A 144,179-nucleotide genomic window follows, 5' to 3' on the forward strand; every position below is an offset into this window, starting at 1 on the left:
ATAAACACTCTCTGTAGGGCCTGCCCACTTGCAAAGGGACTATATTCTGGGCTGCTCACCAGGCCATAAATCCACTACTTGGAGGAAGGTCTGAGGTTGTCCAGTCTGTCTGCAGCTGGCTGAATACGGTCTACAGTGGCCGTGACGTATTAGGAAGACTGTGGGGCCTGTGCATTTCTCTGTGTCCTCCTATTAAGCTTTTATTTCTCATAAAGTTGACATGTAAATGTTCACCTGTTTTCTGTGTCTTATTTTTCAATTGGTTCCGAACTTTCTTTTTGAGGAGAGGGAGAGAGGGCTATTTATTGCACCTCTACCCCTATCCCAGCAAGAAAAAGGAAAGAAAAAACCATCTCAACCCATCTTACAAATAAGTCTTCCTCGGGGACTTTGTTCTTTTTTCTAAACTCCTCTTTCGCTGTTGCCCTCATCACTCCCAGATGAGCACTCTGACCCCAAGCCCACTCTTTCCCAGAATGGCTTGGATCTTCTTGACATCTGCCTAGAAGACTTACCTCCTCTTCTGGGTGCTGCAAATTCTCTTTGTTCTCAGAGTCTTGGCTCAGAAGTCTTCTTCCAGCTGAGTCCTCCCTGGGCACAGGCCATGTCTGCAGCTTCCTGGTCTCAGCTCCCATGACTCTGGGTGCACACTCCTTTTATGTTGGCACATAGTCCTAAAGTTAGGTGACCCCATGTCTGTCTTCCCCACTAGGACAGGGTGGGCTGAGTTCTGAACCTGGAGGGGCTCTGGGTCTGTGTCCCCAGGGTTGGCACCGTGGTTGGCTCCAAAGCAGGTCCATAAAGTGCTGGAGAATGAAAGAGTGGCAGGGTGATGTTTTGATATATTGATTTATGTTTTTTATAGTATTCCAACTAACTCTTCCATTTCAAGTAGACTGCCAGGTTGGTAACATCTTGTTTCCTTGATTCGGGTTTGGTGCAAGGCAGAAGGAGGTTGAGGTCACTGACTCTTCCTGTCCTTTAAAAAAAAAATCTAAACTCAATGGGTTTCATGTACGTTGTAAGGGGAAGGGACAAGGTAAGAAGGGGAGATGGCCTTTGAGAAAGAAGAAATCATGAGGGCCTGGAAGGTATAAGAGGTGTGAGTAACATTATCCTTGTACAGATATCCATGATGAAAGTGGGGTGGGAGGCCTTTGGGGATCCAGTGTTGGCAAAGATTTCTCTCCATGCATCACATGGAAACAGACCCCAGCTACTGCCCACCACTGTGCTTTGGTAAATGACAGATCGATGTGCATGAAAGAACAGGCCCCATCCTAATTCTCCAGGCACTTGGGCGTCCTGAGTACCGAAGGGAAATGAAGCTTCAGCAATGACTGACATGAACTTTCCTGCCAGGTGGGGGCTTTAGAGTAGAAATTAAATTGGCTTATAGACCATAAGGAAAGTGAGCTGAATACAGATGGCCAACATGCACATGAAAAGATGCTCAACATTGCTAATCATTAGAGAAATGCAAATCAAAACTACAATGAGGTACCGCCTCATCCCTGTCAGAACTGCCGTTATCAAAGAGTCTACAAATAATGAATACTGGGGACGGTGTGGAGAGAAGGGAACCCTCCTGTGCTGTGGGTGGGAGTGCAAGTTGGCACAGTTACTATGGAAAACACCACAGAGGTTCCTCAAAAAACTAAAAATAGAGTTTCTCTATGATCCAATAATCCCAATTTTGGGAATATATCTAGACAAAATTGTAATTCGAAAAGATACATGCACCCCTATGTTCATAAGAGCATTATTCATAATAGCCAAGACAAGGAAACAAGCTAAACGTCCATCCATGCAACGTGAAAGGATAAAGAAGATGTGGTGCATATATACAGTGGAGTACTATTCAGCCATAAAAAGAATAAGTAATGCCATTTGCAGCAACATGGATGGACTCAGAGATTATTACACTAAGTGAATCCGACACAGAAAGATGAATACCACATGCTCTTGCTAAGTCGCTTCAGTCGTGTCCGACTCTGTGCGACCACGTAGACCGCAGCCCACAGGCTCCGCTGTCCCTGGGATTCTCCAGGCAAGAACACTGGAGTGGGTTGCCATTTCCTTCTCCAATGCAGGAAAGTGAAAAGTGAAAGTGAAATCGCTCAGTCATGTCCAACTCTGCAGTCCACGACCCCATGGACTGCAGCCCACCAGGCTCCTCCGTCCATGGGATTTTCCAGGCAGGAGTACTGGAGTGGGGTGCCATTGCCTTCTCCGAAATACCATATAGTATCACTTACATGTGGAATTTAAAATGACGCAAATGAACCTATCTAGGAATCAGAAACAGACTCACAGACATAGAGAACAGACTTGTGCTTGCCAAGGGGGAGGAAGGGTGGGAGAGGGGTGGATTGAGAGGTCGGGGTAAGCAGATGCAAACTGTTATATATAGAATGGATAAACAATAAGGCCCAAATGTATATGGTGCAGGGAACTATATTCAATATCTTGTGATAAACCCTAACAGAAAAGAACATTAAAAAACATGTGTAACTGAATCACTTTGCTGTACAGCAGAAATTAGCACAATATTACAAATCAGGTATACGTTAATTTTTTAAAAAGACTCAAAAAAAAAAGTGAGTTGGGGATCTAGATTATAATCCACTAGAAGTGGACTCAATGAATTCCCCAACCAGAGATTGAACTCTGGCATCAGCAAGTAAAGCCTGGTATCCTAACCACTAGGCCACTGGCAACTCCCAGGACATTTTGCTAAGGCCTGATCTGGTCCAGAATTTACTTCTTCATCCCTTTACCTGTTGCCTGGAATGTGGCTGTTTGGGGGTGAGCTGGTGAGGAGTGCACTCACAGTAGCCTGGGGCAGCCCAGGAAGGAGAATCCTTCAGTCAATGGATGTTTCCTGCCAGGGACTAAAGGTCCCAGGGGGGAGAGTTCTTCTAGGGAACACAGTGAGGACCAGGACCGTGAGACACACAGACCTCTCTCCACGCTGAGGCACCTCCAGCCCAGTTCAGTCTCCTCTCGTCTCCTCTTTAGCCCCACTCTGTCCCTGATGCCCTCCTCTCCCTTGATGCAGAGACCGGGCTCCCCGGGGCTAGTCCAGTGATGGAATCTCTAATGCCTCACTGGGACACACCATCCTGGGACACACCATCTGCCTGAAGGGAGGCAGGGGAAGAGAACATACTTTGAGAGGAGGACAGAGCAGCAGAGAGAAGAGAGGAAGATGAGTGGGGCTGGGGGAGACAGGGAGAGGAAGGAGAGCGGTGGGCTTGAAAGTGAAAAGTGAAAGTGCTAGTCGCTCAGCCATGTCCAACTCTTCTCCACCCATGGACGGTAGCCAGCCAGGCTCCTCAGTCCATGGGATTCTCCAGGCAAGAATACTGCAGTGGGTTGCCATTTCCTTCTCCAGGGGATCTTCCCGACCACGGGATGAACCCAGGTCTCCAGCACAGCAGGCAGATTCTTTAGCATCTGAGTAGGGACAGCAGGGACAGGGAGAGGAAGGAGAGTGGTGGGCTTGGGTTTGCCCAAAACATAGTCCAGGACAAGAGCTTGTGCACAGGCCGTGGACTTGGGGAAGTTCCCCAGGAACAGAAGGGAGTAGCCTCGAAGAGCAGCTCAAGGAAGCAGGGAGGGCCACCGCAGGGTGCACCACCCAGTGGGTCTCCAGAGAGGCCTCGGAGCATGGTCCTGCTGGTGGCCACCAAGGAGCCCGGCAGAGAAGGCTTCAGATTTACCTTCCTGCAAGAAGGCAGCCAGACATTTATCCCCCAGCTCTGGCCTCTGCTGGCTTGAGGGTTCCCCTGAGGGGTAATAATAATTCCTTCTCTCCTTCAGTTTATCCAGGGTCCTCCAAGTCCTGGGAGGGAAGCCCTGGAACGGGGGACAGCAGGCAGCTGAGTGACGATGCAGACTAAGAAGACATGAGCCGGGGCACATGCAAGAGAGGAGGGTGAAGATGGAGCAAAAGACACGGCTGCTGCTGCTGCAGCCGAGTTGCTTCAGTCGTGTCCGACTCTGTGTGACCCCAGAGATGGCAGCCCACCAGGCTCCCCCATCCCTGGGATTCTTCAGGCAAGAACACTGGAGTGGGTTGCCATCTCCTTCTCCAATGCATGAAAGAGAAAAGTGAAATGAAGTCGCTCAGTCATGTCCAACTCTTCGCGACCCCGTGGACTGCAGCCTACCAGGCTCCTCTGTCCATGGGATTTTCCAGGCAAGAGTACTGGAGTGGGGTGCCATTGCCTTCTCCAAAAGACACAGAGAGGAAGGCAAAGAGGGCGGTGATGAGGAGACAAGGCAGGGCAGACAGGAGCTATCCCTGTTTGGAGAGAGTCAGAAGGGAGCAGGTTTTCCCAGGTGGTGATGGTGTGAAGAACCACCTGCCAACGCAGGAGCAGAAGGAACGCGGGGTTGCGAGGCTCTGTGGGCTCGGCCCAGATCGGGAGAGGCCGGCCGGCCACCCAGAGCCTGTCCTCATCCTCCTCGGCCCTTCCACTGAGGAGCCTCCCGCAGCAGGCACACTGCGGGACCCCCGGCCTCCCTACCCCTCCTTCCCCCCGCCACGCTAGAGGTTTCTGATCCAGGTGGCGGGGCGGGTGGCCTGCCTGGGCCCTGGGCCCTACCTCGCCACACCACCCGCCCCTGCGGCCTCTTCCTGGCTCAGACAGTTCACCACGAAGACCCCCTACACGTGCCCACGCACCGAAACCCCGTGGGTGCCGAGGCCCCCTCCTCACCTCCCAGCACCAACCCCCTGCCACCCTGCTGGCCTGCTGGCCCAGCTCCCGCTGTGGCCGACGCCGAGGGCCAGCATCCAGCCGTGTGCCAGCGCCCCTTCGTCACTGCCGTTTTGTCTTTAGCTTCAAGGAAAGAGTCATTGTGCCACTGCAGCCGTTCCCCCCCACTTTCCCCCGGCCTGGAAGAGCCCCGCCCTCCCTCAGGGGCTGGGTGGCACAGGCTCACTGCCCGTCCCTCTGTGCTGGCCTGGACCAGGTAGGGGACGAGGGGATGGGCAGTGCGGTCTTTCGGTGCCAAACACAGAGCTGGGGGGTGGGGGGTGTCCCGTGATGCCCTGGGACTTGGGGCAGGCAGGGTGCAGGCTGGGCTGGGCAGAGGCCAGTGACCCGGGCAGGGGTACAGCCCACGGGGACATTTGGGGCAGGAACCCCACTGCTGTGAGGCTTTGGTGCCAATACAACTGCCGAACTCACGTGTGGGTCGGTCGGCCACACACACAGACACACGCTCATCCACACTCACGGCGAGCCCAGGCACAGCCCACAGCAAGTACGTCCAGCGAGGGTCGCAGACCCTGCATCTGACTTCCGGGGCTTCTGGTGAATCACCAGGTGAGGTGAGCCATTGACCAAAGTGGCCAAAACCCCAGGACTTCTAGAGGCTCCCTGGACAGTGCGCCCTACCCTGTCCGCTGGACACTGTGGGCACTAATTGGGTGCCTCTCAGGCCTCCATGCACCAGTCCTGTGGGGGTGGGGTTGGGGACAGCCCCCCATGAACAGCTCATGTCTCAGGATTTTCTCAGCTGGGAAGGAGCCAGGCAGCAGAGCATGGCCCCTTCTTCCTGGGGGGCTGATGTTTCTGGAGCCTCTAGGCCACAGAACCCACTGGTGGTGGAGGGTAGGGGTGCGGCTGCCCCAGCTAGATCACCCTGGGGTGGGGGTGCTCCCACCCTGCCTGGCGAGAAGGGACGCACTTCTGAGGGTAGGGTCACTGAGGTGGGACCAGAGGCCCACGGGTGCAGGTCTGGGCTGCAGGGGGCAATGTATGTCTGTGTTTACATCTAGCCAATGTGGAGCCCAATGCCCAGGCCCTGTGCCCCTCCCTGGTGTCCACGTGTGTGAGTGAACATGTGAGCCTGCTGTGTCCACACGGAGGAGGTGCTCGTCCTAGGGCCCCTGCCACCCCAACCCCCATGCTGTCCCCCTGAAACAAGCAGTCCATCCACCCCACCTCCATCCACCCCCTTACCCCCCTGTGGTGATCACTGTACAGTTTTTTTATTCACAAATCCATGCTCCTCTCCCCGTCAGCCTTCACCTCGGGATCGGTAGCTTATTTGTCTGGCTTCTTGGAGGCACCTCTGTGCGTTTGTCCTCAGGTGGTCTTATGGATATCTTTCAAAAAAATGGTTATTTTTTATGATTTGTCATGGAATTTGTTCTGATAATCATTCTTCTATTATGTGGCAAAAAGAAAAGAAGAAAGAAAAGCAGGTTTGATCCCTGGGTCCAGAAGATCTCCTGGAGAAGGAAATGGCAACCCACTCCAATATTCTTACCTGGAGAATCCCATGGACAGAGGAGCCTGGTGGGCTACAGTCCATGGGGTCGAAAAGAGATGGACTGAAGCAACTGAGCCCAGAGGGGAGCGGAGGCAGGAGTAAGATGGGGCAGAGGCAGCAGAACAGGGACCGGCTGGGATGATCCTCGGTGTCAGTCTCCTCTTCTTCTGGACTCTGGCAGGCCTCAGGCAGGGACTCTACATCCTCCACCCTTGTAGCCATGCTTTCCCGGTGGATGAGCTGTCTCCTAGGTGTTCCTGGCTTTTATGCCACAACAATCTCAGTTCAGGGTTTGGCTGAGAACACGTTTCTCCCAAGGGGTAGTTGAAGGCACGTGATTATACCAAAGGATGTGACCTGCCAGCCTGGAAGCGAGCTCCCTGCAGTCCTTGTGGCAATGGGAAATCCAGTTTGGGTGAGTTGAGGAGAGAGGCTCTTGAAACTTCTGAAGTTTAAAGAGCGTGCAACGTTCCATATTTGTATTCCACCTACATTTCAGACCCAGTCTCATCCCACCATCGAGTGGGACTCCTCCCACACAGCATCAATCTTTTCCTCTCTGAGTTATCATAGCACTGATAATCAACAGCACCAACTCACTTCTCAGCTCTCCTCCTGTTGTTCTCTCTGGGATATTTTTGTCTTCTCGGGTTGTAAATTCTAGAGCTTCTTGGTATTTCCCAGGTTCCTGGTACACCAGGAATGCAAAACAGTTGGCGTTAGGCCTTGGTGAGATCACACAGATGACTCTGTGTTAGACTGGCTCTCCTAGGTCGTCAGAACATCATGATTTGAGAATGCTGAAAAACCTGGTGAACTAAAAATATCTTCCTCTCCCCAACTGACCTGCCCTGCTGTCTGAAATGTCTTCCTTTTATGTCACTTCCTGACAGCTTCTAGGGAAGTGTTTATTTTCGTTGGACAAAGAATTCCATCACCTCAGAGGGGTAATCTGCTAGTCAGCTATCACTCTAGCAAGAATTAGGTTCCTTAATTAATTTTTTTTTAAACAAAGAGTAGAAACCTTCGAGACTGAGTCCTAGACCAGGAAGAGAAGGTGGGGGAGAGAGACAAGGAGGGCTAAGTCCTAAGGCCTTGAGTGGTAGGTAAAGGCACTGACTGGCTTGGGGGGTGGGGTGGGGAAGGGCGGTCCTGGACATAGTGGGTAAACACGAAGTGAAGACGAACTGTTTGCCTTCTGTAAGGCCACTTGCATAGTGGAGGTAACTTGTTCAGGAGACACTAGTTGTCCATTAGTTCTCTGAGGGCAGGGATGGCCAGCAGACATTCCTCTGTCTCATCTGCGGTACAAGCTGAGTGTTTTTGTGTGTGACAAGAATGGAGCCAGCTCAGCACACACTCTCCAGCTTTGCAAACATCATGGACTTGTGGTGAGCCTATATTCACTCAGGGCGGCCTCCCCGTCACTTCAGAAAGGGACCTTGAGATGACCCCTGCAGAGCTGGCCTTTGGCCTGTCTACTGACTATGAAGGACTTGGGGCAGAAATCACAAGCAGAATTAAAAAGCCAGAACGGGGCTTCTCTGGTGGTCCAGTGGTTAAGAATCTGCCTTGTAATGCAAGGGACACCAGTTCGATCCCTGGTCTGGGAAGATCCCACATGCCGTGGGGCAAGTGAGCCCCTGTGCCACTGCAACTATGGAAGTCCTCGAAGGCATGGCGATGAGAAGCCCGCTCACAGTAGCTAGAGAAAGCCCACGCACAGCAACGAAGACCCAGCACACGTGAAAATAATAAATAAATAATTTTTCTGTTTAAAGCCAGAACAGTTCCACTAAGTGCTTTAAGAAACATATGTCTCCAAAAAGTATAATTAGTAAACATATACAGTTTTCTGCAAAATAAGAGGTGATCTCTAAGCCTCCTTCCTCGGCCTGGTGGCTACTCATGGTTCCCAGTTAATCAGTTACTCAAAGAGGAGGGAAGGCTTGTATCCTGTGTTCCTGGGGACTTGCCCGCCTGGCTGCTGGGGGCCCTTCTGGTCTGCTGCCTCCCACACAGGTTCTGTAAATCTCTGCTTTGTCTTTCTCCAAGAGAGCCCCATCCTGTTTTCCCAAAGCCTGGTGCTTTTGCACCGACTCCTCAAGAGAGGAGTCACATGAGATACTTTGCTTCGTTTAATTTTAGATTATTGTTGCTGCTGTCAGTCTATTGAAGTACTTTAATGAATGCCTGTATTGTTCTCAGGCCCCAAGCCTTTTTCAAACGATCAGCACATTATAAAACACAATAATGAGCCTAATTCCCTACCCTCAACACACACACACACACACACACACACACACACACACACAATGACATTGCTAAGTCCCCCAGCTACAAACAGTAGAGAAGAGTCTGGGATTTGGAGGCTGTAGAGCAAAGTTTGGTCCTGATTCTCCTATTTAGTGCTGGTGACCTTGGATAAGTTGTTCACTCATTCATTCATTCAAAGCAAACATTCACTGGGACTTTCCTCGTGGTCCAGTGGCTAAGACCTCTGTTCTGCCAGTACAGGGGGCCTGAGTTCGATCTCTGGTCAAGGAACTAGATCTTGCATGCCACCACAAGGAGTTTGAGTGCCGCAGCTAAAAATCTCACATGCGCCAACCTAAAGACCCTGTACGCTGCAACTAAGGCTTGCTGCTGCTGCTAAGTCGCTTCAGTTGTGTCCGACTGTGCGACCCCATAGACAGCAGCCCACCAGGCTCCTCTGTCCCTGGGATTCTCCAGGCAAGAATACTGGAGTGGTTTGCCATTTCCTTCTCCAATGCATGCATGCATGCTAAGTCGATTCAGTCATGGCTGACTCTGTGAGACCCCACGGACAGCAGCCCACCAGGCTCCTCTGTCCACAGGATTCTCCAGGCAAGAATACTGGAGTGGGGTGCCATGTCCTTCTCCCAACTAAGGCTTGGTGCAGCCAAATAAATAGACTTAAAAAAAAGAACAAGCATTTATTCAGAATCTCCTTGTATCAGTTGGATATATGATCTCGGCAAACTATTAACAACACCCACCTCACATTACCCTTCAGGACCGCTTGGAGCGGCTAATGAAGTCATACTTACAAAGTGGTCATACTTACGAAGTGGTCAAGATAAGCTATCTAAACAAGAGAACATTGTTGGAATTAATCAGTAAAAAGATAAAAACAAAACTGGAGGGTGGGTGGCGAGGTCCCAAATCACAACACCTGATCCATCACTTATGTGAGAAACACACCTATTTCACTGTCCGTTGCTGCAGTGGTAGCTTTGCTTTCAGAGTGCAGCCTTCCCTCAAGCCAGACCTGATTTGCCCAGGGCACCTTTCTCTTCATCTCTGTCCTTGGAAGCCCTGCTCTTTCTCCAAGCCCCTGGTCAAAAACTTCCTCGAGGAATTAATTTCTCCTCCCTCACGTCCCTCCTCTGCCTCTGTGATTTTTTTCTACATGGAGCCCTGTTATGCATGGTCTTGAGGGAAGTAACATGTTCTCCTCCAGGAATCCTGGCTCTGCCCATTTAGCTCCTGTGGTCTTGGTCAGGGGCACTGTCTTCTCTGGGCCTCTGTGTCCTCTTCTGTGAAACCTCCCTCCCCTTGCTGACTGTTGTTTTTTGGTCGCTCAGTCGTGTCTGACTCTTTGTGACCCCATGGACTGCAGCATGCCAGGCTTTCCTGTCCTTCACCATTTCTCAGAGTTTTATCGAACTCATGTCCATCGAGTCGGTGATGCCACCCAACCATCTCATCCTCTGTCATCCCCTTTTCCTCCTGCCTTCAATCTTTCCCAGCATCAGGGTCTTTTCAAATGAGTCAGTTCTTCGCATCAGGTGGCCAAAGGATTGGAGTTTCAGCTTCAACATCAGTCCTTCCAATGAACACTCAGGACTGATCTCCTTTAAGATGGACTGGTCGGATCTCATTGCAGTCCAAGGGACTCTCAAGAGTCTTCTCCAATACCACAGTTAGAAAGCATCAGTTCTTCCGTGCTCAGCCTTCTTTATGGTCCACCTCTCACAGTGGCTCAAATGGTAAAGAATTTGTCTGCAACGCAGGAGACCTGGGTTCAGTCCCTGGGTCAGGAAGATTCCCTGGAGAAGGGAATGGCTACTCACTCCAGTATTCTTGCCTGGAGAATTCCATGGGCAGAGGAGCCTGGCAGGCTACAGTCCATGGGGTCGCAAAGAGTAGAACGTGACTGAGTGACTAACACTCGCTGACTGCAGTGAGGATTAAAGCAACACCACGCCTAGGGCCTACAGTGTGCCTTGCGCTTAGTAGACAGGACTGAATGAGACTGAATGGCAGGCATGCTTTCCTGGGCTCTCCTAAGACTCTTAGCTGACGTGCTGCTTACCACATGCAAATGAGGAAACTCCGGATCCTCCTCACCCAGGAATGCTTCCTGCACTGTCACCAGGAGAGAGGAATTCCTCAGAGGCACTCCTTTCTGTTTCCATACCACCGGGACAGGCAAGCATTGAACTTGCCTTCCAGAGGCTTGGGTGTTGACAGCAGCAGCTGCCAATGAAGAGGGAGATGCCGTCACAGGGAAGGGAGGTGAGGAGTCTGAAGAGAGATTTGGTCTAGGACTGGTCTTGCTTAATGTCATGTTTATTTGAAACCAAATATAACGTATTTATTTCAAGTCAAAGCTTAGGATTCTATGTGATTTCTTTTCTGACACCAGTTCTCCAACAACTGGGTGCCCAGCCACTCAGTTCAGTTCTGACACTAACTGCCCAGAATCAGCTCAGGTCCTACAGGTTCAGGGCTCAGCCCCACGAGACTGTCTCACTTCTGATGCCACCTGCAAGCAGTGGCCCTGGGCTTATGGGACTCACACTTCTGTTCTGCAGGCTATAACAAACTCAGGAGTTCTGTGGTTCCTCCTCCTGTGCGTGCAAGTCACTTCAATCGTGTCTGACTCTTTTCGACCCTATGGAGTGTAGCCTGTCAGGTTCCTCTGACCATGGGGTTCTCCTGGCAAGAAGGCTGGAGTGAGTTGCCATACCCTCCTTCGGGAGATCTTTCTGACCCAGGGATTGAATCCGCATCTCTTACATCTCCTGCCTTGGCAGGCAGGTTCTTTACCTCTAGCACCACCTGGGAAGCCCGGCTCCTCCCTACCTTTGATAATTCGCTAGAATGACTCACAGAACTCAGCAAAGCGTTTTCCTTACTGTTGCTGGGTTATTACCAAGGATACAAATCAGGAACAGCACGTGGTCGTGGGGCTGGGGCTGGCACAGAGCTTCCATGCTCTGTAGGAGAGAGCATCCCAGCATCTGAGTGTGTTCAGCAACCTGGCAGCTCCCTCCACCCCATCAGGTGGGGGTTTTCTAGGTTTCATTATGTAGGCATTGTTAATGAAACCATTAGCCTTTGGTGACTGAACTCAATCTCCTTCCTGCAAGTGGCAGTGGGGCTGAAAGTTCCAACCCTCTCTCTCCTCAAGGGATAGTTCCTCTGAGAAACTGCCCCCCATCCAGAAGCGACCCTAGGGGTCCATCAAGAATCACTTGCTTTGTAAATCAACTATACTTCAATTAAAAAAAAAAAAGAATCGCTTCCTTAGCCTGAACTTGGGCTTCTTACAAATAACAAAAGGCCCTCCTATCACCCAGGAAATTCCAAGCATTTTACGAGCTCTGTGCCAGAGACCTGGGACAAAGAGCAAATATAAGTTTTTAAATTACACCCAGAGTCCCCTGATGTTGTTCCCACTTAAAGGCTGCAGTTTTTGGAGCTGCAGGGGAGAAGGTGGAGGACTGAAGATGCTCTCCTCAAAGCCCGTGTTACCCAGAGGCTTTTACAAGTCTTTGCTTCCCGATCACTCTGTGTCTTTGCGATGTGTCTTATCTGCCACCCACAGGGAAAGTCCTTGGGGCTCCAGGTCCTTCTGTTACCAAGTCCAGGCTCGCTCTGCTCACCGCACCGTAGGCTAATGAATCCGAGAGATGAGGTGCTGAGACAAGGAAGAGACTTTAACTGGGGAGTTGGCAGACCAAAAAGATGGCAGGCTAGTGCCTCAAAATAACCATCTTATTGGGGTCTGGATGCCAGGTTCTTTTATAGATCAGAGAGAAAGAAGCAATGAGGAACTAAAGTCAAAAGGCAAAATAGGCAGGGCGATGCGGTGAGGAAGTAAAGTGGAAGGGTCTTCAGTCTTGCAAAACATCTCCAAGGGAATGTCCAGCCTTAGGAAGGGGTGTGTTCACAGGTGGGCAGAGACAAACTATCCCTCCCCGAACTGAACAAAGGCATTTCAGTTTACAGTTTACAAGCAGAGGGGCAGGGTCCTCCAGGCAAGCCACTGGGTATTCCAACATGGAGTCAGAATTGGCTTCCTCCCTGCAACACGTCCTTTCTCTCCTAAAGCTTTCCTTTCTTTCTCTCCAGCGGCTGGCAGTTCGACTTTCTCCCTCCTTCCCTCAGCTTTCCTGCCCCTCTTGCCGTGGACAGTCTGGGGTCCATGTTCTGCTTCCTCTCCAAGTGGGCCGGGAGGGTCCGTTTTCTGCTGGCCTTGACCCGAACACTCCCCAGAAGTCCGGTGAGGACTTCGGACACGGCTTCCCCATGAGTGTTTAAAAAACGAAGCCCCAGCTCCTTCCACTCATATTAAGCCTCTGACTTACTACCTTCAGGGCTCCCACTTTCGCTCTCCAGCCATGGGCAGCCAGGCCCTCAGGCTGTCATCCCTCAGACATCCCGGGGACTTTTCCACCTCTTGTCCCCTTGCCCCCAAAGGTCAGCTTCTCTGCACAGCTGTCCTTCAGTCACAGACATTTATTTCCATGTTGTCTGCCAGGCCCGGAGCTGGACACAGAGGCGGCTGCGAGGAAGGTCGGCCCGAGCACTGCCCTCCGGGCGCTGAGCCCTCCTCCTTCTCAACAGCTGTCTGCAAGCCTGTCGCCCTCCTCCCAGCTTCTCACCCACTTGGCAGCTGGCGCCACTTTCTTGTTTTGACATCTTTTCAGTTTTCTGTGTCTCCGCAGCTTAGGTGCTTAGACTTCCTCCATCCATGCCCATCCACGTATGGAGTGTGTCCACCACAGAGCAGGACAACTCGGTCAAACCCCCTCGGAACTCTCTGCTGTGTCGGATGAATGAGAAAGAAGATGCACGACGGGTGCAAAGGAGGGCAGATGTTACGAATGGAAAAGCATCTGTGTTGATGGGCGGTGGGTGCTAGTACTGATGAGGCAACAGGGGAAATCCTCACCCTTCCCACCCTAGAGGTCCCACAGGGTCAGGCGCTGTTACACAGAGCTGTTCTTTTTTTTATTGCCATGTTCTATGGTCTTGAGAGTTCCCTGGACTGCAAGGAGATCCAACCAGTCCATCCTAAAGGAAATCAGTCCTGAATATTCATTAGAAGGACTGATGCTGAAGCTGAAACTCCAATCCTTTGGCCACCTGATGCAAAGAACTGACTCACTTGAAAAGACCCTGATGCTGGGAGAGATTGAAGGCAGGAGGAGAAGGGGACGACAGAGAATGAGATGGCTAGATGGCATCACCAACTCAATGGACATAAATTTGAGTAAACTCCAGGAGTTGGTGATGGACAGGGAGGCCTGGCATGCTGCAGTCCATGGGGTCGCAAAGAGTCGGACACGACTGAGCAACTGAACTGAACTGAACTGATGGCATATGGGATCTTAGTTCCCTGGCCAGGGATGGGGCCACGTCCCCTGCAGTGCGAGTGCAGTCTTACCTACTAGACCACCGGGGAATTCCCAGGGCTATTCTTTTATTTAAAAAGAGAGGAACTTCCCTGGTGGTCCAGTGGTTAAGAATGTGCCTGCCAATGCAGTGGATACAGGGTTGATCCTTGGTCCAGGAGGATTCTACATGGTGCAGGGTAACTAAACCCATGCATCCAGAGCCCCGTCCTCTGCAACAAGAGACACCACGGCAGCACAGACCCCTCTGCTCACCGCATTTAGAGAAAAGCCCACGTGGAGTAAATGAAGATCTATCGCAGCCAAAAACAAATAGATTTTTTTTTTTTAAAGAGAGGTTAACACATACTCATTGAAAAAGTTAAAACTGTCCTTTGCACTTATTTCCACTTTTCAATAGACTTACAGACTTTACATATAGAAGGGGTGTCACCTGATTGGAAAGAGGGACTTAACCATAGAGAGAGGAGCCACCATCACCCACCCCAGAGGCCCAGAGCAGGGCGGTGGTGGTGTGCCTCTGCGTTCACGGCATCCTTTTTCCCTGCTCCATTCTGGTTCCACGTGAAGTTGCTGCTCTGGAAATATGAGTCCCTGGAGATGGCAACACCACCGTACTTGACCCATGTGAGTCTGTGCTTGTGGGAGGCGCTGACCTGGAGTGTTGCCATCTGAACAACAGCCTTGTTGCGAGTGTTCTCTCTGAGCCGAGAGCAGTGCTGGGAGCTTTACCTAAACTCATTTCACCCTCACCCCTCACAAGAAGTTGTTTGACAGGCAAGGACGCTGAGTCTCAAGGAGGTTACAGAACTGCCCGGAGGTCACTCTGCTCGAGGGAGGCAGACCTGATCCACACCCAGATCTGTCCAGACCCCAAAGCCCTCAGTCCTGGAGACCAAGTCACCTTACTACTCAGCCTGCTTCCGGACGGCCTTCCAATATGGGGACATTACTTTAATTCTGTGGGATGACGCTGTGAGGCAGAACAGGGGATGTTAACTCTGGACATAGTGACCTGAATGAAATTATGAGGCCACTACAGTGAAGACGGTCAACACCACCCCTCCCTGCACTCAACCGTTCCATGGCCTCACGGCAGGTGCAGGGAGATTGCAGCAGAGACTGCTGATGCCAGCGGGGGAGGAAAGGTCAGGGTGGTTACATGAGGGAGGGGTAGCCCAGAGCTGAAGGTTCCATCCCTCGGATCCCCCATTTCCCTCATCTAACCAGTGGTTCTAACAATAGTGTCCGCCTTACAGGGGCAAATTTTGAAAGTAACCTGCTCAGTCAGGAGAGAACAGACTAGTCAAAGCAAGGCCGGCCACATCCTGACTAGGCGCCTGCTGTCAGCCCAACCCCAGGTCCAACGATGAATCAGGTGTAAGCAATGAAGCTGAAAATGACTCAAGGCTGGGCCTCCAGGGTTTATGACAGACTGAGTAGAACTACTGATGTGATGCAGCAGTAACTCCACAGAGAGGGCAACAGGTAGACACAGTGATAGGACAGTATCTGTGAGCAAAGGGATCTTGAGAGAAATTTCCTACAGAGGCAACAGGATGTGGTTTAGACTGGGCTGGTTTTACGGAGATGAGATTTCAGGAGCTTGGAGGGCTGAGTATATAACGCACAGGAGATTCCAGGAGGCAATTCCAAGACAAGTAGGATCAGCTGTCCAGCACTTCCTGCTCCTACAGAAGGGGAAGAAGACAGCAAGCGCCCTATTTAGGGATCTAAATATGGCAGTAATAGTCAGTCAAAGTTGCTCAGTTGTGTCTGACTCTTTGCGACCCCATGGACTATAGAGTCCATGGACTTCTCCAGGCCAGAATACTGCAGTGGGTAGCCTTTCCCTTCTCCAGGGGATCTTCCCAACCCAGGGATCGAACTCAGATCTCCTGCATTGCAGGTGGATTCTTTACCAGCTGAGCCACAAGAGAAGCCCAAGAATACTGGAGACTGGGTAGCCTATCCCTTCTCCAGGGGATCTTCCCCACCCAGGAATTGAACTGGGATCTCCTGCATTGCAGATGGATTCTTTACCAGCTGAGCTACTAGGGAATTAATTAGGATTAATTAATTAATTAGGATTAATTAATTAATTAATTAGGATATCAAACTCCCCAGACTCCAAAAATAAGCAGTCCAGTCATTGTAGTGAATTGACTTGTTGGTATCAAACAGAAGGAGCCAAGTCAGTACCTCAGAAGTCAGGGTCCTACTTCAGCATCTCTGCAGTACTGATGAGATAAGATCGTGGAGAGGCTGTTTTAAAACTGAATGTAGTGCTCACTTCGGCAGCACATACCCTAAAATTGGAAGGATACAGAGATTAGCATGGCCCCTGCACAAGGATGACATGCAAATTCGAGAAGCATTCCTTATTTTTTAGTGAAAAAAAAATGTATTTGTCCTTATTCATTCATTCATTTCAGACCGACAGCTGTCATCTTAGTAGTTAGTCCTTTTCTCTTTTTCTCCTGAAAGAGCCTGGGCTCTTGTCACTACCCCCAAAACCTCTCAAATTCCTTGAGGACTAAGGAAGCAGGGAAATAAATGAATGAGATAACACACATAAACAAAATGTTTATCTGGCACATAGTATGTTCTCACTGAATTTCAAGGAGGCACGTGGTGGTAGCAGTTGAGAATGCAGGCTCTGGAGTTGAGCTGCCGGTGTCATGCCACTTTCTGAGGAGCGACTGTGGGCAGGTCACTTTACCACTGTCTGGCTCCACTTTTGTCATCTGGGGCCAAGAATACCACCAGACCCATGGAGTTCTTGTGAGAATTAGATGAATGAGTCCATTTAGATGCATAGTAAGTGTCTTGCACATAACACGCATTCAGAGAAGTTAGCTATTATTATTATTTTATCAATCTACTCATGAAGGAATGGGAAATTCCCATGCCTGTAGGCAGGAGGCATAAATGAGTGAACTGGGGGAGCTGGAGGGCCTGATCTAAAGGGGAGACTGACGTTAAGGGAAGCATGGAACCGGCGCTGTGATTTTCAGAATGTCCTCCAGTGGAATGTCACCCCAACTCCCAGCACGGCTCCTGAAAAGGTAAATCCCTTTGACATTTTCTCCTCAAGCCCTTATGTATTCATTTATTTCTCAAAACCCTGCTTTTAGGGAGAGCGAAGCGTTGGCCAGATCTTGAGTTGTGAGATTTCTCTTTCTTAAGCCCACCTCACCTTTTTTCCAGGTCTCGCGTCCAGCACGTTTCTTCCTCGATCCCAGACCTCAGCGAAGGGCGTCGAAAGCTCAGGGCGCGCTAGTGCAAATCCGGAGTGACTGCAAAGGTGGGATTTGGGGCGTCTTGCATAGCGCGTACGGGGCGGAGTGGAGTTTCTCTGGGGGACTCTTGACTCACCAGCAGGTGGCGGTCTGTCTGCAAGGCGTGCAAGGTTCATCCAGAAAACTTGAACGGAATGTTGATGCCACTGCATCAGAGAGGCACAGCCAAGTCTCCGCGAGTAGAGCCGTGGGCATCCGCGAAAAGGTGGGGAAGAGAACGGAGCGGACTTCCTTGCCGGCGTGACTCAAGGATTCAAACGCCAAGAGCTTCCTTCGGTAACGCTTCAGGAGGGGTGAGTCCTGAGCAGCGCACAGAAAAGAGAGCGCCGACTTTCTCTTAGGGCATTATCCGTGGCTTGTATTGACTGGCTTCCCGACACCCCCCGCCCCCCGGGGGCAAGACATTTCTTAGAAGGGAACTGCCTGAGCGGATACAGGGAGCGTGGGAAAACCCGGGAGGCCGATGCCGGCGCGCCAGGCGAGCTGCAGCCGGAGGAGCGTGAGGTCCGTCCCGCCAGATGGCGCTGTCTGGCTTCCTTTCGGCCTCCCGCGCTCGTCCCTAGAGGTTCCCCGTCGCAGCGGCCGCTCTAGCCGGGCGGGCTCAGGGCTCTGTGGTTCCGGGCGGAAGTGAGGCGCCGAGCGGAACGGCCTCTGGTGACATTTTCTCCGGGCGGCGCGGACGAGTGAAGGGACTTGGTGGAGGAGGCTGCGGAGGCGGTGGGGTTCGCTTTGGCCTCCCCTTGACCCCGGTGGGGGTCCTGACCGCAACCCTCTACTCGTCGCTGGAGCTTGTGCTGAGGAGAGAAGGCGACGGTGGGGCCGTCGCGTTCCTAGTCGCCGCGGCCCGGAGGGAACCGGCCAGGGGGGGCTCGGTGCGTGCCCCGACGGGGCGCGCGCGGAGCGGGCGACGAGGTGCGGGGCTGCTGCGTAGCGCAGGTGAGGCGCGACGGGGCCCAGGGCCGCGGCCCGGCTCCGATCCGAGCCGTGGGACCCGGGCTGCTTCCCGGGGAAGCGGGGGGTCAGGTTCAGTGGGACGGGGTGCGGGCCGCGGGCGAGGTTTCTGCGGCGTTTAGGGCGCCGGGGTCGTGACGGGCAGGGCTGTCGGGCGCCGGGTCTTCAAGCCCGGAACCCGGCGGGAGGCGCGGCCCGGGTAGCGGCCGACTGGAGGGACGAAAACAGCCCGACCCCTGGCTCACTGGCTCGCCGGTGACCCTCGCGTCCTCCGGGCCCGGCGGGCCGAACCGTTCTCCCCGCTTCCCTGCCCCCGGTGGATCCCTTTCCCCGGAGGCTGGAGGTGTCGCAGCCCGTGGGCCGCGCGCGGGAGGTGGGGAGCGGCTTCGCGGCCCCGGAGTTGTCTTTCGCGCAACTTTCCGGGACCCCGGGTGGCCGGGCGTAGTGGCCGCGGCGGCTTTGCCAACTCTACTGGCCCCGCGAGCCGGGAATCTGGCGCCGACACCTGCTCGGACTCCTCTGAGAGCCCGGGCGGCCGCCCCAGCACCGCGGCTGCTAAGGCCTGGGAGGAGGGAGGAAGGCTCTCTCCCGCTTGGCGCCGCCTGCGTTTTTGGGCGCTTCCACTACCTTCTTCGGTCGGCAGACGCCCCCCTGGTCAATGGGAGGGATGTGTCAGTCTCCAAAATTGACCTCTTTCTGGCGAATTTGTCAACTCTGTTTAGAAAAACCCGACGAGGATGTAACCTGACCAGCCTCAACTTCATCATCATCTTTGTCTTTTCCTCAGTGGTACTTCGTACTTTGTACTTTATTTTCTCGTAGCACCGATTTCAGTGTCTTGGGGCGGCAACTCCCCACAGAACCTCAGCCCGTCATTCATTCTCCCTTTTAAATCGTCCTCTCTGCTATCACAGAATAGATGCTCACAGGTTGAAGGAATGAACGTCCGTACCTGTTCCAGATTGAACCGCTTGAGCAGTTTGTGCTGGATGTGCTTTTGGTTTCTCGCCTGAGCTTCTGCTTTCTGAATCCTTCCACCCAGTAGGATGCAAAACCCACTGATGATGCTTTGTCAAGGTCGGGCCTTTTCATTACAAATACATCTGGCAGTTTTGCTTAGGCTCTTGTGTAGTGTCGTGTGTTAACAGTTTGAAATTACTCTCTTTCTTCTCTTGGGATATTTTAAGGAGGGAGGCTATTAACTTTCTAATGTGGTTTTGCTGATCCTGGCAATCTGGATCCCTTCAGTAAGAACATTGCCTTTTAACAATCATTTTTGGAGGCCTACATGTTACCTGATGTCCTGAGGAGTGACAGTGTTGATCTTTTTTAGTAGGAAGTGTAATATTTTTGTTAAATAGTCTGGGTAATACAATACTTACTTGAGTGCTTTATGCACAGTAAATATAAAACTAGGAATTAAATTTGAATTCAGGAAACTTATGATGAAATTTACTGTGATGACCTATATGCTACTTTATGAAGAGCTTTAGTGAAATTTCATGCAGTTTTGTAAAATGAGAAATAAAGACATTTCTAAATCATATTCTTTCAGAGTGCTTTTCAGTACCACTGTAATCTTGACATGTGAAACCATACCTTTTTTATAATGTTAACAAAGTGGTTAACTTCAAAACATAAAATAGGAAAGGAGAAACTTCAAGGTAATTATACCTGAAGTGTCAGCTAAATATGATTTCTTAATGGGAAAATTTTTTTTCTGACATCTTATTTGTGAAAAATAGGATGGACTAGATTTTGGGACTGGAAACTTTCTCTGTTGTTAGCTTCATATTAAGCTCATAATGTTACATTACTGACTAATTCAGTTTGTATTATTCTTAAATGCATTTATGAAAGAATGTCATAAATGCTCTTTGTTTTATAGTTTGCATGATTAAAGATAGATTTACCTTTAGATTATAATTTAATGAGGTTCTGAGAGAACTGAGTGCTCAGTGTTTGTTCTTCAAAGGTTCTGTTTCATATGTGACATTACCCTTGTGTGTATGACTAGTAACTTCTAGGGGGTTGTGTAGTTACTCATTATTCAAGGGGTTGTTTTGCTGGGATCTTCAGTCTTATGGTTTTATTTTGATGTGTGCATGAATAGAGTTGACATGTGGGCACTTAGAATGTTTTCTTTCTTTTGAAAGTTTGGAAGTGATACATGTATGCGTAGACACAGACACACACACACATGGGCTTCCCTGGTGGCTCAGTAAAGAATCCACCTGCAATGTAAGAGACCTGGGTTTGATCCCCGGTTGGGAAGATCCCCTGGAGAAGGGCATGGCAACCCACTCCAGTCTTCTTGACTGGAAAATCCCCATGGACAGAGGAGCCTAATGACTATAGTCCATAAGATCACCAAGAGTCCCACATGACTAGGCGACTAAGCACACACACATACATACACACTGGAGACCGAGACCGTATGTTTGTAACTTTGACAAATGATCTTAGACCTTCCTGATTTTCTTGCAAGTAACTGGCACCATGAAAACAGTTTATATTCATATTTACTGAATTGGCAGTAATTGAGAAAATCTGTAAAAGGTGAAAAATGCTGTACTATTAATGTGTTTTCTTTTGAACCACACTGATTTTGGTATTCTGTATTATTTTTATTAGGGCCAAATAAACTTTGCTGTGTAAGTAAAAATGAATAGACATTGATAATTGAATAAAAAGCTATGAGACTGTAGAAGAGGGGAAGAGCCATTGTGAAAACAGAGACCAAACATTCAGATGGGACCTCTTCATTCTCCCAGCACCAATTTATTGGTCGCTTGCTGTGCGCCAGTAGTGCTCTTGTTGCTGGTGCTTGGTGAGTGTGACTGGCAGGCCTTGATGCTAAAGAAACTTAAATTTTTTTTTTTTTCCTAGGCTTACAGTGCTGTTCTCGGTGTTGTATCTTCTGTAAATTTGGTCAAATGAGTAGTGATATGTATCCATCCTTATGGTGTTACAGGGTACGTTCACTACCCTAAAAATGCTCTGTCTGTCCATCTCTCTATCCCACCCATCCTCCAACGACTGGCAGTCACTGATCTTTTTACTGTTACCACTGTTTCACATTTTCCATAATGTCATATAGTTGGAATCATACAGTATGTAGACTTTTCAGATTGGCTTTGACTTAATAATACATATTTAAGCTTCCTCTTTGTCTTCATGGCATAATATTTAGGTTGGTGCAAAAGTAATTGTGGATTTGCATTGTTGAACTTTGCTATTTGATATTGGCATACATTCTTAAATAAATGTGGTTATATTATACATCATTTAAAAAATTTTATTTGTTTGTTTATTTGGCTGTGCCAGGTCTGGTATGTATGTGTCATCTGGTTCCCTGCCCAGGGACTGAACCCCGGCCCCCTGCAATGGGAGCTGGGGAGTCTTAGCCACTGGAACCACCAGGGAAGTCCTGTTACACATCATTCTAATGGGTATTTTTCACTTTGTTTTTTTGCTAATGACTTATTACTTGCTGTTTACTTTATATTTACTTTAGACCATGGAAATGATTTTAGACAAAAAGCAGATTAGAGTGATTTGTTTATTCAAGTTCAAAATGGGTTGTAAAACAGTGGAGACAACTTGCAACATCAACAACGCATTTAGCCCAGGAACTGCTAAGGGACGTACATTGCAGTGATGGTTCAAGAAGTTTGCAAAGGAGATGGGAGCCTTGAAGATGAGGATGTGGTGGCTGGCCATCCAAAGTTGACAGTGACCAATTGAGAGCAGTCATCAAAGTTGATCCTCTTACAACTACATGCTGCTGCTGCTGCTGCTGCTAAGTCGCTCAGTAGTGTCTGACTCTGTGCGACCCCTTAGACGGCAGCCCACCAGGCTCTGCTGTCCCTGGGATTCTCCAGGCAAGAACACTGGAGTGGGTTGCCATTTCCTCTCCATGAGAAGTTGCCAAAGGACTCAATATCAACCATTCTGTGGTCATTCAGCATTTGAAGCACATTGGAAGGGTGAAAAAACTCGATAAGTGGGTACCTCATGATCTGACTGAAAATCAAAAAAATCGTTGTTTGGAAGTGTCATCTGCTCTTATGCTGTGCAACAGCTGTGAACCATTTTTTGATCAGATTGTGGTGTGTTACGAAAAGTGGATTTTATATAACAACTGGCAACAACCAGCTCAGTGGTTGGACTGAGAAGAAGCTCCAAAGCATTTCCCAAAGTCCAACTTGCACCAAAAAATAGTCATGGTCACTGTTTGGTGGTCTGCTGCTGGTCTGATCCACTACAGCTTTCTCAGTCCTGGCGAAACCGTTATATTTGAGAAGTATGCTCAGCAAATTGATGAGATGCGCTGAAAACTGCACCTGCAGCCAGCACTTGTTGGCAGAATGGGCCCAGTTCTTCACAACAGTGCCCGACCGCATGTCGCATAACCAGTGCTTCAAAAGTTGAACAAATTGGGCCACAAAGTTTTGCCTCATATGCCATATTCACCTGACCTCTTACCAACTGATTACCATTTCTTCAAGCATCTAGACAACTTCTTGCAGGGAAAATGCTTCCACAACCAGCAGAAGGCAGAAAATGCTTTCCAAGAGTTAGTTGAATACTGAAGCATGTATTTTTACACTGTAGGGACAGACTGATTTGTTGGCAAAAATGTGTTGATTGTAATGGTTTCCAGTTGATTAATAAAAATGTGTATGAGCCTAGTTATAATGATTTAAAATTCATGGTCTGAAACTGCAGTTACTTTTGTACAAACCTAATCCTTTCTTTATAGTGTTGAATACTATACTTTTGTCTGAATTCACCACCTGAAGGTTGGTAGGTTGAAGAAAACATACACATTTAAACTTGGAACTGGAAATAGATTTCCAGGTGGACATTCCAGGCTAGGGAACAGCCTAAGCAAAGTTGTGAGTATCAGTGATTTTGGATGGTGTGGCCAGTGCTTTCATTGAAACTGCTTACCTTACTCTTCAGAACTCATGATTGAACTTAGGGAAGTAAACAGTGTTTCCTGCTTCTGTGTGGGCAGTTTCTTTTAGCAGAAGTGAGATTGATGTTCAGTCACTTTTCACATACGGCTTACAGGTCCTTGTGGTAAAAGAAAGGGACAAGGTGAAACTACAATTACCTTGTTTGTCTTACTCTCTCATATTTCTAAACTGCCAGGAGAGAGAATATGTATTATATATATTATACACATTTATCATAGCATTTTAATAGAAGTGAATAATAGTAAATATGATTTTAAAATAATTTGCAGTGTGTGTTATTTATTGAACTGTGTATGTGATTTACAGCATTGTATTAATGTCTGTTGTACAGCAAAGTGATTCAGCTGTGAACAGGTATATGTGTGTGTGTGTGTGTGTATACATTCTTTTTATATTATTTTCCACAATGATTTATCACAGGATATCCAGTGTAGTTACCTGGGCCATCCAGCAGGACCCCATTGTTCATCCATTCCGTATATGCTAGCTTGTATTGCATAACCCCACTCTCTTTCCATTCCCCTACTTGTCTTGTTCCTGGCAACCACAAGTCTATCCGTTAATAGGGTTTAAGTTTTGTTTCTATTCTCTTTCATGTCTTTATTCAAAATAGATACCTCATACCTCTTTGTTCAGATTCTGTCACTTGAAATAGCCAATAGATAGATGATGCAAGTCCTGAGTTATTAATTTGACTTTATTTACTTTTAAAACTACTTGGATGAGTATTTTCTAGTTGTGCTGTGAGCTTAGTTGCTCAGCCGTGTCCAACTCTTTGCGACCCCATGTACTGTAGCCCGCCAGGTTCCTCTGTCCACGGGGATTCACCAGGCAAGAATACTGGAGTGGGTTGCCATGCCCTCCTCCAGGGGATCTTCCCAACCCAGGGATCAAACCCAGGTCTCCCACATTTCACGTGAAGATTAATCAAAAATAGAAATCTGTCGGCAGAACTTAATTTGAGGGTGGGGCAGTTATACCTGGTTAAACTAAAAACCCATTTTCTGAGCACTCAGGCACCAGGTGGAGATGGGCACAAAAATAAAAGAAATTTATGCTGAAGGAACTCAAATCTAGGGAACCAGATGATTTCTGTTTCTTTCCTGCTCTAAAATGTGGAGAAGAAAAGCAGGCTGTAGGAGAAAAAAAGTATTGGATAACCAGACAACTAGTGTATGGAGTTAGTATTTTCATTTATAAAATAATTTAAAATCGGATATTGGAAAATGATTTTTTCTTAAACGGGTCTGTAAGAGTAAAAGAAAATGATTGGAGACTTGAATTTTCTTTTTCGTACTGCCAGTTCGTGTACCAAATACTTTTTTCTCTGCCTGGACTTAAAGTCCACGTATTGGTAAATTTGTTCTGATTGTTGTTCAAAGAGCAACAAAATTAAATGTTAGATCTTGTTTATTTGCAGCAGCCATTCCCAAGAATGTGGATAAACTAGGATTGTGTTTAGGTAAGACAAATTCAAGTTTTCATTAGCATGGTTAACATTCTGGAAACCAGGTACTGACCAAAGGAATCAGTAGAAGTTATTTTTTTACTGAGTTATTTCGCTTAAAAAAATAGCTTCTATGATGTCCAGAGTCAACGTTTTGTTAGGTGTGTTATAATTAGAGAAAGATATTGTTGAGGATGGGGAAGTTGGGTGTGGACTAAAATTCTAGGAAAACAGGACTGTTTTCTTTTCTGTACTAAGAACAAGAACCTCACGTGGTCAAGATTTTAAGCAGTATCCTGTCTGCCTTAGTTTTAACCTAGCATAGAAGCATAGTTTATTCTTAAATGAGCATTATATCATCAAGGGTTCCCCATTATTTATCTCTACTATTTGCTATGAGCCTGAGGGCATGATAGGTTTTTGGCAATATTTAGGGGACCTCAGGTCCCAGCGTGTGGTAACCCATCTTTATTTGTATCCTCTTCTGAGGGAGATAGAAAATGGCCAGAGCAGAGATCTTGGAGGAAATCTAGAACCTGTGCTTTAAAATTGTTCTTGATTTACACTAATAGTGCTTATGAGTACTTAGAGGGTCTGTTAGCGCTGGTGCATTCTTTACATTTGATAACTTCCTTGGCTTCTTTCTGGATGCTAGTTTATTCACAGCACTGGTTCTGGGCCAGATGCATGTCAGTGGTGGTAGTATCTGCAACATGAAGTGATTTGAGCAGCCATTATCACTTGGGGCCTATTTATAGAGCTTATATCAGTGGAGAAGAGGTTGGCTGGCAAGCAAGTAAAGCTACTCTCTTCCCCTGGTTGCAATCTCATAATTTATTTTTCAGTTCCGAGTAGGCCAGATCTATTCAGCTGCATTAATTTTTAGTGTTCCTTTTCTGCACTCTAGCCCTTTTGTACTCTAGTGTGTTTTAGTCACATTCACTCTTGAAGGAAAAAAAAACCAAATAACTTATCACACTGAAAAATAGTTAGCAGTACTTCTTGATAGCATCTGCTATTCAATGTTCAGATTTCTCCTATCTCATAAGTGTGTTTTTACAGTTATTCAGATTGAGTCCAGTAGGTCTCTGCATTGTGTTGTAATCTATAGGTATCACCTCCCCCCCCGCCCCCGCCCACCCCCATTTCTTTTTCCTGGACAGTTATTTGTTGAAAAAACAGGAGCCTTCCCACAGTTTGAATTTCCAGTTAACATTGCTGTAGTGGTATACCAGTCTCCTGTGTTTCTTGTTAATTGATATTAGGTTTAAAGGTTGAGTAGATTTGGTTTCTGTAATGTATTATCTCTTTTCTCATTTTTTCTTTGAGGGGGCAAAAATATTTTCTAGGTGATGCTGCATACTTGCAGCAGGAGGCACTTAATGTTTGGGTCTCTGCAGTGTTAGCAGCTGACAGTGCTCATTGCCCATTACTTACTCACAGTTCTTTACTCTGAAGGCCTTACATCATTCCCAGTTCTGAGTCTTTATACTCGGTCTTGCTTATAGTTATAGCCTCTTCAACCTTTTTCTTTTGAGAGCTGAGGGAAAGGAAGAGATGAGTTGCTGTGTAGAAAGGGTTGTTTCCACTGTACTGTAATTCTGTGGATGTTTTTATTTCAATCTCGATCTTTTTTAAATAAATGCATTTATTTATTTATTTTGGCTGTGCTAGGTCTTTGTTGCTGTGTGAGCTTTTCTGTAGTTGCAGCGAGCGGGAGCTGCTCTCTGGTTGCAGTGCGCAGACTTCTCATGGCAGTGGCTTTTCTTGCTGCAGAGCATGGGCTCTAGGGCATGATGGCTTCAGTAGTTGCGACGTATGGGCTCAGTAGTTGAGGTTACTGGGCTCTAGAGCACAGGCTCAGCAGTTGTGACACATGGGCTTAGTTGCTGTGCAGCATGTGGGACCCTCCGGGACCAGAGATCAAACTCGGGTTTCCTTCGTTGGCGGATGGATTCTTTACCACTGAGCTGTGAAGGAACGCCAATCTCGAGTTTTGATTTCTGCACTGTCCACATTATCTGTGCTACAACTTCTCAGTGGAAAAGCTTACCCCAAATCCTGACAAATAATTGAAAGAAGTCCTTCAAAAGCAAAATTTATTTTGAGATATTGGTACTTAAGAATACTGTTGTCATTAGAGTATGTTAGTATTTATGTATATAAAATAGAAAAGAGATTAATTCTTCTATTTTAAATGATTTGGGAACATCACTGTTGTAGTAGAATGTCTTCTAAGAACTAAATATCTGGAGAGAGGGAGTTTTATTTTGATTTTTAGTAAAATACTGTTTTTTACGTTGTTTGCATTATGTGGCTTAAGATGCTTAGTTTCATGGTGTCTGGTTTTGCATCCTTATAAATATACAGCCACTTTATATAGTGTTCGAAATGTAAGGGAGCAGCTTTACTAGGCTGTTGGCAGTTGTGTCTGTTTTGTCTATTTTATCTGGAAAGATAAAATGAAAATTACTCTATTAGAAATAATGCTGATTCTATGTAATTTTTTTTAAACTTCTCTTTTATTTTTAATTTATTTTTGGCTGCGCCATGCAGAATGTGGAATCTTACCACCCTGACCAAGGATCAGACCCATACCCCTTTTAGAGGAAGCATGGAGGCTTAACCACTGGACAGGAGACGCAGATTTGTTCCATGGTCTGGGAAGCTCCCACATGCAACTAAAACCAAAAGCCTATGGTCCATAAGTGCTGAGCCTGTGCTCTAAATCCCAGGAGCCACAACTACTGAGCCCATGTACCACAACTACCGAAGCCAAGGGCGCTAGAGCCCTTGCTCTGCAACAAGAGAAACCACTGCAGTGAGAAGCCCCAGCACCGCAGCTAGAGAGTAGTCCTTGCTTCTGCAACTAGAGAAAAGCACACACAGCAGCAAAGACTTGCCAACACAGACATAAATAAAGTAAAATAAAAACCCAAACCAGGCAAAGCTTCAAAACACTTCAGGGATTTTAATAAAAAAATTTCTAGGTATAGAGTAGGCAAAGTTGGACAAAGACACAAGAGTGGTTTTAAAGACACATGACTTGATTTGTCAAGATTTTTTTTTTTTTTAAACCTTGATTCCAGTTACATATTAGGGAAGTTCAGTTCAGTTCAGTCGCTCAGTCATTTCTGACTCTTTGCGACCCCATGAATCGCAGCATGCCAGGCCTGCCTGTCCATCACCAACTCCCGGAGTTCACTCAGATTCACGTCCATCGAGTCGGTGATGCCATCCAGCCATCTCATCCTCTGTCATCCCCTTTTCCTCCTGCCCCCAATCCCTCCCAGCATCAGGATCTTTTCTAATGAGTCAACTCTTCTCATGAGGTGGCCAAAGTACTGGAGTTTCAGCTTCAGTATCATTCCTTCCAAAGAAATCCCAGGGCTGATGTCCTTCAGAATGGATTGGTTGGGACTCCTTGCAGTCCAAGGGACTCTTCAAGAGTCTTCTCCAACATCACAATTCAAAAGCATCAATTCTTCGGTGCTCAGCCTTCTTCACAGTCCAACTCTCACATCCATACATGACCACTGGAAAAACCATAGCCTTGACTAGGTGGACCCTTGTTGGCAAAGTAATGTCTCTGCTTTTCAATATGCTATCTAGGTTGGTCATAACTTTCCTTCCAAGGAGTAAGCGACTTTTAATCTCATGGCTGCAATCACCATCTGCAGTGATTTTGGAGCCCAAAAAAATAAAGTCTGACACTGTTTCCACTGTTTCCCCATCTATTTGCCATGAAGTGATGGGACTGGATGCCAAGATCTTCGTTTTCTGAATGTTGAGCTTTAAGCCAACTTTTTCACTCTCCACTTTCACTTTCAACAAGAGGCTTTTGAGTTCCTCTTCACTCTCTGCCATAAGGGTGGTGTCATCTGCATATCTGAGGTGATTGATATTTCTCCCGGCAATCTTGATTCCAGCTTGTGCTTCTTCCAGTCCAGCGTTTCTCATGATGTACTCTGCATAGAAGTTAAATAAGCAGGGTGATAATATACAGCCTTGACGTACTCCTTTTCCTATTTGGAACCAGTCTGTTGTTCCATGTCCAGTTCTAACTGTTGCTTCCTGACATGCATACAGATTTCTCAAGAGGCAGGTCAGGTGGTCTGGTATTCACATCTCTTTCAGAATTTTCCACAGTTTATTGTGATCCACATAGTCAAAGGCTTTGGCATAGTCAATAAAGCAGAAATAAATGTTTTTCTGGAGCTCTCTTGCTTTTTCCATGATCCAGCAGATGTTGGCAATTTGATCTCTGGTTCCTCTGCCTTTTCTAAAACCAGCTTGAACATCAGGAAGTTCACGGTTCACATATTGCTGAAGCCTGGCTTGGAGAATTTTGAGCATTACTTTACTAGCATGTGAGATGAGTTACTACTACTTAAAAAATGAGTTAGAAGGAGATGCAAGCTATAATCTGTTTCATAGCATTACTGTCTTGAAAGGAGGAAATTCTGTTATCTTAGAGTTCAGTTCAGTTCATTTCAGTCCAGTCGCTCAGTCGTGTCCGACTCTTTGCGACCCCCTGAATCGCAGCATGCCAGGCCTCCCTGTCCATCACCAACTCTCGGAGTTCGCTGAGACTCACGTCCATCGAGTCAGTGATGCCATCCAGCCGTCTTATCCTCTGTCGTCCCCTTCTGCTCCTGCTCCCAATCCCTCCCAGCATCAGTCTTTTCCAGTGAGTCAACTCTTCGCACGAGGTGGCCAAAGTACTGGAGTTTCAGCTTCAGCATCAGTCCCTCCAATGAACACCCAGAACTGATCTCCTTCAGAATGGACCGGTTCGATCTCCTTGCAGTCCAAGGGACTCTCAAGAGTCTTCTCCAGCACCACAGTTCAAAAGCATCAATTCTTCAGTGCTCAGCCTTCTTCACAGTCCAACTCTCACATCCATACGTCACCACTGAGAAAACCATAGCCTTGACTAGGTGGACCTTTGTTTGCAAAGTAATATCTCTGCTTTTCAATATACTATCTAGGTTGTTCATAACTTTCCTTCCAAGGAGCAAGTGTCTTTTAATTTCATGGCTGCAATCACCATCTGCAGTGATTTTGGAGCCCCCGAAAATAAACTCTGACACTGTCTCCACTGTTTCCCCATTTATTTGCCATAAAGTGATGGGACCAGATGCCATGATCTTCGTTTTCTGAATGTTGAGCTTTAAGCCAGCTTTTTCACTCTTCTCTTTCACTTTCCCCTTTTATTTCCTCTTCACTTTCTGCCCTAAGAGTGGTGTTATCTGCATATCTGAGGTTATTGATATTTCTCCCTGCAGTCTTGATTCCAGCTTGTGCTTCTTCCAGCCCAGCGTTTCTCATCTTAGAGTTACTGTATCTTAGAGTTAGCTACATTCTTATTGGTGGTCACATGACTTTTAAGTTTCATCTATGTAAGAAGTAAATATTTTTAACAAAAATATAGAAACAGACCAATTGCTTTGATTTTTAGTGCTGGGAAAGTGCATCATTTTTGAATCAGAAATTCGGTAATAAAAGTGTGTAGTTGAATATATAAACTGTAAGACAGCTAACAGTATTTGGATTTTCAGGCTGAGCCTATTTTAAAAAAAGAACTTTAAAAAACTGTTTTTAGGGACTTCCTGGTGCCCCAGGGAAGCACCACTTTCACTGCTGTGACCCTGCATTCAATTTCTGATCGGACAGTGCTGCCAGATAAAAAATAAAAATTTGTTTAGACTAGATTGCAATGAAACTAAACTGCATCTCCTTGGCTTAATAGATCCTTTTCTCTCCTTTATTGGCATAGTTTTTACTTTAATAGATTAACCATTTGGTACAGTGGGTGAAAAACTACCATTTTCTTCATATGAAGATAACAAAGAAATGGTGGTTGTGTGGTTTCTATAAAATCTATCAAAATGATGGATGTTTTGTTTTTAGGGAAGGCTATCAAAGGAGCAGTCTTGTTTACTTTCTTAAGTGCAAAATGTAGATATATCTTGTTATGCAAAAGATGGATTCTTATACATTCTAGGGAAAAACAAATGATGCAGTGGCTTGGTGTTTTTTAGAGGGCTGAGCCACAGCACGAGTAGGGTCCTAGTTCCCTCAGCAGTGATGGAAACTGTGCCTCCTGCAGTGGAAGCAGAGTCCTAACCACTGGACTGCCAAGGAATTCCTGGTGTTTGTTCTTTAAATATTACTAGCTTGTAGTAATTGAGTAATAGATGTAAGCAAAGATATGGCATGTATTTGCATATCTGGTGGCTACTTTTTGGAAAAAAAAATTCATTTCTAAAGCCTTGTATCATTATTACGTATATTTTAAAGATACGTGCTATGCTAATGGTGCATTTGTAGTTAAAAGTCAGCGCTGAATTAACTGCACAGCAGCAGTTTGTCCTTAAGAATTTCAGAGTCTTTTCCAGTGAGTCACCTCTTCGCATGAGGTGCCCAAAGTACTGGAGTTTCAGCTTTAGCATCATTCCAAATGTGTGGGTGTGTGATGGGTGATCTTTTTGGCTGCCCAGAAGCAGGTCATCTACAGATGGTTTAGCAACAAAAACCAAATTTTGAATATCAGACTTCAAATATATTACAAAAATGTGTTTTAAAAGGAATATGTATTAAAACTTTATCTTTTAAATATAACCTACTTTATCTTTTGTAAATATCCAGGTGTTCAGAATTTTTTTTTATTTTGGTTAAAGGAGACTACTTGTGTAGCATGATGTAGTCTTAGGTTGAGAAGCAGGTTGGAAATTCAGAAACTGTTCTAAATATATCTGTCTAAATATATCTAAATATAACTTGGCCATTGACCTACATATTCTTTTCTTAGAAATGAGGATTATACATTTCAGGTTAACTATGAACAGTAATTAATAAAAATAGTTAAAATGTTCTGAAACCCTAAATAGAATTGTTTAGATGAGTTGTCAGTGTGGCTAGATCCCTTATTCTGTGTATCTTTAAATTATAGCTTTTATAAAAGCCTACAAATACACAATAAAACATTTATGAATTTCTTTTTTTACATATATTTGTTATTTTGTTAATGGAGTCCTGTGACTCAAAGTACTTTGATATTCACTGATATGGTTTTCTAAAACTGTCTGATTAGTCAGGCATCAAGCATTTGCTAAAGGATATCAGTATCCTCTTACAATATGTAAGGTTTTTGAGTTTGGTGAGCAAGTCAGAAAGTATACTATTACAGTTATATCAACGGAAAGTCTACGATTGAAATTGCAGATTACTTGGGAAGGAATCTGTGTTCCTGAGATTAGAGCTGAAAGCAGTTCTTTGTTGAAGAAAGAATATCAATAGAATATTTATGAAGTAACTACCAGTTTGTTTTTAAAAATCATTAGTGACTGAAAGAAACCTTATTTTAGGGAGTTTTTCAAATGAAATCTCCTTTATCTTTTACAAATATTCCTTGAAACTTTCTGAAAGCCTCAGGAGGCCTTAGCTAATTCATGGTTGAGTATTTTATGTTGTGGCTAAAATCGACCAGCAGCACTCGTAGTGCCGCTTAGAGGCGTTGGTTTTCTGATGCTGAGAAGCACAGGCCAGAGTAATGCAGTTTGTGCTCATGTTACCTTTTCCATGAAGTCTGTGTAAGCAGAGCCACTGACTGCAGTGGTTTTCTGGATGCTGTGACCCTAGTTTCTGTGGAGATGCTTATGCAGAAGATGACTGTACGTGTGTGTGTGTCACCATACGGATTTTTTAAAAAAGCAAAAATGAGCTCTGATAGGTTCATTTAACTGTGATCAGTCCAGTGTACAACTGGCCTAGTTGAGTCTGGGAGCTCATTTGATATTATCTGAGCACTATTTTTCTATTTTTCTCTCTCACTCTTTACTGCTGTTTTTTGTGGGCTTCATTTCCAGCCAGGCATTCCTCTCATAAGGACACAGTTGGCCCTCCTAGCAGCTCTAAGCCCACAAATTTCCTCAGCATTAATTTAAAAAATTAATAGACTATTTTTAAAGCAGTTTTAGGTTTGTAGAAAAGTTTAGCAGAAAGTACAGAGAGTTCTTTATGCCCCCCTCCTCCAGTTTCTTGTTATTAACACTTTGCATTAGTTTGATGTTTATTGTTTATTACAATTGATGAGCTAACACTGATACGTTATTAAAGTTCAGATTTGTATTATAGCTCACTCTGTGTTGAAAAAGAGACACTGTTGAATAACACAATATAACAGTTCTCTGGGTTGTGACAAATGCCTGTCCATCATTACTGTGCTTAGTTGCTCACTCCTATCTGTTTGTGACCCCATGGACTATAGCCCTCCACACTCCACTGTCTGTGGGGATTCTCCAGGCAAGAACACTGGAGTGGGTTGCCATGTATTCAGGGGATCTTCCCAACCCAGGGATTGAACCCAGGTCTCCCCCTTTGCAGGCAGATTCTTTACCAGCTGTGCTACCAGGGATTCTGTCATTATAGAATCCAGCAATAGTTTCACTGCTCTGAAGATCTTTCCTTATTAATTCCTCCACCTTCTCCACTACCCTCTGGTAACTTCTGATTTTTTGACACACTTTATATTCTTGGGCTCCCAAATCACTGCAAATGGAGACTGCATCCATGAAATTAAAAGACGCTTACTCCTTGGAAGAAAACCTAGACTGACCTAGACAGCATATTAAAAAGCAGGACATTACTTTGCCAACAAAGGTCCATCTGGTCAAAGCTCTGGTTTTTCCAGTAGTCATGTATGGATGTCAGAGTTGGACTGTAAAGAAAGCTGAGCACCGAAGAATTGATGCTTTTGAACTGTGGTGTTGGAGAAGACTCTTTGAGAGTCCCTTGAACTGCAAGGAGATCCAACCCGTCAACCCTAAAGGAAATCAGTCCTGAATATTCATTGGTAGGACAGATGCTGAAACCCCAATACTTTGGCCACCTGATGAGAAGAACTGACTCATTGGAAAAGACCCTGATGCTGGGAAAGATTGAAGGCAGGAGGAGAAGGGGACAACAGAGGATAAGATGTTTGAATGGCAACACCAACTCGATGGACATGAATTTGAGCAAGCTTCGGGAGTTGGTGATGGACAGGGAAGCCTGGCATATTGCAGTCCATGGGGTTGCAAAGAGTCGGACACGACTGAGCAACTGAACTGAACTTTCTCATCACTTTAAATACATCATTCCATTTCCTTTTGGCTTGTAGAGTTTCTGTTGAGAAATCAGCTGATAGCCTGATGGGAATTCCCTTGTATGTTATTTGTTGTTTTTGCCCTTGTTGCTTTTAATGTTTTATCTCTGTCTGGAGAAGGAAATGGCAGCCCACTCCAGTACTCTTGGCTAGAAAATCCCATGGACAGAGGAGCCTACCAGGCTTCTCTGTCCATGGGGTCGCAAAGAGTCGGACATGAATGAGCGACTCCACTTTCTTTCTTTCTTTTAATTTTTGTCAGTTTGATTACTATGTGTCTTGATGTTCCTCCTTGGGTTTCTTCTGCCTGGGAAGGGATTTCTGCACTTCCTGGACTTGGTTGACTATTTCTTTTCCCATGTTAGGGACGTTTTCAGCTCTTACCTCTTCAAATATTTTCTCAGGTCCTTTCTCTCTCTCCCCTCCTTTTATGCTGTGCTAAGTCTCTCAGTTCTGTCCAGCTCTTTGGGACCCTGTGGACTGTAGCTGGCTAGGCTCCTCTGTCCATGGGGATTCTCCAGGCAAGAATACTGGAGTGGGTTGCCATGCCCTCCTCCAGGGGATCTTCCCAACCCAGGGATTGAACCCAGGTCTCTCATATTGCAGGCAGATTCTTTACCATCTGAGCCACCAGGAAAGCCCAAGAATACTGAAGCCTATCCTTTCTCCAGGGGATCTTCCCGACCCAGGAACCGAACCAGGGTCTCCTGCACTGCAGGAGGATTGTTTACCAGCAGAGCTTCAGAGAAGCTGCCTTCTCCTTCTGGGACCCCTATAATGTGAATGTTAGTGTCTTTATGTTGTCTCAGAGGACTCATAGGCTGTGCTTATCTCTTTCATCTTTTTTCCATATTCTGTTTTGTGGCAGTGATTTCCACCATTCTCTCCTCCTGGTCATTTATCCATTCTTCTGCATCACTTATTCTGCTGTTGATTCCTTCAAGTGTATTATTTATCTCTGTTCATTTGTTCTTTAGTTCTTCTAGGTGCTTGGTAAACATTTCTTGCATTTTTCTCAGTCTTAGACTTCATTCTTTTCTGAGATCCTGTATCATCTTCACCATCATTATTCTGAATTCTTTTTCTGGAAGGTTGCCTATCTCCATTTAATTGTTTTTCTGGGGTTTTTATCTTGTCCCTTCATCTGGGACATAACTTTCTGCTTTTTCATGCTGAGTAATTTTCTGTATTGTGATTTTTGTTCTAGTTGTAGGATTTTGGTTCTTGCTTCTTCTGTATGCTCCTTGATGGTTGAGGCTAAAAGGCCCCAGATCAGTAGGTGCCCAGTATGCTACTGGAGATCAGTGGAGAAATAACCCCAGAAAGAATGAAGGGATGGAGCCAAAGCAAAAAGAATACCCAGCTGTGGGTGTGACTGGTGATAGAAGCAAGGTCCAATGCTGTAAAGAGCAATATTGCATAGGAACCTGGAACGTTAGGTCCATGAATCAAGGCAAATTGGAAGTGGTCAAACAAGAGATGGCAAGAGTGAATGTTGGCATTCTAGGAATCAGCAAACTGAAATGGACTGGAATGGGTGAATTTAACTCAGATGACCATTATATCTACTACTGCAGCCAGGAATCCCTCAGAAGAAATGGAGTAGCCATCATGGTCAACAAAAGAGTCCGAAATACAGTACTTGGATGCAATCTTAAAAATGACAGAATGATCTCTGTTTGTTTCCAAGGCAAACCATTTAGTATCACAGTAATCCAAGTCTATGCCCCAACCAGTAACACTGAAGAAGCTGAAGTTGAACGGTTCTATGAAGACCTACAAGACCTTTTAGAACTAACACCCAAAAAAGATGTCCTTTTCATTACAGTTGACTGGAATGCAAAAGTAGGAAGTCAAGAAACACCTGGACTAACAGGCAAATTTGGCCTTGGAATACGGAATGAAGCAGGGCAAAGACTGATAGAGTTTTGCCAAGAAAATGCACTGGTCATAACAAACACCCTCTTCCAACAACACAAGAGAAGACTCTATACATGGACATCACCAGATGGTCAACACCGAAATCAGATTGATTATATTCTTTGCAGCCAAAGATGGAGAAGCTCTATGCTACTGTTAAGTCACTTTAGTCGTGTCCGACTCTGTGTGACCCCATAGACGGCAGCCCACTAGGCTCCTCTGTCCCTGGGATTCTCCAGGCAAGAATATTGGAGTGGGTTGCCATTTCCTTCTCCCATGCATGAAAGTGAAAAGTGAAAATGAAGTCTCTCAGTCGTCCCCGACTCTTGGCGACACGAAGGACTGCAGCCTACCAGGCTCCTCCGTCCATGGGATTTTCCAGGCAAGAGTACTGGAGTGGGATGCCATTGCCTTCTCCGAGAAGCTCTATACAGTCAGCAAAAACAAGACCAGGAGCTGACTGTGGCTCAGATCATGAACTCCTTATTGCCAAATTCAGACTTAAATTGAAGAAAGTAGGGAAAACCACTAGACCATTCAGGTATGACCTAAATCAAATCCCTTATGATTATACAGTGGAAGTGAGAAATAGATTTAAGGGCCTAGATCTGATAGAGTGCCTGATGAACTATGGAATGAGGTTTGTGACACTGTACAGGAGACAGGGATCAAGACCATCCCCATGGAAAAGAAATGCAAAAAAGCAAAATAGCTGTCTGGGGAGGCCTCACAAATAGCTGTGAAAAGAAGAGAAGCGAAAGCAAAGGAGGAAAGGAAAGATATAAACATCTGAATGCAGAGTTCCAAAGAATAGCAAGAAGAGATAAGAAAGCCTTCTTCAGCGATCAATGCAAAGAAATAGAGGAAAACAACAGAATGGGAAAGACTAGAGTTCTCTTCAAGAAAATCAGGGATACCAAAGGAACATTTCATGCAAAGATGAGCTCGATAAAGGACAGAAATGATATGGACCTAACAGAAGCAGAAGATATTAAGAAGAGATGGCAAGAGTACACAGAAGAACTGTACAAAAAAGATCTTCACAACCCAGATAATCACAATGGTGTGATCACTCATCTAGAGCCAGAGATCCTGGAATGTGAAGTCAAGTGGGCCTTAGAAAGCATCACTATGAACAAAGCTAGTGGAGGTGATGGAATTCCAGTTGAGCTATTCCAAATCCTGAAAGATGATGCTGTGAAAGTGTTGCACTCAATATGCCAGCAAATTTGGAAAACTCAGCAGTGGCCACAGGACTGGAAAAGGTCAGTTTTCATTCCAATCCCAAAGAAAGGCAATGCCAAAGAATGTTCAAACTACTGTACAATCGCACTCATCTCACACGCTAGTAAAGTAATGCTCAAAATTCTCCAAGCCAGGCTTCAGCAATATGTGAACCATGAACTTCCTGATGTTCAAGCTGGTTTTAGAAAAGGCAGAGGAACCAGAGATCAAATTGCCAACATCCGCTGGATCATGGAAAAAGCAAGAGAGCTCCAGAAAAAACATCTATTTCTGCTTTATTGACTATGGGAAAGCCTTTGACTATGTGGATCACAATAAACTGGAAAATTCTGAAAGAGATGGGAATACCAGACCACCTGATCTGCCTCTTGAGAAATCTGTATGCATGTCAGGAAGCAACAGTTAGAACTGGACATGGAACAACAGACTGGTTCCAAATAGGAAAAGGAGTACGTCAAGGCTGTATATTATCACCCTGTTTATTTAACCTATATGCAGAGTACATCATGAGAAACGCTGGACTGGAAGAAACACAAGCTGGAATCAAGATTTCCAGGAGAAATATCAATAACCTCAGATATGCAGATGACACCACCCTTATGGCAGAAAGTGAAGGGGCCTCTTGATGAAAATAAAAGTGGAGAGTGAAAAAGTTGGCTTAAAGCTCAACATTCAGAAAACGAAGATCATGGCATCTGGTCCCATCACTTCATGGGAAATAGATGGGAAACAGTGGAAACAGTGTCAGACTTTATTTTTCTGGGCTCCAAAATCACTGTAGATGGTGACTGCAGCCATGAAATAAAAGATGCTTACTCCTTGGAAGGAAAGTTATGACCAACCTAGATAGCATATTGAAAAGCAGAGACATTACTTTGCCAACAAAGGTCCGTCTAGTCAAGGCTATGGTTTTTCCTGTGGTCATGTATGGATGTGAGAGTTGGACTGTGAAGAAGGCTGAGTGCTGAAGAATTGATGCTTTTGACCTGTGGTGTTGGAGAAGACTCTCGAGAGTCCCTTGGACTGCAAAGGAGATCCAACCAGTCCATTCTGAAGGAGATCAGCCCTGGGATTTCTTTGGAAGGAATGATGCTGAAGCTGAAACTCCAGTACTTTGGCCACTTCATGGGAAGAGTTGACTCATTGGAAAAGAGTCTGATGCTGGGAGGGATTGGGGGCAGGAGGAGAAGGGGACTAGAGAGGATGAGATGGCTGGATGGCGTCACGGACTCAATGGACGTGAGTCTGGGTGAACTCCGGGAGTTGGTGATGGACAGGGAGGCCTGGCATGCTGCGATTCATGGGGTCGCAAAGAGTCGGACACGACTGAGTGACTGATCTGATCTGATCTGAAGCTTCTCTGTTGGGAGGGAATAGTGCTGGGAAAACTGGGTCTTGCTCTGGTTGACAGGGCCTTGCTCAGTAAAGCTTTAATCCAATTATCTGTCAGTGGGTGGGGTTTCGCTTTTCGGCCTGAGGCAACCCAGCCCTGTGGGCTTTGTGCTGGGTTAATGGCAGTCTTCAAGAGGGTTTATGCCCAGGGGGACCTTCCCAAACTGCTGCTGCCAATGCCCCCATTCCTGTGGTGAGCCCCTCCTGACCCACACCTCCACAGGAGACCCTCCAGCACTAGCGGGTAGTTTTGGTTCAGTCTTCTGGGAGTCATTGCTCGTTTCCTCTGGGTCTTGGCAAAACAAAAAAGGTTTTGTTTGTGTCCTCCAAGACTGGAATCTCCGTTTCCCCTAGTCCTGTGGAAGTCTTGTAATCAAATTCCGCTGGTCTTCAGGGTTCAGATTCCCTGGGGATTCCCAGTCCCTTTGTCACATCCCCAAGCTGGGAAGCCTCAAGTGGGATTCAGAACCTTTACAACAGTGGGAGAACTTCTTTGGTATGTATTTTTTTTCCAGTTTGTGGGTCACCCACCTGGCGGGAGGGATTTGAGTTTATCATGATTGTGCCCCTCCTACTGTCTGACTGCACCTCGTCTTTGTTTTTGGACATGGGATATCTTTTATTTGGTAAATTCCAGTGTCTTGGTGGTTGTTCAACAACTAGTTGTGATTTTGGTGCTCTTGCAGGAGAAAGTGAGCACTCGTCCTTCTACTCTGCCATCTTGAACCTCACAATTTTTTAAAAAGACTGTAGAATCTCTTTTGGGTTCACTCTGTTTTCTTCCTAGGTGAGCTGATATATTCAGCTATCACCTCTGCTTATATTGATGATGTCCTCTTGTATTTCTGTTTTTTTTCCTTTGAGACTTGTGTTCCTATGAACATTATCTAACTCAAACCATAGTTGATTTTTTTGTCTCTTTACTTTTCTTATAGGCTGCATCTTAGTTTGGATGGTTACCCTGTACCCAATTGTATATGCCATTAACCAACCCAAGGAGTGTAGTGTTCTGTGTATGTCTTATGGGTTGAGTTTGTTAATAATGTTAAAAAATCTATATTATTGTTGATTTCCTGTCTAGTTTTATCCATTTAGAATGAGAATTGACATCTGCAACCATTTGTGTTATCTCCTTTCTATTGGGTTGGTGCCAACGTAATTATAGTTTCAGACTGTGAATTTTAGGTCATTATAACTGGCTCAAACACATATTTGTTAATCAAGGTAGGAACCATTACAGTCAACACATTTTTGCCAATGAGAAATGTTTGTTTATTCCTGTAGCATAAAAACTGTGTTTCAGGATTCAATGAACTCTTGGAAAGCATTTTCTGCTCTCTGCTGGCTTTGGAAGCATTTTCCCTGCAAAAAAGTTGTCGAGATGCTTGAAGAAGTGGTAGGTGGTTGGTGAGAGGTCAAGTGAATGTGGCGGATGAGGCAAAACTTCATAGCCTAATTCGTTCAACTTTTAACTCATTGGTTGTGCGACCTGTGGTCAGGTGTTGTCATGGAGAAAAATCAGGCTCTTTCTGTTGACCAATGCTGGCTACAGGTGGTGTGGTTTTTGGTGCATCTCATTGATTTACTGAGCATACTTCTCAGATGTAATGGTTTCCCTGGGATTGAGAAAGCTGTAGTGGATCAGACCAGCAGCAGATCATCAAACAGTGACCATGAACTTTTTTTGGTGCAACTTTGGCTTTGGGAAATGTTTTGAAGCTTCTTCTCGGTCCAGCCACTGAGGTGGTTTGATGCCGATTGTTGTATAAAATCCTCTTCAGCAGCTTCTTGTGTAGTTGTAAGAGGATTAGCTTCCATGATTGCTCTCAGTTGGTCATTGTCAACTTCTGATGGCTGGCCACTGTCAACTTCTGATGGCTGGCCACTGTGCTCCTCATCTTTAAGACTCTTGTCTCCTTTGCAAAACTTCTTGAACCCCACTGCATTGTATGTTCTTTAGCAGTTCCTAGGCTAAATACATTGTTGATAATGAGAGTTGTCTCCATTGCTTTACGACCCATTTGAACTTGAATAAGAAAATCGCTCAAATTTGCTTTTTGTCTGTCATTTACAGTCTAAAATAATTACAAAATAAACAAGTAATAGGTCATTAGCAAAAAAACATAAGGCAAGAAATGTGTATTACAATTATGGATAACACAACCACATGTATTTAAGAAAGTGTTTCAGTATCAAATGACAAATTTCAATAATGCAAAAACCACAGTTACTTTTGCAACAGCGTCATATTCTGTTAGTTTTTGCTGTATGTAGTTTGAACCTTTGTTAAGTGCACATATTTGTAAGTAATGTATACATTTGCAGTTTTTATGTTTTCCTGATACTTCTTTTGTATCATTGTGAAGTGTTCCTCTTTGTCTCTAGCAATATTTCTTAAAGTCAATTTTGTCTGATATTGATATGTTTTAGCTTTCCTATGTTTGCTCCTTGCTAGTGGATCTTTTTCCACTCTTTTTTTTAAAATTAGTCTATTTTTGAATCTAAGATATGTCTCTTGAAAACTACATACAGTTAGATCTTTTTTATCCAGTCTGACAAACTCAGCCTGTTGATTGAAGTGTTCAGGGCATTTATATTTAATGTAACTATTAATATGGTTAGATTTACTGTTTCCATTTTGTTATTTATTTTCTAATGGCTTGTTTTTTGTGTGTTGTTGATCTTCTGTATTTACTTTTACTGCTTTTTTTGGAGGTAGGGGTTGTTTTTCAACTATAGTTTTGGAGTTATTTTCCCAGTGGCTACTCTGGGAATTGCATCTTTATCTCCATTTACCATATTCTACTTCAGATTAATACTTATATCCGGTAAAATACAGAAACAGTTCTCCAGTAAGGGAGAGCTCCGTCTTTTCCCTCCTTTTTATGCTATTGTTTTTATGCATATAACATCTGTGTGTGTTATAAACCTAGCAATACAGTGTTACAGTCAGTCGTTTGTACAATCTTGTATTTTTAAAAAGATTTTCTTATTGCACACATGTTGGCATTCTTGATGTTGTCCCATAAATTTCTAAGGCTCTTTTCATTGTTCTTTAATTTTTTAATTCTAAAGATTGTATACTTTCTATTGAGCTCTCATTATGTTCCCTGATTCTTTTTCTTCCGTCTTGAATCGGCTGTTGTGAATTTTTCCTTTCAAATGGGCAAAATGTCCACTTAGTTCTTCTTTTATTGATTTCTATCTTTTTATTGAGATTCTTTACTTGTGGAATCATTGTTACCATATGTCCCTGTAATTTAAAAAATCGTTTGTGGCTTTGCTTGGCTTTCTTCGCTGTGAGCAGACTTTCTCGAGTTGCAGCTCTCTCTTTGGGGGCTGCTCTTGGTTGCAGTGCATGGGCTCATTGCAGCGACTTCTCTTGTTGTGGAGCATGGCTCTGGGTGCATGGGCTTCAGTACTTGTGGCACATGGGCTTAGTTGCCCTGAAATATGTGGGATTTTCCCAGACCAGGGTTTGAACCCATATCTCCTGCATTGGCAGGCAAATCCTTAACCCTGAACCACCAGGGAAGCCCACTTTCCTGTAATTTTTAAAGCATATTTTTCTTCAGTTCTTTGAACATATTTCAAATAACTCTTTTGAAGTCTTTGTCTGCTAAGCCCAACATCTGAGGAAACTCATTTTTCTAGTGACTTTTTTTTTTTTTGCCACACTTTGCCGCGTGCAGGATCTCAGTTCCCCAGCCAGGGATCCAGCCTGAGCCCCTGGCAGTAAAAGTGCCAAATCCTGACCACTGGACCACCAGGGAATTCCCTCTAGTGACTTTTTATCTCCTGTGAATGGAGCACATTTCCTGCTTCTTTGGAAGTCTCTTAATTTTTTGTTGAAAACTGGACATTTTAGATAATACTTTAGCAATTTTGGATTCTGATTATTTTTCCCTTTGAAAACATGGCTGTTTCTTCCTTTAGCTAACTGGGTAAATTTGTGAAATGTTTCTCTCCTGCAGTGTGTTGTTGCTTACGTCTCTGCTTTTTCTTTTCTTCCTGTTTAAAATTTTAAGTCTGGTTGCTCGTATCCTTTCTAGTGTAGCTTATTGGCCAGTCAGTGCTTGGACAGAGTTGTGCTCAAACACCTCATTCCAGGAAGGATTTTTGTTCTTTGTTGATGGACTTGTATGTGGATAGGGGAACACATTTTAAAGTTCAGGCCATTTTCAAGTCTGCCTGGGCTTTTACTTTCTGTTGGACCCTTTGGCATCTCCTCTGCATTATCACGCAGCCTCAGCCAAGAATATGCTGAACCTCATTTGTGACTATATCCCTAGGTTAGTAGAACCTATGACTGCCCTGATTTCTTGCTGCTGAGATTGCAGTTGCACCTACAGTGCCCCGGCATAGGTGTGACCATCCACTCCAAACTGAATGAGGCCCCTTTGTTAGTGCAAGCTGGCAGGTCCTCAGGGCATGCCCCCTATCTATAAGGCAGAACCTACTGAGCTAGAGGTGGTGGGGGGGAAGCAGGAGCAGCCTCAGGCAAGACAGATTTTCACTATTCTTAATCAGAATTTTGCAGGTTTTCAAGCATCAGCACTTTTATGTATGCTTTTGACTGATTTCCAGAGCACTGAAATTGGCTGCTTCTGTCAATTTTGTCTTGCTTTATAGTTTCATTTTGGGGAGAAGAGTTGCTGACCACCCCCACCCCCACTTGCCCATGGGCTTCCCTTATAGCTCAGTTGGTCTCCATGAGGAGACCCCGGTTCAGTTCCTGGGTCGGGAAGATCCCCTGGAGAAGGGAAAGGCTACCCACTCCAGTATTCTGGCCTGGAGAATTCCATGTATAGTCCATGGGGTTGCAAAGAGTCTAAGACAACTCAGCAACTTTCATTTTTGCTTGCCCACAGCCAGAGGTCTTGCCCTGATGATACTTAGGAACCCTGTGTACTCATAATCCATCACATCTCTCTCACCCAGAAGTAACAACTGACTTGACATTTTGGTAACCATTTCCTTGCTTCTTAAAACACAACTAGGTGCTTCCCTGGTAGCTCAGTGGTAAAGAATCAGTCTGCCAATGCAGGAGATGCAGGTTCTATCCCTGGTTTAGGAAGATCCCCTGGAGAAGGAAATGGCTATCCACTCCACTGTTCCTGCCTGGAAAATCCCATGATCAGAGGTGCCTGGCGGGCTACAGTCCATAGGGTTGTAAAAGAGTCAGACATGACCGAGTGACTAAATAGCAACAACTGCACATCTGTCTAGCCATGTGGGATGTGTCTTTTCAGTTTGTCCAGTTTTGCACTTTATAAACATGGGATTATAGTGTAGGGTTTGTTTGTTTTCTTTTTTTTGTTTGTTTCAGTTCAGTCAGTCATGTCCAACTCTTTGCGAACCCATGGACTGTAGCATACCAGGCTTCACTGTCTCCTGAAGTTTGCTCAGACTCGTCCATTGAGTCAGAGATGAGTCATCCACTTATCTCATACTCTGTTGCCCCTTCTCTTCCTGGCCTCAATCTTTTCCAGTATCAGGGTCTTTTCCAACAAGTTGGCTCTTCACATCAGGTGGTCAAAGCATTGGAGTTTCAGCTTCAGCATCCATGCTTCCAAGGAATATTTAGGACTGATTTCCTTTAGGATTGATTGGTTTGATCTTGCAGTCCAAGCGACTCTGAAGAGTCTTCTGCACCATGGTATGAGAGGATCAATTCTTCAGTGCTCAGCCATCTTTATGGTCCAGCTCTCACATCCATACATCACTACTGGAAAAACCATAGCTTTGACTAGATGTACCTTTGTTGGCAGAGTGATATCTCTGCTTTTTAATATTCTGTCTAGATTCATCATAGCTTTTCTTCTAAGGAGCAGTTGTCTTTTTTGTGGCTGTAGTCACCTTTTGCAGTGATTTTGGAACCCAAGAAAATAAAATCTGCTACTGTTTCCAGTTTTTCCCCATCTATTTGTCATGAAGTGATGGGACCAGATGCCGTGATCTTAGTGTTTTGAATGTTGAATTTTAAGCCAGCTTTTTCATTCTCCTCTTTGACCTTCATCAAGAGCTTCTTTAGTTCCTCTTCACTTTCTGCCATTAAAATGGTATCATCTAGTGTCTGAGGTTATTGATATTTCTTCCAGCAGTCCTGATTCCAGCTTGTGTTTCATTCAGCCCAGCATTTCACATGATGTACTCTGCATAGACGTTAAATAAGGAGGGTGACAATATACAGCCTTGATGCACTCATTTCCCAATTTTGAACCAGTCTGTTCTATGTCCAGTTCTAACTGTTTCTTCTTGACCTGTGTACAGGTTTCTCAGGAGGCAGATAAGGTGATCTGATACTCCCATCTCTTTAAAGAATTTTACACAGTTTGTTGTGATCCACATAGTCAAAGACTTTAGTGCAGTCAGTGAAGCAGAAGTAGATGTTTTTCTGGAATTCCCTTGCTTTTTTTATGATTCAGCTGATGTTGGTAATTTGATCTCTGGTTCCTCTGCCTTTTTAAAATGACCATATGGAAGTTCTTGGTTCATGTACTGCTGAAGCCTAGCTTGAAGGCTTTGAGCATTACCTTGCTAACATGTGAAATGAGTGCAATTGTGCAGTAGTTTGAACATTCTTTGACATTGCCCTTTTTTGGGATTGGAATGAAAACTAACCTTTTCCAGTCCTGTGGCCACTGCTGAGTTTTCCAAATTCGGTGGCGTATTGAGTGCAGCACTTTCACAGCATCATCTTTTAGTATTTGAAATAGCTCAACTGGAATTCCATTACCTCCACTAGCTTTATTTGTAATAATGCTTCCTAAGGCCCAGTTGACTTGACACTCCATGATATCTGGCTCTAGGTGAGTGACCACAGCTTCGTGGTTATCCGAGTCGTTAAGACCTTTTTTGTACAGTTCTTCTTGCCCCCTCTTCTTAATCTCTTCTGCTTCTGTTAGGTTCTTACTGTTTCTGTCCTTTTTGGTACCCATCTTTGCCTCAAATGTTCCTTGGTATCTCTAATTTTCTTGAAGAGATCTCTTCTTTCCCATTCTATTAATTTTCCATTGTTCACTTAAGAAGGCTTTCTTATCTCTCCTTGCTCTTCTTTAGACTGCATTCAGATGGGTATATCTTTCCCTTTCTCCTTTGCCTTTCACTTCTTTTCTTTTCTCCTTCTCCTTGTAAGCCCTCCTCGTACGGCCATTTTGCCTTTTTTGCATTTCTTCTTGGGGATGGTTTTGGTCACCCCCTCCTGTACAATGTCATGAACCTCTCTGTCCATAGTTCTTCAGGTACTCCATCAGATATAATCCTTTGAATCTATTTGTCACTTCCACTGTATAATCAATCATAAATGATTTGATTTAGGTCATACCTGAATGGCCTGGTGGTTTTTCCTACTTTATTCAATTTAAATCTGAATTTTGTGATAAAGAGTTCATGATCTGAGCCACAGTCAGCTCCAGGTCTTGTTTTTGCTGACTGTATAAAGCTTTTCCATCTTTGGCTGCAAAGAATATAATCATCTGATCTCAGTATTGACCATCTGGTGGTGTCCGTTTATAGAGTCGTCTCTTGTGTTGTTGGAAGAGTGCGTTTGCTATGACCAGTGCGTTCTCTTGGCAAAATTCTGTTAGCCTTTGCCTTGCTTCATTTTGTACTCCAAGGCCAAACTTACCTGTTACTCTAGGTATCTCTTGACTTCCTACTTTTGCATTCCCGTCCCCTGTGATGAAAAGGACATCTCTTTGGTGTTAGTTCTAGAAGGTCTTGTAGGTCTTCATGGAACCGTTAACTTCATCTTCTCTGGCATCAGTGGTTGGGACATAGAGTTGGATTACTGTGATGTTGAATGCTTTGCCTTGGAAACGAACCAAGATCATTCTGTCATTTTTGATATTGCAGCCAAGTACTGCATTTTGGACTGTTTTGTTGACTGAGAGCTACTCCATTTCTTCTAAGGGTTTCTTGCCTACAGTAATAGATATAATGGTCTTCTAAATTAAATTTGCCCATTCCTGTCCATTTCACTGATTCCTAAAATGTCAATGTTCACTCTTGCCATCTCCTGTTTGACCAGTTCCATTTTACCTTGATTCATGGACCTAACTTGTGGCTTGTGGCTCAGCTGGTACAGAATCTGCCAGCAGTGTGGGAGACCTGGGTTCGATCCCTGGGTTGGAAAGATCCCCTGGAGAAGAGAAAGGCTACCCACTCCAGTATTCTGGCCTGGAGAATTTCATGAACTATATAGTCCATGGGGTCGCAATGAGTTGGACACGACTGAGCGAATTTCAGTTAACCTAACCTAACTAATGGACCTAACATTCCAGGTTCCTATGCAGTATTATTCTTTACAGCATCGGACTTTACTTACAAGTGGCCGTAGTTTCTGCTTTGGCTCAGCCTCTTCATTCTTTCTGGAGCTATTTCTCTGCTCTTCTCCAGTAGCATATTGGATACCTTGTGACCTGGGGGGTTCATCTTTCAGTGTCGTGTCTTTTTGCCTTTTCATACTGTTCATGATAGAAACTGTGGCTTCTCTTGTGGAACTCTGGCTCTAGGCGTGAGGGCCCTAGGGCCCTCTACCTTCTGATACTAATAGAAATCTGGCTTTCCCCAGAGGGGAAGGCACTGCTTCACCTTGTAAGGGGTGGCTGTGTTTTTTCTCCTTTAGCCCTTATCCTCTGGTCTGGAGAAGGAGGGTAGATGATCTACTTGTTCCTCATTGCCACTTTTCAAATGATTTTTCTCTTTCATTTATCCCTATACTGCTGTGTTCTTTTAGCCACTGACTCCTTTATATTGAAATGATTTTTGTTCCTTGATTAGTGTCATTTTGTCCATTATTACTTTTGTCTTAATTCTTGGCCACTTCAGGATACACATGGATGAGTCTTCTGACACTACCCACTCAGTTCCCATAATGGTTTTGTTTTCTACCCTACTTCAGCCACTTATATCCATAGTTATCCATAGTCATACTATAACCTATGTTTCTTGAACTGTCTGTTGTATTTTTATTCCCATTCCATCATTGGTGGATTTTGGGGGTAAAATATTCAAAATCAGATACTAGAAAATTAAAATGCTGTTTGTTTGTCATGACAATATCAAATTGCTATAAGCCTCTGATCAGTTTCGTAATGTCTACAGTTCCCTCGTTGCAGCCAGTCGTTCAGGGATAGCACTTTGAGTAGCACTGTTGCGGGATAGTGAGGTGCGAGAGGATGGTTACTTCCCAGGTCTCATGTGAGTCCATGGGTTGGCCGCCCAGTGTGGGTTCTTGGCTTTGATGCAGGAAAGAATTCAAGAGTGAGCCATAGTAAAGAGAAGATTTATGAGTGTTGGCCATCTCAGAAGGCAAGAGAGGCAGGCACCAGGGTATGGGGTTGTAAGATTTTATAGGGGTGGGTAATTTCATAGGCTAATGAGTGGGAAGAGTATTGTAGCCATTTTGGGAAAGGGGTGGGCATTTCCAGGAATTGGGCACCTTTTGTGGTAAGCCTTGGAACTGTCATGGCGCCTGTGGGTGTGTCATCTGTCATGCTGATGTGTTACGGTGAGTGTATACTGAGGGTTCTGCTTTCCTGGTGACTCAGTGGTAAAGAGTCCACCTGCTGATGCAGGAGTTGTGGGTTCGATCCCTGGGTCATGAAGATCCCTTGGAGGAGGAAATGGCAACCCACTCCAGTATTTTTGCCTGGGAAATCCCCATGGACAGAGGAGCCCGGGCAGCCTGCAGTCCACGTGTGTGTGCGCAGTCGTGTCCTACTCTTTGCCACCCCGTGAACTGTAGCCTACCAGACTCCTCTGTCCGTGGAATTTTCCAGGCAGAAATACTGGAGTGGGTTACCCTTTCCTACTCCGGGAGATCTTCTTGACTCAGGGATCAAACCCACCTCTCTTGAGTCCCCTGCTTTGGCAAACAGATTCTTCACAGCCGCGCCACTACATCTTGGACCTAGTTAGTTCTAATCAGTTTATGTCATGTCCTTGGGCTGTGCCATTGTCTTAAAGTTGCTCAGTCGTGTTTGACTCTTTGTGACCCCATGGACTATATGGTCCATGGAATTCTCCAGGCCAGAATACTGGAGTGGGTAGCCTTTCCCTTCTCCAGGGGATTTTGCCAACCCAGGGATCGAACCTAGGTCTCCCACATTGCAGGCAGATTCTTTACCAGCTGAGCCACTATCGCAGCACTGTTTTAGGTCTTGTTGCATGCATGCATGCTATGTCACTTCAGTCATGTCTGACTCTGTGCAACCCTATGGACAGCAGCCCATCAGGCTCCTCTGTGTGCGGGATTCTCTAGGCAAGAATGCTGGAGTGGGTTGCCACTTCCTTCTCCAGTCTCACGACCCTTCTGTAATCTCAGTTTCCTTCAGTATTTTTGGACTAACACCTTCCGTCTTTCCAGTTCAGTGTATACCCTTACTCCACTGGCATGTCCATTCTGTAGGTTCACTGCATTTTCACTACCTATACCTTCTTAATGTTAGAACGTTAAAATCATAACATTTTACACAGTCTTGCTTTTTCTTGAGTTGTTTTACTTGCTTGGTGAAAGTACAGTTCTGGTTAAATCCAACTTCTCCCTCTGCGTTTAGACTTACACAGTTGAACTTGAAAGGAGAAGACACATCATGTGTACCTTGGAGCTTTCATGGTGCTTTAAATTCATGGTTTCAGCCCGTGAAGTGGGTCCTTATTGTCTGGGGATCATATGCTGTACTCCCCTAGTTTCTGGACTTTCTCACTGCTGTTTCACCCCAGTCCTGTGATCGGCCTCCCCACCACCTTGTTTCATCCTTACTAACCACCTTGCTTTCAACTTCCTAGAGAAATTTGCAGTCAGAAGAAAAGTTCCACAAATTCCCATTATGTTTGTCTTTGAGCCATGCAAGACTAGAATGACACCTTTTGTTTTGATCATAATTTTTGCCTTGTGTTCTCTTTTGCTTGTTAATCATAGGGACAATCAGCTGGTGGGGGTGGTTATTTAATTTGCTGTTAATATATGGGGGATGGACATTAAACAGTGACACAGTTAGTTAACTACAGTTAAGCAAAGTGTCCTGAAGAATGATCAGTATATAATTTGTGTACGTACCAGGGATCTTATTAGTCTGTAAGGTGCCCCTGGCTATCCCCAAGGAAGCAGTATTTATTCTGATAAGGTGTAAAGAGTACCCAGCAAGAGGTAAGGCACAGAATGAGTGGGAAAGGCCAGCAATCTAAAAAAAAAACTGTTTTTGTGACATTCTGTCTAGGCTGAAGAGACCTAGGGTGTGAGTGGCCCAAGATGAAACTGGAGATATGAATAGAGGGTTTTTTTGTCTTTTTGACAGAGGTTTTGAGTAGGGAAGAACAATCACATTTTAGCTTGTTTGTGTTAATGGTTTCTAGAAAATGAGTATTGTGAATTCTCTTTCACACTATATAAATCATTGTACTTAGCAGTTTTATTTTGTCAGATTTTCTGTAGCATGTGTTAAACCCTTTTCCATTTTTCACAAACCCCCAAACCTGCTTTCTTTTTCACCTTGTATTATGCTTTGCTGAGGTCTGTTATAATACAAACTCCCTCCAGATTTTCCTAGTAGCCTCATTTACTTGTTTTTTAAAAAAGATCTGTTTATTTTTGGCTGTGATGGGTCTTCGTTGCTGTGCGAGGGCTTTCTCTTGTTGCTGTAAGCAGCGGGGCTTCTCTAGCGTGCGGGCTTCTTTTGGCGGTGGCTCCTCCTGCTGTGGAGCGTGGGCCCTAGATTGTGTGGGCTTTAGTAGTCTCGCCTCTCGGGCTCCAGAGCACTGACCACGTAGTTGTGGCACATGGGGCTAGTTGCTCTGTGGCATGTGGGATCCTCGTGGACCAGGGATCAAATCTGTGTCCCTTGCATTGGCTGGTGGACTCCTAACCACTAGACCACCAGGGAAGCCCCTTATTCACTCTGATGCTTATCACTTCACTGTCTCCTCAGAGCGGACCTTTCCATGCTTTAACTTTTCCACCTGTCCTCATCTTCTTTTGTTTTACTTTCTTAATTAGTATAAGACTAATAAAATGCTACATTTTCATTGTCCAAAATTGACAGCTAGGTTTTGAAATTGCATACAGTTCTTTTAAAGGGGGAGAGAAAAGCATCAGCAAAGCTCAGGTTGCCTTTAACTTCTCTCTCCTCTTGGTTATCTCTCCCTCCTTTTCACCCCATCTTGCCACCCCAACTTTACAGTATATTTAAAAAATATTTATAGAAAGTATGTGAAATATAATAAAAGTAAAAACTTTCCCGTATAAGCATGTCAAATTTGCCTTGTATAGATACTGTTCTGTCTGCTGTATGAAAAATAGGTTGGTGGGTAGGAGCAAGACTGAATACAGAGTCAAGAGTTGATTGTCAATCATCCCATTGAAAAATAAATGGTAGTGATTGTGTTTAGAGTGGTTAACAGTGGAGACAGAGAGTAGTGGACAAACTAGTAATCTGAGGATGCAGGGTTGATAGAAATTAGTGAGTGATGGGATGCAGTGAATAAAGGAGAAGGCACCGTCGAGGATAACCCTCAGGTTTTTGACATAAGCAGCTGAGATAGTAGTAGTGCTGTTGACTGAGCTGGGGAAGGCTAGAGAAGGAGCAGAGTAGGGTAGTAAAGAGATGGGTTACGGTGAACTGATTCTCTTTGTGAATCTAAATGTCAAGTGGATGCTTGAGAAGACTGGAATAGAGTTCAGAGAAAGTCTAAGATGGAAAAACAAGGTTATGAGTGGAAACTGAGTGGAGGGTAGCTCACTTTGGTGGGCGGGAAGAAGACCAGCCCCGGGGCTAATGACTGCGGGATGCGTTAGAGGAGGTTAACCTTACAAAGCAGGCCAGGAAAGAGCAGCCAGAAGTAAGATAGGGAAACCTGAAGCCAAAGAAGCACAGTTTCAGGAGAAGAGAGTGGTGAGGCGTAGAATGATGCTTAGACATTAGGTTAGATCTGTGTCGGATTCAGAGATATGGGGGTCATTCATGATCTTGGGAAGAACTGTTACTGGTTTGATAGAAGCAGATATCAGGTGAGATTTGGTTGGAGAGGGAATGTGAGAGGTAAGAAAATAGAGGAAAAAGTTTGGACAGCTCTGTTAATAGTTGGATGTGAAAGAAGAGAAGAGTCCCTGGAGGAGGAGATGGGAGATGTGAGGTTGAAGTGATAGGCAGAAGTAGATTACTTATTTTTTTAATGAATGAGTGAGTGAATGAATGAACAGATGGTCTAGTTGAGTGTGAGAGGTTGATAAGTGCCAAGGAATAATCATAATGTAAGGTTCTAGAGAGATGAGAGGGGATAGGGGATAGGAGAAGGCAATGGCAACCCACTCCAGTACTCTTGCCTGGAAAATCCCATGGACGGAGGGGCCTGGTAGACTGCAGTCCATGGGGTCGCTAGGAGTCGGACACGACTGAGCAACTTCACTTTCACTTTTCACTTGCATGCATTGGAGAAGGAAATGGCAACCCACTCCAGTGTTCTTGCCTGGAGAATCCCAGGGACGGAGAGCCTGGTGGGCTCCCGTCTGTGGGGTCGCACAGAGTCGGATACGACTGAAGTGACTTAGCAGCAGCAGCAGCAGGTTGTAATAACATTTACAGTGTATACATATATACATATACACAGAAGGGGATTGATTACCTTTAGATGGGAGGGAAGAATAGCATGGGGGGTGGGAATGCTGTTCTAATAGGATAAATGCTAATTGTTGTGGATTTCATACTTGAATGTACATTCACTGAAAAACCCTCTGAACATTAAACTAGAGGGTTGAGAGTCTTTTATCTCAAAGATGCAACTCCCATTTGATAATTTTATCATTTCTACTGCCAGCTACATTTGACTGCCTCTACCAGGAAAATCCCACTTTTTCCCCCCTGATTGAAAACCATATATGCAGTAAATAATCTGTTTGGGAGGATTAATATGTGCATATGACATCTTTTCCCCTGGTGTTTTGGATACTTCATCTTTATTCCATTGCAGAGAATTTTGTTAGAGTTTTTATTTCTACTTTGTTTTACTTTTTTCCTTGTTTTATGAATTACAACCAAATTCCACTATGGAGAGAACTTCTAATAGAATTAACTGACTAAATTTGACCTAAATAGTAATTGGTGTCCTGAGCAGAAAAAACACCAGTCCTTTTTTTCCTTCAGAAGACTTTCAGTAGACTTTTATGTTAGAATGGAGTTTTGAGTAGAGTTGTATGGGATACAAAATTCAAGAGGTACAAAACTCTTGGACAGCAAAAAGTCTTTGACTCCTGTGCCTCAGTCACTCTCTTTCCTTGCCAGCGCAGCTGGTGTTACTCTCTTTACAGTCCTTCCAGAGATTTCTGTGTGTGTACAGACAAACTCATATAATTTTGTTCATTTTACACTAATGGTATAATGTATCTTTTTTCATTTAATGTTATGTATTAGAAAGTGCTCCATATTAGTGTATAGAGAATTTTTTTATCCTTTATGGCCACATCATATGGGCATACCATGATGTTCTATTTATGGTTGATGCCAGTGTTTGTGATTAATATGGACATATTTAAGTGGTTTCGCCTGCAATACTGGTTGCTTTTTTAGGAAACAGAAGCCACTGTAAATCTCAATACTTAAAATTTAAGGAACTTGAAAGGTTGATGTGTCATATTGAAAGACATTGATAATTGTTATGTTTTCTTACAAGGAGAAACAGTCTATATTTATTTGTGCTATCCACATAATTTATTTGCTTGAAGAAGCAAGAGTTTTAAAGATCATTTTAACAGATTTATTTTTCATTTTAGTGTCTTTTCTGATATTTAAGAAGAATTTTATTCTAGAGTATATAACTTTATAATCTGCAGAAGAGTCAACTCTCATGTTTATTCAGTTAGAAAACCTTGTTTTATTCCTCTTACCAGAGGATATTGCATATCTATAAATATTTTATTTCTTGGTTTGTTTTTTTTTTTTTCTCTTTTCTGTCAGCATGCTTCATTCAGGACACTGGCAGTTTGTTAATTTAACTTTTACTCCCTCTGTTGGCTTTCAGTGGTGTTACATTCCTTTTGGAGTGGTGTTTGCAAAGACGTTTATGCTATTTTTCTTTCAGCTCAAAAATTAATTATGATACAGATATATTTATACTTTTTTGTTTTGGTTGTGGCATGTGGGATCTTGGTTTCCCAACTAGGGATCGAACCTGGGCCCCCTGGAGTGGAAATGTGTGGAGTCTTAACCACTGAACTGCCAGGGAAGTCCCATGGGATTTTTAATTTATAAATGTTCCCAGTGGTCGTGAATGTTCTGATTTTCATGAATGTGTAAGGCTTGTTTTCTTTATTTCCTTGGCTGTGCTGGGTCTTTGCTGCTCGGGCTGTCTAGTTGTGGCGAGCTGAGGCTACTCTAGTTGGAGTGCGTAGGCTTCTCCTCGTGGTGGCTTCTCTTGTTGCAGAGCACGGGCTCGAGGGCCTGTGGGTTCCAGAAGTTGTGGCGCGAGGGCTCAGTAGTTGCAGCTCCTGGGCTCTAAAGCCCAGGCTCAGTAGTTGTGGTGCTTTGGGCTTAGTTACTCTGTAGCACGTGGGATCTTCCTGGATCGGGAGTTGAACCCGTGTCTCCTGTTTTGGTAGGTAGGTTCTTTACCAGGGAAGCCGCAGAATGCCCGTGTTGTCAGCAGCTAAGAACAGGACCTGAGCGGGGAGAAAAGTAACAGATAGTAGAACATTTATGTTTATATGTTTATAGTAAGCAAAAAGTAGACTGTGTCATATTAGATCAATGAAAGGGTTTTTCAGTTATCCTCCTGCTGCTGTCTGCCACATAGTGAACTATCAAGGGAACTCGATGGAATGATGTCTTATTGAACCTTTACTAACACCATGTAGCTTAATGTTTGTGTCTCTCTGTGACTTGTGGGACATTATGATAATTGCCTTCTTTATCATCAGTTGTTCAGGGTGACATACTACTTGCCTTATACATTGTTAGCATTCTCTTAAAAACTACCAGTTAATGAACTTCGTGCTGTATTGGTCACAACTCTCGTGGTTAAAGATTATGTCCTGTTTCTCTTATGAGTAAGTGGAGTTGTAGCACACACAGTGGGGGAAAGATATTAGGTTCTGAAGCTAGCATAGGAGGTGGATAATGCGTGTGTAGGGTGTTTTCTTTTAAACCCTTTAAGTCATTCTTAAAATAGAGAGTATTAGGTTTTCTGGGTTCACAAAGTAGTTTATCTGTATTTAGTGGCTATTGTTTATGAAACAAAACATAGACTAGACTCGTTTTCGGTGTGATGAAAGGTTTACGGGAACTAGGAAGAACAGATGAAACAACAGATTGAGGTTTTTCGGCTTAATGCCTGTCTAGAGCAGCTCCTATTGAGCAAAATGGCAGACAGCTTTGATCACATAATTATTTTTGTTCACTTGTCAGATGCACGTAATTGATGGGTTTTTTCCCTTTAACGAAGATGTGCATTTGATGTCACTCCCCTGTAGCTCTCTCCCTTGCTTCTTTTCTTTGAAGGTTGGAACATAAAAGTAATCATTCCAGTTAACTTGTTCTAGATCAATTTTTTGAAGCATTTATATTAGTTAAAAATGTGTGCTACCTATATCAAAGTTTTGAGGATCCTTTTCTTGAACACTTTAAATAAAGTTTTAAAGTTGAGAATACTTGTTTGGTTGCTTGCTGGCCTTGCAAGTTGAGTAATAGAAGATTAATATTGTGCCATTTTTAGTAGCCATGTATGCCAGTATTTGGTTGCATTAAGTCCTTTGAATTTGACTTGTTCGAGCAATTAATAGATACATATATTTTAAAGGCCCATATGATGGCTACTTTTACTATCCACTTAGAAAGGTAGGAATGTTATGTTGATTCAGTGATCTGCCATTTCTGTTTATTGATTTTTGTGTGTTTTTGTACAGGTTGGTTTCCTGTTACATCTTTGACATAGTTTCCTAGACTGCTCCATGAATTAACTCGAAAATCTGAAATGAAGATGGAGGAGGCAGTGGGAAAAGTTGAAGAACTCATTGAGTCTGAAGTGCCACCAAAAACATCTGAACAAGAGACAGCTAAGGAGGAAGATGGATCTGTGGAACTGGAATCTCAAGTTCCAAAAGATGGTGTGGTGGATTCTACAGTTCTTTCTTCAATGCCCTGCTTGTTGATGGAACTGAGAAGGGACTCTTCTGAGTCTCAGTTAGCATCCACAGAGAGTGACAAGCCGACAACTGGCCGAGTTTACGAGAGTGATTCCTCTAACCACTGTATGCTTTCCCCTTCCTCTAGCGGCCACCTGGCCGATTCAGATACATTGTCTTCTGCAGAGGAGAATGAACCCTCCCAGGCAGAAACAGCGGTAGAAGGAGACCCTTCCGGAGTGTCTGGTGCCACAGTTGGGCGTAAGTCTCGCCGGTCACGATCTGAAAGTGAAACATCCACCATGGCTGCCAAGAAAAACCGGCAATCCAGTGATAAACAGAATGGCCGAGTTGCCAAGGTTAAAGGTCATCGGAGCCAAAAGCACAAGGAGAGAATCAGGCTACTGAGGCAGAAACGGGAGGCTGCTGCACGGAAGAAGTATAACCTGTTGCAGGACAGTAGTACCAGTGATAGTGACCTGACTTGTGACTCAAGCACGAGCTCATCAGATGATGATGAAGAGGTTTCAGGGAGCAGCAAGACAATCACTGCAGAGATACCAGGTAGAGGATGTTTTTTAAACTGACTGTAGAGCACCTCATGGCATTTCTCAGCTCTTGGGCTCAGTTAGATGAGTGACACTTGAAAAAAATCCAGGAGACCTGCAGCTCTATGTAAATTTGAAGACTGCAGTGTGTTAACAAGACACGCCAATTTAAAAATCTGTTCTGAGGTTTCTAGTGCACTTTAGCACATCAGCCCGAAAAAAAAAAAAAATTAATGATAGGGACAAGATTATTTTTAAAGAATGGAATTTCTCACAAGTCTTTCTCTGTAACCCACTACCTGAACTCCCATCATTGCCTTTCTAGCACTGCTTAGATCTAATACTCACTGTTCAGTGTTATTACCAAGTACATATTCCTCAGGAATAGGCACCTTGCTTTATTATATAGCCACTGCAGTCAAGCTGATGGTGTCTGAAATAACATGTTCTATCTTTTGTTAAAGGTTTCTAATAACTGTTCCTGCTAAAACAGTAGTTTTATGTATTCCCCTTCTCCCTCATTCAGTGCATGATTAGCTTGTTGTCACTTGCATTTGAAAAGAATGTTTTTTGCAAAATTTCCCCCTCAACACCCCCAAGTTTAAAAAGTTCAGTAGAAATCCACTGTTTCAGCTCTCATTGATATGAGTCTGTAATTTATTACATGTTTGACATAATCGGCTTTCTCTATATTACTTTGTCTGATACTGTGTACTATGAAGGCAGTCTTGAGATTTTCTACTGGAAGAAAAATGAGATCTGAACTGTCCTTAATTGGGTGAATTCTCATTGTTGAAGAGACTTTCGATTAGGAACATTCTGTAAAGTAGTCAGCATGTAATAGATCATGGCAGTGTTATTTGTTGCTATGGTAAAGAGGGGGAAGTTTTGGTTTTCAAAGTTTTATGGGTGACTTTTTTTCTCCTAGTTTTTTGAAAGGTTTCTGATTCTATACATCAGCATATTGCTGATATACGAAGAATATTTCAAGAAAAATCATATTGGTTAATTAAATCTATAACTAACCAAACTTACAGAAACTCAGTAACAAGAACGATTTTATAGGTATTCAACTTACAATAAAAGTATCATTCATATAGTATATTAAATGTGTTCCTAACAATTGTTGGACATGCTTACTGTTTTAATATCTATTGAATTAATTACTGGGAGAGAGGGTTTAATTGAAGCCCAGCAGTTGACTGCATGAGAGAAGCAGACATTAGGGTTGTTTTAAGGCAGGTATATTTAAATTTTATATTTAGTGTTTTAAGGAAAGCCTATTAACAACCATACAGTCGTTTATGCCTTCTTAGGTCCTGTACTAATCTACTACTCATGATCATAATGGATCTCTTGATACAGTGCTTAATTCCACTCACTAAACAGATTTTTATGTAACTGCCCAATGCTTCTTTGTCTTTTTATGGAAACGGAGAAGGTGGGTGAGCAAAAATTCTCTTTGAAGATAGACCCCATTGTAGAGATAGCATGAGAAATACCTTCAAGGACGTTCTCCCTGTTGGGCTTATATAGATTAGGTGTGCTTTGTTCATGTTTTCCAAACCCCTCTGCTAATTGACTACCTTGACCAGTATCTAAAACTTCTAAAATGCCAGTCATCTATTTCTTGTCTGTTCTGAATTGTATACCAACCAAAACACCAAAGTAAATTATCTGTATCTATAATTTAGTTTGTTTTGAAAATATGTAGAGTTTTCAGACTATGTAGAGTAATCATGGAGAACCAAATGGTAGGTAAGGTGCAGGGCCACTCTATGACTATCTGGGCTGCACACCACAGTTTCTGAAGATGCTGTATGCATGAGCAGCTATGAATGGTCTTTCCTAGAATTATGCAAAGTGACAAAGATAGAACAGCTTAAGTTTAAATATTAGGAAGTTCATTTCAACTATCCACATTGTTATCCCTGAAAAATTTTGACATTGGCCTTTTCTGTTGTCATAATTATGTGTACCTCATTTTCTTGAGTCACATTATAACTTTGGGGCAGGAGGGATACACTCTGCCCTAATTGCAAGGCAGTTGCTGAAAAGTCACATAGATTGTAAAGGTAGGATAAATTGTGAGCTGACTTGAAACATGAGTGCAGCACTGTGGACATTCAGGTGAACTTAAACTGGACATGTCTAACAATGAATCTCTTGGGATCTGGAATTTGAATGCTCGATTTATACAGAATGGAAACGAAGAGGGAGAATAAAAACTGATATTCTTGCTTTACACTTTCATTAAGATGCAAATAATTTTAGTAGTTCAGAAGTGCTTTATAAACTTTGTTTGGCAGCAGTTTAAACACTGAAGGAATTATGCTAAATGTTAACTTACGCCAAACAATTTAACAATTAATGCATTTTCTTTTAAAGAGTGAAAATAATGTTGCAGACTTACATAGTACCTGGTGATGCATAATAATTGAGTTTGATATTTGGATCACAGATGTTTACAAAGTGGTTTTGTTGTCTTAGTTAGCATTTAGCTGACAGGCAGCTTTGTATCCACACTAGGTCATTCTCTCCTTGAAGTTTTCAAAACTATTGATATATTTCTCTTTTAAGAACCTGGAAGTATCATTCAAGATAACTCTGGCAGTTCTTTCATTTGGGGGATTTAGAGATGAGCAAAAATAGAGTGTTTCATAGTGGATATTAATGTGAAAATAGTGTATGGTGGTTTTGAGTTTTCAAGGTTTTTATTGAGTATCTCATTTATAGATGATCTTTTTATATTATTAATCATTCTTTGCAGTTTTATTATTGGAGCATTACTTCTTCACGGGTTGTGAGAGACATCAGTTTTTCTGTAAAATCACTTTGAAACTAGATATATAAAGTCTGCTCTCGCAGGGAATTTTTGTTTTTTGTTTTGTTTTGGCTGTGCCACATGGCTTGTGGGATTTTAGTTCCTTGATCAGAGATTGAATGCAAATCTTTGGCATTGAAAGGATGGAGTCCTAACCACTGGATGGCCGTGGAACTCCCCCAGGACATTTTTATTTTAGTGAATGTGAGTAACAGACAACAGACTTCAATTCATAAATTCTCTGAATAGAGCAGCTTATGTGCATCATTGAGGGTGGGCAGCAGAGAAAAGTTTTTCCAGTGACATGTTTTTCGTAAATATTTAGTATACAATAAACCTCACAGTAGCTTTATCTTGTGTGTGTGTGCTCAGTTGGTCACTTGTGTCTGACTCTTTGCGACCCCATGGACTATAGCCCACCAGACTCTTCTGTCCATGGTGTTTTCCAGGCAAGAATACTGGAGTGGGTTGCCATTTCCTACTCCAGGGGATCTTCCCAACCCGGGGATCAAACCCATGTCTTCTGTGTCTCCTACGTTGTCAGGCAGATTCTTTACCACTGTGCCACCTGGAAAGCCTGTAGCTTCATCTTATCTTGGCTATAATGACCTACTTTTGTGTAGTTTAGTAGTGCACCATGTAAGTGACTACTCGGACTGAGGCTCAAAAATAGTATCCATTTTGGTAGGTAAGGGTCAGTTGGTTTGCATTTAGAAAATCTAATTGGTCTATTTTGGAGAATGTCAGGCTGTAGAGGACACCTAAGATCATCTGAGTCCTTAATCCTTTGTGGTCAGGCTGGAGCAGCTCAGCCCTCCTGAAGCTAGGATCTCAGCATTCACAACTCACCACAATTATTTATACAGTGAAATCCCTCATGATTAGTTATAGTTTTACCTTACAGTTTTTCCTATGTAGAGACTTATTGTGCCTGATCATTTAACTCTTGGAAATGAAAAAAATTTTTCTTTAAGTAGTAAATCCTTCGTAGAAAAATTTGAAAATAGAAAAATGTGAAGTCTAAAGATTAAAATCCTGTTTATGTTAACATTTAAGAGTATCGCCTTCCATAATAGATAAGAGAATTGGTCATACTATGTGTACTTTTCTTTCCCTCTAATATTGCATTTTGAACATTTAACCAAAACACAATGGTCTCCCTAAAACCATGTGTGGATTTTGAATAATTTATCTAACTATAAAATAACTTCCCAAATGTTGGCCTTTGGGCTGTTTTTAGCTTTTGCTATTATGAAGAAGGGTATGAACACTTTTAAGTCTCTCAACACATACTGCCAAACTACTCTTTAAGACTTTATTGAGTTTATTTTATCCAGGAGCTTAAGTGTTGGTTGCATTATTTTCTCTCTTTTGAGTGTTTATGAAAATGTTGCTGGTTTGATGAAAGAATTGTATCTTGGCATTAATTTGTATTTCTTTGATCACTAATGAAGTTGAAAAATCATACTGGCCATTTGTATTCTTTTGGTAAACAATCTATTCATGTTCTTTGCACATTTTCCTCTTGCTACACTTTTGTTTAAAATTGATTTGTAAGGGTTTGTAACCTACTGAGGGATGAATTACTTGAAAAATTTTATTATTAATTTAAGCTGTAGGGACTTGCAGTGGAAGATGAGACCCCAAACCCAGGTTGGGAATCCTGTAACCTGTTTCCTGTTTGAATATGAGGTGACTGAAAGCCCCATGGCCATAATTTAAAATCTGATTGTATTTTGGCAGCTGTTTAGGAGACTCATTAAATACATTGATAACAAAATACCAAGACTGTGTAATCAGGTGAAAACTGCCTGAAAGCAGTGATTAGTAAATGCAAACAAAGAACGTAGTATCTTGTGCAGTTTTCAGTCTGGCTGTGTGTTAGAATCACTTGAGTGGGGAGCACTTAAAACTTACAATGCCCAGGCTCCATTCCAGACTTGTTAAATCAGAATCTCTGGATCTGACCCAGGCATCAGCATTTTCTCCCCAGCTTTTTGGAAACATAATTGACATATGACATTGTATAAATTTAAGGTATATAAGGTATTGATTTAATAAATGTCAGTTCAGTTCAGTCTCTCAGTCTTGTCCGACTCTTTGTGACCCCATGGACTGCAGCACGCCAGGCTTCCTTGTCCATCATCAACTCCCCAAGCTTGCTCAGACTTAGGTCCATTGAGTCAGTGATGCCATCCAACCATCTCATTCTCTGTTGTCCCCTTCTCCTAAATGTATATATTGTGAAATTTATTAGCATAGGGTTAGCTAACACACCTCTTATTTGCATACTTAACGATTTATGTATTAGGAAGTTGTCTTCTTTCAAATATATGATGTAGTATTGTTAACTATAGTCACTATGGTGTATTAAATCCCTAGAACTTAGTCTTATACAACTGGGAGTCCGTCCCCTTTGATCACCTTAACTCATTCTTGCTGCACTCTGTACTCTCCGCCAAACTACTCTTGTGCTTTTATAGTTTGGTTTTCTTAAGATTGCACATGCAAGTGTGATCATGCAATATTTGTCTTTCGCTGACTTATTTCACTTAGCATAAAGGTACCAGCATTTTTAAACTCCCTGGTGATGACATTGGGCAGCCAGACTGAGAACTACTCAGTCAGTTAAGCAGTGATATGTGAAGTCTCCCATAACTAAAAATCATTGTAGTCTGCTTCAGTTAAGTTCTGAACAGTAGAGTCTCGTTTTTTAAAATGTTCTTAATTATAAAAACCACAGCACAGTCTTTATAAATTAGCAAACATGAGCAATTAAAAATTTTTATCCATTTAAGTGATTTTATTAAAAGCATGCATTGTTTAAATGTGATCTCCTCAATACTACAGTGTCCAGATAATGTTACCTTAAATTTAGAAGCTTTGAAATGTTACTGGTGGATATTCTTTGACAATCTCTAATGTTAAAGCACTGAGGTATTGTTTTCAGCCTGTTCTTCCTAATTTATTTCCTTAGGTGAGTGCCCTTAAAAACTTCGTGTATGCAAAAGCATAAACTTTGCTTTTGATATGTCTTTCTCAAAGTAGGATATATTTTAGTGTTAAAAGGACATATGTGTGTTTAAGATGAGAATATGGTCCCTGGTTGGTTTTCTTTTTTTAGATGTATTTTTCAGAGCAATTGTAGGTTCACAGCAGAATAAAACGGAAGGTAAGGAGATTTCCCATTTATTCCCCTTCTCACCTGCGTGCAGCCTCCTCCACTAGCAGCACCTGCACAAAACGGGACGTTTGTGCCTAGACTGACACGTCATCACTCAGGGCCCGTGGTTTATATGTTAGGGTTCATACTCGGTATTGTACATCCTGTTTGTTTTGACATGTGTAATTGCGTCGTCTTTTTAGACTTTAAAATGTCTTTGCTTTTAGTGCGTTTTGCTGGTAGTCATCTTTATAAGGCTGCATCTTATCTCGCTGTCCTTAGCACAAGTGTTCTCATACCATTTTGTTGAATTCAGCTTTTAAATACTGAAAAATAAGCAGCACCAGAATCTGAAACATCAAAGTAGTTGTATAAATTCCTGTCCTGTACACTACAGTTTACCCAGCACTTATAATGGATATAAACTGTTTAAAGAAAGTTTAATATACTTCAAACTCCTTTTAGTTTCTCCATAAGCTGAATGTGTTATACTTTGGGGAAAGGTATGTCCTTCTTGAAGACGTTTACTTATAAATAAGGTGTTTTGTTTTTTTTTAATGTGGAGAGAGGGCATGGAATGGAGTAATCAAGGGTGGAGGAATAAAATGAAGTTAGAGGGAAAAGTTGGTAACAATAAACTTGATGAAGTTTTTATTTGCTAGGTAGAATTGGGCTCAGAGTTTGTCCTGTAGCCTTTTAGGCATTGAGTAGAGGTGAGGTGGCATGATATAAGCAGTTCTCTTAATATAGGAGAAACACTGCATTTCTTGATACTGAGACCTGGGAAACTTTTCTTTTGCCTATTCATAAAAAGCCACTATGAGATAAAGTAAACTATATTTTCAGAAATATTCTGGGATAAATATAATAGAGCATTTCATGGGGGCAGTTCTTTATAAAGACTTCTTGATATAGGTAGATGGTATAAGGCCAAGCTTGATTGATTCCATCATTCATTCATTCAGCAAAGTTTGGACACCTGCTGTGCGGCATTGGGAATGCAACAGTGAATGAAACATGTCTGCCCTCGTGGAACATCATCTTTTTTGAGGAGACAGATAATAAATGAATTCATCATATGCTCTCAAGTAGGAATATACATTATGAATAATAATAAAGCAAGATATAAGAGTTCAGATAAAAATGAACTAGAGATGGGGTAGAATAGCTGTATTAGGTAGCATAGGCAAGAGTGATCTGAGGAGGTAACATTTTTAATAGTTACCCGAAGAAAAGAGTTCAGTATAATTAGTTTTACTAGAAACCCAAAGTATTTGGGACCCAAACCAAAACTAATCTGGCCTAGTTCAAGGATAAAACACTGTATATAGAAGAGCATATCCTAAAACTGGAATCCTCTGAAACCACTGTTCTACTTGATATTAATAGGTGTACACTGTTCACACATTTGAAAAGTGCTGGATCATGTGGAAACAGATTTGTCTACTGCAGGACAACTCAGAGCCATTAATGTGCTCTCCAAAAGAGCAGAATATGATTTGTATATCCAAAACTTAACCACAAAACTTTTTTTTTTTTGAGATACATGTTTTAGTACCTTGCATAAACCAGGGTTTATAAAAAATATTACACAGCAGTATACATGGATTCTGTATATCCTTTATGTGGTTTTTCCATAAGGAAAACAATTTTTTTTAACTTAAGAGTAGTTGATGAAAATCAATTAACAGAATTATTTATACTGACTTATTATGGTCAGCTGTTAAAACACCTTTTAGAATTTTAAAGTCATGGTGTGAAAATATTCAGGGATACAGTGATATTCAGTCAGGGTTGTACACTGGAATCACCCAGGGGGCTTAAAACAAACCTATGCCTGGGAGCTGCCTACGTTTTGGTGTTTGTTATACCATTCCAGGTCTTTATGTTTAGCAAGTTTGAAAGCTACTGATACTTTCAAACTTGAGTAGTTAGTTGTATAGTACAAAATATAAAATCCTAGGCAGATTCAGTGAAGCTATGAAAAAAGGGTAGTGTCATGTTATTTTTCTCAGAATTACTTGTGTTTGGTTAATTAAGTGCTCCTTGTCATTGCTGAATCTATTTGCCTGTTCTTGGTAGTGCTTAAGTCATTTTCCTGAATAAGCATGTCTTCATAAAAATACAATTTTCTGATTTAATGACGTTTTATCAAATGGCCTCACTGCCTTTAAAACTGACTTCAGTCATACTGGCGGATCTGAAGGAGCGCCCAGCGAAGTTTTAGGATTACTTGGCAGGGGTGCTGTGTGTGTTAGAAACGTTATAGGCAGTGTCCTAGAAGAGGTCATGAGCTGTTATTCCAAGATGCAGAGGCAGACAGAGAAGTTCCGAATGTGGATGGAAAAACTAACTCACCTTGACTGGTGAAGAGGACAAGCAGCTACTGGAGCCCAGGGAACTTAAAATGCAGCTAGTTGGCCAAGGCATTTCCCCATCACCCATCAGGTGCTTACTCGCATTGCCTGATTCCCAAGACCTGCTGCAACAGCCCTTTGTGGCTTGTTGGAATGTTGACAGCACATTCGAATTCTCAGACGTTACACTTTTCTGATTAACTTTGTTGAAAATGGGAATATTATAGAACAACCTTTGAATCTATCACAAAATTAATTGTGTTAACTATCTGCTTTTTGAATTGTGTAAGAAAGAATATGCTTTTGCCCATTTTAAGTTTCTTTTGGTAATGTTTTAAAAATTAAATAGTAAACAAGTTGCTTTTTAAAAAATTAGTTATTCAAAACAAAATTTCATGAATTCTAGTTAGAGTTTTGTTACATGTGCTTGGAACATAGAACCGTATTTATATGATGATAGGAGTGATCCTCCTGAGAAGGCAATGGCACCCCACTCCAGTACTCTTGCCTGGAAAATCCCATGGATGGACGAGCCTGGAAGGCTGCAGTCCATGGGGTTGCTGAGGGTTGGACACGACTGAGCGACTTCACTTTCACTTTTCACTTTCATGCATTGGAGAAGGAAATGGCAACCACAGGGACATCCTGGTGGGCTGCCGTCTATGGGGTCGCACAAAGTCGGACACAACTGAAGTGATTCAGCAGCAGCAGGAGTGATCCTCATCTTTATGCTTTTTTCATGCCAAAAGCATAAATATCAGTAAGATATAAAATAGGGAATCTTAGTGAATCCAGATAGGTAAGTGGTTAATTCCCTTAGAGTCTCTTAGCATTAATCTCTACAACAGTGTTGACTTGCTTGTGATTCCTGTAAGAGGAATGATGTAATTAATCTCATTCTGGAGGTCATGAGTGAATATTGCATGAGCATTTTTATGTCATTCTTTCATAGGTCATTTAATGAACTGATTTTGTTGCTAGTCTTTAATGACTTGTATGAAGTAGCCTTTGTGTGCAGGAAGAATGAATTACTTTTTGAGCAAATTAATGCTCTGTACCTGCTATGTGAGATACTGTAAGGAATGCAGATTAGACAGGAGTTTGAGTTTATGTGTGAGAAAAGCAGTATTTTTCCAATGTTACATAAATGGGTTTTTATTTTAAGCTTTAACTCTCTAAGCAGTTACCTGGCAGAATCCGGTGAAATTGGTACTCTGATGTAAAGGGTAACCCTCTAGAGGATAGAGATGAAATGGTCACTCTATTAAGGGTATGTATTGAATGGGTTTTTAAATTAATAGTGACTAAATGTATTGGCTAATGTACTACCAATTTAATTTTGTTTTCAGTCCCTGGACTGAAAATAAATGGTATGTTAAAGAGTCCATGGCGTGTGTCAAAGGGGAGAAAATAGCACAGCATTGTTAGCTTTGCAACATGATAGATTTTCAGTGTGTGGCCCAGGACTGAGAAATAGTGTGAGAAAAAGCTAATTTAGGAAGAAAATTTTCAGTAGGTGTATATAACTTTGCTAACATTACCTTGTGCTTTTTTAAAAAAATTGTACTTCCTACTGGATTTACTTACAATAAAAATATGGTAGTTTTTCCCCTTCAAATTTATAAGTTAACTTCTCAATATGAGTAAGGTTATTTTAATATTTAATATAGTTGCAACTGAAAAAGATCTGATTGTCTGTTTTGCAAGAGGAAGGATAGGTGATATATTTGGAGTTTCATATATAGTTGGACATTAGAACGACAGGAGTTTGAACTGCACAGGTCTTATATGCAGATTTTTTGCACTAAATATGAACTGTGGTTCTGCACAATCTGTGCTTGATAGTATTCATGGATGTGGGACCACAGACTGTTACAAAGTTTTGTGTGGATTTTCTTCAACTGTGCAGTGGGTGGGAGCCCAACTTTAGGGTCAGCTGTATAAACAATAAAGACCTTTGTTTTATTTTAGTAATTTACCAGTAACTACTCAGAAAAATTGTCTTCACTTTTTCTATTTAGTTCTATATTCAGATATCTATACCTTGTAAATTAACTGTAATAGATTGAATCAATTTATTTTGCTTTTTTGAAGTGAAAAATGACTTAAAATTTTTTTTTCTTTTTAGAGCTTAATACATGAGAATTGGGAATTAACTTTGGGAGAGTTATAACTGATGGGTTTTTCTCTGACATGATAGCACAACACTTGTAAACTACTTCAGCTAATATTTTTTTAACTTTCCTGTTTTATACCAATAAGAAGAGCATATTGGTTTTGGGTGAGAAGTTTTTTGCTAATCTATAATATTTATTTTAAATTAAGATGTTTTCAGGGAAGTTTGTTCTGTATTCGGCTTTTCCCTGGGATCACAGATTTTACTAGACATGGATTTTTAGATAAAAGAAAATGTCAATTTCAGCATGTTAACATGACTGCTTTTCTATGCATGCATAACTGCTTCAAGAACTTAACAGATTTCTTCTTTGATTCATGATTTAATGTTTCATATATTAAGCATGTAGTGAAATGCTTTTTATTTTTAAAATAGAAAACATGAATGAATCCTTTAAGAATAACATAAAAAGTAACGTAGACATTATTCTTAGTATTGACTGGACATGTTCTGTTTCTTGTTGTTATTAGATAATGGACTAGGAAATCTACAGATTTTATTTGCCTAAAAGAGAAAAATGTCAGTTGAGTGGAATTATCAAGGTAAAGTTTTAATAATTGATATTCAAGGTAAAAATATTGTAAATATTTGAGAAGGTATCGAGCATAATAAATTTGAGGAAGCTTTTTCTACATAAATTTGTATAAAGATATGGAAAGAGAGGTTTTGGTAGAAAGAAGAGGAACACCGGAATGTACTGATTTAATTCATAGAATATATGCTAAAATATTAAAATTTATTCCAAAACAAAATTTTATATTTTGTGGTTTGAAAAGTTTAACCTTAAAAATAATTTTGTACCAGAAGCATACATACAGTTTTTTCCCCTGATTTTCAGTTTGTCGTGGTGTCTTGAAAATGTGTTGCTGTCTTAAGGAGTATTGTTTTGAAACAGTAGTTGTTTTTTTTTTTTTTAATGAATCGTGCTTTAAAGTAATTATGCTTTTTCCAGATTGCACGATTTAAAAATTCTTCTTTCAGAAAAATTTGTTTTTGTATTGTGGACAAAGAAGTATTAAGTATTTGAAGTAGTTATAATAGTTTTTTAAAAACGACTGCTGTTTTGGATTATTGAATGCTCCTTCACTGAGGCAGTCTGTATTCCTAAGATCATAGTCTAAATACATACTAAGAAGTGGAAATTATTTTTGGATTATGTGGTGGCATTTTTATATCGGTATTATTTTAGAAGTGCCTAGTGGTCATCCCTTGTGCTGTGCTGTGCTTAGTTGCTCAGTCGTGTCTGACTCCTTGCAACCCCATGGACCCACAAGGCTTCTCTGTCCATGGGGATTCTCCAAGCAAGAATACTGCAGTGGGTTGCCATGCCCTCCTCCAGGGGATCTTCTCAACCTAGGGATCGAACCCAGGTCTCCCGCATTGCAGGCACATTCTTTGCTGTCTGGGCCACCAAGGAAGCCCATGAATACTGGAATGGGTAGTAGCCTATCCTTTCTCCAGGGGGAAATTCCCGACCCAGGAATCGAACTGGAGTCTCTTGGATTGTAGGTGGATTCGTTACCAGCTGAGCTACCAGGGAACCCTGGTCTTCCCTTAACTTACCTTAAATTGGCTTAATTTTCCTAGAATTTTAAGTACAGGGAATATATCCTGTTTGGGCTTTTTTGTGGTGTATAAAGGGCTAATGCTGGACAGAAACGTCTTTTAGTTGATCTAGATCAATGCTAGACATGATCTAGACATGGTTGAAATGCTTTTTATTTAAGAATATAATCCCACTCTGCTCAGTGTTATGTGGCAGCCTGGATGGGTGGGTGGGTTTGGGGGAGAATGGATACTTGTAGATATATAGCTGAGTCCCTTTTCTGTCCACCTGTAACTGTCACAACATTGTTAAATGGCTACCCAGTTAATCAGCTGTATCCTAATACCAAATAAAAGGTTAATAAAAGAAAAGAGTATAATCCCAGGAGAATGTGCTCCCAAATATGGCTGCCACCAGTATCTACAGGCCCCAGGGCAAGCCAGGCAGTGGCCCCTCTGCTTCTCTGTGAAGCTTGGGAAGATCAGGGAGATGACCTTTGGAGAGTCACTGAGGACTGGCAGATTGCAGTGCTTTATAGGGAATTACTGCAAGAAAAGAAAGAGAAGACAAACACAGATGATTCATTTAAAGTATCTTTGCTCATTTTAATCAGTCCAGTTTTCAAGAAAAGGATCAATTCCGAAAGAAATAGAGGAAAGATTAAAATGAAGACTATAATCCCATATAATCTACATATGCTATTTAGTTGCTGGTATTTAAGCGGGGGGCGCTATAGTGAATATGTTTTCCGATAATCTATCTACAGACTGTTTTCTGCCTAGAGTCTCCTAGTTCAGTGTTGTAGGACATTAGATCCTAATCATTTTTAAGAAAATTTAACCAGCAGATTTAAGATTAGAGTTATCAGGTTATTTGAGCCTCTCATTGCATAATACCTCTCAGTTATATTAATGTGTAATTTGTGTGCATTATTAAAACTTGAGTGTAATAAGAGCTCAAATAAAAATTTAATTTAGAACACAACACAATAAAATTAAAATCTTAAAACTTAATATTTTGCATGAAGTTTTTTTTTTTTTACTTAAAGGATCTGTCATTTTGGGGGCTCCAAGAGAAAAGCCTGTTCTTTGTTACTAAGTCAAAGGAATAAGCCTAGTCTCAAGAGTGTGTGTGTGCATGTGCTCATGAAGGTGTGTGGACCTTCAGAATTATGAAATAATCCTGTATTCTTATTAATGCTATAGTTGGCAGGTTGTGCTGGAAACATAACTATGCAATAGTCTACAGGGATTTTAATGGATTCAAGTCACTAATATATCCATTCATTGCTTCCTAAATGTGTATAAAAAAAAAATTGCCACATACGAGTTAGAGTGATTAAGTTAGGTGGAAAAATTTATTTCTTAGATTATCAGGTAAAGATTTGGACTGCTTGTTTGTTTCATTAGCAGACTGAATAAAAGAATATACACGAATTAGTTTATTTTGCTTCATTGCTTTTGTCATTCCTTAGTTATGTGTATTTAACAGCAGATACTGTGATCTGAAGGTTGAGATATAGCACAGTTTAATGAAATATATTGCTTAAGGTTTATATGCAGGTCAGATAACATGGGCAGATTATTTTACAGAACTTGACTTTATTTTTTATTTTTTTTTTCTTCTTCAGAACTTGACTTTAAAAAATAGTTACCTGTTATATTTTGTTTAGCTTGTATTGATTTCCTCTCTTCTGTTTGAATTATTTAAATAGTATAGTAAGGGGCACAATGGAAAAGATTTTGTGGGGTTTCACATGTGAGAAAACACAGTATCAAAACAATTTGAGCAGATTTATTAAACTGAAATTTAATTAATTTTTTATTAAATTTGCTTTAATAAAAATTGTTCTCAAAGAATAATTCTCAGAATCTTCTCTAAAAATGGCATATATGCCCTCAATCATTGTACAGATAAGAAACTTGTCGTTTTTAATCTGTCTGGAACAGTTATATGAGTACATTAATAGTTATCAATGTGAATAACTTCCGAGTTCTATACTTTTCATTTTTTTCTTGATTCTGTTTTTAATTTCTCTGAAGTTTAGGAAAAGTTAGTGGGGATTGAAACCAAAGTAATGAATAGATCTTTTCATATTATCTTAAAATACTACAACGTACAATAGAAGACATGTTAAGAAATGAAGGAATAATAATCCATGAGGAAGTGTATTCTTTGATAATCAAGTCTTAAAACTTTAAAATTTGGGAAGAATGTTATCAAATTGCTGTGATTTTTATTTTTACTGCATTTTCTTTATATCTTTTACCTAATTCTGCATTTGAAGTGTATCAGTTGACCTAGATAAATAAAAATGTTTAAAAAGAAATGTTTCTTGTTACTCTATTTAGGATCCTTTTACATTAGTTATAGTGATTCCCTACCAGTTAATTCACATTAGGTGTTCCTTAGTACAGAAACCTGCTTTTCCATAATGAAATGAATGGCATTAGTTTATAGGTAGTATCACTAATAATAGATTTCACATGGTGTTTTTCAGATAATTTTCTGTCTTTTTGCAGTTGGTATATTGAAAAAGGAAATAACAAAATATCAGTGCTAACATAAAAGGTGAAGATTCTTCTCCTTTATATGTTCTTCTGAGTTATCCTGTTAAAAATTGAAGACTGTTTAGAAAATAGCAAAATGTAGCCTACCTTGAGGAATAACCAAAAAGCTGAGTGGATGTGTCTTAGCAGGGTACATAGACACGAGGATGTGGCGAAAGTCATGTCAATTTTTCGTGTTCTTCCTTCTTGTATGTAGTAGTGTAGATGTTTTAGTTTTGTTCTCCATTGATGTGAATCCTCAAAACAGAAATTGTGGATGTGTCCTTGAAATACAAAGATAAATTGAAAGATGGTGACCTCTGCAAGTGTCCTGTTTTCTGTATTTAATCTTGAATATTTTCCTTCGATACTTTCAAAGTTAACTATTCATCAGTGTTATAGGTAACTTCTCTGGGCAAAATGACCTGTCATTTGTCAGTATGATGTAAGAACAGATGTAATCCTTAAAACTCTATTTCTCCCTTGTAAACGGAACATCTAAATTTTTAATAATTGAGTTGGATCTAATGGGAAAAACACAAAATAGGCATCAATTCATTTTATTTAAAAATGATTTTTTAACTTCTGACATAGAATTTCAGTGCATATTGCTGCATTTTATTTTCATTTAGCACTATCTTATTTTTCTTTTTACTAAAATAGCTTTATAATACTATAAAGGAAAAATACCCAGTTTTTGGTATTTAAAGTTGTTATTTTAGAAATGGCACTTTTTGTCTTTTCTGGTTGATATAGTTATCTTTTCCAAGAGATGCTTTGAAATTACTGGTTTTATAAATGGTTCTTTGTGTATGTGTGTACATATATTACATATATATGTAGATTAATAGTAATAAAATACAGCGTATGTATTTTCTTAAGTATTTTATTTTTTATTATTCCAAATAATCATTTTCCATCTTGGTAAATATTTAGATGTATTACTAAAAAGCTAGTTTTTATTAGGTAGGTTCTGCCAATTGCAGATTTCCCTTTCAACTATTGAGGTTTGCTTCTTTCTTTCAATCCTTAAGGCTCACACCTCATTTTCCCTACACTTCTTTTCCTAACTTGAATACCGTACACATGCTCCTCCTTCCTAAAGTGCTTGGGTAGGTAATTTCTGAGAACTCTTCTTTTTAGGTGTAACTTTTTTTGAATCTCACTATTGGAGTGACTTTCTCTAGATGTTGTAGATAATGGTACTGATCTTAGGACCTTTAATGACTAGGGAGACAGAACTTCTGTGGGGTCCTTTGACAGCAGCAGGAAAGTTTTTTTCTTTCCTCTTCTATGAGGGGTTTTGGGAAATTGGCTGTAGTAAAACATAGAGAAGGAATTTATTCTGGTCTTTATCGTATATTACTGTAGTCATTGAAATGGGAATTGAATGAGTAAACGCTGTTTGTCTGTTGCTCCACCTTTCCTTGGGCCGAAGATTTAGCAATAGAGAAGGAGTGACGTTTCCAGATGTCTGTGGGATACAAGAGGAATTTCTGATTCCCAGATCTGATTAGATTTCATACTGGGAGTCTGACAACACTTGTGTTAGTGGAAGGGCTTTGTAGGTAAGAATGATGCCAAATAGGGATGATCCAAAGTGACCTCTATCTGGCTTTAAAACACTTTCATATGAATACATCTAAGCTAACATTTCACTTCAAACAAAAATAAAAATACAAAAGCCACATATGTGATGACCTTATTAATCCCAGCAAAGCATTTACTTAACAAGATGGGTTAATCCATGACCAACTCAGGCAGTGATGTTTTCTCAAAGCTTCTTGCATGCAGGCTGTGTACAGCAGAGTTTACACAAACATAAGCAAACAAAGAAGTAGGGTTAAGTGCTAATTTATAATGGAAAGGTGGGCAGGTGGACCAGTATTTGAACTGTTGTGTTCTGTGTTATATTTTAACCTTCATCGTAACCCTGTGAACAAGCGGAGTCATACGTTAAGAAGAAGTAGGCAGGATTTTAACCTATGTATTTGCTGCCCCAAACCTATGCACTTCATATACGGCTCCCAGTCTTACCCTGTATATTTCCCATTCCCTCACCGTTGAGAACAACCATAAACTATGCTGGTTTTACCTCCCTAGGACTCAAAATTTCTCATCTGTAAAATGGGACTGGTAACTTATATATTACATAGTTTTAAAGTTCTGTGCTTTTGGTTATCAGCTTTGGAAAGAGGGATTTGGAAAGATAGATGTAATAGAGGATGGATGTTAGGCTTTGTTTTGCTTTGTTTTTTGTTTTCATGATTCAAGTTGTTTCCATGAGATTTAGAAGAGAACATATTTGACCAGAAAGAAGACTAATTCATAAAAGTAAACACTGTTGATAATAATACAGAAGATTTAAAGTCACATAGGGGTAAACTTCACTGTAGTAGGAATGTGTGATGAATAGATAGATCTGTATGTTTTGTTTCATTTTTCTTTTTTTGGCCGAACTGTTTGGCAAGCTGGATCTTAGTTCCCTGACCAGGATTGAACCTGCTCCCCCTGCAGTGGAAGCGCAGAGTCTTAACCACTGGACCGTTTGGAAAGTCCCACACCTGTATTTTGGTATTTCAAAAGTTAGAACCTATTTATAAACTTGGAGGTCAGAGAGAGGATGCAGACCTGTCTAGCACAAGATAGGCCAAGGTGATGTTCTTAAATGAAGCAGTGGATTGCTGAACATTTTATTTCTCTTGTGATCAGCAAAAATTTCAAGACACTTAAATTGGACACAGCACTTGGATTAACCACAGACAAAATAGTTATTAAATAATTGAGTTAGATTTACCTTTATAGAGAGATGCTTTTAATGACTATAGAAAAACAAAGTTCATCATTATACATTGATGATGTGTGGTTGACAGATACCAAATGGGAGAATGTGAAGTTTGATAACCTTTTATGTTGTAAACATGGAATGCTTAGTGACTGCATTTTAAATTGGAAATGTTTCCATGTGTAATTTTACTTGAAGTTGCTATTTTGATGTTTTTAAAAGTCAAAATTATCTTAGTAGCAGCACAGTTGTTTTAGCATCCTAGAGGAACAATCAAGTCAGAGGAAGAAAAATAGCTTCATGCTTATTCCCTCCTGTAATAAATTGATAGAATCAAATTGGAAGCATAGATAGCTGCTTCTGTTATTAATGTTCTTGGTTTTTCTAGCTCCTCTTAGTGGTTTGATTTTATTTTTTCCTTCAAGAGATACTTATTTTAAAAGGATCTTACCTCTTAATTTTGCTGTGTAGCAGAAATCATGTTTTAAAAGAATACCATAAATTGTCCCCATCAATTAGCTAATATTCATACTTAGTGATTCAAAATCCAAGCCTTGATGCTTAGTTCTTTAAACATATCTTACTTAATTTTGGTTTGCTGATAGTGTGAGATGACCTTGGGACACAAGATGCTTAATTGTGATTTCTTGTTGGAAGGCAAAATTGGAAAAACAACCTTTCCTTAACTTTATTAAAGTTTATATAGTACTGACTTGTCATTGTTTGAATATATTAGATATGAAAAACGACAGTGATAATTTATTTTCATTTTAAGTATAATTAAAATGTGAAAATATTGCTGTCTTTGTTTATGATGAATACTAAATTTGAGCTAAGCTATAAGGTGTGCTGTTTGGAAATATGGAAGATACAAGAATGAAGCCAGATAACAAGTTTATGCTTGTATATCCTACTGATGAAGACTTTCAGACAAGTTATTTCCATGGGTAGGTGATGTTACTCTGCATGTACATCTGCACTTATACTTTTTGCATGAGTTTACATGTAGGAGTGGGTACAATTTTGACTTGACTGTTGACCTGTTGCCTCAATTTGGTGGTTGTGGGTTGTGGGGTGGGGGAACGTGAGGGCAAGAGGTTGTGAATGGTATTTATGATACAAATTTTTAAATAAGTCTCTTATTTTTTCCCAAACACAAAACACTTAATAAAGCCCTTTAAAAAATAGAATATTTGGTCAAATAGTCAATATTGTACTTGACCTTCATATCTTCTGCAACCAAATATTTGGACATCCCACATTATCTTGATTCCATAATAATCATTTTGAACTCTGACGAGAACTCCATAAATGATACAGCTTTCTTTTCTTTTTTGAAAAGAAAAACCACAAACATGAACTAATATTTTACTATTTGGTCTAAAATCTATTACTAGCTGATACTAAGGCCACACTGTTGAATTTTATGAACTTGATGTACCCTTTTGGGGAAATTGGAAATTATTTTTAAGTAGTCAGCTGAAATTGTCATGATCGTCAGAATTTCATATTGTGACATGTCTGTTCCTTATACGGTGGCACCTAATAACTCATTTACTTTTATGTTTGGTCATTTTTTTATTTTAAAGTGTTGCCGCATAAGCCTGTGGTTTGGGAACTTAGTCTTAAGAGATAAGTGCCCCAAGTGTGTTTCATGTTTTGTTTAGTGACAGTTTACACAATGGATGTTTGTATTAAAACAGCAGTCCTTCATTGTGTTCTATTTTAATGATTTATTGGCATATGTATTCCTTCATAGTCAAGAGTTTCATAAAATAGGTGTGTTTAACGTTAATCTATTAGATATTAGAAATTTTTTTTCTGGAATTAAGTGATTTGCTTGCACTTAGTAATAACTGTTGGAGGAGAAAAAGCATTTTATTCAAAAATAGCGGTTAGTAGTAAGGGATATGCTTCATAGTTGATTGAAAATGATTTTTGCTTTTTACCTTTATATTAGAAAAGGTAGCACTAGCATTTTAAAGCATGTATCTATTTTACAAGCATGAATATTGAATTATTTAGCATGAATCACTGCAGTGTAATTACTTCAGAGCTCAGCTGCCCTTTTCAGCAGCTTAGGGTGATTTGGAGGTAGAAGGGCTCTCTTTATTTTTCCAAAAGTTTTAATATCTTCCTCTCAAATAACCCATAAGGTTGTGTATCACTTCCTTGGAGTGTCAGCTGGTTGTTTTTCTCAGGGAAAAGACAATAGAAATATCCCTCACAAGACATCCAAATCCTGAAGATGGATTTTATGAGTATTATCTTTTTGCTGGGGGCTTCCCAGGTGGCTCAGTGGTAAAGAATCCGCCTGCTGTACAGGAGATTCAGGTTAGATCCCTGGGTCTGGAAGACCTCCTGGAGTAGGAAATGGCAACCCACCCCAGTATTCTTGCCTGTAAAATCCCATGGGCAGAGGGACCTGACAAAGAGTCAGACCCGACTTGAGCACGCACTCATCTTTTTATAGAATGTTGTAAAATACATAACATCCCTAATACTATAAAAGGGCTTTACTGGAAATAGATGTTGGGCAAGTAGAGCTCTTGAAGTAGGAAAATATATATTTGACTTTCTTCTTCGATTCTACTAGGGACTTTTAGTATTAGCTACTAAGAGGAAGAAACTAGATTGATCCTCTTAAAAATATATAAATTCAGTTTTAATAGTTTGCATCAGTGTTTCCTTTAAAAAATCAGCTTTACCTTCTCTATAGTCGTCCCTTCTCTTAATCTTTTGCCCTTTAGCAGAATGACAGGAATTGAATGTAACTTTTGTTCAGTATAGTCTTGTCTTTGTTCTTCATAATAACACCCTTTCCCTCCTTCTCAAATGTGTCCCTCATCTTTGTAAGCTGGAGTATTTCTTTCACTTTCATTTCATGTACAAAATAATTAGATTGTATAAAGTGCAGCTTTTCTGACTAGGTAGAATAATAAGATAAAGGCAACAGGCATTTAGGGGGCTTTTAGTTATAGAAGTATTTTTCACCCCATGAGTTAGATACAAGTATACATTTTTTTTCCTCCCTAGATGGACCTCCAGTTGTAGCTCATTATGATATGTCTGACACCGGCTCTGAGCCAGAAGTGGTAAATGTGGACAATTTATTGGCGGCTGCAGTAGTTCAAGAGCACAGTAATTCTGTAGGAGGCCAGGACACAGGAGCTACCTGGAGGACCAGCGGGCTTCTAGAGGAGCTGAATGCGGAGGCAGGTTGGTCTCCCTATCCCTACCCCTCCTTCTCTGATGGTATAATATGCATGTGTCCTGGCAGCTCTTTTCCTTGCTTAGGAAAGCAGGCCAACTAGAAACATCTAACATTAGATGATTGCGGCTATCCAGGATGTCCTTTATAACTGAAAAGATTTGGGGTAGCATGTCATTTGTATTTACTAATCAGAAGAAAGCAAAAATGAGAATATCTAAGACAATAATTGTAGGCATAGGTAAATTTCAGTAGACATCTTGAGTTAAAAATGCCTAACATATGTAAAAATCAGCCAGATGACCTGATACTGTCTCCCCACCCCACCCCCAAACCCCCCCAGCCCTCCCCACCCAACCACCACCAGTGGATTCCCTCACTTAACTCTGAACAGGGAGTGACCTTGCAGTCCGCCCTGTGGACTGTCCACTGAAGTACCGCACTGTTGTTCTGCCTCTTGTGCAGTGTCCCTGTTAATTTCTCTACACTAGTTCTCATTTTGTCTTTTCCAACTCTTCAGTTGCTGTCTCTCAGGAAAATCTTTCTCCCTGTCTTGCATTGTTTATCTTGGTTCTGTGATGATTCTTAAGAGTGATGTTTTATTCTCTAAGAAACCTATTGCTGTTACCTTTGAAAACCTTGCACAATGCCTCCAAGTCTCCTTCAGTATGTTCCCCAAACCTCTTTCTTCCAACATTCTTTCTAATTTAAACCTTTTTCTAAAAGTACTAGTGTTTTTAGAAAATTTTAAGAAAAGAGGTAGAGGGGATTGAGAGACAGACTTCTTACATACTGTGTATTTTCGTTATTGTTATAGAGGTATTTTAGTTTTCTAGTTAACTTATAAATTCCATTGATTTAATAACTACCTAGACTATTATTTTTATGGGAAATGAGTTGTGTGTTACAAAAATAGCAGTGGGCTATGATTTAGAACTTTATTTATATTGAAGTTCTTAGGAAGTAAAAGACAATTCTACAGATCATTGTCATTAATTCATTTCATAATCCTCAATTAGAACTAAATAAAAAAGTTTCTCTTTATTTGTTGAGCTTCCGATTAATTTATTGTGACTAATTTTGGAACAGGACCTCGATTTAGTTTTAACTCTGTTGTGACTGCTAACTGCCTACCTTGGACAAGGTGATTCTCCTCTGGATTTCAGTTTTTATTTGTATCAACACTTGCTTTGCCCAACAAGTGTCTTTTAAGTGTTTATTAATATGTATTGTGTATATATTGTAACATTAAATGCAGTCTGGTCGGTAAATGTAGACCACTTTATTGTGAATTGTTAGGAAAAATATGAACAGTTACTGTTTGTTTTTTTTTTGCTTTTCATAGAGAGTTTTAATATTAGGTTGAACTCTTTTGAATTGTTAATATTTGAGTTTCTGATCTACAACCAATTTAGCAGTTTAATATGAATTAACCTAACAGTGCAGCATTTGGGCGTCTTACCATATCATTAAAGTCACCAGCATTGGTGCGGGTGGGGAAGCTTCACATTTTCAGGTTCAGGTAATTGTTAGCTTGATCCTTTAAAACCACCTTAGCCTTTGGTGCTTAGCTCTAAATTCTAAGAAAGAAAACATGACAGAAGTATTTGATGAGGGAAACACGCATGACTTCCTTCCTCTATTCTTCTCTCTCCACTCCAGCACTGCCTTGAAATTGATATTTAATATTTGGTATTCCTGTGTATTCCTTCATAGTTTTACTGCATTTGCTTTGTATCTGTAAACAAGCATGTTTTAATACTAAGTAGTATTACATAGAAGGTAATCATTTGCCACTTGCTTTTGTTTTAGTTCAACATGTTGTGAAGTTTGTTCTTGTTAAGTACTGCTGTAGTCCATTCACTTTTCACTGCTGTTTAGTATTCCAGCATATGCATATATGACAGTAGACGTACCATTCTCTTCTTGAACATTTATGATGCTATTTGAAATGATGCTACCATTAACATTTCCTGTACGTGTCTTTTGGTACATGTGTGATAATTTCGCTAGGATGTAATATATCAAGAAAGCACATGTATGTATTGGGCCATAAATCGTGTAGATTTTTGTGTATCATAGGACATGGACATCACTGTTCAACAGATCCCCATGGTATTTTCTTATGAAGCCATTTACTGATCGTTCAAAGTCTTTTTTTTTTTTTTTTAATCTGACATGCAGGTATGTGAGTAATGTATTTGTGTGTGTACTCAGTCATATCCAACTCTGCAACCTCGTGGAGTGTAGCCTGCCCGGCTCCTCTGTCCATGGAATTTTCTAGGCAAGAACACTGCAGTGGGTTGCCATTGTTGTCTCCAGGGGATCTTCCCAACTCAGGGATTAAACCCAAGTCCCTTGCGTCTCCTGCATTGTCAGGTGGATTCTTTACCATTTATTAATACCCTCTAGTCTTGATGTAATTGTCATAGTGGGAACCTGTTTTGTGAATTTGAATATACTTAATGTATCATAACAAAATGTTCATAGAATTTATGCTTCATTGCCAGTTTATAGTTTTGAGATTTGGACTGTTAGTATCAATTAGATCATCTTTCTTGTGTTTGGAGTTTAAGATAAATGTAGTGGTTAATCATAGTCTTCCTTCTCTCCCTCCCAATAAAATAAAAGCCAGTCACTGAGTTAGACTGTTGAGTGTCTCTGTACACTGTACACTGTATTGGTTGCTCAGTCATGTCTGACTCTTTGTGACCCCGTGGACTGTTAGCCTGCCAGGTTCCTCTGTCCATGGGGCTCTTCAGGCAAGAATACTGGAGTGGATTGCCATTTTCTTTTCCAGGGCATCTACCCCACCCGGTGATTGAACTGTGTCTCCCACATTGCAGGCAGATTCTTTACCATCTGAGCCAGCGGCTTAGGATGGATACTCAGTGTCTAATTAATAGCAACATTTCAGACCAGGTCTACAGCCCTCCATTTAGAATCACATAAGTAATCATTAAGTGGCTTGTAGCATGTCTCTTTTTCTAAGCAACTAGATGTTCTAGTGGAGAAGCTAATGGCAACCCACTCCGGTGTTCTTACCTGGCAAATCCCATGGATGGAGGAGCCTGGTAGGCTGCAGTCCATGGGGTCTCTGGGAGTCAGACACGACTGAGCGACTTCACTTTCACTTTTCACTTTCATGCATCAGAGAAGGAAATGGCAACCCACTCCAGTGTTCTTGCCTGGAGAATCCCAGGGATGGGGGAGCCTGGTGGGCTGGTGTCTCTGGGGTCGCACAGAGTTGGACACGACTGAAGCGACTTAGAAGCAGCAGCAGCAGATGTTCTAGTACGCAAAATGGTTTTTACTGTTTAGTTTTAGTTTCAACCAAGGCAAAAGAGTTGAAATTAGGAAAGCCACTGATCAAGAAAAGACCTAAAATTTCCTTTTCAGCTCTTGCCATAGGTTTACTTTTTCTCATTGATGCTAGAATTAAATAGTGTAGTGGGTGGCAGCCTCCTGTGAGCAAACAGCTGGATTTTGAACAAGCAGCCTCTTATGGACTGTGTGACCTCACGTAAGTTATGCAAAGCCTCAGTTTTCCTTGTCAAAACTGAGATAAAACTAGTATCTACCCTCAAAGGTTATTAACGTGAAAATTCTTAAAGACATTGGAATACCAGACCACCTTACCTGCCTCCTGAGAAACCTGTGTGCAGGTCAAGAAGCAACAGTTAGAACTAGACATGGAACAACCGACTGTTCTCAGATTGGGAAAGGAGTACGCCAAGGCTGTATTATTGTCACCCTGAGAATTTAACCTCTATGCAGAGTACATCATGCCAAATGCTGGGCTGGATGAAGCATAAGCTGGAATCAAGATTTCTGGGAGAAATACTAATAACCTCATATATGCAGATGATACCACCCAAACAGCAGAAAGCAAAGAGGAACTAAAGAGCCTTTTGATGAGGGTGAAAGAGAAGAGTAAAAAAGCTGGCTTAAAACTCAACATTTAAAAAACTAAGATCATGGCATCTGATCCCATCACATTATGGCAAATAGATGGGGAAAAAGTGGAAACAGTGACAGACTTTATTTTCTTGGGCTCCGGAATCACTGTGGATGGTGACTGCAGCCATGAAATTAAGACATTTGTTCCTTGGAAGAAAAGCTGTGATAGACCTAGACAGCATATTAAAAAGCAGAAACATCACTTTGCTAACAAAGGTCTGTGTAGTCAGAGCTATAGTTTTTCTAGTAGTCATGTACAGATGTGAGAGTTGGACCATAAAGAAAGCTGAGTGCTGAAGAATTGATGCTTTTGAACTGTGGTGCTGGAGTCCCTTGGATTGCAAGGAGATCAAAGCAGTCAATTGTAAAGGAGGTAACTCTCAATGTTCATTGGAAAGAGTTGAAGGCTTATTCACTGTAAATGTAGATGAGGCCAAGAGAGGCTGAAGTCTGAAGTACTCTTGGTATAATCATTACACTAAACTAATTTAGAGGTCCCCCTGCCTCGGAAATTAAAAATTCTAAACAAATCTCATTTTTTCCATCAGCCTTCTTTTTAAGAAGGTGGATTATGAACATTCTCTCCATCCTTGAAATTGGGCTGGTAATCTTGATTTGTCCATAGTACAAGCTTAGTTGTAGTGAAGAGAAAAAAAATCTTGGGTTTCCTGTTCTTAGAGTAGGGCTTTTAATAATCAGACCAGAATGACCATGTTTCTGTTGTTAGCACTTTAAAATCATTGTATCGAGTCTTGTGAAGGAGATTTTGTTTAGCTGCTACATGTGGACTGTAAGATTTTAGGTTTCTAATCTCCTTTTCTACCACTTTTTAAAGTTGTTTTTAATACTTTTGTTGAAAAAGCTCAACACAAGGTAATGATTTGCTTCTTTTAAAACTCTATGAGTACTTAAGATAGTAACCTTTTTTATATTTAACATTCCACTGTCACCACTATGTAATAATTTTATATACTGCAAATAGGCTTACGACTAGTTCTCATTAGATAGCTGATTTAAAAAGAAAATATTTGCCCTGATAATTTAGTTACTGCCTTTCGTGGTCTACTTTCTGACTTATTTATGTGTTGAAAAGGTCTGTAGTAGGAGGACAGAAATTTAGAATTAGTTTTCTCATGAAATGAAAGAAGTTATCTTTTCAAAAAGCTACACAAACAAAGAACTACACAGAGACAGCCAGCTGCCACAATAACTAAATATACATCTTCTGCTTTATTTTCAGTCAAATACATGGTAATTGTGATATTTACGCTTTTTGTGCAGAGCTTATTCTAGAATAGGAAGAGATTACTACGACTGACAGTATTTGAAGAACCTCGTGCATCTTTGACTCACTTGTGTGTGATTTAGGCCCTGCTCTGCTGTTGGATTCCTTTGAGGTCTAGGGGCATTGGTTGGGGCCATGTAGGTGTGACCCGAAGGCCAGAGAGTGTTCACCTCTGCGCAAGAGCTTCCAGAGGAATGTGCGACTTTCTGAAGAGGGTAACGTTGAGAGAAAAGGACTGATTGTTCTGGCTCTGAAATAGAGGAGTGGATGCATTCCTGACTTACTGGAGAATGCCATGGGGTCTCTTGTAGAGCATGGCGCCCCACAGACTTGGTGTGTGGCACATTTTATTTAAAGGCTCTGAGAGGAAATGTGGCAGAATACTCACATCATTAGTTCAGAGTTGTTAACGCTCACCAGGAAATTTGTTTGTATCCTCCCACCAACCCCACCGCACCCTCTGGCCCTGTTTTGTCTTAAACTGACTTTTGGACCAAGCAATAAAGAACATGGGTGCATTGAGGTGTCAGAATCATAGGCCTGCAGGGGAGGCAGCATTTTCAAGAAAGTCATGTTTCCACAAGGAGGCAAAGAGAAAGTTCAGTGCCTTTTTCCATAGAGCTGGCATTCCATAGGGCAGTGGAAAACTTGTAGGAAGGTGAGTGGTAGGTGGCTAGAGCAAAGGAGAATAACAGTTGAGTAGGGGACAAGACCGGAGAAGGCAATGGCAACCCACTCCAGTACTCTTGCCTGGAAAATCCCATGGACGGAGGAGCCTGGTGGGCTACAGTCCATGGGGTCGTTAGCAGTCGGACACGACTGAGCGACTTCACTTCCACTTTTCATTTTCATGCATTGGAGAAGGAAATGGCAACCCACTCCAGTACTCTTGCCTGGAGAATCCCAGGGATGGAGGAGCCTGGTAGGCTGCCACCTATGGGGTCGCACAGAGTCAGACAAGACCGAAGTGACTTAGCAGCAGCAGCAGCAGGGGACAAGACTGGAGGAGGGCATAGCGACCCACTCCAGTTTTCTTGGCTGGAGAACCCATGGACAGAGGAGCCTGACGGGCTGCAGTCCATAGGGTCGCAGAGTCGGACACAACTGAAGCCACTCACCACACATGCACACAGGGGACAAGACAGTCAGATGGGCGGCCCCAGACGGTTGAATTTTGTGAGTGGGCAGGAGGGTAGAAGTACATTTTACTTCTCATAACCATTGGTTTCCCTCTTACCTCCTCCTAATGCTTTCTCCTTTTGCTTAGCTATACTTACACTGCTCCTTCCTGCTACGCTATTCCTCTACCTTATCAGACCCATCACACAGTCCTTTTTCAGCTCCCCCTAGTTGCATCTTTCTTTCTCTGTCTAGTTTGTTCAGCCCAACTCTCCTTTGCTGATATCCTCAGCTCCTTATATAGTTGACTTTCTTGTACTCAGCTGGCCAAGTCTGATCCCTGGATGCATACTTTAGAGCCTTTATCCATGCTGGAGAAAGTCAGATAGTTGAAAAGTTGAGGGTCGTATTAACTTCCTGATTTGCAGCCTCACCTTGGCTCTCCTTTCCTTAGGCATCATTCTTCACAGTGGCTGGCTCACTTTTCTAAACCTACTCTAAACTGACTTTGCTCTCCTACTCACACCTGTGCTCTGCAGATGGCCCTCTGCATTCTTTACAGATCAAGATCACCTCAGCTTTCTGCCATCAAAACTGTTTGCTCTCTGCCTTTTTTCTAGATATGGCCGGTAAAAATAACTATGTACACGTATACATCCCCCTCCTGCAAACCCGTGTTCCTCTTGGTGCCATCTATTGCCGTTTCCTCCACAGCCAGATGTCTTCAAATGTGTCTGCTCCTTCTCCCCTTCTGTTCTTCTCCAGCTTGCTTTGCTGCAATAGCTTCAGTCCCATCATTCCTCTGAGGTTCCCCTGGCCAGGGTTGTGTATGGTCATCTTATCACCTGTTCTATTGGGCTATACTTAGTCCCTCCTCTTATTGTGTCTCTCTGTTGGGCATTGTAGGCACTTCTGAGAAATGCTCTCTTTATGGTGCCCTGGCTTCGTATCTTCAGGTTTTCTGTCTCTTGGTTGACCTTGGTGAGCACCTCTTCCTGTGCCCATCCCTTAATTATTGGTTTTTGTCAGGGTTCTGTTTTAGGCCCCCTTCATTCCTCTGGATGAACTTTATCTTCTCCGCTATTGGGAGGACTTACCTATTATTTCCTCTCTAGACTGATGACCTGAGCTTTAGAACAGTAGTAACTTCAACTGCCTGTTTTCAGCATCTCAGAAGCATATCATCATCATGCTCTAAGCAGCCGCCCTCAACATGTCCGTTGGTGCACTGAATGCCACCAGTTACCTACATCAGAAACCTTGGCGTCAGTTTTTCCTTTGCCTAATTTCCAAGATTACTCACTGTTTGTTCTTACAGAAATACAGACTGTTCCTCCTTTTGTTTCTTTCCTGGTTCTGCTGCTGCTGCTGCTAAGTCACTTCAGTCATGTCCGACTCTGTGCGACCCCATAGACGGCAGCCCACCAGGCTCCCCCGTCCCTGGGGTTCTCCAGGCAAGAACACTGGAGTGGGTTGCCATTTCCTTCTCCAATGCATGAAAGTGAAAGGTGAAAGTGAAGTTGCTCAGTCGTGTCCGACTCTTAGCGACCCCATGGACTGCAGCCTACCAGGCTCCTCCATCCATGGGATTTTCCAGGCAAGAGTACTGGAGTGGGGTGCCTTTGCCTTCTCCGTTTCCTGGTTCAGCCATAGCCATTTCTCACCCCGGAAACTGTAGCAGTCTAACTGGTTTCCTTGCCTCTAATATTTCTTGTCCCGCTACTGGTTCTGTTTCCATACTTGAAAAAATTTTAAATTCAAAATCCGATCATGTCACTCCTCTGCTGAAATCCTTCATTGGTTTCCTACTTTTCAAGGTCAAGTCAAGACTCCTTACCCATGATCTGACCTCTGCTGACTTTACCAGCTCATTTCTCATTACTTTTTTTTTTTAACTACCATTACCCCAGATCTCACCCTAAAGGGTGATTTTCTGCCCTGAAGGGCTACAGAGTGTTCCTTGTGCTGCTTTCCTTCACCTGGGCCTGCTCTTCCCTGCGGGCTCAGTGTCCTTGATTGTTCTCCAGTCTAGGAATGGTCCTTTTCTCTGTGCATGCAGGGCATTCTTTGCCTCCCTCTCCGACTAGTTTTCAAACCATAATACCAGCGGACTGGTTTTTGTATACCCTTGATTATCCTCAATTATATCCTTGACTATATTGTAAGCTTGCTGAGGGTGTAAACTGTGCCTCCCTCATTCGTTCCCTGGAGCAGTCCTAGCACTGAGCGCAGTGCATTTGTTGTTGTTCATTCGCTTAGTCGTGTCCAGCTCTTTTGTGACCGTGTGGACGGTAGCCCACCAGGCTTCTCTGTTCATGGGATTTTCCAAGCAATAATACTGGTGTGGGTTGGCATTTCCATCTCCAGGGATCTTCCTGACCCAGGGATTGAACCCATGTCTTCTGCTTGGCTAGCAGATTCTTAACCACTGAGCCACCTGGGAAGCCCAAACACAGTGCATGCTGCTGCTAAGTCGCTTCAGTCGTGTCCAACTCTGTGCGACCCCATAGACGGCAGCCCACCAGGCTCCCCCGTCCCTGGGATTCTCCAGGCACGAACACTGGAGTGCGTTGCCATTTCCTTCTCCAGTGCATGAAAGTGAAAAGTGAAAGTGAAGTCGCTCAGTTGTGTCCGACTCTTCGAGACCCCATGGACTGCAGCCCACCAGGCTCCTCCGTCCATGGGATTTTCCAGGCAAGAGTACTGGAGTGGGGTGCCATATCATGTCATAAATAAATGTTTACTTTAGAAATAAATAGATGAAGTATACTGTTAGAGCTGCGCACAGCAAGTCTACTTGAAATATTGACTGTGGAAAAGCTGAAGTTTTAGAGAAAAGGGAGACTGTCAATTTGTATTTCTCCCGAGCAGTGCAGTTGGAACTATGTACATGACAGCAGTCTGACTACAGCATTGAAGTAGAAATGAGACAAAAGACTTTGCCACAAACAAAGTAGTGGGGTCAGAGCAAGAATATCGGTTTACCAAATCCAGGCTTAACCAAATTCCACTTAAGCAACCACCCTAGATTTAACAAAACTGGGTTTGTCTGGTGGATGTCACCTCTGTATGCTTGTAGACTTCAACATCACTGCTGATACCACACACAATCCTATCTGTTCTTTAATATAGATAGGATTAACAAGCCTGTGTGCTGTGTGTTCAGACACTCAGTTGTGTCCAACTCTTTGCAAACCCCATGGATTGTAGCCTGTCAGGCTCCTCTGTCCATGGAATTCTCCCAGCAAAAACACTAGAGTGGGGTGCAATTTCCTTTTCCAGGGGATCTTTCTGATCCAAGGATCAAACCTCTGTCTCTTCCATCTCCTGCACTTGCAGGGCGGGTTCCTTACCACTAGCACCACCTGGGAAGCCCACTGACAAGCCTGTGCAGACTGTAATACAATTTCAGTCACTGGTTGTATCTAGAAGACTTGAATCTTCTGTTTTCTCATTTATGCATCAGTTTCAATTGAAGAAAAAAAGGTAAAAATAATATTAAAGAATTGTAAAAAAGACCCACAATCACATTCAAATTCCTTTACTTTTCATAGCTTTTAACCAGCACATACATATTTTTAGTGTTATATGTAACTCTCTGGGTGTTATACATATATTTTCCCCAAGTTTCTACATAGCAATCTGGTGAGTATCATTTGACATCATGACTCTGCTTATTTAAAGTGTATTCTATAAGGCTAAATTCTCAGAGGTGGGATTATAGGGTCAGAGGATATAAATTATAAGTCTTTTTTGCTTGTGGGACTATCCAAAATTTTCAAAAAGGATTACACTACAAGTTTGCAGGAGTGTGAAACTACAAGGTTTGTCTTGACCTTGAAGCATAGATATGAGTAAGGTGAGAAGGGAAGAGAGAGTTGTATATATAAAATCTTATTTATATTGGTTTAGTTGACCTAAAGATCCTCTTGATGAGGGTGAAAGAGGAGAGTGAAAAAACTAGCCAAAAACTCAACATGAAAAAAAAAGAAAAAAAGGCTAAGATCATGGCATCCAGTCCCATCACTTCATGGCAAATAGAAAGGGAAAAAGTGGACCTAGTGACAAATTTTATTTTCTTGGGCTCCAGAGTCACTGTTCAGTGACTGCAGCTGTGAAGTTTAAAGCTACTTGCTCCTTGGAAGGAAACTATGACGAACCTAGACAGCATGTTAAAAAGCAGAGACATTACTTTGCCAACAAAGGTCTGTCTAGTCAAAGCTGTGGTTTTTCCAGTAGTCGTGTATGGATGTGAGAGTTGGACCACAAGGAAGGCTGAGCACCGGAGAATTGATGCTTTCGAAATACGGTGCTGGAGAAGACTTGAGAGTCCCTTGAACTGCAAGGCGTTGAGTCAGTCCTAAAGGAAATCAACTCTGAATATTCATTGGAAGGACTGATGCTGATGCTCCAGTTCTTTGGCCATCTGATGCACAGAGGCAACTCACTGGAAAAGACCCTGATGGTGGGAAAGATTGAAAGCAAAAGCAGAAGGGGGCAGCAGCAGATGAGATGATTAGACAACATCATCAACCCAGTGGACATGAATTCGAGCAAACTCTGGGAGATAGTGAAGGACAAAGGAGCCTGGTGTGCTGCAGTCCATGGAATCTCAAAGAGTCAGACATGACTTAGTGACTGAATAATAACACCAGTTGTTGGAATTTTTTTTTTAAATAGGAAGAAATAATTTTGTATCAGATGACAATATATTTAAATAAAAATACATCTTTAAAGAGTAAATGAAAATTTATACCTGTTGCAACTCTGTTTATTCCATGTTTACTCTTAGACATTCTGAAATTCATCCTTCTAAGTCAGAACATTCAAGAGCTGAATAAATAGGTTTTTAACTCTTTGTCTCTGTTTTTTTTTTTTTTTGGCTGTGACATGCAGGATCTTAGTTCTCCCAACTAGGTATTGAACCTGTAACCCCTGCATTGGAAGCGCGAAATCCTGTCTAACCAGAGGAGCGCTGAGGAATCCCTCTGAATTTTAACTCTTTTTAGAATTGTTTACACAGCTGTGTACTTTGGTGCTATGCCATTAACCTGTATTGAGAGTCAGTTCTATTAAACTCATGTTTAGTGTTGGAAAATGTGTTTTATTGCACCATGGAATAGATGCTTTGTGAAGATCTTTGTGAGAAAGTCCTTATAGGCTCCAGTGCTTTCCAGGGTGAAGCACTGTGTGGTGCTTTCTGTCTAATGAGGAGTGTCAACAACGTACAGGTTATGTATTTCAGTTTCTCAGGGCAAAAATTACTATTTGCTTCTAGTCTTCCCCTTTAGATGCTGTTTTGGGTTCAGGTCCCCCCTCCCCCCTCCCCCTGCACCCTCATCAGTGATAGTGCAGAGTCTTAACCACTGGACTGCCAGGGAATTCCCTTGGGCTTGATTTTGTCAAATCTGGATTCCTGGAGAGAAAATTGTTAAAATTGTTTAAAATTGAGAGAAAATTATTAAATCTTTTGTAAGGTTTCCCAATGTAACTATGATATTAATAATTCTTTTCTTTACTCCATTTGTGCCTTTGAGCTTGTTTGGTTTAGAATTTTGTTATATTAAAATGATAAGCAGTAGAGAACCCCTTTGACCTGAGTGGAGACAAACCTACCTGCAGGTCATTTAAAAGCAGAGTAGAATTTAATGCAAAAAGCATCACAAAATAGAGTATTATTGCAGTTTATATATACCTGCATTTATATACACAAACTTGTCAGAATACTCTAGAATTTTTTCTCCTAAGGAATGGCAGTAGAAAGCAAGAGAATTGGAGTTCTTACTTTTATGTACTTCTGTTGTTTGAACATTCTTTTAACAATCAGTATGTATTGTTTAGTTTTTTTAATTTGACGTGGTAACAGTTTCATGGAGGCAAGCTTTTATAAGGGTACTCTGTTTCAGTGATTAAACTGAGAGGAGAAATCCATCAGTGCGATGTTTCTGCTGCTCTTAAGGAATCAAAATATAGTGCTTAGTTTTTTCTCCCCTTTCTCTCTCAGGTCATTTGGATCCAGGATTCCTAGCAAGTGAGAAAACATCTGCTGGCAATGCACCACTCAATGAAGAAATTAATATTGCCTCTTCAGATAGTGAAGTGGAGATTGTGGGGGTTCAGGAACATGCAAGGTAGGAAATTAATTAGAAGAAAATGGTATGGCATGCCATGGCATGGCTGGCATGAATGTTGGGAGCTATTTCTCAGCTTCCTGTAGTTTAAGAAATACATTTTGATTATAGACACTTGATGGGCTTCAGAATGTATTGCAGATTGTCTTATATCAGAAACATCTTGGCCACACATGTATGTGAACCAGAACTAATGTTTTTCTCTTATTTTTAGCAAATGGCTAGATGGCTTAACAGATTTTTCTGTTACGGCAGAAGTATCTCCATACTAACCCCCTTCTCACCCATATTTTCTTGCCTTTCAGTTTATCTTGAAATATATCAGGAACAAATAATTGGAAAATCTGCATTTGACATCACACCTCTTCTTAGAGCACCTCTCCTTATCTTCCGTGAAAAGTTACAAGTTACTTTAGTCAGTTCCTAACAGTATATTTCTGGTGATGTTCATGTGATTTAGGGCATCTTGTTTCTTAGGAATTAAAAAAGCCCTAAGGCATTGAATTAGTGTGCAGTAGTATAAAAATAATTTTGTGAAGTTTATCATTTTTTAAGATAAGAGAGAGCAAACTGTAGCCCATGGACCACGTCTGGCCTGCTGCATCTTTTTATATGGACCTCAAGCTGCGAATTGTTTCTACGTTTTCAAATGGTTGGGGGAAAAAATCAAGACATGTTTTGATGTGAAAAAATTAAATGAAATTCAAATACAATTTATTTATCCATAAATAAAGTTTTGTTTGAACAGACCATGCTTATTTACTTACATATTGTCTATTTTACAGTCCATTGGCAGAATTGCGAAGTTTCTTCAGACACCTTAGGGTCCACAGAGCCAAAGATATTTATTGTCTAGCTCTTTGCAGAAAAAATTTACTGACTCTTCCTTTAAGATATGGTCCTAAGAATTAGTTGCAGCCCTGTCAGAGATATACCTGAGGAACATTTAACACACACGTACAAAACAAAACCTCATCTTTGGAAAAATCTGTATTCTCTGTGGTGAACAATTTTTCTCCTGTGCCACAAGAGTTACGATTTTGTGATTTCCTCAAGTTGGTATACAAGATAGTATCTTGCCTTATTTTTAGATCTGATTTTGATCTTTGGTTAGCAAGATAATAAAACATTCACCAGCACTGATTTCTTCTGTTGACTTATTTTAAAGGTGGATTTAGGAGTGGAGAAGTGGGGGCACAAAAAACACATGCACATAAATTGAGGAATACTTTTTCTAATGAGAACCGATTTTAGTTTCTGAAAGGATTTTTTAGTTAAACAATTGGGGCTTTAAGGGTGTAGAGTTAAGTTGTAATTTATCAAGCCATCTCCCCTTAAGTGGCTAATTCTCCATCAGAACACTTTCCCTTCTATCTTGTATTCATGCCCTAAGTCTGTCTGCTTAGCTGCTTCCTTTTTTCTCGTCTTTTTAAATGGTTATTTCCCCCTATTCTGGTGGAAAGACTTTCATTCTTTACCTTTCCTTTACCTCATACTTTCTTCTCTTCCTTAATAAAAAACTCTTTCCTGTTATATTCTCTTTCATTTTCTCATGTTATTTCCTTCCAGCTGACTTCATCTGACTTCTTCAGATGAAGAAGATAGAACTCCAGATTTCTTCCTTTAGCATACATTTGTCATTATTTTATTTCAGCACTGTATAAATATAAAAGACGTTATTAGACTTTAAGCCCCATGTCAAGATCTTTCTAGAATATGATAATATTTTCCATTCCCAACTCTGTACCATAAAACTTATTCTGCCTATTGACTGATAGATTGATGTAGGTTAATTATCTTCTGTTGTGCCAGGAGCACATTGTCCAGTTACCAACTTCCTCTTGACTTACTATTCAAATTTTAATTCAGTGTTACTCATGTGTTCCTACTTAAGTAGGAAAGAATAGGTCATGACCTGTGTTGTCTATTTAAGTTCTTGCTCATTCTGAGACATATCACTTGCTCAGTTCAGTTCAGTCGCTCAGTCGTGTCCGACTCTTTGCGACCCCATGAATCACAGCACACCAGGCCTCCCTGTCCATCACCAACTCCCGGAGTTCACTCAGACTCACGTCCATCGAGTCAGTGATGCCATCCAGCTATCTCATCCTCTGTCGTCCCCTTCTCCTCCTGACCCCAATCCCTCCCAGCATCAGAGTCTTTTCCAATGAGTCAACTCTTTGCATGAGGTGGCCAAGGTACTGGAGTTTCAGCTTTAGCATCATTCCTTCCAAAGAAATCCCAGGGCTGATCTCCTTCAGAATGGACTGGTTGGATCTCCTTGAAGTCCAAGGGACTCTCAAGAGTCTTCTCCAACACCATAGGTCAAAAGCATCAATTCTTAGTCACTCAGCCTTCTTTACAGTCCAACTCTCACATCCATACATGACCACAGGAAAAACCATAGCCTTGACTAGCCGGACCTTTGTTGGCAAAGTAATGTCTCTGCTTTTGAATATGCTATCTAGGTTGGTCATAACTTTCCTTCCAAGGAGTAAGCGTCTTTTAATTTCATGGCTGCAGTCACCATCTGTAGTGATTTTGGAGCCCAGAAAAATAAAGTCTGACACTGTTTCCACTGTTTCCCCATCTGTTTGCCATGAAGTGATGGGACCGGATGCCATGATCTTCGTTTTCCAAATGTTGAGCTTTAAGCCAACTTTTTCACTCTCCCACTTTCACTTTCATCAAGAGGCTTTTGAGTTCCTCTTCACTTTCTGCCATAAGGGTGGTGTCATCTGCATATCTGAGGTTACTGATATTTCTCCCGGCAATCTTGATTCCGGCTTGTGTTTCTTCCAGCCCAGCGTTTCTCATGATGTACTCTGCATAGAAGTTAAATAAGCAGGGTGACAATATACAGCCTTGACATACTCCTTTTCCTATTTGGAACCAGTCTGTTGTTCCATGTCCAGTTCTAACTGTTGCTTCCTGACCTGCATACAGATTTCTCAAGAGGCAGGTCAGGTGGTCTGGTATTCCCATCTCTTTCAGAATTTTCCACAGTTTATTGTGATCCACACAGTCAAAGGCTTTGGCATAGTCAATAAAGCAGAAATAGATGTTTTTCTGGAACTCTCTTGCTTTTTCCATGATCCAGTGGATGTTGGCAATTTGATCTCTGGTTCCTCTGCCTTTTCTAAAACCAGCTTGAACATCAGGAAGTTCACGGTTCACGTATTAACTCCTGCCAATTCTCCCTTCTTTATTGTTTCTTTGTGCCTAGAAATGTTACAGATGCTACTACTCTTTTCATGGATTTCCCCAGTGGCTCAGCGGTAAAGACTCTGCCTGCAGTGGGGGAGACACGGGTTCAATCCCTGGGTCAGGAAGGTCCCATGGAGGAGGGCATGACAACCCGCTCCAGTATTTTTTGCCTGGAGAACCCTGGAGTCTGGTGGGCTACAGTCGATAGGGTTGCAGAGTCAGACAGGACTGAAGTGACTGAGCACGCACACCTTTCTTTTCAGATTCTTTGTTTAACTTTCCTTTCATAATGAAATCTTCAGCTTCTTTTCCTACCAATTATTTTTGTTATCTGTAGTTAAAATTATATTATTTCTGTTAAAACTTGTAGATTTAAATTCTAAGTTGCTCTCACCTTCAGTACACACACACACTCAAAGATTATCTTTAGTAGACCCTTCTCTGAACTTGCTACAGTCTTTTATTCAGATTGTCATTTTACTCTATGAACAGACATACTTATTTCAGTCTTAACTAAGCCAAATGACTTTGGGTACCTTTTAAATAACATGCTATAACATTACTTTTGAGGACTTTTTCTTACCAGGCTCTGAAATATAAAGATGTGTTTTTGTTCTTCAAATTCTGATCTTTTAGTTTGAGTCCTGGGGAAATCATATCTTAGCAGTAACAGCTTTATCTTAAAATCTCGGTGTTGGTTAATAACTGTCCATACAATGGAAGATGGGTAGGGTTGACAAATTCTATTGGAGTACTTTGAATGGACTCTTTCATCATTATGAGGGGATCTCTTATTTTGGCCCTTGGTCTAGGAATGAGTAGAATCTCACTGACTGTTGTGCCTTTCTCAAAAATTTTCCAGCAGTTTTATTTAGAAGAAGCCTGATAGTCTTTCAAACATGGAGGTTAAAAAGCTGAGAAGCAAGTTGGGGGGTGGGGGTGGGGGAGTGAGAGGCTTTCTTATTGGTTGCTTCGAAATTGCCCCTTTAGCTGGCTGTATCTCATCTGAAATTTGTTTCTTTTACAGGTCTAGGGTTGCAGTTATGAAGTATTGATGGGCTTCTGGCAGGGTTATCGCTTGGAAGAAGGTTTTAGGTTTTGATCCACACCTTTGTGTTCTAATTGGATTTTTTGCATGCATAGATGTTTGTTTGGATTTAGTTGTCCTTTTCTTGTTTTTCCTTTTGGTATTCTACCTTGTGGGCTTTCTGAGAGCTTTAAAAAAAAACAAAAACTCAGACTTCGTTCTTGAGTTGTTCTCTTTGAGATTGTGGTTGTTCTGACTTGCATTGGATACCATTTTTCCATATTGGAAACATTCTGTTTTGTTGACCTTTGCACTCAGTAATTCTGGTTATGACTTGTCTTTTTTTTTTTTTCCCAATAAACAGTCATTTTTCTTTTCTTGCATGCTAACATCTTTCCCTGCTCTTTCATTTTAGATTTTGACATATCCCCTTAGCTTACGTGTTTCTTCTAGTTATAGGCTAGAAAGCATGCTTCCTTAACTTGAATGCATCTTTTATGGCTGCCTTGGTTGCTGTGATGAACTCTTGTCGTTGTCTACATGTCATTTCTAGGTGTTATTTTTGGACAGTCCAGTTTTATAAGGTGCTGTTTGCTAGTGAGATGGGAACTTCTCTAAAATCTCTGGTTCTTCTGCACCCACTTAATTTTGCCATAAGTTTTAAGTTATGACCGTCTTGCCAATATTTTTCTTTATCCTTTGACCTTTTTCCTTCTTTCCTTCTGCCAGCCTCATTGGTAATTCCCCTAGGAAGATGAATGCGTGTAGCATGGGTCTTTATGCCATGGAACTGTGTTGGAACAGTTCTTTCAGTACTTGTTCTCTGAAGCTTTTATGAATAATCAGACTCTTATCTCCTTTCACAAACATGGTCCTGTGGGCATTGGTTAATGTTGATTCACCCGTCAGCAGAAGAATTAGTGTGAGAAGGCTTTTGCATTTAAGACTGATTGAATCCTAGAACCACTTGCTAACATTAACCCTCAAAAAGCAAGGGGGGTGGGTGAGCATTTCCCTGAAGCTACAAGGATTCACTCCACCTTCAGTTCAGAAAAATAAGTAGGAATGTTATCTAAGAGGTCACCTTCAGGATCTGTAAATGAGAGCAAAAAATGATTAATTTTTAATGTTGTTTTCTTAGAATAGTAAGTTAACTGTATCAACAGCTGATCATCAGAGCCTGCCCTCTTTCTGTGTTTTTCTTCCTTTCTACTCCAAAGTCTCTCCTTTATTGGTTTTAGTGTATGAAGAGCAGGAAATTATTATATCAAAACTTATTGCTTATAAATAGTGGATTGGTGGGGGAAATGGAAGTGAGGCCTAAGCAGTTTTTCTTGGCTATAAGACACAAAATGCGACTCATTTTATAGACCTGTTGCCAGTCATATGCAGAGTAAATGCTTTGTGAGGAAAAAGCTTGTGTCTGCACTAGAATTTGATTGGACCAATTGTAAAACAGATGAGTATATTCCCACCCCATATCTTTCATAATAGAAAAAGGATATGTGCTAATACATGGAACTGTTTTATGTTAGTTAACCTTCCAAAATTTTGAGCTTCTCACATCCTTCTTTTTAAAAAAATGTATTTTTATTATTTATTTGGCTGCACCAGGTCTTAGTCCCTGCCTGAGGGTCTAGTTCCCTGCCCAGGGATCAAGCCTGGGCTCCCTGCACTTGGAGGGTGGAGCCCCAGCCTCTGGACCGCCGGGGAGGCCCCTCACATGAGCCTCCTTTATAGGGCCTCTGTGGGGTGAATAACAGTTGTTGTAGTCCCATTTCTTCCTGCATTTTTTTTTCCTTTTTATCTAAGGTATTCTGTAAAGTACCATCTTATAAAATAGAGCTTGACCTTTTTCCCCCTGTACTTAAAAAAATGTGTTAAAAGTCTTGTTCTATCCTCATCCATCTCCTGGCTACCATTTTATTTAAGGTGGTTGAGGTCTTAAATCATAAAAATTTTTTTGAATGTTTTTTTGGCTTATAACACACAGAGAAAGGCTATAAGTTTGCATTCTAGCTTTTGTACCCATACCCAAGTAACCATCATTCCGAACAAGAAACAGAAGTCCCCCTGTGCCACTTCTTAATTATAGCTTCCCCTGTCCCCCACCTTGTCCCCGTAACTACTATCCTGGCTTCTAACAGGATAGTTTGCCTATATTCAGAATCTTATTAACATTCCTGACAGATGCCTCAGCAATTACTTAAATGTTTACAAGGCAGATTATTCTGTTTTGTGTAGTCATGACCATTCAAAACTTGCCTTCTAGAAAACGATTGTTGGTTCTTACTATGCTCTCAAGATTGTGTACATGGAGGAGCTGCCTTCCATGGTGATTCTCCCTTCTTTGGCGGCTGCCCTTCAGTTGCAGTTAATAGGAGACAGGGAAGTTTTTGACCAAAGAAAGGATCATCACATTCTCTGGAGAATCTAAACTTTTGAAGAGAAACAGAGTACGAGGGTTGGTTGGTGTTACTGTTCAGTCACTAAGTTGTTTCCAGCTGTTTGCGACCCCATGGACTGCAGCGCAGCAGTTTCCCCTGTCCTTCACTGCCTCCCAGAGTTTGCTCAGATTCATGTCCATTAAGTCAGTGATGCTACCCAACTATCTCATCCTCTGCCCTCCTCTTTTCCTTTTGCCTTCAGTCTTTCCCAGCATCAGGGTCTTTTCCAATGAGTTGGCTCTTCACATTAGGTGACCAAAGTGTTGGAGCTTCAGCTTCAGCCCTTCCAATGAATTCAGGATTGATTTCCTTTAGGATTGACTTGTTTGAGACTTCACCAGCACCATGATTTGGAAGCATCAGTTCTTCAGTGCTCAGGCTTCTTTCTGGTCCAACTCTTCACATCCATTCATGACTACTGGAGAAACCATAGCTTTGACTAGACACACCGTGGTGGGCACACTGATGTCTCTACTTTTTAATGTGCTATCTAGGTTTGTCATTGCTTTCCTTCCAAGAAACAAGTGTCTTTTAATTCCATGGCCACAGTCACTGTCCACCTTGATTTTGGAGCGAAAGAAAATAACACCTGTCACTGCTTCTACTTTTTTCCCTTCTGTTTGCCATGAAGTGATGGTTCTTTGAGGTGCTCAAGTAAAGGTGACTTCTAATAAATTTTCTTTTTTACTTAAAGTAGCCCAATTTGTTTTCCAGTAACTGGAGCTATTTATGACGTAACTACAGAAGTGGTTTAGTTTATATAGCTGAAGAAATGCCTTCTCTCCTCATTATTTTTCCTTCAACCTTTCCTCATTAATAAATATCCTCTCTAAACCTCTCACTCTCCTACTCTAGACACTTTCTAGAATCTGCTTTGCTTTTTATTGTATTATTCCTAGGGGCTAAGCAGTCTTCTTACAATAAAACATAGTGTATAATACTTCAGGTGCAGTCTGGGAAAGACATGGTTATTTAGTTGGAAATAAACTCCCCAGAGGAGACCTACTTTTGTTCTAGTTCCATGCTTTACTTTCTTAAGACCCTGGGAAGTTGTCTTTTGGTCTTGGTTTTCTCTTCTGTAAAATGGGAAGATTGGATTAGGTCCTTTTTAAAGCCACTCCTTGATGTCCTGATGTTACATGGTGTGATTATTTTAGGAGCAGTGCAAAGTAATAGTTGGGAGTAAATACTGCTTTTATTTCAGAATTATTTCTTGCAGTTCTATCAGAGATTACATTGACTTTTTTTGGTAGCTCTTCATTCCCTGATTTTTCTAAGTTTCCAGCCAGCTTTTACTTCAATTACTGCTTGTATAAATGAGCATTTGAACTGTTGAAGAACTTTATATTTTTTAATTGTTGGTCTGGGCTTGTCTTTGCACCCTGCTGACTCTTTTGTATTTTGCCTTACCCAGTTTAATACACACCTTTGTTAAGTGGCAACATTATGTTGTGGAAAGCACTGGACCAGAAATCAGACTTAGTCTGAAGTTCTCTTGCCTACACTTTTGAACAGTGTGACCCTGAACAAGTCATGTAATCTCTTAAATCCTCAGTTTCCCTGTCAGAGAATGGATGATGGCTTCCACGTATACTTCATGGGTCTGTTGGGTGTGTCAGATGTGGAGAAACTACTTAATAATTGTGGTATTCTGTTGTCATCAGTCATCAAAACCATTTCTTGAAAATGTTGAATGGACTCCTTTGACTGACTTTCTTCCATGACTACTTGGTCATTTAATCTCAGTGTATTCAAAGAGTGGACAGATTTGGATTAGACTTTGGGTTTTTGTGTGTCTTATTTTAATGCTTTTCACTAGCTACTCTGAAAATATGGTGGCCTCTGGGTTAGTAGCTGCTTGACTCATTTCTGGAAAGATGATGGCCGTCTGATAACTATAACAAGTCCACATTCTACCCCTACTCTGGCCACAAGGGATCTGTTTTTTGGCACCTCTCTTGGGAAGGGAGTCCTTTTCAGGCTGGACTTTGTAGAAGCTGGGCCTCTTTCTGTGATCTTAAGGATCCTCAGGGGCAGTTCTATAGCTAAACTTTGTGTGTGCATGCGCACTCAGTCTCTCAGTCATGTCCAACTCTTTGGGACCTTATGAACTATGGCCCACCAGTCTCCTGTGTCTGTGGGATTCTCCTGGCAAGGATACTGGAATGGGTTGCTATTTCTTTGTCCAGGGGGTCTTAACCCAACCAGAGATCGAACCCACATCTCCTGTGTGTCCTACATTGGCAGGCACATTCTTTATCACTGAGCCACCTGAGAAGGCCAAATTCAAACTGAAACACCATCAGTCCTCCTGCTTCTAAGCCTTCAGACTCAGATGAAACTACACCATTGGCTGTCATGGGCCTCCAGCTTACTGACTGCAGACCTTGGAACCTCTCAGCCGCCATGAATTCCTTATAATAAACTTTGTCCATTGTTACTCTAATGTTTCTTTTGAACCTAGAGGTGCAGGTGGCATGGAATAGAAATTGGAGTTCTGAATAAGCATCACTCATTGTATACAGGTTGTCAGAACAGCTGCTTGCGATCCACTGTAGTAGTTTGTGTGGTTAGAATCATGCCACTTGCCCCTTCTCACGGGTGCTGCGTAGTGACGGGTCTTACAGTTGAGATGGGAAGGCATAAGGAGCAGTGATAGCTTGTGCTGCTTGCCTTCCTCTCGTTTGAATCAAAACTTACTCCATGGCTCATCCTGGAGGTTCATGGTTCTATCATTTGACTGGAATGTGCAATTCAATCTGGAGGTATTTCTGAAACAGTTCTCTCCCAGTCGGTGAACTTTGAGACATGTCAGCTTGGCAGTTCTGACACTCTTATAGAACACTTCTAGAGAATCTAAGCTAAGTACTTCAGCCCTGTTATTTTCACTGAACTAAAGCATAAGTGTTTGTGATGCACTAGCCAGGTTTTTCTGTTGTCACCTTCAAGATGAGGAAAATTGGTCTTTAATTCATGTTGTTGTTGTTTAGTCGCTAAGTTGTATCTAACTCTTTGTGACCCCACGGACTATAGCCTGCCAGGCTCCTCTGTCCCTGAGGTTTCCCAGGCAAGAATACTGGCGTGGGTTGCCATTTCCTTCTCCAGGGGATCTTCCCAACTCTGGGATCAAACCCACGTCTCCTGCATTGGCAGGCAGATTGACCACTGAGCCACCAGGGAATCCTCTTTAACTCATGACCTAGTATGTATATAGACATTTAAAAATCTAATCTGTAAAAGGGGTTTTACTGTTAACTGTTTTTGAAAGTAGTATTAACAAATATGTCACAGAGCTTATTTTAAGAACAGATTCCACCTGTATTTCTTATTGTTTCATTTGCTCAGACTAATTGGGCATCTTAATTTTGCTTGGAATTTATATGCTGCCCTATCCTGAAGATTCCAGAGATACAAATGAATTCAGAGAAACAACATCTAGTCCATCAGTAATAGATCTAGATATAACTCAGGAGCTTGTGACTGAGGCAAGGCTTTTGGCATTTCTTAGGCTATACTGAGAGAGGCAGGGAGACAGACAGACAGACAGACAAACATAGAAGAAAGGAGGAAAAGGGGGAAGGATATTGATTGTGGGTTTTATGAGCTTGTGCAGTAGGCTTATCTTAGGAAAAGTATTAATACAGCTGAAGCCGTATTGCCTTCTGTTTTTGCTCTGATAGGGTTAACCATGCTTTTGCTCTTCATCCCAATTGCAGGTGTGTTCATCCTCGAGGAGGTGTGATTCAGAGTGTTTCTTCATGGAAGCATGGCTCCAGCACACAGTATGTTAGCGCCCGGCAAACACAGTCATGGACTGCTGTGGCTCCTCAGCAGACTTGGGCTTCACCTGCAGAAGTTGTTGACCTCACACTGGATGAGGATAGCAGACGCAAATACCTGCTGTAATACAATGTCACTGTGTTTCCTCTGCACTGTTCCCCTCTACTTCCTCCTCCTCCTCCTCTTTGTGACATGGAAGTTCATTGTCATAGCTTCAGCCTCAGAAGCTGTTTGTGGCATTTGTATAATCAAAAACTCATGGAAAATTGCTCTCCTTCCCCCTCCTTTTTTTTTTTAAATTAAAAGAAGTCACTTAGGAAAATAACTTATCACAGAGAAAAGAATTTCTTTTCTTGTTTCCCTCAGTAGGAATATGAGAATGATGACGTTTATAAGACAACTTCATTTTACTTGGTGACTTTCAGTCTTGGGGAAACTCTGCCCTCCTTTTAGAATGGTATTTTAATTACCAGGTAAAATGGATTTTAGTTTCTGAGTCTTGTATTTATTTTTCTGTGTAATAAAATTAATATGTAGACTTGACCACTGTCAGCCCACCCATTGGCACTCCTATCTTAGGGCATTTGCACACATATTAGTCAGGTCCTTATTGGCACCTAGTAGGGCATGTGCATTGAAAACCTGTCCTTAAAAATAGAAGACAGAAGTTAACTTTTTCTTTTAGCTTAAGTCTTCTGCCTTCTTTCCTAACTTTGCTCCTGGCTGACTTCCCACAACCCAAATAATTAACATGCCCTCTTTGTGTTTATAAATACTGCTAAGGTGACTTAGTTGATCTCCTTGTTGCAATAATTCATAACCCTTTGGAAAATATCTCCTTGTAAGGCAGAGGCATTTCAGATAGATACCCACCATGAGGTTTGAGCATCTGAAGAGAGTATTGAGAGATCCCTTTCCCCCTCCCTGGTTTGTTCAATGGGAGAAACAGAACCTATTACTTAGGTAGACTATGCCTAAGTACATAGCTAGTAATATGAAAATTGTGTGACTTCTAAGGCTATGGGCACTTGTAAATCTGAGAGGACAATGCCTTTTTCCATAGCTAGTCTCTCCAAAAAGGATGCATAACAACTGTTCAATGCTTGAGCTGAAGTTGACCTGATGCTGTATTTGGGTATTTTTCTCCTCTACCTTTTAAAAGTGGAAAGATCAAAATGTATCATAAAAATCAGATACGAAGCACATTAATGGCACTGTAGATTTTGCAGTATCTAACAGGAATTGTAAGGGGTAGTAGGAGCTTCAGGGAATTCAGGAAATGCCAGTGTTGGAGTTCCATGGCATTAGTTACTACCTTGTTTCCTATAACGTAGTTCCTAGTGAATTACTTGACAAGCAATACCTAGAGTTAGAACACTGTATGCTGTGCACAGGGAACAGTGGAGTAATGCTGGCGTAGAAGACCTCACTTTGTGTTTTTCCACAGCTTTTGTGTGCTTTTTCTTTTTGGTTTCCATTTTCACCATACAGTGTGGCTATAGCCCTTTGCCTCCCTTCCCAAATGTCTCGGTGGCTCTTCCTTATCGTGAGAGCATGAGAAGGACCGTGTTCAGCTTCCATTCAGCGGACACGCATTTACCAAGTGCCTGTTCTGCATGAGGCACTGTGTGGGGTGGTGCTGTGGGGCTGCTGTGCTGAGCAAGACCCCCCACATGCACACGAGTCAGAGTCTGCCTGGCTCCACAAGCCCGGCCTTTCCTTCTGTATTTTGTAAAGACTCGTCTGTTCCTTCACCCTTCTTCCTGCTGTTTGAGTTCATCTGTATATCCTTCTATGGGAGTATATTTAAGCATGTCTTCTCTTCTGATAACATCTCATTTGATCTGGCCTCTGTTGTTCATCAACTTTTTATTTTCCTATGTATCTACTTTTAATAGATGAGGCTTTTGAAGAGATCGTAAACCTCCAGTTTTAGCCCCTCATACATGGCCACAATTCTAGGCAAAAACCAAAGACCCAGAGGCCAGAGCAAAATAGGACCTTCTGCAGATTCACTACTGGTATATCCTTGGACCGTCACATTTTACTTTAGGATTAATTTATTGAATTTTACTGTTACACATTGTTTTTGACTTGAATTAAAATGCTAGACAAAGCAGAAATGTACAATTTCTGGTCTGTATTTTCCAGGAATATCATTGGGGAAAGGATAGAGTTATATGACTTGAAGTTTTTGCAGCTTATTTTTCTCCCAGTATCAGGGCAGAGCCCCATTTTATTTCATTTTTAATTTAATTTTTTGCTACACCTGGTGGCTTGTGGGATCTTAATTCCCCAACCAGGGATCAAACCCACGCCCTCAGCAGTGAAAGCGCAGAGTCCTAACCACTGGACTGCCAGGGAATTCCCCAGAGCCCCATTTTAAAGAACTTTTTTGCATTACCTGTTCTTATGTTAGCAGTATGTTTTGTTCACTTCCATATAGCAGGTGATTTCCCAGGGCATATTTTCTTTAGTCCCTCACGGTCATCCTTTAATGAGAATTCTTTCAGTGTGTTGTAGGCACTCTGGGTTGGGAACAGAGAGTGAAGTTTTAACCAAGCTCTTTTATGGCTTTTTGCTTTTGTATTGGGTTAAAGTTTGCCCTTACCTGTCCCTTTTCCACCACCCTGACTACCTGGCTTAGTGCACCAGCACGAAAATTAAGATGCAGAAAGCAGGGAGGGGAAGGGATGGTGGAAATAGTAGCTTTTCTCCCTACTAGTTTGGGACTTTTCCACCTTCTAACTAACTATAGAGAGACTGTGTTTCACCTCTTCTTTGGTTGCCAGGTCCAGGAGAGTAGGGATATGGTTTCTGGCAAGCTATTAATGATAAAATTCTGTGGTAAATATTCTGACATTTTAAATTTCTTTAAAGGGGATCTTTTCTAACCAGTTTTGCACTTGGTAGCATAAACACTTTATACTTCACAGTCTCTTCAAAGTAATATCTCTGCTAAAATGGTACACTTTGGTCACAGATTGGTTTATGGCACCAACATGGCTAAGTGCCCCCCTTCCCTCAGTTTGAAACCACAGAGTGGTAACTTCGCTACTGCATATTGCCCTGCGAGATGTAGTTGCTGCTTGCTTCATTTTGATGGAAGGGGCCAAACTGAATGGACTCCATTATTCATAGCAACTGAACATCCCATAAACTCGGCTTTCATTTTACCAGTTGTGAATATGAACATCTAATTTGCTAATTTAGTCAGTCGTTCATTGTTACTTTTAGCAAATTAGCACCATAGGTAATTTAAAAACAAATTTGTTGCCTGCTTTTTATATATACTGTGTCATAAGGTTCTTGAAAAAGCTGGGGGCACAATTTTGTCTTTTAAAGTTTTTTTTTTTTTTCAAGGCAAAGAGCTCCCCCCAACCCGTTTCTCAGTATGTGTATGATGCGACTTCCATGTATATATAAAAATGACTGCGCCCTAACCAAACTTCCTCAGATTGTGCACTGTTTGTTTAAAATAATCACGTATTTTAGTCCAATGCTGTTGTATTTTTCATTTTATTTAAAACACTACGTACTTCTTATTCTTTTAACAAGTTTTAAAGGATAGTGATCTTAAAAAAAAAATCACTGGATAACTAGGAAATAACTTTTTGTTGTTGTTTTGTTTTTTAAAGAGTACAAAGGTCTTTAAAGCCTTTTGCTCCTCTTACCGTGAAAATGAAATGTTAGCCATTGTATGGCTAGGAACCAATGCACTTGGTGGTTAACAGATCTGCTGTTGCTGGAGCGTGGACTTGATGCAGTGACGACAAATCATTGCTTAGAATTAATGTTTTAAAATGTGCAACTCTAGTTTTTAAAATAGACTTTGGTTCTTCTTTACGTTCATTATTTAGTTTTTGTTTTCATTTAGTATTTAATGGTCTTTGGAGAAAAAAAATAAAACAGAGTGTTATATATATATTTTTTGGTGCAAGATAAGATTTTCTGTTTTTTGAAATAAGTCTGTAGCATAAAGGTTAAACTATTTTAAGACAAAATAAAATAGAGTGTATTTAAACAAAGATAATTTCTGAGGATTTTTTTTTTCCTGTCTGCTTCAGTTAATTAGATGGTGCCTGGAGCAGCTCCCAAGTTAGCTTTTGGATGTGAGAGTGAATTATATTTTGTTATCAGATCTTATTGTTTAAGTTGCCTGATTTTTTTCCAAGCAACAGCTGTATCCTACTCCTAGAATGTTTTGCAATTGGCCTTTGGTGTATTAGATCTAGATAAAAATAGTTTTGTACTGGCTTTCCTGTAGCCCCCACTTCCCGTTCCAGTTTGAACCCATGAGATTTCAAAGTCAACTAAAGGCTCCCTAGTGCTTGACCCCTTTGCTCCTGGGAACAAAAGTCAGCTGACAGTTACTTCCCAGAGTTCAACGTGCCAGGGTAAAATGCCATGACTGCGTGCACTTTGCTCGTGGTTCAAGCAAATATAGGATTTTCAAAAATAGCCTAAAGAATTTTCCTCCTAATTTGGTTCTATTTTCAGGTTTTTAATTTGGTTATCAAAATGATAGGAACTACTGTATTAGCATTTTATTACTTTTGTAACTCCACATCAAGGAGAATGAGGAACCAGAGAGAGTAAGGCCTATGTTTATTTAAATATTCACTCCTGGATCTCTTCATGTTCATCGAATTTTTGTTCTCCTTGCACTGGAAAGAGACCTGTTATCAGGAAATGTTTTTAGTTTTTGAAAATGGTTCTTTTATACCACCTTGTGTCTGATACCTACTAGACATGTTAGTACCTGTGAGGAGCTTCTTTTCTTGGGCTCTGGAGGAAATTTTTTTACTTAGAGTCTTGCTTCTGAATCCTTTTGCCCTTGGAAGCTGCTTCTGAATAGACAAGGCATGAGTAAGTAAAATAATCAGTAGCTTGTAATTAATCTCATTCTGACTTCCTCTTTCTATCTTACGCTGGCTTTTGGCCTTGCCTTCTCTTGAAAGTAAAAGTGTTAGTCGCTCAGTTGTATCCAACTCTTTGCGACCCCGTGGACTGTAGCCTGCCAGACTCTTCTGTTCATGGGATTCTCCAGGCAAGAATACTGGAGTGTGAGTTGCCATTTCCTTCTCCAGGGGATCTTCCCAACCCAGGGATCGAACCTGGGTGGATCACCTGCATTGCAGGCAGATTCTTGACTGTCTGAGCCACTAGGGAGGCTTCCCTTATTTGTATTTTTTTCACAGTAGATGACAGCTATTTATAACTTTAATCTTAATAGAGAAAAATTACATAAATCTTTACGAAATATCTCTTCAGCTCCAGTTTTGCAACTGAAATAATACGGTGAATTTCTTGTAGGTTTTATTTTAACAATATTGCTGATCTATAAAAGAGTGATTCTGCTAGGTTACTGGAGGTATGATTTTCTTTACTTCCTTGACTCTGTGTTTGGGAGCCTGGTTTACAGAATTAGAGGAGTTCCTGGACTATACAGTGGAGCTTTGACTGGGAGAATCTGCCTGGAACAGAAGAAGGCAGTGGCAAATACTGGAAGGAGCAATGAACTCAGAAAAAGATGCTTGTGATTATCGTGAACATCATCGAGATGTGGAAAGAGCATCCAGTAGCTCAACTGAGGTTGTGACACTGTTGGCTCAATACAGCTGCCATTGCACTGCTTTGTGGGTAGCATGCCTTCGAGGTGGAGGTGACTTTAGGCAAGGATCCCTTTGTGTAGCGAGGATTCACCACTTCTTTCCTTTCTGCCAAGCCCTGAGATCTCATTTGGTAGGTGGATGTGAGTCAAGGATGAGAGTGAGTGCTGGCAATGAAGTTAACCCTCAGAAAGGAGGAGGCAGCAGTGGCTGGGTTGGTCTGCTCACAGGTCCTGGGCTTGCAGGTGGGGTACATCTCTTGGTTGTAAATTCTGTTGATCTAACTTGTTATTCTTTGGCAAAGGAAACTATCTGGTACCAGTTTTTTCCTTTGTGTTTTGATAATTGACACCTCAGAGGAGTCATTCTGTTTCCTTTCCGTGATTGCCCTGTTATAAGAATGGGAAGGTGAAATGTTGTGGACAGTTGAGCCCTTACACTTGGGCTTGTGTCTAAAGGAGGCAAGTCTGACTTTAGGATGGATCTGCATCTGCAGTACGAGGGACATCAGACCAGAGGGCAGAGGGAATGATATTTACAAAGCCTGAACCAGCGTGCAGGAGACCCCAGAAAGACTATCTGACTGCTAAGGGATTTGATTTCTACGCCTTAAAATGGAGCATTTCTAAAACTTCTTTTCTTAGATTAAAAGATAGGGATGTGTTTTTTTAGGGGATAATTCATTGTTCTGCAGAGCCATCGCTTTTCAGGTAGTAATACAGGAGAATGGCTCACTCCAAAAGGCTGTTCTACAGTTTTGTCACCTCACAAGTGTTTTGAAGGCATTGGATAATGAACACTCACAAAACCTTTAATTTGTACAAACTCTTTTATTTTCAAAGTTTTAAAAGAATCTGTATTTCAAAATTTCCACATGGGGTTAAGAAGTGGTACAGATTGTTATCCTCATTTTGCAGATTGGAAGACTGAGAACAGCAGAATAATATATCCAGATTTACAAAGTTTGACTTAGCGAGAGAAGATTTTTTTTTCTTGTGGTCCAAATTAGGACTTTCTAACTTTAAGAAAAACAAAAACCTCTTTTCTCCACCTTATTTTTCATTCATTCTTATTGCTACTGATTCTACTTTGTTCTGGCCTGAACTGAATTGGAAGAAGTCTTTCCCAAGAAGGTAATGTTTGATTGGTTGCCTTTTTTCTCAGGCAGGTGGTCACAGATTTAAACATCAGAACCACACACCTGCGTATGCCTCTCAGCCCCAGCTCAGGATGGCCATGAAACTTCTTTCTGCAGACAGATTCCCTGTCTCACAGTTTATGGAATAGGAAAATACAGATGGTCAATAAACACAGAAAACATGCTCTGGTTCACTACTAATTATGGAAATGCATGCATATTACAGGACACCATCCCACATAGGAAGAAGCAGTTAGGATTACAGTTAAATCCAATAAGGAGGCAGGACAGTGGCAGCTCACTTGTTGGCTTGTTTGAGCATAATTTGCTACAGCTATTTTGGAAAACAGTGAAATTGTCTAGTAAAACGCTGAATATGTATATACCTCAAGCTGTAGACTGACTGGGTCTCTCTTCCCTCCCTTGCATATGTTGAAGCTCTCCTACCCAATGTGAGGTTATTTGGAGGTAAGACCCTTCACAGATAATTAAATTTATATGAAATCATGAGGGCAGAGCCCCCATGGTGTGATGAATCCATGTTCTTATTAGAAGAGGAGGAGACCTCAGCCTTACATGTAAGACAGTACGAAGGCAGCTGTCTGCAAGCCAGGAAGAGGACTCTCAGCCAGGCCTGACCATCCCAGCACCCTGATCTTGGATTTGCAGCCTCCAGAACTGTGAGAAAAAAATGTCTTTTGTTCAAGCCACCACTCTCTATAGTGTTTTGTTGTGGCAGCCCAAGCTGGCTAAGATACCCAAAACCCAGCAGTTACACTATCTGGGATAATACCCTTGAGCAACTTTTATTTAAACTGTGGTAGTAACCTAGGTAGAGAAGTCATGAAATCAGTTCAGTGTCTATAAACCATCTTTTGTTTATTTAAGGAGATATTAACAACATAGAAATAGCAGGAGACAATATTGTTACACAAAACTTCTGTTATATACTGATAAACATCTACATACAAATATATGTATGTGTACCTAGGGTCAAAATATATATTTTATTTATTTTTACTGTGGATTGCAGTAAGAAGATATGGAAAGCCATGGTTCTAAAGGAACTGGTTTATGTGCTCAGAAATGTTTAGTGTTAGTGTTTAGTTTTTCCTAGTTTTCAGCTATTTCAACATGGATGTTCCTCTATAGAACAGGTAAACATTGTATTTATAGAACATTTAGACACTGTGAAAATTAATGAATTAGAGCAATATTTATACACTTAAATTAGTTATATCAACATGGATAAACCTCAGCACTGTGAAGTGGGGGGAAAGCAAGTTGCAGAATATGTATGTACTACATGATGCCATTCATATGAAGTTAAAAGACAAAGTAACACCACATTTTGGTAAAATACTGATGCACACATAGTAGGAGTATAAAGAAATGCACGAGAATAATAAACACCAAATTCAGAGTAATGGATACCTCTGGATATGGGAGGTAGGGAGGGGACACAGGGATTTCGAGTTTATTGGCAGAATTTCTTAAGCTGGGTAGTGGGGACACAGATGTATGTTGTTATTGGCACCTTTATGTATATCTTAAATATTTCATAATAAAATTAAAGATTGTTTTCTGTCTCCAGTAGAAGGAATAAAAGTTCTTTATGACATTGCAGATATTAATGGAAATGAGTAAGATGTGAAGCTGATTCCTTTTAGATGCCTGCAGCACCTTTTGGATGTATCACCGTAAGCAACAAAAGCAATTTGATAATTTGGGCTTTAACAAAACCAATTTTATGCTTCAAAGGACAACATCAGGAAAGTGAGATGACAACCTGTGGAATTGGTAAAAAAAAATACTTATAAATCTTATATCTGATAAGGGTCTCGAATCTAGACTATATAAAAACTGTTCCAAGTCAATAATAAAAGACAAAAAAAACAATTAAAAAAACCTATAGACATATCTCCCAGGAAGAGATACAGTTGGTCAATAACACTTGAAAAGAGGCTCGGCATCTTTAGTCATCAGGGAACTGCAAATCCAATCCACAGTGAGATACCACTTCACACCTGCTAGGACCACGAAAGTCAAAAAGTCAAATAGCAACAACCGTTGGTAAGGAATTAGAGAAGTCAGAAGTCTCATAGATTGCTGATGGGAATATAAAAAAGGTACAGCTACTTTGGAAAACAATTTGTTTTCTCAAATGGTTAAATGTGACAGTAATTGAAGGCGGGCATGACCAACTTTGTTATGGGGTGTGACCTGCCCTGACCCTGAGATGCAAGTTCACCTAGAGATCTACCCTCCATGGAGAGAGGGGCAGCTTGCTGAGGGTGAAGATAATTCAGCAAGAAACGAACCATTCCCCACTGAAATATAAGTGCTTGTCCTCAAGGCAGGTCAGGACCATTGCCTGTGAGCTCTTGAGACCTGCCCCAGGTTTTTGCCCAGAAAGCTTACAGCCATCGCGAGAGACCATTTCTGACAGCTGACATCCCACTATAGCGGCCCTCACTGCATCGTTGGGCAGTGAGTCACATGGGGTCAGAGTGGGGGCAGTTTCTCGCCAGACATGCCCGTGCCCTCTGTGAGATTCTGCTGCAATTGCCACCCCCACTTGCCTGGTCTCCAGCTCCTGAGAGTCACTGTCACTGCTGAGAGTTCGTGGTGTCCCTCGGATGCTGAGGCAGAAAACACCCTTAGGACCTTAGTTTTATGTAGTGCTGGGTTATCCAGTTACCCGGTTTCATCTAGTTAGTAATTTTCCACTTCCCAAAGTAGAGGGCTGAATTCTGCTGATTAGCTTTTGGGCTCTTGGCAGAGTAGGTTCGTTTGTTGTGACATTAAAGCTGTATACCATTAAAAATGCGAACCTTGCACTCAGTGTTAAAACATGCAAAATCTTCAGCATAGGCATCAACCAGTCAGAACCCGCACTGAAAGTAGGGCTCAAGCAAGTTCCTGTGGCAGGTGTCGGATTAACCCTATCATTGCTGGACTGCAGATCCTGGGGAGCGACCAGGATGGTCAGAAGGGTACGCCAGGGCTAGGGCATAGGTCAACTGCGATTGAAATGTGTCATTATTGTAACAACTGATAGGACCAAACTAGTGTATACTGTCACTAAGTCAGTCTTGCCTTCACCTAACCTGTCTGTGCCTCAAGTTGCTAACTCATTTAAAGTGGGGCTGGGAGGACTCCCCTGATGGGATTGTCTTAAGGAGTAAATGAATCCAGGGCCAAGTTGATGGCAGCAGTCTTACCAGCTCTGCACCAATCAACGCTATTCAGCTGACTCAGCCAGGAAGCATGTAGACCAAATTAAACTTGTCTTTAGGCTGCTAACAAATCTCATGGTCGCAAAGTTAAACTCTTGGAACATCTTTTCAGAAGTGAAATGCTTCAAAGGAAGCAATCAGCAGTTTGGGTATGTGATAACTGGCATGGGGTGGTGAAAATTAGAATGTCCCAAGGTCTGCCATAACTGCTAACAAGCTGTGTGACCTCCCGGGGTCAGCCACCTCTCTGGATCTCAACTTCTTCATCTGTGAAGGGAGTATGCATTCAGGCCTACCACTGCAGTGAGGGGGGCCCACCCTCATCCTGTAGGCTGCTGAGACCCAAACTCCAGGTGCGTCTCTGTAAGGGGCAGAGAAAGGTAGCTCAGGGAGCTGTGGTCACGCTCATCCTTGGTCTGGTGTATTGCCTGAGTACATCGCTCTGGTTGGCTGGACAGTCTGAAGAGAAGAGAGGCCAATTTTGTGTCATCAGTCTCATCAGCCCTGTAACCTGAATCAATCCTATTTGACTTAGCTCAGCCAGGGTCTGTGTGGGCCAAACAAAACTGGTCTGCAGGCCTGACTTAGCCTGCAGGCTGCCAGTTTGCTGCTTCTGCACCATGCAGATTTCACTGGTGCAGCAAATACTAAATGCTTCTTATGTTCTAGGCACTGGGCCAGACCACAGGGACACAAAGGTGACTGGAAGTCAGCCCTCACCCTCAGGTCACTTACTCCATCTGGTGTAACAAACCGTTGTCACAAAGCCTGACAAGCGCTAAGACAGAGCTCAGTGCAGTGGAAACAAGAAGGCTCCCTGAGCCAGCTTTGGGGTGGAGTGAACAAATGGAGGAAGAGCTTGTGCAGACAGTGTTGGTGAGCTAAGTTTGCAGGATGTCAGGAACTCTGTGAGGTCAGGGGAGATAGAAGGTGGAGGGTGTGGGTGGATGCTGTTCCAAAGCTCTGGAAAACATGGAGGTGAGAAGGAAAGCGTGGCTCTGGAGGAACTGCAACTGGCGGGGAAGTGGGTGAGTGCTGGAGGCTGGAGTTGGGAGCCATGAGGCAAAGGGCCTTGAATGCCTCACTAGCATCTCAGATGCTCTGGCTGTTGATCTCCACCAATAGAATGTGTATTACCCTCAAAAAGCCTGCATTTTGAGGCAGAAAATGAACATCTAAACATATGCAATGGAGCTGTACCTCAAATGATGGGAACCCTAAAGTATTATATGGAGGAGGAGGAAGCAGCTTTTCCTAGCAAGGAAATGGGGAATTGGAAGTGGGAAATCTGATGAGGAAGCTTGTGCAGGAATTGAACAGTTACATGAACAAGGCTGTCTCAGGTGGTAGGATGAACAGGGAGGAGAAATCAGAATAAAGAAATCAATTTATGAGGTTGAGTCTTCATGATTTAGTTAGAATATGGGGGTATTCAGCATGTGAGTGAGGAAGGAAGAGTCAGGAAGAGAGGTTCATGGGTTATTACATCCACTGAGTGGGAGATGCAGAGAAGGACTCAGGTATAGGGACTGCAGCAGAGGCTTTGGGGTGCCCCACGTCATAGCCCTCTGAGATGACAGGTTATTGCCCTTTGCACTCTGCCTTAAGAAGGAGACAGCACCACGTGCCATGTCCCTCTTTGGCTTTGGGACACCAATACATACTGCAGTTGGAAGTACTGTTGCCGTTATGCATCGAGCCACTTAGAGCAAGGAAGTGCTCTTCAGCAAACCCAGGCTAGAATATAAGCTTCCTTGCTGCTTGTACCATTATGACACAGTAAATTCAGTGGTGCTGGAGGTATTTTTGATGGATTAGGGTGTGGTGTGGAGTCTGGCAAGCCCCAGTAGGAGGGGGGTGCCATGGGATCCTACAGGTTTTGGAGGCAAGGCTGTGCCTTCTGTAGCAGAGAACTATTCACCACTTGAAAAGCAGCTCCCAGCACGCTCTTGGGCCCTGACCATGCAGCATCAATTGACCAAGGCATCAGCTGCTCGTGCTGAGCTGAGTTTTGTACCATTCATGTGTCCCTCCTGTTGTACCAACAGGAGTCCGGTCTAAGATGGAAGTAGTACACCTAGGATTGGGCAAAAGGCCAAGGGGCATGAGTAAGCTGCACAGACTTGCTAGCTGCACAGGCTTCTTCCCCAGACCTCCCAGGCACACCCCCGTTGTGTAGATGGCTCTCCCTCAGTTCACACCAAGTATTTTCTTGTGACAAGCTGCTGGAGGAAGAAAGACCCCAGTTCTGGTTCAATGTGTTGATGTTAGCCAAAAACAGACTGCTGGTTTCACTAAAGCCCCAGCAGGGTAGCCCTGAAAGACGAGTGGAACCTCTCCCAGTGGGCAGGACTTGCAGCAGTGTATCTGTCCATCAGTGTGCTCTAGAGGGAGAAGTCTATGTATTCCATAAGGATCTGTATTGGGGGCTACGACAGAGGAGCTTGGTTGGTCGGTCAGGCCTGAAGGGAGAAAAAAGAAAGGCAAGGAGGTCAGGGGAAGCAGCACGTGGGCAATCCTATGGGAGTGGGCACAAAGCGTGTGGGTCGTCATTATGTTCCTGCTAATGTTTGCCAGAGACCACCCAGCACAGAGGAAGTGCTGAACAGCGTGACGCCCTGTGGAGGTCAGCCTTGTCCTCGGCCACTGGAGCTTGCACAATGAGCCCACGAATAGGGTAGCCATGGGGAGGCATGGAGGCTAGGCAGGGGCTCCCTTCAAGGTGGTGCTGTTCACCGCCATTGCTGACCGATGTGTCAGCTCAGAGACAGGCTCCAAGTCCTTGAGCAGCCAGCTACTTGAGGAAAGTTCATTACATTCGGCCCCTTCCACCTTGGAAAGAGCAGTGACTCCTCCTTCCTGGGATTGATACCTATCCTAGCATCCATCTGAGGGTTTACAGAGTGCCTGACTTATTTACATGTGATGCCTCATAACATCACACCTAAGAGACCCATCTTATGGTCAGGGAAGTGTGCTGATGGGTATGTGATCACGGAATCCTCTGGTCTGATATATATCAAATTGCTGGAGGTTGCGGATCTCATAGGATGATAGAATGATTTGCAAAAACTCAGCTAAGGTCCCAGCTTGAGGAAGACACTAGGTTTGGTTGCTGTCACCCAGAGTGGACCTGTTCTATGGCACTGAGTCCCTAGTTGCAAGAATACACAGGTCCAGGAATCAAGGGTGAATGTAGAATTGGTCCCTTTCCCCGTCACTCTCAGTGGTCCACTCGTAACAGGTGAGAGGACGTCTGGAACTCAGGAGATGCACTCAGAAACGTGTGTGTCTTGAACTCAGGGCTTCCCTGCTTGGTGGTATCAGAAGAATGGGCTCTTGTAACAACTCTGAGCTGGCACGGCCAAGTCCGCTGAGGGCTCAGCCTCCTCAGGGATGTAGGTCTGAGTCATCGCATCAGGAAAACACCTAGACCAAAGAGAATCTTGAATAGGTGGTAGAGAAGGAAGGTAGCGATCAGCAGTGTTGCCCTCTGGACCTGCTGTAGCAGCGAGTCGGGTTGTAACCTGTCCCATTAACTCTCCTGTACAAACTGTTTTCACTAGAATAATTATGGCTGACCACTACCTTGAGTGGAGAAGGAAATGGCAACCCACTCCAGCTTCTTGCCTTGAGAATCCCATGGACAGAGAGAGGAGCCTGGTGGGCTACTGTCCTTGGGGTCACAAAGTGCCGGACACAACTGAGCGACTGAGCACTACCTTGAGGCCTCTGTGACTGAATAGACTTACTGTGGATCTGAGTGGTGCAGAGGGATAGACTGGGGGGCCCTGCACTGCATCCCCTTCATTAGCCTCTGATTTCAGCTGCAGCTGTGATAGGTCTTTGTGAGCTTAGACTCGTGTTGATTGCACCCCCAATTCAAGCACACGGTGTGTGCCATTTTGGTATCTATTCTAGAGCCTTCTTTTAAGCCACAGGAATCTGTTTCACTTGTGTCATTCAAACAGCGCAGAGGGATTTCCCTGGTGGTCCAGTGACTAAGACTCCATGCTTCCAATGCAGGGGGCCCAGGTTCAATCTGTGGTCAGGCAACTAGATCCCACTTGCTGCAACTTAAGATCCCACATGCCGCAACTAAGACCCAGCACAGCCAAATTAATGAATAAAAATAAATATTAACAAATAGGTAACCCAGAAGCCCAGAAGTTGGGGAAGTTAATGGCCCTGGGCATACATGCTCAGTCACTAAGTCATGTCCAACGCTTTGCGACCCCATGGACTGTAACCCGCCAGGCTCCTCTGTCCATGGGATTCTCCAGGCAAGAATACGGGAATGGGTTGCCATTTCTTCCTCCAGGGGTTCGTCCCAACCCAGGGATCGAACCCACATCTCCTGTGCCTCCTGTATTAGCAGGAGAACTCTTTAATTGAGCCACCTGGGAAGCCAGATGGCCCTGGGACAACCCGCTAGAATGGAGGATGGGAGCCAGTGGATGGATGCTCTCACCTCGTCTGCACTAGGTGGGGGATAAATGCCTAGCCTCACATCTGTGGGAGCGGGTAGACAAATCTGGGGGGGGCATTCTTCATGCTTCTTTGGAGAGTCCAGTGGGATTGAGGCCCCCACCCCAACACTGCTCATAGCAGTAGCTTTGATGTTGGACCTCATATTGGCTTTTCCTCCTTTGCTCTGCCTCCTCCGTTCCTCACTCCTATTTCCTGAGATCACTCTCTAATTAAACTGCCTACATCTGAATGCTTGTCTCAGGCTCTGCTTTTGGGAGAATCTCAACTAAGACAGGAAGAGGCCGAGTTCACTAAGAACTTGACGTGCTGAGGAGACAGAGTGGAAACAGGCAGCAGGCAGTGGCCGTGTGTTTGGAGATGTAGATTTATACATGAACATAAAGTACAGATAAAAATGACAACCACACCGCCCTTCCTCAAAAAAACCCTGCAAAACCCAACCATATTTAAGAGTCCCATGGAAGAGAAGCACCCTTGTAGAGCAGTGGTTCTCACCCAGGAGCCATGTGACAATGCCTGAGGCCATTTCTAGTTGTTGCAGTGTTCGGGTGCGATGCTGCTTCTGGCATGGAGTGAAGGTTAGGGACACTGCCGAACACCCTGCAACACACAAGTCCGATCTCCATGACAAAGAATTATCCAGTCCCGAATGTCAATAGCACTGTAGTTGAGAAACTGTTCTAAGATTGCGAAGATCAGGGGTAGGAAGAAAACCAGGAGAGAGAGAGGTTGTGAAAACCAGAGTTCCCTGGAGCCAGGAGGGCCAGGAGGGCCAGCAGGTCAATGCTACAGAGGGGCAGGGGAGGTGGGAACTGATAATCGTCCATTTAGTTTAGCAATGAGGACCTTTAGTAATGTGATTTCATTAGCAGCGTGGGGGCAGAGGTCAGTTTGGAGTTGGGGAAGGAGGACTGAAAGGCAGTGAAGACAAGGACAGACTCTTTCCCGAGCTTTGAGGTGAACAAAAGGGGTGTTGGGATGAGCTACAAGGCGCTATAGAGGAGAGGAAGAGCTTAGGAAGATGTTGGAAAGACAAACACCCTGTATATGCCAACGACAGAGAACAAGTAGGGATTCAGAAAGGGGATGATTGATGGAAGAGAGGACCCATGGACATCTGTGGTACCAAAAACCAGAGCAGAGGTGCCCTAACTTGAATCAGGTAAGGAAAACTTCCTCTGAGGCTGGAAGGAGGCAGGGTGGCCATAGTTAAACACACAGTTGGGTAGGGGAGTGTAGACTGTCAAGGGTTAACCTGGTGGCTTTTTGTTTTTGGCATGTCTGGGAGACATGACCTTCTGCAGGGGAGAGGTGGTGGGGTAACAGGCTATGAATAACTGCTTGTTGATGGATTATAGGGGATCATATTTTGCACTGCGATTTTGTATTGCTCTGCTTTCCCAAATGAGTCTCCTTGGGCAGTTTGTCTATTTTCCTGCCTCAGATGTTCCAAAAGTGAGCAAAAGGCAACTGTGGAAACTCGGGTTCCCCCCACCCCAGGACGTCAGTTGAGCCTGTCCTCTGTGGAATGCCTGTGGGAATCCCAAGTTCCCTTCAAGATGTTTATGGACTTGGGTTTTGGGGATCACCTCTGTCTCTTGGTTCCTGTATCTGCATGTGCACTCTGCTGCATCATGGATTTAAGCTTGGACATGAAATCCTCTCATTCTACAAAATCACCTCACACCAAACATTTGGGCGTGTGGCCGGGTCTGGGTTCTTGCAGAGCCCACACCTGTGCCATTTTGTGGGCACCTTGCTCCTCCTCATCCCTTCCCAGATCCTCGTCTGCCTCCTGCTAATTGCCCTCATCTCCAGTTCCTTCTGCCACTAGTAACTCAGCCATCCTCAGCTCCCAAACAGGCTACCCCAAACCATCCGGGCGCATGGTAGACAAGAAAGCTTCCTTTAGACAGATTCATCCTCCAGCAGAAAGTGGTTATGGCTTAAAGCCGTGAAAATGTGTTTTCTCATGGGAGAAGTTCAAAATACAAAATACATAAATAATTTAATGAAATGTTCATCTGTCTTAATTCCTAAAGTGAGTACTGCTCTGGTTGTCAGTCCCACACCGACTTCCCTGTGTTGGCCTGCTTCATCCAATCCTCTCATCTCCCCAGGAAGAACTGAAGCTCTTGGGGGCATGCTGGGTCCTTGCTTTCCCCACCAAATGTGTTTTCTGTAGGACTGCAGATTCAGTTAGGGTTTGGGGACCTCTAAGATTTAAGCCCAAAGCCACCACAGCAACTCGCTCTAAGCCAGGAAGGGCCACTGTACGACTGTCTGTCACCTTGTAAGGTGTCAGCTCCTTCGGGGACAGCACAGGGAGACATTGGGAGACGGAGCAAAGCTAGAGGAGGAAGAGGCCCACCTGGGAAATGGTCCCAGTCCCCTCGACTGCCTCCTTTGTCTCCAGGGGGCTGGCCTAGAAGTCAGCAGCCCCAGCTTCTGGAACTTGCTCCTCGTCAACCTTGTGACCTCTGTGTTCTCGTCTGTAGACTGAGGGTAATAAGGGAGGAAGAAAGACATGATGAAATAGGTTCTACGAACACCTGCCTCATAGTCACTACTTAATACACCCCAGATGCCCCGTTTCCTTCTGCTTTTGCCACAAGGAAAGGGAGCCTTACCATGTCTTGCCTGGTGCTCAGAATGATTAGCCAAGTGCCCGGTGACCCTCGACAGCTCCCTTCTGCAGAGCTGGCTCATCAGTCAGCGAGGGGGCCTGGAGCACCACGCCTCACCGGTGAGCCGGGTGGGTGTAAGATCCCAGCGTGCCCCCAAGCTTCAGCTCCTGGGGAGATGAGAGGACAGGATGAAGCAGTCTGACCACAGGGAAGACGGTGTGGGACAGACGACCAGAGCAGTACTTTAGAAATTAAGACAGATGAACATTTCATTACATTTCTTATTTATTTATTATGTTTTTGTAGTTTGAACTGCTCCCAAGAGAAAACGGGTGTTGCCCCCCACACCTGTCCTGAAAGTCAGGCCCGGCCCTGCCCACCTCACGGCCACGGAGGCTCCTGGTGCAACACTGGCGGCGCCCAGCAGGGGCCGACCTCGCTCTTCTCCACTGACGGCTGCTTAGTCACTTCAGTCGTGTCCGACTCCCTTTGACCCTATAGACGACAGTCCACCAGGCTCCCCCGTCCCTGGGATTCTCCAGGCAAGAGTACTGGAGTCGGTTGCCATTTCCTTCACCAATACATGAAAGTGAAAAGTGAAAGTGAAGTCGTTGACAGCAGCCTGGAAAAAGGGTTCTGCAGGGTTTTCGGACCATGAGCCAAAGTAGGACGTGCGTTTTATCTCACCACCCAGTATGGATTTATGCACATGTGTATTTTACTAAACAATACTTACTCTACTACTTTTTGTGTGCATTCTGATCTAGTCTTCTCAGTGCTGTCCCTTATGAGGTCATTTTAAAGCATACTGCTCCCTCCTACCAATAGATGGAGACCTACGCTCTGAAATTCGCTGGGAATCTCAGTGAGGGAGTCCGGGAGGTTAGGTCTTCGTTGCCTAGGGAAGGACAGTCAGGCTGCACCCGTCACCCCAGCTCTGCCTTTTTCTCCTGCTGTGACCTGAACGACTTACTCCACCCACTCTGTGCTCAGTAAAGACAGCACCAGTCATAACAACAGCTCCTTTCCCACTCAGAAACAAGGATGGATGGCTGCAGAGTGCCAGTCGGAGCCTGCCTGGCATCTCATGGGCTTATTGATCCAACACATGTTGACACCTGTTATTGCACATAACTGAGCAGGAAGCTCCTGGCCAGGCTGAGGTAGCCAAGAAAAGAAGCACACAGATGTGATGGGTGCCTGGGTGGTGATTAGCACGGGACACTCTGGGGTGTGAATTCTCAGCCCTTAACCCAGGTACACGGGGTCAGAAACCAGGGGTGGGCCCGGCTATCTGTTTAACAAGTCCACCTGGGGATGCTGGTGCATATTCTGATTTAAGAATGACTGCCGGTAGTTACCAGACTTCGCTGCATCTCGGGGAATCCAGCAGCAATCTGATCACGGTGTCTGAGAGTCAGGCATCAGTAGTTTTTTAAAAAAGATCCCCAGGTGATGCCAGTGTGGAGCAAAGCAGGGCAATCACTGCCCCCACCCACTCCTGGGGTGAGGCATCTGAGAGGGCTTTCATGGGTGGCGGGGAGCGGCATGTAGGCAGAAGCCTTAAATGCAGCAGAGGCTTGTGAGTGAACCCAAGTTCACCACAAGTTGGAGGGGTGCCCATAGAAGTTTCCAAGGGACTATAATCTAGTGTTGAAGAAGCTGGGCTCTAGAGATAAGCCGTCTGGGTGTGAATAACGCTGCACCTGTCCTTACTGGCTAGTGGGACCGCAGGGTCATCTCACCAGTAACAAAGGAGGAGATTTCTTATATGTGCTGAAGGCTCACAGCAACCCCATATCTTGGGAGCTTCATGTGACAAGAGATGACCCTGGAGAGATGGGGGAACAAAGCCTCAGAAGGCTTCATCACCGCGTCTGGACCCGAGGGCCCTGGGAAGCCACTGGGGAGTGTCAGTGCTGGGGGCCCGTGAGGCGGTGTGTATGGAGAATGTGCTAGAGAACAACTCGGCTGGAGCGGAGAGGTCAGGGAGGGGCTGGTCACCCCGAGACAGGTCAGATGTGACTGAGGCCCTCCTGCCGAAGGGGTGGAGATGGTGAAACAGGTGGGACTTGAGGGTGAGGAAACAGCCTGTTTCCGGGCTCAATGCACCGGGTGGTCTGCACAGTGCTGGGGAACCCTCTGCACCCAGCCCCACCACTAGGTTTTCCCTTGGTTTTGTAGACGGAGGCCTGGAGGTAGGCATGGTCAGGCTGGGCCTTTTGGCACGTGGCCCCGGCCTCCTCACCCCCACCACTTGCACACACTTCTTGATGACGGCCTGAGCATTCAGGAGTCATTCCTTGGCTGAAGGCTTGAAGGCCTGTCCAGGCGGGTTGACTCGTCACTGAATGTGTCCCACCTCCAGGCCTTGGCCCGTCCTCCCCCTCTCCTCCTGTCTATCAGAATCCTGCCTGCAGGCCACTCTCCCCCAAGACACTCTCCCCAGCTTATGGCCTGGAAGTCTCCTAAGTGCAGTGACTGCCCTGCAAAGGACAGTGTCCTGGACGTGCCATGTGGTTCTGTGGTCGGCCTGCACCTGTGGCCCCCGAAACGAACGTGTGGAGGCTGAGAAGGGTCTCCACGCCTCTGCGCCCCTCCCAGCAAGCCTGGCCCAGTGTTCTGCTCAAGAGATGTGCGGGTAAGGCCCCCTGACTAGGTTGGGAGGAAAATACAGAATTCAATTACCAGCCAGAAAGACCTTGTTGAGAATTAGATGATCAGAATTATCAGTTGAGGCCTCGGCCCCTAGGGGCTCAGTGGGAGAGAACAGAAGGCGGAAAACGTGGCAGTGTCAATCCTCCCAGGGGCTCAGCGGGCTGAGAACATCCCTCTGGTTTCTGCACGGGGGTCCCTTCTTCATCCTGCAGTGAGAGGTGGAGACAGCCGAGCCCTGGGCATCCCTGCCCCAACCCCTCCACGGCGGCTTCTCCCAGCGCCTGGCCATTTAGGGGATGGATCCAGCTGGCCCCCAGCGAGAGACAGAACCAGGGACAGCATTCAAGAAAGATCACTTAGCGGCCAAGGAGCGTACCTAAGGCCATTTTGGTGGGGTGGGTGCTGTCCAGGAGGTGCCAGAAATATTAAGGTGAAAGTCCCAGAAACAATAGGAGAATTGTACAAAGTGAAAGGTGAAATTGTGTAACACAGATACTCATACCTGGGGGATTGGACGTAAGAGCTCAGACTTTGGACCAAGACAAACCTGAGTTTATTCACTAGTTAAGGGACATTGAGCAACACTGGAACCTAAACGTCTCAGAATCTCAAGTTTTCTCATCTGCTAAATGGGGATGATGATAGCATCCATTATGCAAGTGATTAAAAGTTTAATTATGTATGTTCAAAAGTATGATACAGTGATTAATTGATACATATGATAAAGGTATATAAAGCCCTTCAGCCAAGAGTCTGGCGCAGAACAAGCTCTAATAGGTGGTAGCTGTTACTGTTGCTGCTGTTCCTTCTGGTTATGAGTCATTACAGGAGTTCAGGGAAGGGTAAATCCTCGGAATGATCCCAAATGGCCTGAGGAGACAAGACTGTAGGATGGGTTAGAGAAGAGAAGGACTACCCAGCCCAAGGGAGCAAAATGTCCTGATTTTCAAAAAGAGAATAATATGCTTCCTGGGATGTAAGCTTAATGTCACTCCACAGCATTCTAGAATTATTAGACAGATGGTCCGGGAGCACTTTACAGAGAACCATACTCATGCCAGAATTAATTCATTAAATCATGTCAAACCCAAATCCCCATTACCAAAGGATTTTGTTTTTCAATCACTCAACATATTTATTGTTAGCATGTTAGGAAAAGCAAAGAGTATCTTGGCAAGCACTGAGCAAAGCTTCCTGTGCTGTCCATGTGGACATGAGAGAGACGTGAGCAGGGTGATGGGGAGGTGAGTTCTGTCACAGTGTGAACAGTTTTGCCCCCAGAGCGGGATGAGGGGACGAATGTCAACCTGGAGCGTGGTCCCAGTGGCAGCCAGTGGGCTCTGGTCCAGCCACTGAAGAGCCAGAGGAAGCACGTGGTGGGAGGGATGCACAGCAGAGGACGTCATCGTAGCATTAAGGATTCAGCTCATTAGGAGCAAGAAGGAATCGCAGAACAGCAGAAAAGTAACAGTGTATGCTACTGTATGTTTTTTCTAATGGGAAAATGCAAGCTCATGGAAGAAAATCTAGAAATAATAGATCATGAAGATGTACGCAAAAGGTACCTGTAATTCTCCCTGAACGAGTGATTTAATAGCCTATGAAGGATAATGGTGCAAAAGGGAATTCAGGGGCTACCGGAGAGGATGAGAGATCAGGATTGTTGAACCTAGAAAAGGTTCATGCTGTATCCGCCTTTGGAGAGTGGACATGCTGACGGGAAGGACATGTAGGCTCTCCTGTGCTATTCCAGAGAGCAGAACTGGAACACGGAGGCTCCCAGAGGCCACTCAGCTCACAGAGAACCAAAGCACCTTCCAAAAAGTAGCTCCCCCCACCAGTGGGACTGGCTGCCTTGGGAGGGGGAGGTTCCATTCATTGGGAGTGTTTAAACAGAAGCTGGTTCCTGGCCACTTTTTCTCTCAATGTTGACAAAGACCCCTTGCACTGCTCCACTTCCTTTAACCTCGAAGGTTTGTGTGTCTAGAGGTGAAACCATGGAGGCAGAAGAAAACGTGTTCAGTTATCACAGAGAAGGAGAACATGTTGCAAAATGGTGTGCTCTGAACTCTGATGAAAGCAGAAAGTATTCACTGAAAAGAGATGGTAAGAAAATGAATGTTCATGCTTGTACATGCTTTTCACTCTGGGCTGTTTTGATTTCCCCGTTTCTACAGTTGACCTATTTAAAATACAGTCAATATAATGTTAATATAAAGTAAATGTACCTCTTACATGTGTGAGGCTACTTCCTTTACTGAAACAATAAACTAGGAAGGGGGTCAGAGGGAACATAGTCTAGATAAATATTTAGGGTGGGGTTGATTGTAGAAGGCCTCGAAAGTCAAGTAGATTGTTTAGGTTTTATGGTCACTACGATGGCAATGACAAGGTCAGCAAATGACCTTATTTGCTGGGCCAAACTCAGGACTGATAATTGGACAGATAGCAGCCCATGTGTGGGGATGAGAAGACAGAATATAGTAACTGAAACTGCAAAACTCACAGAGAAGCAGTGTCAGAGTAGGAAGCCCTATGGCGTTCTTAAAGGCTGATACTTGTTTGCTTATGCATTCATCCAGTTGAATATCACTTATTAAACTCTATCTGTATACCAGACACCGTGCTATGTGCCTGATGCAATCAGGTCCTTTGAGAGCTGAGTGCAGGACACACTAGAACGTAAGATGGAGATGAAATGGCCAATTAGAAGGTCCCTGCAAATCCAGGTTAGAGGTTCTGAGTGTCAGAAGCAGGAAGTCCTCCTGGTGATACTTAGTCTTGGCTTGTCTTGAAGCTGCACGAAGGGTCCCTTTCAGCACTTTGAACAGGGCAGAGTGCACAGCAGGCAGATGGCCATGTGGTGCGAAGAAGGGCTTGCAGCCACTCCATGAATAGCCATCCCTCTGTATCCATGGGGATGCTCAAGCCTCTCATATAAAATGGTGTAGTCACTGCATGTAGCTTGCTAGCATCTTCCCATGTACTTTATTTTTATATATTTATTAATTTGGCTGTACCGGGTCTTGGCAGCAGCACGCAGGATCTTGAGGCATGTAGGATCTTTAATTGCAGCTTATGAACTCTTAGACACAGCAAGTAAACTCTTTGTGGGCATGAAGGATATAGTTCCCTGGCCAGGGATCAAACCCAGGCATTGCATCGGGAGAGCAGAAGTCTTAGCTACTGGACCACCAGCAAGGTCCCCTCCCATATACTTCAGATCAGTGGTCCCAACCTTTTCGGGACCAGAAACCAGTTTTGTGGAAGATGGTTTTTTCATGGATGGCGGTGAGGGGGTTGGGGGGATGGTTTGGGGATGATTCAAGTGCATGACTTTTATTGTGTACTTTGAAAGTGAAAGTCGCTCAGTTGTGTCCGACTCTTTGCGACCCCATGGACTATACAAGTCCATAGAATTCTCCAGGCTAGAATACTGGAGTGGGTAGCTTTTCCCTCCTTCTCTAGGGGATCTTCCCCACCCAGGGATCGAACCCAGGTCTCTGGCATTGCAGGCAGATTCTTTACCGGCTGAGCCACAAGGGAAGCCTTTGTGCACTTTATTTCTATTATTATTACATTGTGATATATAATGAGATAATTTTATAACTCACCATAATGCAGAATGAGTGGGGAGCAGCTGTAAATACAGATGAAGCTTGCTTGCCTGCCAGATCGTTTCCTGCTGTGTGGCCCAGTTCGTAACAGGTCAAGGACCCTACCAGGGGTTGGGGATCCCTGCTTTAAATCATCTCTAGATCACTTATATCTAATGCAATTTAAATACTATGTAAGCAGTTATGAATCCATCATGGGCGGTTGGTTGGATTTGAAGATGAAGAACCCCACGTATGGAGGCCTGACTGTAGTTCACTGGTGTAGAAATGGCTTCTGGGCACATTCCTGCCATTCACTGTGAAAGGAGCAGGGCCAGAGACTGTATCACAATGTGTGTGTGTCCCCTGAGGCTGGGCTGTGAACAGTGGGTACAGCAGGAGAAATAAATTTTGAAGTGATGAAGCCAGAAGCTAGTCTGGGAAACATTCTTCTGATCATCAAATGCATAAAATCAGAAACTTTAATTCTTATCAATCCCAGTTCAAAATGGAAGTGCAGTCCTAGGATTGATAAGGCTTCTCTCCTTGACTAGACTCTAGTCAGGCTCCTTTGAATTCTCTTAACTGGGCCCTGCCTTTTGGGCTTCTGTGTTTGTCTCTCCATCGCCCAGTATTAGCAAGACTCCTGCTACGTCAGTCAGTTTAGCCAGATTCCCCTAATCCCTTACTTGATCACTCTCTCCTCTAGTACCCCCTGGTGATGCGTGATCACCCAATCCTGCCTTTAGCAGGTAACCCCTCCCCCTGATGCTTCCTCTTCGTAATTTTCCATCCACTGACCACCACCCTGCTCCTGCTCCTTGGCTGTAAATCCCCATTTTTATTGCTGTATTTAGGGTTGAGCATGCTGTCTCTCCCTTGTACAAAACTCCATTGTAGTAGCCAACCCCTCCCCCTCCTTACCATCTTAAACAAGTGTCATGAATGATTTTTTAAAACATGATACCCATCATACTTTTTCTCAAAATGGGAAGCACATGAAATATAATTTATCACATTTTTGGTGTGTTTAAGTTTTTGGATGATCTGAACATAAAAACTTGAAATGCCCTGAATTCCTGTTGTTTGCATCCAAAGGAACTGATAGACATTTCCCCCAATTTAGCAATAATCATAAACATTTACACTGCAATACAGTAATAATGTGTGAACGTCAACATTTTCTAAACTATCCATAGTCAAAGAACAAATTTAGATAAACCACATTAGAGGAAAGACAAGGTTATCTTTCTATTTTCTCTGTGGAAAACAGAACAGTTCCAGAATTGTCTCAAGAAAAGGTAATCAAAGAGTATAAAGCTCCAAAAAAGATAGAAGAAAAATACAACAGAGGTGGATTGGGCTGTAAATGAATTTAAAATGTTATTTTTCTGTATTTTGTGAAATTTGTAGTATGTCTTAGCTTTTTCTTTTCTTTTTTTGATGTAGGCCATTTTTAAAGTTTTTATTGAATTTGTTATAATATTCTGTTTTTTTATGTTTTTGTTCTTTTGACCTCAAGGCATGTGGGAATCTTAGTTTCTTGACCAGGGATCGAGCCCTCATCCCCTACATTGGAAGGAAGAAATCTTAACCACTGAATCACCAGTGGTTCCGCTTAGCTTTCTTTAATATTTGTAATTTAGCATGCTATTTTCCTCATTCTAGATCAATTTTAAAGTTTGTACTCCTTTCAATTTTGTATTTGTCACTTTGTATTCTTTTTGTTACAGAGTTCTACCTCCAATCAAACAGACAAAACAAATACACTGTGTAAGCTACAAGTCCCTCTGTCCCTGCCCCACAGATGGGGGACTTGGTGACTCTCCGTGGGCCTCTGTGTCTTTCCCCCCAGTGAAGGTCAGTGCCCTGAGCTTTCACCAGACCCTCTTTCAGGCAGAATTAGAGAGATGAGCCAGATAATCCTGCCATCATGCCTCACGCCTGCACAGGGAGAGCACATGTCAGCCAGTACTTCATTTGATCCTTCCTGCAAGCCATTAGGAAAAAAACCCTCACTTTTTAATTATGGAAATGTTCAAATTTATGCACAATTAGGTGGAATAACCCCAGCTCCGTGCTGCGGGCTGGGCTCAGTGAGGTGAGGGGAGTGCTGGGCTGGGCGGTGGGGGGCCAGAAGTTAAATCTCTGTAGGCAGGATCTTCTCTCACCCCCGACCAAGCTTCCTGGCCCGGGGCACGGGTATTAATGTGCTCACGTCCACACCCCTGTGCCTGCCTTGGAAATGTGCAAAAACTCTGAACTACTGGGAAGGTGCAGGAAGCCAGCAGCAGGCTTAGGGCTCCTTCAGAACATGAGATGGGACCAAGGCTGCTTCTCTCAGGGACCTGAGGGGCCAGGTCCCCAGGCAGCAGGCCTCTGGGGGCAGGCTCCGGGAAGCATCAAAATCACTGCGGGGGCTTCTTCCACTTACGGGCTGTGCGCCTCACCCCGGCCTGTTCTGATACAGGCTGGAGAAGCGAGAGGATGGGGCACTCAGGGAAAATTAGCTGGTAAATCTGATACCCACTCACTTTGAGGCTGAGAACTGTGGCCTGAGGGGCTCACGGGAGTCACCAGGAGCCCTGGGGGAGCCCAGACCTGCTCACCGCTGAACGGAGCCATCCGCTCCAGAGGAGCACGGAGCGGAGCAGATCAGACCGCCTACGGTGAACCCCTGACCCACCTCCTCTAGCCATTTGACCCGGTCCAGGTGCTTGACCTTAGGATCCCCCTGCTTACCTAAAAAAAATGCAAATAATTGAAGCATCTTACCTTAAATGTGATGATGCACATGAAGCCCTTAGCACATAAAGAATTAGAGACATACTGCTAAAAAATGTTAGCCACCGCTAACATAAATTTCTTTCACTGACATCAGCCACAGGTGAAGAGGAAGGTGTATGTGGCAGCCTCTTCTCCCTCCTGCACACCAAGGAGGCAAGCTGCCAACGGCCAGAGGCTCACCCTGAAACCCAGTCCAGCTGGAGTCTCCTTTCAGCTCTGCTGGGACCACTCTCTTTTGTCTGAGGCCGGGGAGATGGGTTTGGGGGAGGGTCTCTGGTGTCATCCATTTCCATCCTTCCTATGGGCAGCTGGGGGCTGTCCCAGGAGAGGGAAGAGCCCACAGACCGTCTTCCCTTTACAGCCGGAACAGATGGGAAGCCTGGAACCAGAGAAGGGACCTGGGCCGGCCGGTGAGGAATGGCAAAGGGGGCGGTCTTTCTCGGGCATCCCATTCTGCCCCTTTCCCTCTTGCCTGGAAGCCGTGATCCCCGAGGGGCTCAGGTGTGCATGCCGCCAACGTGCCTGCTCAGGAGGAAGGGGCTTTGACTCATTTTGTGAAGGCATTGAGGTCTAGACACCTTTCTTCTAGACTGGCAATGCCTTGGAGTGATTTTCAAATGCCCGCCCTCAAGTGCTCAGACTAGGGAGGGACTGGGGGATTGGCACTCTGCCCGAAGCACCTCTTGGAGCCCCTAGGGCTGGGGAAGTGCGTTCTACATGGGAGAGTCTCCTCGGCTACCCCCACTCCCCTCCTGAAGCCGGTCAGGGCCGAGATGGCACTTGATCTCAACTCTGTCCTGCACTGCTGGTGGGCCCTTGGCAGGTGGGCACTGGGGACTGAGGCACAGCCCTCTTCGATGCCCACCCTGCCAGGCAGCTTCTGGGGGACCCTCCTGGATGCTCGGATGTGGGCCCACTACCAGGCCCTCTCAGCCCCACACCCTGGCGTCAGAAGGCCAACACCTCTGGAATTAATCCAGGCTTAATTGGGTGAACTTGAACACATGGCAGCCACAGCGGCCATTTGGTAATGCGGCTAAGGAGCCGGGCCTTGCTGGTGATGAGACAGCTCTGATGTTCAAGGGCCTCGGGGCTGCGCCCTTTGGGATAACTCAGTGCTTGCCCACCCCCACTGCCCTGCGATGCCGCCCTGCACGCTGCAGTCTCGGAAGTAACAGATTTGATGTCCAGACAGCCAAATGGAGGAGCTTAAAACAAAGCCAAGAGGAAAAAGTCAGAGAGGGAGACCCCTGACACAGTCCATTTGTATTCATTACTATTATATGTGGCTCAAGCAAGAATGTTCATGCGTAGAGATTCAGAGAATCTGGGTTGGTATTTTTGTTTTTAATTAATTTATTTACTTTAATTGGAGGCTAATTACTTTCAATATTGTAGTGGTTTTTGCCATACATTGACATGAATCAGCCATGGGTGGACATGTGTCCCCCATCCTGAACCCCCCTCCCACATCCCTCCCCATCCCATCCCTCAGGGTCATCCCAGCGCACCAGCCCTGAGCACCCTGTCTCATGCATCGAACCTGGACTGGCGATCTGTTTCACTGGGTTGTTTATGACCACAGCTCATCCTGACTTGTGTTCCCGGGGACCTTCCTCTCTGTGCTGGATACTGGATCCCTGCCTTTCCTAAGGGTGCTCATGCTCCCCACTACCTCTCTGGCTTCTCTAAATCCCACCCAGCTTTCCCAGACTAGTGCAGACCCCACAGCTGCCGGCAAGCCCTCCCTGACCACTTCAGACCTAGCCCAGCGAATCCACGAGTCCCCTCCCTCTCTGGGGTGGCAAGGTGGAGGGACAGGACCAGAGCCCTCCCCAGCTTGGGGTGGTGGGAGTCTGAGGTGGCAGAGGAGAGGTGAGGCCTAATGTTAACTGCAAACCCACAGGTTGTAGGCATGTGAGAGAAACATGAGCTCTCGGTAATGGATTGCACTTCTTGTGGATGTTTCTGGGCATGTGACCCCCACCCTCCCTCCACACACACACACACACACACAGGCCCACAGTCAAGGCAGCAAGGCCAACTGTGCCTGAAACAGCTGAGCAGTTGGGTCTAAAGTAGTGAAGAACAGAAGGCACCCCCCACCCCCACTAGTGTAACCAACTTGGTAAGTGAGAGTAGCTGTGGCAGCTGGCAGCACTCTGACTCATGGGAGGGCACGGGGAAGGCCCAGGGAGAGGGCTGGGAAGGAGGGGATGAGCTCTGCCTCCAAGCCCCAGGGTCAGGCAGAAAGTGCTGGAAAGGGCCCTGGAATCCCGGCCATGCCTTCCTCTCCCCCGGTCTTTTCCCACCTGTGTCTATTCACCTGTCTATGTTTTGGAGTTTTGATAGGTTAGTTCACCTCCGCTGTGGAGCCTTCCTAGATTTCATCAGGCGCAGAAGTTCCTCCCACCCTTCATGTCTCAAATCCCATGGACAGAGGAGCCTGCTGGGCTACAGTCCGTGGGGTCACGAAGAGTCAGACGTGACTTAGCGGCTAAACAACAACAACAAAATTATAACTCTTAGGACACTGTCAAATTCTTCTCTCCTTCTAAACTGTGACCACCCAGGTGTAAGATTCCTAGTCCCCAGCATGGTGCCTGGCATAGAGGAGCTAGATGCTACATGGCAGTAATAAAATGAGATATCTCTAACATGTAAATAATAAAGAAAGAAAATGAAGTTGCTCAGTCGTGTCCAACTCTTTGCAACACCATGGACTGTAGCCTACCAGGCTCTAGGTCCATGGAATTTTCCAGGCAAGAGTACTGGAGTGGGTTGCCATTTCCTTCTCCATAAATAATAAAAACTGAAAGAAAAAAAAAAGATTAATTTTTTTTTGTTTCTGGCTGTGCTGAGGGGCATGTTGGATCTTAGTTCCCAGACCAGGGGTCAAACCTGGGTTCCCTGCAGTGGAAGCACAGCATCCTTACCACTGAACTGCCAGGGAACTCCCTAACTTTTTTTTTTAATCTTAAAAGAAGTTTTAAAGATATCTCTCTTTAGAAGAATGTGCCAAAGATCTAACAGAAAATTCACACACCCAAAATGATATAACAATAACCCTTAAACAAGTGAAAATATTAAGAGAAGTGCTAATTAAAACTACACTGAGACATTTCTCATTCATCAGATTGGCAAAACTTCAGACTTTTGATAACCTGCTCTGTTGGTGAGGCAGTGGGGACACAGGTTGTCTTAGATGTTGCTGGGATTGCGGGACCCAAGACTCCACAACGGAGAATTTGTGAACACCTAAGAAAACTTCATACAGGGACTTCCCTGGTGGTCTGATGGTTAAGAATCCACCTTGCAATGCAGAGGATGCAGGTTTGATCCTTGGCTGGGGAACTAGAATCCATCATGCTGCGGAGCGACTAAGCCCATGCCCTGCAACTGAAGACTCCCTGAACCACACTGAGAAAGATCCCAGCCAAATAAATAAATAGAACAGAATTTCTCAAATGTAAGCAATAAAATGGGAGACTATTTCAAAGGAAAAAAATGCACACGGGCTCCCAGGATTTAAAGAAAAAAAAGAAAGAAAACTACATACAGGTTTGCCCTCCACTCAGTAACTGAACTGTAGAAACTTACACTGAAGAAGCGCCTAAGTGCTCAGTCTCTCAGCCATGCCTGACTCTGCAGCCGCATGGACCAGGCTCCTCTGTCCATGGAATTGTTCAGGCAAGAATACTGGAGTGAGTTGCCGTTTCCTACTCCAGGGGATCTTCTCAACCCAGGGATCAAGGTCTCTTGTGCCTCCTGTGTTGGCAGGTGGATTCTTTACCGCTGCACACCTGGGAAGCCCTTACCCTGAAGTTACAGGTCAACAACATGGAAATGAGTTAAATACACGTGGTTCATGGCAGCATGATTTATGATTGCAAGCTATGGGAAATTACCTAAATGTCAAAGCCCTTAAGAGATTAGTTGAACATCCATTCAATGGATCCACATCGACACAGCTGTGAAATGAGTGAGGAAGATCTCTTTGAACTGATATGAAGTGGTTTTCGGGATATACGGTTAAATGACAAAAGCAAACTGCAAAAGAGAGCATATCGCATGTAAGAAACAGGGAAAGAAAACAAAATGGTATCTGCTTACTTTTTTCAAAAGACACACAGGAAGGATAAACCAGAAGCTACTGAAATTGGCTATCTACAAAAGGGATGGTGGGAGAGGGCGGTTAGAGCGAAGTTTAGGGGAGTGCTGCTTCTCTGAGTGTACCTTTTATGTAGGTTGACTTTGGAAATTATGTTACTATTCTGTACATTAAAAAATATATAGTATGAAATCAACCAGATGGAAGGAACTGTAAAACTGAGTTCAAATGAAAATAAATGGATCCTACCATATTTGAAATAAATGTAATAAATACACTGAAAGAAAAAAAAGTAATCCATGTAATTTTTGAACACAGTGCTTTGTCCCTCAATCTACAGACAAAAAGAACCAGAAATGGCTCAGATCAGATCAGATCGGTCGCTCAGTTGTGTCCGACTCTTTGCGACCCCATGAATCGCAGCACACCAGGCCTCCCTATCCACCACCAACTCCTGGAGTTCACTGAGACTCACGTCCATCGAGTCAGTGATGCCATCCAGCCATCTCATCCTCTGTGGTCCCCTTCTCCTCCTGACCCCAATCCCTCCCAGCATCAGAGTCTTTTCCAAGGACTCAACTCTTCGCATGAGGTGGCCAAAGTACTGGAGTTTCAGCTTTAGCTGAAAGAAATCCCAGGGCTGATCTCCTTCAGAATGGACTGGTTGGATCTCCTTGCAGTCCAAGGGACTCTCAAGAGTCTTCTGCAACACCACAGTTCAAAAGCATCAATTCTTCGGCACTCAGCCTTCTTCACAGTCCAACTCTCACATCCATACATGACCACTGGAAAAACCGTAGCCTTGACTAGCCGGACCTTTGTTGGCAAAGTAATGTCTCTGCTTTTGAATATGCTCTCTAGGTTGGTCATAACTTTCCTTCCAAGGAGTAAGCGTCTTTTAATTTCATGGCTGCAGTCACCATCTGTAGTGATTTTGGAGCCCCCAAAAATAAAGTCTGACACTGTTTCCACTGTTTCCCCATCTATTTCCCATGAAGTGATGGGACCAGATGCCATGATCTTCGTTTTCTGAATGTTGAGCTTTAAGCCAACTTTTTCACTCTCTACTTTCACTTTCATCAAGAGGCTTTTGAGTTCCTCTTCACTTTCTGCCATAAGGGTGGTGTCATCTGCATATCTGAGGTTATTGATATTTCTCCCGGAAATCTTGATTCCAGCTTGTGTTTCTTCCAGTCCAGTGTTTCTCATGATGTACTCTGCATAGAAGTTAAATAAACAGGGTGACAATATACAGCCTTGACAAACTCCTTTTGCTATTTGGAACCAGTCTGTTGTTCCATGTCCAGTTCTAACTGTTGCTTCCTGACCTGTATACAGGTTTCTCAAGAGGCAGATCAGGTGGTCTGGTATTCCCATCTCTTTCAGAATTTTCCACAGTTTATTGTGATCCACACAGTCAAAGGCTTTGGCATAGTCAATAAAGCAGAAATAGATGTTTTTCTGGAACTCTCTTGCTTTTTCCATGATCCAGCAGATGTTGGCAATTTGATCTCTGGTTCCTCAGCCTTTTCTAAAACCAGCTTGAACATCAGGAGTTCATGGTTCACATATTGCTGAAACCTGGCTTGGAGAATTTTGAGCATTACTTTACTAGCGTGTGAGATGACTGCAATTGTGCGGTAGTTTGAGCATTCTTTGGCATTGCCTTTCTTTGGGATTGGAATGAAAACTGACCTTTTCCAGTCCTGTGGCCACTGCTGAGTTTTCCAGATTTGCTGGCATATTGAGTGTAGCACTTTCACAGCATCATCTTTCAGGATTTGGAATAGCTCATCTGGAATTCCATCACCTCCACTAGCTTTGTTCGTAGTGATGCTTTCTAAGGCCCACTTGACTTCACATTCCGGGATGTCTGGCTCTAGGTCAGTGATCACACAATCGTGATTATCTGGGTCATGAAGATCTTTTTTGTACAGTTCTTCTGTGTATTCTTGCCATCTCTTCTTAATATCTTCTGCTGCTGTTAGGTCCATACCATACCTTTATCGAGCCCATCTTTGCATGAAATGTTCCTTTGGTATCTCTGATTTTCTTGAAGAGATCCCTAGTCTTTCCCATTCTGTTATTTTCCTCTATTTCTTTGCATTGATCACTGAAGAAGGCTTTCTTATCTCTTCTTGCTATTCTTTGGAACTCTGCATTCAGATGTTTATATCTTTCCTTTTCTCCTTTGCTTTTCGCTTCTCTTCTTTTCACAGCTATTTGTAAGCCCTCCCCAGACAGCCATTTTGCTTTTTTGCATTTCTTTTCTATGGGAATGGTCTTGATCCCTATCTCCTGTACAATGTCACAAACCTCATTCCATAGTTCATCAGGCACTCTATCTATCAGATCTAGGCCCTCACTTCCACTGTATAATCATAAGGGATTTAATTTAGGTCATACCTGAATGGTCTAGTGGTTTTCCCTACTTTCTTCAATTTAAGTCTGAATTTGGCAATAAGGAGTTCATGATCTGAGCCACAGTCAGCTCCTGGTCTTGTTTTTGCTGACTGTATAGAGCTTCTCCATCTTTGGCTGCAAAGAATATAATCAATCTGATTTCGGTGTTGACCATCTGGTGATGTCCATGTATAGAGTCTTCTCTTGTGTTGTTGGAAGAGGGTGTTTGTTATGACCAGTGCATTTTCTTGGCAAAACTCTATCAGTCTTTGCCCTGCTTCATTCCGTATTCCAAGGCCAAATTTGCCTGTTACTCCAGGTGTTTCTTGACTTCCTACTTTTGCAGTCCAGTCCCCTATAATGAAAAGGACATCTTTTTTGGGTGTTAGTTCTAAAAGGTCTTGTAGGTCTTCATAGAACTGTTCAACTTCAGCTTCTTCAGTGTTACTGGTTGGGGCATAGACTTGGATTACTGTGATATTGAATGGTATGCCTTGGAAACGAACAGAGATCATTCTGTCGTTTTTGAGATTGCATCCAAGTACTGCATTTCAGACTCTTTTTTTGACCATGATGGCCACTCCATTTCTTCTGAGGGATTCTTGCCCGCAGTAGTAAATATAATGGTCATCTGAGTTAAATCCACCCATTCCAGTCCATTTCAGTTCGCTGATTCCTAGAATGTCGACATTCACTCTTGCCATCTCTTGTTTGACCACTTCCAATTTGCCTTGATTCATGGACCTGACATTTCAGGTTCCTAAGCAATATTGCTCTTTACAGCATCGGACCTTGCTTCTATCACCAGTCACATCCACAGCTGGGTATTCTTTTTGCTTTGGCTCCATCCCTTCATTCTTTCTGGAGTTATTTCTCCACTGATCTCCAGTAGCATATTGGGCACCTACTGACCTGGGGAGTTTCTCTTTCAGTATCCTATCATTTTGCCTTTTCATACTGTTCATGGGGTTCTCAAGGCAAGAATACTGAAGTGGTTTGCCATTCCTTTCTCCAGTGGACTACATTCTGTCAGATCTCTCCACCATGACCCGCCCGTCCTGGGTTGCCCCACAGGCATGGCTTAGTTTCATTGAGTTAGACAAGGCTGTGGTCCTAGTGTGATTAGATTGACTAGTTTTCTGTGAGTATGGTTTCAGTGTGTTTGCCCTCTGATGCCCTCTTGCAACACCTGTCGTCTTACTTGGGTTTCTCTTACCTTGGGCGTGGGGTATCTCTTCACGGCTGCTCCAGCAAAGCGCAGCCACTGCTCCTTACCTTGGAGGAGGGGTATCTCCTCACCGCCGCCCTTCCTGACTTTCAACGTGGGATAGCTCCTCTAGGCCCTCCTGCGTCCGCGCAGCCACGGCTCCTTGGACGTGGGTTTGGTCCTCCCGGCCACCGCCCCTGGCCTCGGGCGTGGGGTTGCTCCTCCCGCCCGTTGCCCCTGGCCTCAGGCTTGGGGCGTGGGTATCTCCTCCCGGTCGCCGCCCCTGACCTCGGACGCGGGGTAACTCCTCTCGTCGCCACCCCTGACCTCGGACGCGGGGTAGCTCCTCTCGTCGCCGCCCCTGACCTCGAACGCGGGGTATCTCCTCCTGGTCGCCGCCCCTGACCTCAGACGCGGGATAGCTCCTCTCAGCCGTTCCTGCGCTGTCGCACCCTGGCACTCTCGGCTGCTGCCCCTGACCTCGGACGTGGGGTAACTCCTCTTGGCCGCCGCCCTTCGGGCGTGGTCGGACGTGGGGTGGCTCCGCTCATCTCTTACTAAACTTGCTTTTTGTAGTGGTATAAAGAACATTGGGGTAATTGACAAAATTGGAACATAGATTTAGGTTATAAAAGAAAAAGAGTTGCATTAATGTTACGAATTAACTGTTTACAATGTATCAAGTCCCCCAAATGTGATAACAATAAAATATTAAATAGTAGATGAAGATGGAAATTGGATAATAAAAGGCCCAGACACAGACTAGAAGGTTGCGTGGGAGCCTGACACCCGTGGCAGCTGGAGTAGGTGGGCAAGGTTGCACGAATGAAGTGGGTTGAAGAGACGACATGGCAGAGGCTAAAGATTGCCTGGCCAGTATCCATCCCACCCTCCTTCCTTAGTGACAGAAACCTAGCACAGTGCCCGGTGGGAAAGACTACATTTCCCAGCCTCCCTTGAGGTTAAATGTGTCTAGGAGCTTTGCTTCTCTCAGTGGTACCTGGGACTTCTGGAAAAGCTCCTGAAGGGAGACTTGGGGGAGGTGTGCCTTTATCTCTCCTCCCACCTCCTTTCTTTCTGCTTTTGGGTAGATGTCGTGGTCCCTGAGGCAACCTTGGGTATTGGCTGTGCACACTGAGGATAGCAGAGTGAAAAAGGCAAAAGAAGCCTGAGTTCCTGGCAATTTATGGAATTACCAGACCAACCCTGGATCGCTCACCTTCAAACTTTACCCAAATAGAATATACCCTTGGGTATTTGAGCCATTTTTATTAGGGGAGTATGAGGGGTCACTTATATGCAGCTAAAGCCAACCTTGATACTGATGAAAAGGATTGGAAGGTAGAGGGCAGAAAGGGCCCTGGACAGAAGGGTGGAGATTATGCCTAAGAAAAGCCTGGAGAAGGCCAAATGCACTAGGTGGAGGTAATGGGAGGTAAAGCTGGGATGGTTGGTGGGGGCCAGACTGTGGACAGCCTTAAAGGAACCTGAGTGCCACTAGCCTGCTGGCAACCTTCGCTAAGTTGCTTTCTTTCTCCTGGGCTGGAATTTACTTGGATCAGAAACTTTTAACCTGAACTTCCTAGACAGACTTCATGGAGTCCAAGAACCTCCTACCAAATCACAGAAGGTTTGTAATTGATCTATGTGTATTTTTCTGGAAAGAGGCCCGCAACTTTAATCAGACTCTCTAAGAGGTGGGTAGTTCCCAAAGAGTTAAAAATCACTGCCCAGATGCTTCCAGCAAGACAGGTCTCTCACTAACTTAATTATGTGGGCTCCTAGGAGTCTTTGGTGTTTAGAGGAGTAGTAAAATTTTTAGGTACCTGAAAAAGTTTTAGGTACCTGAAATTTCTTATTAATCTGGTAACAAATAACTTGTAGAAAATGTATTTTAAAAGAAGAAAAGCACAAAAAAGAAAAACATCCCCATAATTATTCCGCCTTGTTAGTCGAAATGCTTGGCTGGATGAATCACATGCTGGAATCAAGATTGCCAGGAGATAAAGATCTAAATGTAAGACCAGAAACTATAAAACTCTTAGAGGAAAACATAGGCAGAACACTCTCTTATATAAATCACAGCAAGAGCCTCAATGACCCACCTCCCAGAGTAATGGAAATAAAAGCAAAAATAAACAAATGGGATCTAATTAAACTTAAAAGCTTTTGTACAATGAAGGAAACTATAAGCAAGGTGAAAAGGAAGCCTTCAGAATGAGAGAAAATAATAGAAAATGAAACAACTGACAAAGAATTAATCTCCAAAATATACAAGCAGCTCATGCAGCTTAATACCAGAAAAATAAATGACCCAATCAAAAAATGGCCCAAAGACCTAAACAGACATTTCTCCAAAGAAGACATACAGATGGCTAACAAGCACATGAAAAGATGTTCAACATCACTCATTATCAGAGAAATGCAAATCAAAACCACAATGAGGTACCATTTCACGCCAGTCAGAATGGCTGCGATCCAAAAGTCTACAAGCAATAAATGCTGGAGAGGGTGTGGAGAAAAGGGAACCCTCTTACACTGTTGGTGGGTATGTAAACTAGTACAACTGCTATGGAGAACAGTGTGGAGATGCCTTAAAAAACTGGAAAGAGAACAGCCATACAACCCAGCAATACCACTGCTGGGCATACACACCAAGAAAACCAGAATTGAAAGAGACTCCTTTACCCCAATGTTCATTGCAGCACTGTCTACAATAGCTAGGACATGGAACAGAGAAGGCAATGGCAACCCACTCCAGTACTCTTGCCTGGAAAATCCCATGGACAGAGGACCCTGGTAGGCTGCAGTTCATGGGGTCGCTAAGAGTCGGACCTGACTGAGCGACTTCACTTTCACTTTTCACTTTCATGCATTGGAGAAGGAAATGGCAATCCACTCCAGTGTTCTTGCCTGGAGAATCCCAGGGATGGGGGAGCCTGGTGGGCTGCCGTTTATGGGGTCACACAGAGTTGGACACGACTGAAACAACTTAGCAGCAGCAGCAGCAGTAGCAGCAGCAGCAGAACATGGAAGCAACCTGGATGTCCATCAGCAGACGAATGGATAAGAAAGTTGTGGTACATATACACAATGGAATGTTACTCAGCTATAAAAGAGTTCATTTGAGTCAGTTCTAATGAGGTGGATGAAACTGGAGCCTATTATACAGAATGAAGTAAGTCAGAAAGAAAAACACCAATACAATATATTAACCCACATATATGGAATTTAGAAAGATGGTAATGAAAACCCTATATGCAAGACAGCAAAAGAGACACAGATGTAAAGAACAGACTTTTGGACTCTGTGGGAGAAGGTGAGGGTGGGATGATTTGAGAGAATAGCACTGAAACATGTATATTACCATATGTGAAATAGATGACCAGTCTTAGTTTGATGCATTAACAGGGCACTCAAAGCCGGTGCACTGGGACAACCCAGAGGGAGGGGATGGGGATTTTGGATGGGGGGACACATGTACACCTGTGGCTGATTCATATCATTGTATGGCAAAAACCACCACAATATTGTAAAGTAAATAGCCTCCAATTAAGTAAAAAAAAAAAAAAAGATTGCTGGGAGAAATATCAACAACATCAGCTATGCAAATGACACCACCCTAATGGCAGAAAGTGAAGAGTAACTAAAGAGCCTCTTGATGAGGGTGAAATAAGAGAGTGAAAAAGGTGGCTTAAACCCAACATTCAAAAAACTAAGATCTTGGCAACTAGTACAGTCATTTCATAGCAAATAGAAGGGGAAAAAATAGAAACAGTGGCATTTTTTATATTCTTGGGCTCCAAAATCACCGCATACAGTGACTGCAGCCACGAAATTAGAGGACGCTTGCTCCTTGGAAGAAAAGCTATGACAAACCTAGACAGCATATTAAAAAGCAGAGACATCACTTTGCTGACAAAGGTCTGTATTGTAAAAGGTATGGTTTCTCCAGTAGTCATGAATGAATGTGAGAGTTGGACCATAAAGAAAGCTGAATGACAAAGAATTGATGTTTTCAAACTGTGATGCTGGAGAAGACTTTTGAGAGTCCCTTGGACTGCAAGGAGATCAAACCAGTCAATCTTAAAGGAAACCAACCCTGAATATTCATTGGAAGGACCAAGGCTGAAGCTGAAGCTCCAGTACTTCAGCCACCTGATTCAAAGAGCTGATTCATCGGGAAAGACCCTGATGCTCGGAAAGATTGAGGGCAGGAGGAGAAGGGGGTGACAGAGGATGAGATGGTTGGATGGCATCACCAACTCAATGGACATGAGTTTGAGCAAACTCTGGGAGATAGTGAAGGATACTCTTTTTTTAAATTTTTTTCCCATGTAGAACATTGCTCCGTCCATGGGGTCGCTAGCAATCGGACACGACTAAAGCGACTTCACTTTCACTTTTCACTTTCATGCACTGGAGAAGGAAATGGCAACCCACTCCAGTGTTCTTGCCTGGAGAATCCCAGGGACGGGGGAGCCTGGTGGGCTGCCGTCTCTGGGGTTGCACAGAGTCGGACACGACTGAAGTGACTTAGCAGCAGCAGCAGCATTTTATATATAGTAGTGTATATATGTCAGTTCCAACCTCCCAATTTATTCCTCTCCCTCCTTATCCCCTGGTATTGGTAAGTTTGTTTTCTACATCTACTCTACTTTTGTTTTGTAACTCAGTTCATTTGTATCCTTTTTATGTTCCACATATAAATGATATCATATGATATTTGTCTTTCTGACTTACTTCACTCAGTATGACAATTTCTAGGTCCATCCATGTTTCTGCAAATGGCATTTTTCTGTCCTTTTTCATGGTGAGTAATATTCCATTGTATACGTGTACCGCATCTTCTTTATCCATTTCTCTGTTAATGGATATCTAGGTTGCTTCCATGTCCTAGCTAATGTGAATCGTGCTGCAGTGAACACCGGGGTGCATATATCTTCTTAAAATATGGTGTTCTCTGGGTATATGCCTAGGAGTGGGATTGCTGAGACATACGGTAGTTCTGTTTTTAGTTTTTAGGAACCTCCGTACTGTTTTCTACTTCCCTGGTGGCTCAGACGGTAAAGCGTCTGTCTACAACGTGGGAGACTCAGGTTCAATCCCTGGGTTGGGAAAATCCCCTGGAGAAGGAAATGGCAATCCACTCCAGTACTATTGCCTGGAAAATCCCATGGACAGAGGAGCCTGGTAGGCTACAGTCCATGGTGTTGCAAACAGTCGGACACGACTAAGCGACTTCACTTCACATACTGTTTTCCATAGCGGCTGTACCAATTTATATTCCCACCAGTAGTATAGAAGGTTTCCCTTTCTCTGTACTCACTCCAACATTTTTTGATTGATTGCAATTCCAACTGGTATTAGGTGATACCTCACTGTAGTTTTGATATGCATTTCTCTAATAATTAGTGATGTTGAGCATCTTTTCATGTGCTTTTGGGTCATTTATATGTCTTCTTTGGAGAAAAGTCTATTTAGATCTTCCATTCGTTTATTGATTGAGTTTGTTGGGTTTTTTTGATATTGAGCTGGATGAGCTGTTTATATATTTTGGAGATTAATCCCTTGTCAGTTGCTTTGTTTGTAAATATTGTCTCCCATTATGAGGGTTGTCTTTTTGTTTTGTTTATGGTTTCCTTTGCTGTGCAAAGTCTTAAGTTTAATTAGATCCCATTTACTTATTTTTGTTTTTATTTTTATTACTTTAACAGATATACCAAAAAAGATCTTGCTGTAATTTATGTCAAGTGTTTTGCCTATGTTTTCCTCTAAGAGTTTTATAGTGTTCCACTTTATATTTAGATCTTTAATCCCTTTTGAGTTTATTTTTGTATATGGTTAAGCCTCGTCTCTTCATGGCAAATAGAATGGGAAAAGGTGGAAGCAGTAACAGATTTCCTCTTCTTGGGCTCCCAAATCACTGCAGATGGTCATTTCTTTTTCTTCTTCGATTGCGTGGCTAGGAATTTCAAAACTCTGTTGCATAGTAGTGGTGGGAGTGGACATCTTTGTCTTATTCCTGATCTTAGAAGAAATGCTTTCAGCTTTTTAACATTGCGAGTGATATTTGCTGTGGATTTGTCACATTATGACCTTTATTATGTTGAGGTAAATTCCTTCCATGCCCACGCCCACTTTCTGGAGTTGTTTTTTTTTTTAATCATAAATGGGTGTTGAATTTTTTCAAAAGCTTTTTTGCATCTGTTGAGATGATCGTATGGTTTTATTCTTCAATTTGTTAATATGGTATATCACATTGACTGATTTGTGTATACTGAGGAATCCTTGCCTGCCTGGGATAAATCCCACTTGATCATGGTGTATGATCCATTTAATGTGCTGTTGGATTCAGCTTGCCAGTATTTTGTTGAGGATTTTTTTGCATCTATGTTCATCAGTGATATTGACCTGTAGTTTTCCTTTTTTGTGATATGTTTTTCCAGTTTTGGTATCAGGGTGATGGTGGCCTTGTAGAATGAGCTCAGGAATATTCCTTCCTCTGCAATTTTTGGAAGAGTTTGAGAAGACCAGATGCTAGCTCTTCTCTAAATGCTTGATAGAATTTGCCTGTGAAGTCATCTAGTCCTGAGTTTAGTGTTTATCGGAAGATTTTTTAAAAGTATTTATTTTAGACTGTGCTGGGCCTTCATTTCTGTGCAGGCTCTTCTCTAGTTGTGGCAAGTAGGAGGCTACTCTCTCGTTGCCGTGTGTAGATTTCTCACTGCAGGGGCTTCTTCTGTGGGGCAGCACAAGCTGTAGGGCATGTGGGCTCAGTAGCTGTGGCTCCTGGGCTCTAGAGCACAGGCTCAATAGTTGTGGCACACGGGCTTAGTTGTTCTGAGGCAAGTGGGATCTTCCTGGACCAGGGATTGAGCCTGTGTCTCCTGCATTGGCAGGTGGATTCTTTACCACTGAGCCACCAGAAAAGCCTCTGTTGGAAGATTTTTCATCACAGATTTTTAACACAAATCACAAATTTCAATTTCATTACTTGTGATTGGTCTGTTTATATTTTCTATGTCTTCCTGGTTCAGTCCTGGAAGATTGCATCTTTCTAAGAATTTGTCCATTTCTTCCACGTTGTCCATTTTATTGGCATATAGGTGTTCCTAGGAGTCTCTTACTCTTTGTATTTCTGTAGTGTCCGCTGTGACTTTTCCTTTTTCATTTCTAATGTTATTGATTTGAATTCCCCTCCCTTTTTTTCTTGAGCCTGGCTAAAGGTTCATTCATTTTGTTTATCTTCTCAAACTGCCAACTTTTAGTTTCTTCAATCTTTGCTATTGTTTTCTTTGTTTCTATTTCATTTATTTCTGCTCTGATCTTTACCATTTCTTTCCTTCTACTAACTTTGGGTTTTGGTTGTTCTTCTTTCTCTAGTTGCTTTAGGAGTAAGGTTAGGTTATTTATTAGAGACTTTTCTTGTTTCTTGAGGTAAGATTGTATTGCTATAAAATTCTCTTAAAACTGCTTTTGCTGCATCCCATAGGTTTTGGATCATCCTGTTTTCATTGTCGTTTGTCTTTAGGTAAGTTTAGAATTTCCTCTTTGATTTATTTAGTGATCCGTTGGTTATTTAGCAACATATTGTTTAACCTCCATGTGTTCATGTTTTTTACAGTTTTTTTTTTTTTTTCCTGTAACTGAATTCTAATCTTATAGTGTTGTGGTTGGAAAAGATGCTTGATATGATCTCAAGTTTCTTAAATTTACCAAGGCTTGATTTGTGACCCAAGATGTGATCTGTCCTGTAATTGAGAAGACAGTGTATCTGCTGCTTTTGGATGGAATGTCCTACAAATATCTGGTCTAATGTGTCACTTAAGGCTTGTGTTTCCCCACTAATTTTCTGTCTGGGTGATTACCCATTGGTGTAAGTGGGGTGCTAAAGTCCCCCATTATTATTCTGTTACTGTCAATTTCTCCTTTTATGGCTCTTAGCATTTGCCTTATACATTGAGGTGCTCCTATGGTGGGTGCATATATGTTCACAATTGCTCTGTCTCCTTGGATTGATCCCTTAATCATTTTGTAATGTGCTTCTTTGTCTCTTGTAACAGTCTTTATTTTAAAAGTCTGTTGTGTCTGATAGGAGTATTGAAGTATTTTTCTCTGACATTTATTTTCTTGGTTGCAGAATATCCAATAGACAAAAATCTTTGCTCTTTTGCTCCAGTGACAGAGAGTTTTAATGGTGGGTGTGGTGGGGACACTAGATTAGTAAGAATCTGACATTGTGCAAAGCTCCAGGAGACTGACTGAAAGAAGTGAGCCCATCTGGTAGATGGGAAAAACGAGGCACAAATGGTGATGTGCCTTCTAAGCTGTTTTCCAGACATTAACAGAGAAATTGTGACCCAAGTGTTCTGAACTCTACCACCTGTGTGATGAGTCCGTTCTGAGAGGCAGCTTCCCTGGGGGGTCTCCATCTCTGATCCTCAGGCTGTGACTTGGGGTACCCCCCCATCCTGGGACAGTGGGACCTATACTTCTCTGATCTCTCAGCCACGGGAGCTGCGAAGTTGGGAGAAGGAGGATCCTTGTGGTCCAGGGAGGAGCCTCTGGCTGAGCAGTTCTGTCCAGGCTGCAGGGGTGAGGGACGGGGGATTGGGGTAGAAGGAGAACCTCTTTACCTTCTAGTGAACTTGGGCTGGAGGACTTGCTGCGAGCCCAGCAGAAAAGCCCAACAGGGCAGGTTGGCCTCCTCTCCCCTGCCAGAGGGCCTCTTCACTGCGAGGGGCCGGAGGGGCCCTCAGGCACAGCTGCTCAGCGATGCTCAGGGGACAGGTGGCCAACTGAGGAGCTGGGGTAGAGTGCAGGGTTGAGGAGAGCTCAGAGCCTCTGATCCACATGAATGTTGCTCTCTCCCCCAGAAGAGGGGCACCCAGGCGGAGTCTGGAGCTCCAATCTTTATGCTCCTTTCCCTCAGATAGAAGTGACTGGGATGGGTTTACAAAGAAAGAAGGGTCAAGGACTGAGAGCCTCCTGTTGTCGAGCTGGGCGGTATGGCCTAGAGATTAACTCCTGCCTCTGCCCCAGAGTTTGGGATGTAGCCTTGCTCTACCACATCCTGGTTCTGTGACCTTGGGCACGTGACTTAACCTCAGTGCCTCCAAGTCCCCCCTCTGCAATATACAGCATAACAGAACTCAGTCATAGAGCGGAAGAGGGTTAACTAAGATAGCAGTGTCAAGTTCTCAGAACAATAGTAAAGGGGAGAGATTACTACGATTTGCCCGTTATCCACATGCAGTGCCTTAGGCCTCAGTTTGACTAGTCTAATGGTGGAATTGCTGATGCTCTTCCAACAGGGAACATTTTAGGGACAAGGAGTTCTCAGGGCCTCTCTCAAGCTTGTACGTTTGAAGGTAGATCCAGCCCTATGACCCTTGGAACACATGGATCAGTTTAGAGCAGGGACTGAACTTTTGCCTCCATAAGACTGAGCTCAGTGTACAGCTTAATACATGCAGATTGGCCAGGAATCTACCTGCTGAGAGCCAACTTAGACTCTGTATGTGTGTGCGTCTAAGAGGCAACTTGTACGTCTAAACTTCGTGCTTCTGTTTCCTTGGTCTTCAGTTGTCACTGGCAGTGCCTGTCTAGCTACGGAAGGCATTTCCAGGCCTCTCTTCTGCCTTCACCTAGGTGGAGCCATGTGATGAGTTCCTGTCAAAGGCACAGAGGCAAAATAATGGCTCACTTCAAAGACAAGAAGTGAAGTTAAAAAGCAGGCGTGCCTTCTCCCTGCTTTCCTCCCCACTTGCCAAGGGGAAGTCGGCAAATTGATAGGAACCCGGAACCCTAAATCACCAGATGGGAAATTTTACATGCCTGCCAGTCAGGAACACCCACTGCCATGGACTGAATGTCTATGCTCCCACCCCACCCCAGTTCCTATGTTGAAACCCCAGTCACCAATGTGATAGTATTTGAAGATGGGGCCTTTGGGAGTTAATTAAGTCATGAGAGTGGGGCCTTCATGAATGGGATTAGTGCCCTTACATCTCTCTGCCATATGAGCACACAGTGAGAAGACGGTAGTGAGAAGACAGCTGTCTATGAACCAGGAAGCAGGTTCTCACCAGGCACCGAATCTACCAGCACTAGGTCTTTGGACTTCCACGAACTAGCTTCTAGCACGAAGAGATAAATGTTCGTTGTTTAAGCTGCCAATCTATGGTATTTTGTTATAGCAGCCTGAGCTAAGATACTCACTTTTTGATAAGGAGAGATATATTCTGATACATTTGAGGTTTATTTGTTACAATGGCTCATATTAGTCTAATATGGAGGAAATGGGATTAGGGAAGGTTTCACAGAGAAGTTAAAGCTCAAGCAAGTTTGAAGGATGAGTAGAAACTGCAGGAGTGGAATCAGGGTGGGAAGAAATGGAGGGCAGATTTCAGCTCAATATAGGAAAGAATTATGGAGTGGTGAGAGTTAGCTGTATAAAATCTCTATGAAGCAGCGAGCTCCTTGCTCGTGGGGGTATATAAGCAGAGGCTGTCAGGAGTGTTATCCTGGGAAGCATGCAGGGCTGGCTGTCTTGTGCTGTCCCCATCAGTTCTGTGGTCCCCATCAGCTTCCAGAAGGAAGGGATGAGCTGCCCCACAAGGTTGCCCAGAGTATCCCACGCCTTTCTTCAGGGCTTTCAGAACCTGAAGCAACAGCCCACTGTTAACTCCCCACTGTGGCCATGTTAACTGGGTATACTGAGAA

The 144,179-nt window shown here is 43.0% G+C and overlaps 1 protein-coding gene, 1 long non-coding RNA gene and 1 other non-coding gene across 8 annotated transcripts; 2 read left to right on the top strand and 1 right to left on the bottom strand.

The window, feature by feature from the left end:
• Positions 1–14,262: 14,262 nt before the first annotated feature.
• LOC104975782 (uncharacterized) lies at positions 14,263–17,247 on the bottom strand. The gene is made up of 3 exons (XR_815227.4): positions 17,161–17,247; positions 16,164–16,270; positions 14,263–15,652 (listed from the first exon to the last, which is right to left on the bottom strand). It is a non-coding gene; the product is annotated as an uncharacterized lncRNA (long non-coding RNA).
• On the top strand, positions 16,247–16,350 carry LOC112444237 (U6 spliceosomal RNA). Its single transcript, XR_003032491.1, has one exon. It is a non-coding gene; the product is annotated as a U6 spliceosomal RNA (small nuclear RNA).
• A 225-nt stretch (positions 17,248–17,472) lies between the features above and the next one.
• Positions 17,473–103,082, top strand: C24H18orf25 (chromosome 24 C18orf25 homolog). 6 transcript variants are annotated; one of them, XM_024984405.2, is made up of 6 exons: positions 17,920–18,199; positions 55,249–56,031; positions 76,452–76,634; positions 88,995–89,121; positions 93,356–93,423; positions 99,519–99,605. In XM_024984405.2, exons 2-5 carry the CDS (start codon positions 55,317–55,319, stop codon positions 93,381–93,383), a joined length of 1,053 nt encoding a protein of 350 aa, XP_024840173.1. In that variant the 5' UTR covers positions 17,920–18,199; positions 55,249–55,316; the 3' UTR covers positions 93,384–93,423; positions 99,519–99,605.
• Positions 103,083–144,179: the final 41,097 nt, after the last annotated feature.

Source organism: Bos taurus, chromosome 24, assembly GCF_002263795.3.
Source record: "Bos taurus isolate L1 Dominette 01449 registration number 42190680 breed Hereford chromosome 24, ARS-UCD2.0, whole genome shotgun sequence".
NCBI lineage: Eukaryota > Metazoa > Chordata > Mammalia > Artiodactyla > Bovidae > Bos > Bos taurus.

Coding starts and splice junctions, on each gene's coding strand:
- C24H18orf25 (XM_024984404.2), top strand. CDS start 55,317: ATGAAGATGGAGGAGGCAGTGGGAAAAGTTGAAGAACTCATTGAGTCT. Junction 56,032..76,451: donor AATCACTGCAGAGATACCAG/GTAGAGGATGTT, acceptor TTTCCTCCCTAG/ATGGACCTCCAGTTGTAGCT. Junction 76,635..88,994: donor GGAGCTGAATGCGGAGGCAG/GTTGGTCTCCCT, acceptor TTTCTCTCTCAG/GTCATTTGGATCCAGGATTC.